Source organism: Ammodytes marinus, assembly GCF_949987685.1.
Source record: "Ammodytes marinus genome assembly, chromosome: 7".
NCBI classification, from domain to species: domain Eukaryota; kingdom Metazoa; phylum Chordata; class Actinopteri; order Uranoscopiformes; family Ammodytidae; genus Ammodytes; species Ammodytes marinus.
In genome coordinates this window covers 11,878,494-12,022,672 of record NC_137211.1, presented here as the reverse complement: position 1 = coordinate 12,022,672, position 144,179 = coordinate 11,878,494, and the positions used below count along the sequence as shown (strand labels likewise).

Below are 144,179 nucleotides of genomic sequence, written 5' to 3'. Positions count from 1 at the left end.
TTGTATCTGTGATCAGGTGCAAGTGTCCCACAAGTGGCCTGGTCTGATTCCCACTGTGACCATTATGCAAATACAGCAACTAGACGAGCCTGCAACATAAATTAGTCTAACGGATAATAACACTTCTCTAATCAAATCAGGTTGCAAAAGGGGTTTTCTTTTGTTTTGGTGCGAAAACAAAATATATTTCAATTTATAATTGTAAAAAATTATGTCTGCTTCACATGAGTTTTTTTAGTTTTTTAAGTAGACAATGTTTTTCATTTCTGTAGACAGGAATCAGGAATCATTTTGTCTTGAAGGTGAACTTCTACCAGCTGATATAATGCAGTCACAGGGTAACCCCTGCAGAACAGTTTTCCCTGAGTCTTCCAAATACTTTGTCACACCAGGAACCTTGCAGCCTGCTGAGCTGTTGCCCTGCCAGGGCTTTCCATCCAGTGAAAGAATAGCAGGGAATCCAGTTGCCACAAGTTTTATGGTCCCTTGTCAGAATGGTTTTGATGTCTGGGGCCTGGGTGGGGTCTGGATCTGGCAGTGGTGGGTTTAAAGCTCCACAGGACTAAAGAAGAAACTGCCTAATGATGGTGCCAGTCCTCCAGGGCATAGGGAACTGGAGCATCCTGGCCTGCATCTCCTCTACCTCCTGCAGTATGCCCATTGGCTAGGCGGCCTCTAAGCTCCCTTTCCATATCCTCATTGTTTAGTGGGCCCAGCACCGTCAATATTAAGCCTGGCTAATGTGATCTAGAGGCAGCTGGAGCAGCCCCGATTATTACCATGACACAGCCAACTGAGGGGTGTAATATCGTTAAAAATAAATCAGGTGGTTTGGAGATTTGCTGTAGCAGAGGGACTTTGAATGGCATTAGGTGGGAGAACTGCCATAATTTCATTAGTCAGTTGGGGCACCTCAGAGGATCTGTTGAAACATTTCCTTTAAGTTGGAGTAATTGAATTTGCTTTCACAACATGAAAGACAAAATGAAAGACGGGGAATGATTATGGAAATTCTTCCAATAATGTGTCTAATAATTTTTAAAATGAATTTCAGATATGTTAAGAACTATGCAGACACCTGAATATTATAATAGGGTAGGCCTAATATTTCAATTTCGTAACATGCATTGTAGGCAATCTGTTTAAAATCGGATGTATAGGATATCCCCTTTGTTGTTATTATTAGCCTCTCTTGGTGGATTATTGTTGCAAATAAAGAGGAAAACGTGAGGCACTGCTAATCTTCTTAAACTGCTTGACACTGAGCTGTCTGCTCGGCAGACCTGCCAGCAATCAGTTGGCAAGTGAATAGGCTGCAGGCTGAAAGAGTCTATTAACATTTTTAAAATTATATATACGTACGGTGTATATATTTTTTTAAATGGAAATATATGGCCTAATATTTTGATATTCTATCATATAATCGGGGTGAAGTCGGGATGGTTGGAGGTCCTCTTTTCTCATTTTGCATGTTCGATCCGTTATTAAAGCGTCAGGAGTGCCGTTGGTCTCGCAGCGAGGGTCTTCTGTTGCTATTGTTTTGACGCTCGAGCCGCATAAGCGGTGATTTCAAGGCCCATTGAGTGCGCGATGGATCGTACTCAAAGTCCGCTGACGAGTGGACAGCATCGATTATTGGAGGAGCGGATAGCGTGACGCCTTAAGTAGTAAATCTGTTTCGCACAGTGACGTTGAATTACAGTTTTTCTCAGTCGCTTTGGTGCTTTTCTCAGATCAGAATGAAAATTCTCATAACTATTAGTTCAACCTCCGCAACATTTAGTCATTTGAGCACATCATAGTAGCAATTTCTCCTTCCTCTGAACAAATTGCAAATGCTTTTGGACATGTATCAGTTGCTTTCATAAAATTATCTGCTGTTTTATAACATTGTCATTTGCTTATGTCATGTCAGTCAAAATGAACTATACTTATGGATGCTGAATTGTCGTTCCCAATAAAACTAATAGTCTTCATTGCATTGCTTGAGTCATTACATACAAAATTGTTGAACTAGTTATCAAATTCTGTCAAGCAAATTTTATACCTTTTCTTTATCATAGATACTTTCCTCGCTGCATTGCAAGGGATAATATCCGTTGTGATGTAGATGCAAATATGTGACCAGACAGACAGGAACGTCTGGATGTGCCAGAATGATTTACCTATATATGTTCAGTTACAATATGTCCTGTTATATTGTTCACATTTGTGCACAGCTCTACCAAAAGGGTGTTTTTTTATGTTTGTTCTAAATAAGTGACTGAAGTGTATTTTTCTTTTGCACAATGCTGTAGAATTGCAAAGAGCATATACAGTAAAAATGTGAAACATATGTATTCAGTGTCTTGTACTCACTTACTCCCCTAACTACAGCAATGTGTAACTTTACTGTAGTTTTCAAATGGCTGTACAAGTAGTGTATAGTGCTGTCTTGAGCATTTTCAGGTAGTGTCACCAAGTTCTGACCTTTTTTATGCATTGGAACACTGAGAGAATAAACTGTCATAATGAAAACATTACAAAGCCGTTTGACTATCTTGTTCAAAACGATGGTGTCAAGACTTCTCATTTTGATGACACTGGCAGTTTCATTGACATGAATACTTGCTTTTGAGGAATAGACTATCCATTTTGAGCAAGTGACATACTTTTGCAGGTTATCCACTAGGTTTTGCAGTTTGCACTAATTGTTTTGAGAAATGCACTAACTGCTGTGCAAATGTTAATAGTGATGTGAGAAAAGCACCAAAGCGACTGAGAAAAACTGTAAATAATTTAACAGCGAAAGAGTGTGTCATTCATAAAATAACAAATGTTTTGCTGAATAACCCTTATGGATGGATGGATGGATGGATGGATGGATGGATGGATGGATGGATGGATGGATGGATGGATGGATGGATGGATGGATGGATGGATGGATGGATGGATGGATGGATGGATGGATGGATGGATGGATGGATGGATAGATAGATAGATAGATAGATAGATAGATAGATAGATAGATAGATAGATAGATAGATAGATAGATAGATAGATAGATAGATAGATAGATAGATAGATAGATAGATAGATAGATAGATAGATAGATAGATAGATAGATAGATAGATAGATAGATAGATAGATAGATAGATAACTGACTGAGATTTACCCTATCTATGTATTTAAATTTTAATTTAAAGCAAGTGGAAGTCATTAACTTTATGGGTCGTATCTTCCTGCTATGTAATAGTGACATCTAGTGGAACTGTTTGGAATTGCTGTCTTTCTTTGGCTGTAATGTGGCTTCACCACATAACATACACGATGCATGATGTGTGTACTGCGGAGTAAAACTGGAAAGTAAAAAATAAAATACGGTTACAAAATGAATAAAATATGCCATTCAAAATGTCTTTAAAAGTATTGAAGAATGAATATCTAAATGTACCTAGAGTGAAGTATCCAAGGAAAATGTAGGCTACTCATCAGGCGACATAATGACCCCCGTCTGTGTTTTATTCAGTGGTGGAATGTAACTTTACTATCAACATCTGCTGTACTTTACGCAAGTACTGTATTTAAGTTAGAGGTACTCACTTAATTTTTATTTTTTTCATCATTGTAATGTAGTATATGGTTTGGATGCCTATTTATTTCATACAGTTTGACTTTAATCTATGGATCATAGTTTATAAGATGATATTCTATTTGAAATCTTTATCAGCAGAGCAGCCATACGAAAAGTATGAATTATAATTTATCCATGTGATCCATTGTTATGTTTTAGCACAAGCCAGATGGCAACCTTTTGCTTACTTAAACAAATAAAGGACAATTGTTTTAAAGTGGCAAAAATACAAATTGTGTTGCAATAACATCCATGTATGCACATTTAATATGACTGGCTACTTGAAGTTCCTTAACCTTCAGAAAAGGTTTCTGGGCATATTGCATCAGTGTCAGTAACTCTAGGGATTATGTGGAGCTGGGACATATTTATTCCAGAGCAAGCTTTTATTAGCTGCCAGATTGGTTATTAATGAGGGACTGGAACACCTTTTCACAAACATAAGATGATGTCAGTTAGGCTAAAATTTGGTTGAACCAAACAAAACTGTTCACATTGCTAATTCCCCCGACCACCCCTCCTCACACGCACACACACACACACACACACACACACACACACACACACACACATTTCTGACCCAACTGAAAGCATGTGCTGGAGTCATGGAGTATGGTGCTTTCTTTATCTATTTTTTATATCTCTATTCTACACTCAAGCTTTCATCATCTTCACTCATCCTACGCTTCCCAAATTCACACATGCTGCCTCTCAATCACCTGCCGGTCCCAGGAAACACACACACACACACACACACACTGACACACACATGATATGCACAGCTGACATACTTTACCTCATAGCTTGATATCACCTCTTAGCAGCCACAGCGGCAGCTTGTGCCGAGTTCTGACACTATACGCTTTGGCTGCTGAGGGCTTTGGTAATGGCTCCTAAAAGAGAACCCTTCATTAAGAAGTCTTCTTCACCAGTGACCCAACCCAGACTGGGTCCTCCTTACCCCTGCCTCTCAGCGTCACCTGCATCTCCAAAAATCAATCCAGAGCAGAAACCAAGAATGCTCCGTCCCTCGGATTCCCCATTTGACCCCAGTACTTTGGAGGTGAGTGGAATGATTTACACTGTAAATTTTACAGTGTGCTTTTATAACAAAACTAATGTGGGGCATTTCATAAATCAGGACTTTTTTTTACATATCTCATGTCATATTCATCTATTTTATTTATCGTATTGTTTTTAGGGATCTTAGCTACGATAGTTTTCCTCAGCTAAAGAAACTCAATAGCAGTTGCCAAATGTCACTTAGTTCTGTAAATAAAATAAAAATATAACATGCTGATTATTAACAAAGTAGCTGTTTAATGGTGGCATGAAGAAGCTCTCGGCGTGAATCTAAAAAAGGCTCAATCTAGGCTAAGCAAAGAAATGGGGCACTGAAAGTGAGGCCGTCAGTCAGTCAGCGGCCTCCTTAGGGGAAAAAGTGGCCATTTCCTGCCACCGTATGTGCAATTTAATCAATCAGGAAATGTAATTCTGACAAATTCTGACAAGCTACTTGTGACATACATACCTTGGATTACTAGGAACGCAACAAAACAACAGACACCCTTATTTACTACTGGTAGTGAGGAGATTGTTATTTATCGCTCTATTAAAAATGTAGAGGTTTTACTTGACCAATTTTTCAAAACTACAAACTGGCTGAGAATAGAATCTGTCTCTCTTGTGACTAAGATAAACGATTGTGATATAAGTCACAGAAAGAACCTGACCAAGCTGAGGCACATTGTTTATTGTTATCAGATATGTACAGTAGTCAGTATCTTAAGTGGCATACAGACAGGTCCATAAATATTTGGACATGGACACAATTTTCATAATTTTGGCTCTCTACACCACCACGATGTATTTGAAACATAACAATCATGAAAAGGAGACGACTTTCAGCTTTAATTTGAGGGTAAAACTATCTACATTAAAATTCCCCCCTTTTTAATGGACCAAAAGTAATTGGACAAATCAAAATAATTCTAAAACAAATTGTCAATTTTAATATTTAGTTGCAAATAATTTGCAGTCAATGAAAGCCTGTAGTCAGGAACCAACACTGGAACCCATAGATGCACCACCAAGCCCCTTTGGGCAATTCATTTCAGTAAGTGAAATTAATGCTCAATTGGATTCAGGACAGGTGGATCATGAGGTGGGTGTGTCTGTGTCAAAGTCAACCATCAAGAGGAGACTTCACCAGAGTAAATGTTCACCACAACATGTACAGGAAGACCAGATTGGAGTTGGCAAACATCCATTTCAAATCCAATATGGTGTTGTGAGCCAAAATTATGAAAATTGTGTCCAAGTCCAACTATGCATGGACCTGAGAGTATATTGGTTGCCGCCTACCTTATACGAAATACAATGTTTAAGGCAATAAGGCATTGAGGACATTACATTAGTCTATAAAGACCTTGTGTCATTATTTCACAGTTTGTCCAGTTGAAAGATCTATTCTCATCAACAATTTTTTGTTCAGAACTATACTTTCAGTAGTAAAATACCCTGCCTCCAGCACATGCCTTTTTCACAGCTCTTAAAAAATTCATTTTGAAGGATCCAAATAATAACAATAATGTATGTAAATTCTTATGGTCATATACAATTCCAAGACCCATTTCTGCAACCCATGGATGTTAATTTAAAAAATATAATTAAATATACAGTATGATTTTAGTAAACTACTGTTGGTAGCAATAAAAAAACATTTTTAAATTGTATAACTCCAAATCATCAGTGGTTTTAGGTAAAAGACAGGCATAGGTCAATCAGATGAAACATTACCATGAAGAAACTCAATATCTCTAAACACTATAGCGATCCCCACCCCACATTAGACTTTGTTCTAATCCGCTTAAGCTCAGTTGAAGCTTTTGCTTTGCAGCCACCCTCATGTGCTAAGTGTTACATTGTCTGCACTGCATGATGTTATCAAGTGAGACTGTCCCATTTAGCATGTTAGGTATGTGGGCCATGTTAAGACACTCACTTCTGCTTACAGGCACGAGAGGGGGGAAAGCTCCTGCTGGGAAAACACAGCGCTCTAGCTGGGCTGGCTAAGATGTACATCAGTCCCTGACCTCGCAGGCCTAATGTAATCCATCATTCCTGCACGACTAGACATTCACATCCGTAATGCAAAGCCTAGCAAAGTCCTTCACTGCAATCATGCATTAATTTACCGTTAAGCAGGCTAAAAAATATTACCAAAGTCAAACACACGTCCCAAGAAAAAACCTCTTTAAAAACATGTCAAATGCAACACACCTACCTTAACATTGACTGCTGATTACCTTGTAGCGTTTAGGGCAGCCTACAAGGAGTGTAACCTTTACGATAAAAAAAAAGTTTACCTTTGAAAGTTCTTAATTCAGAAAGCATCCATATGCACGCCTATTGAAATTTCAAAAGTGTAAATACTTGACACAGGATGTCTCACTCCACCCAATCAGTATCTAGTCCATGTGCATTGGCCTCAAATTTCCCATTCACACAAGTTGTGCTATCAGATTCCTGCATGTACTTGCAAATCTGAGCCCTACACTCAGATTTGAGGTGAGAACAAGAAGCAAGGAAGAGACGCTTTTGAGGTGTTGGGGCCTGCCCCTTATAACATAGCATAGCATAGCATAATAGGTGCTCTTTAATGAATTCATAAAGGTAAGGGACAGGCCAGTCAGAAAAGGTGAGCCTCTTGTTTTTGGTCTGTTAAAAATTAATTCCAGCCCTTGGGCCTACATTCAGATTTTACCCTAAAGTTGTTTATTCCATGTGCCTGTCATCTAAATCTTAAAATGCATAATTTAAGCCGCTTTAAGGCATATAATAAATGCACTGGTAATCACAAACCATACCTACACCTACATTGCTATATATGGAGTGTGGCTGTTCGGCCTAGCCTGCCCTGACTTCGTGACGTCATGACGCACGGCCGCTAGGGTTGTCTCACCCTGCCTTTCTCTGCGAGCCGTCACACATTCTTTGGTTTGCCGACGCCTCGGACACACCTCAGCCGACACAGCCATGGTGGGTTTTATTTCTTGTTCCTTCGACTTAACTAGCCTTACCACCGAAGTTGTGTGATTTGCCTGTTGCTTCAAGAAAATCGTTCAGCTTTGTGAAGACGTTAAGTTGAGTTTTGCATATCTGAATTAGCTCGCTGGACGCTAGCGGAAGTGGAACTTTTCAGACGCTAACAGTTAGCTTACACGGTAGTTAAAGTTAACGCTCATACTGTTCGCTAATTAATGTCACCAACTTACTTGCGAGTAAATCAATCACTGATGAATGTGCTTTTGCCAGAGGACATCTGGTTTGAGTGTATCTAACTAACTACAAAATATGTTCCAAAAGCCTTTGAAGTTGACCGAAGCTAGCTCTGCAGTGCGCTGCAAAGGAAACCATTTTCATGTAGCTTAATTTCTCTTTGAACAGTCTGACTTCAATGAAGATCAAATCCTTGGTGAGTTTTGATTTTGTGTTCATTCTCCACTTGTTCAAACTCGCTTGTTACGCATGCCTTCATTCTTGCTTGGTTCAGATGACACTGTGTCCCCTATCTCCTCTTTCGCCCAGCTCTATGCCCGCCTGTCACTGTATTTGTGGTTTTAGGCTAGGTTTTCCCTCTGTATTTCCGTACTGTTTCACCACTTTCCACTTGCAACTGCTTGTCCTTTCCAGATTGAATTTAACCTGGATCAGATTCATGGTAAGTCAGTGAGAGCGGCCCGCCTTAGCACCCAAAAACTGATGGCTATCTCGGAATGTTTAGGGTGTGATCTGCATGTTGGGTTTGGAAAAAAGTCTGTTTGAAATGTGAATGAGTCCCTTCGCACTGTTGTTTGGTTCATCAAGCTCAGTCACATTTGGCATATAACGTTTAATACTTGCCAGCTTTGTGTTGCCGTGTTTGTGTATGTGGTTATATCTTGCACTAGCAGTACGTATAAAGCCAAACATAGCCAGAGCTCATATCTGTTCTCCATAAGACTTGGTCTGTTATACTGTAGCCATTCCTGGTTGTGTCAGTTTGCCATAAACTTTGCCTGTTATCTTCCAAACGGCTCATCTCGACCAGTGCCCTTTTTTGGTGGTGTATACAGTATGGTGGATGGTTTTTGTCCCAGGGCTGCTTTGTTTAATCACCATTGACATAATAGGCTATAGCTACTCTCACTCTCCTCCTACTTTCCTCCACTCCTCTTAATACCAAATATGGTGTTGGGAAAAAGTGCTCACAAGCCAGAAGGGAAGAGGCACATTCCTCAGAACAGGAAAAACTCAACAACAACAGTGCCTGAGCTTTTTAGGGGAATAGCTTGTCCCAATTAGGAACAGACTGATGCACAGATATTGTGTCATTTAAAAAGCATGTCTCACTGATAGATAGATTGCTAGATTAATGCTAAGTGTTTGGTTTTGTTATTGAGCCCAACTAGAATGCCTTGCTGTTAGATCAAAGCTACATTAATCTCCCTCTTAATCAATGCCAAGATTGAATCATTGCTGACACAGTATACAGACTGTATTATCTGTGTAAATCCACTTACAACACGACAACAAATACTCACTCTGTGGTAATGTGGATGCTCTTAAAGGCACAGGAAGCTCACTGCACTATTGCATTTTCAAAAATACTGTGAATTGAAATATTGATGTATAACTGGAGTTGTCAAATAGTGGGGATGTCAGAAAAAAAACGCCTTTTTTTTAAAGTTTGTGAATGTGAATGCATGTTCCGAGTCACCTGCAAGACCATTCTGACAGGTAGACTTCTTCTGAATCTGGTAAAACTATTTACTCAAACTGTGTGAACTACTGATAAATTAATCTTTTCTTTGCAACCATAAGATAAATGTGTGGTTTTAGTTTTAGAGATGACACTGGATTGAAATTAATGAACATTAACTGAACAGTATAACCTTCACATTGTTTAATCACATTACTTTTGTGTGTTCGATCTTTATTTTTTTTACTGAATTTGTTTAATTATGTGTTGTCAAATATAATTTTTTCAAATCCGATTCAATCAATACCTTTTTATTTTTTTGTCCATTTGGTAATTCAAACTAAGCATTACGATCAAGGGCAACTTTAAGAGTGTCAAATATACACCCTTCAGTGTAACCCCTTAAGACATATTACATGTTAACGGTTAAAAAGAATGTATCTATCTACTCCACATTAAGGTCACTATGGTGAAGAAGTGCTGGGGACTATTTAAAGCTTTTATCCATTGCCATAACTCTGTAGGAAATGTGTCAACTTTTGTGTAGACTTCCATCAGTTTGAATGCTCAGGTCCTATTTTAACTTGCTAGTGCTTTGTTTAAGAGATGCTATACATATTTACAATGGCACATTTAAACACTTTCCTGTCATTTGGGCACATTTGCTATCTTTGGAAATGTTATCCAAAATTATTTGCATGTTCAAACTACAGCAGAGATGACAGAACATGTAGTCTTCTTGCATTATTGAAGTTATTTGAGGTGATGACTAACATAAATATGCAGCATTTGCTGAATTGAGGAAGTTGTTTTCAATGTTCACTAGCAGAATACAGAGATGTTATTTAGTGATTTCACCACACCCTGCCCTGCAAATGGCTGTAGTAATGCCATATTTAAATGAAAGGAGTTTGGGTTTTGTTATGCAAGTTGAGTGTTTGAGCAAAGCATGTCCGTACACACCGAGTATAGGGTTGCTTATAGAAGACAGTATTTGAAACCTATGCAGCGTATTCGATGTGGTGCTGTGTGGCCTTTCTGCTTACATTAAAAGTGTATAGAATTTATAGGCTTAACCACTTTTCATTATCTGGGCTTTCTCTCGTTTGTTTTCTTCACAATCTGTTTTCTGTCTCTGTTATCTATTCGCAGTTCACTTACTATCTACATATCCTTCCTTCAAAAATTGCTCATCTCTTTTGTTTCTACAATTATTAATTTCCTTATCCTAATTGTTCACCTGCCTGTGTATCCTGCAGAGTTTAAGGAAGCATTCCTGCTGTTTGACAAGACAGGAGATGGGAAGATCAGCTTCAGCCAGTGTGGGGACGTCATGCGGGCCCTGGGACAGAACCCCGTCAACGCTGAGGTGCTCAAGGTTCTGGGCAACCCCAAGGCCGAGGGTGAGGGTCAGCACTTTAACTTACTGGGACTTATGTCCTTTAATGTGTGTAGTAGATTATCACTGTGCTGAAAAATTCCAAAAACTATTTATATCACAGTTTCAATGTCTAACCCTTTTTGCAGCTGAAGGCCCAGAGAGTTGTTTTAATACATTTGTTTTTTCTTTTTACAGAGATGAACGCCAAGATGATGGACTTTGAGCAGTTCCTGCCCATGTTCCAGGCCATCGCTAAGAATAAAGACCAGGGCTCCATGGAGGATTTTGTGGAGGGACTGCGTGTCTTTGACAAGGAGGGCAACGGCACAGTAATGGGAGCAGAGCTTCGTCACGTCCTCACCACGTTAGGCAAGTTACATTTTTATCACCCAGGAATAGATATCTGGGTGGAATGTCTAGTTTGTTACATTGTTCCAAGTTTTCCAACCAAAAATACTGTAATCCCCACAATGGATAGATATAGTATCAATGCAAAATGTTATTTATTTTACTGAAAACATAATGCAAATGGCATGAAAAGTAAATGCCTTACATGTTTGTGAATTCATTTCATACCATCAGCCGTTCAAATGTATTTTGAGTTTTTAGAATTATATTTACAAATCTTTTATTTCCCTTATCACAAATGCTTCTGTATGTGTGCAATATGTTATCGCAACAACAAATACAAACATGAACATGTCACGATTGTAATATTAATGAATGTTTTATTTTCCATTTTCAGGAGAGAAAATGTCAGAGGAAGAAGTGGAGACGCTTTTGGCGGGACACGAAGATGCAAATGGCTGTATCAATTATGAAGGTGAGAGCAACAGACAAACAAGACCAAGATGAGATACTTGCTATAATTTGACTGTTGCTTTGTGACATTGCCATTGCCATTAACTTGCAAACTTTTCAATGTAACCATCACAGCCAGACATGAATCACATGGTGTGTGCATTGTGTTGACATGTGAAATAAAGTGTCATTGCCAAGATAATTAATTTGAGGAAAAATGTAGTTTGAAGTTTTGTAAATGTTAAAATTGTTCTAATTCCATCCCATTCTTATCACTGAAAGCACATGTTTTAACTACTAAGTGACTAGGGTCTCATAGAGGTTCTATTCATGTTACTTTCTTCTGTCTGACTTCTTCTTCTTGACACCTTTGGTTAATTGACTGCTTTTAGAGTCCATGTATGTCAATTGCTGACAGTGTGTTAACTGTTCTTCCTCCACAGCATTTGTCCGCCACATCATGTCAGGCTGAGGGCCTTCGGTACGGGCATTCGGTATACCATGAGATGGTACCGCCAAGCTTTCCTGCATTTTATTGCTTAAATAATTCACTCCCATGAAGCCAACCTAACACTTATCTGCCTTAGTTTCCGATTGGCAAACAGGAGCAATGCAATGGTGCAAAAAATAGATTTGACCTGTAGGTGTCCATGGGAAAGCCTGGTGGTCCCTCTCATCTTTAGTCCTGCGGTTTTGACCCCAAGTGTAGCCTCCTGCTGTTCTATCTCTCTCTTCTGCAGCCCTCTCTCTTTGCCCATGGCTGCAGCATGCTCCTCTGCATTTGTCTGAGACTCCCCTGGGGAGTCAAGGGGATGTGACGGAAACGCACGGAAGTGACTGGTCTCATTCAGGGGAAATCCCAGTGGCCATTGTTGAGTTATTTGAGACGATGGTTGTGGAGATTACAAGGCAGCTCTTCTAATCTCAGTTGCATGTCGTTGGTGCTATTTAAAATAGGCGTTTTTCTTCTGTTGGGGTTAGAGGTGCTGTTCTTTTCACAGTCTGATCAAATAGACAGTTCATTGCAAGAAGACACAATTTACATTTAAGTACAGCCACCAGTTTTGGAAGAGTGGACCAGTCTCTTTTCCTACTAACCAGATAATTTGCAATGAGTTGCTCCTGTGCTAACAGATTTCTCCTCTATACTGACGGTTGAATTTTTAGCTGGCCGCGCTGACTGGACTGTAGCTCCCATGATCTTTTCTCCCCTTTTCTCTGCTTCTCAACTAGAGGAAAGCAAACCACGAGGATGGCTTCTCTAACCAGCACTTCTTGGATCATAGACATGGCCAAATGCTTTGGCTGCCTAGGAGATAGAGATGATTAACTCAACTCTTTCTCTCAGTACCCTTCTTAATAAAAAATGTTTTTCCCCCTCTGGGCAAGCAGTATAAGGGGGATCCGTCTCCAAATGCAGCATCTCCCACCCAGGCTCACCAAAGCTGGATGGGGGGCCATGGGGCCACATGCTGTAGTTGGAGGGGGCCTCTGCCCAGATCTAGGCCATGAGTCTAACGTTTGTCTCTTTGTCATTTCTCCTTACAGAACTGGTCAGGATGGTGATGAACGGCTGAAGACAAAGAGCATCCCCTTTTTCTTTTCTTTTCTTTTCTTTTTTTTTACCCTTACACGTGTACCCTTTCTTTGCAGTTAGCTTATTTAGTCCCACCCCCTAGCCTTTTCCAGTGATTCCTTTACACATTTAATTTAAGAAGTGCCTTTACATTCCCCACAAAATGACCCTGGCATGTCGCTGCCAGGTCCATTCACACGTGACCAACTTGTATGCATTCAGGAGTCTTTGTGCTTGCATTGTTTGCAATAACTTTCCAAGATGCAGCACTTAAGGCGACATAAATTGACAATGATATACTGTAACTATTGATACTAGTTTGTCGATGTTTGATGGGACATTAATATATATATACACGTAATAACTGTCAGCAACCTACTGTATCATTGGCTCAGACTTGCTTTGGCTGAAGAACATGTACCTCAGATTCTGCAGTTTTCCGATATATTCAAAGCCATACTATCATGAGGTAGAAAGAGGCATTTCAATTTGGTTCCCATGTTTTTAATGCCCTCCTGCCCCCAATTTTGTTGCTACATCTTAATAAATGTTTTTTCCTGAAAACCCATCTTGGTGGTTGTGACTTTATTCAAAAAGGCGCAAGATTTGTAGTTACTTTTTCTTAAGTTTTTCAAAATGCATTGATGTATGTCCATGGACACAAGGGGGCAGTGTTGCTCCTGGAATCTGCTATGCCATGTTAAAGGGCCACTTAACTGTAACAATATACAGTGTGTAATACAAGAGGAATATCATGTTTTAATCTGTCCTTTTTATATATTTTTTATTATTCTTTTTTTAGCCTGAGAAGAATGTGAAGGCTTGGAACTAATGTAAATATAATCCATTATTGGCTCTCGGAGACAGTTTAGTCCCCCCCCCCCCCCCTATTGTTTGCAATGTTTAAGGACACTGATTACTGAAACTTAAGCCTAAAAATATTTTATACTTGAAGGCTGTTGGGAAGCTTTCTGACCTTTTCTTCGTCTTTCTTCACGGGCAGCCACAACTATTTCCCCTCATTAGGCACCAGAGCTAGTAGACTGTTGAGCTTATGTGTGTGGGGTAAGGTTCAGGAGGGTGTCATAGTCCACTGCTGAATAGGTTGTCTACTAATTACTCGGGGTGTGTGTGTATGTGTGGTCGATGGAAGTCAAGGCTATTGATTATTTTAATCCTCCTATTTGTGAGTCTGTGATCCTCGTGGCTCTGCATTCGACAGGGGAATCACTAATGGGCCTCAGCGCAGCCTGTCTCAGACCTCTCCTCGTCCAATTAACTTTCAACTGGAATCTGGCAGGAGAGAGAGCCGGGGGCTTGGCCCAAGCATGGCGCGGCTACATCCCTCTTACTCTGCTCAGGAGCAACAGATTCACCAAATCCTTTAAGTCTAGAAGGTCATCAGCTCTCTACTTTAATTAGACATGTTTTTTTTTTGACCAATAATCTTAAGATTCATTCTCTTTAACATGGAGATGATGTCTCTCTGCCTGCTTTAGGAACTTTAAAAGTGGTTATAATGAAAATAAAAAAAATAACTGGGCATATTCACTGTGTATAAAACCATACAAACTAGTACATACATACTGACTAGTTTTTATATCATGCGTATAGTTGTGTTTTTTTGCACAATCCATCAGATGAAAGACACCCACAGTATGTTACAAATCAGTCATTTCATGCCATATTTAATAAGGTACACACACTGTATAAGTAATTTATAAACCTAGAAAAGGGAATGGATCAGAAATACGCCAACTTAGATTATATTCTTTGTTTATTTGACTAAAACAAAATTGCTACATAGGGTTATAGGCCCTACTGTTAATCATCACATAGACAGACAGTAATACGTTAGGTTAACAGTGAATCAGTCGAAATAAATTTTCCAATTTTATTTAAGGAATATTTCTTCTTATTGGCTCATCGAAAAGGCTGAACCAATTTGGTTTGTTTGTAGGCTACAATTGATCACTATATTGTTACATTTAAAATGTATGCATCGTCTGGATTTTGTGGATCCTGGGTGTATTATAAGCAGAGATCAATATAGTCCTATTAATGTGTGTGTCTTGGACAGTGTCTTAAGACATATTGAAAATCCATGTTGCAGCAGGCAGTAGCTGTGGGCCGCCACTGTCGCTTCGATCTCAGCTGTTAAGTCTACGGAGCCGTGTCATACAATCCAATTCTCCGAGTCGCGTTCACTTGCAAATTAAAAATGAACAAGGGTCTGCGTGTGTTTATGACTGTATAACGTATACATATGCCATTTATCCGACCCTAAACTTCACCACGCCAAAACAACAGGCAAGAACACTGACATGGTAGGTATATATATTTTAATAGCAATTGTCTACTCACTCATCCTATTCGACAAACCGGACAGCCCAGCCCAGGATTACTGTGTTTATACATATGATGATGCTTTGACAGGGTCTCTCAAAAATGTGTTAATACAGCAACATTGCTGTAATGTATTGTACAACTTTGAATTTAAATAAAACACTGCAGCTGTTACTTTTCTCTGCCACATTATATTTTACAGTATGTATTTATCACTCATACACATTGACATAACGTCACACACACACACACATACAATATTGTCAATAATGCACTTTGCAATTAAGACTTCATCACACACAATAAACTGTGTTGCGACGTGTTGCCTTGTTACATCAATATGTTTTGTTTTATCTTAGTGTGTGACATCAGGTGTCATAATGGGAACAGGAAAGAAAGGTCAAACGTTTGAACTTATTCAGACGGCCTTATTTGAATCACTTCTGCCCCCCAATGCAGTGGTGAATGACAACAGGCTGTTTCATGTGGCTTAATTCACATTAGGAGGAAAATATTTCACAATGATGATTTTGCAAAATATAGGCAGGTTATTCGATCAGAGGTCACTGGTACGGAGAGCAGGAATGTAAAAGGTAAATACTGTGTAGGTCAAGACTGGAACACAGCGGGTGTGCATTTGCCTCAGCTGAAGTCATCTTTATTAATGGCGCCCTCACCACCATTATTGCATTAAAAAACAGGTAGACTGATGGTGTTTGTTATAGTCAAGTTCTCACAATGTAAGTTAATATGGAACACATAAAAGTATTTTAGAGCCACGACGTGTGATCGTTATGTGCACCTACTGTACACATTCCGAAATTCGTATTTGCATACAAAGGGCTTCAATAAATGCAACAGCTCATAATGATTGGCCTTTAAAATCACACTTCTCGTCCTAATTCCATTTATCTCCGACTACAGAACCACACTTCTGTAGTCTGTTGTAATCTTAGTGTGTGTGTGTGTGTGTGTGTGTGTGTGTGTGTGTGTGTGTGTGTGTGTGTGTGTGTGTGTGTGTGTGTGTGTGTGTGTGTGTGAGTGTCTGTAGGTGTGCATTCTCGTGTATAGGTGCCTTCATTTGCATACTTTTACGTCTGAATAAGTGTGAATATGTCTATGCGTATGTCGGTTGTCGGTTGTCCATTCTCCACTGTGCGAGGACACACCATATTCAGTCCGGGTAGATGAGGAAGCCAGAGAAGGTGCTGTACTTGTTTGTGTTCCCTCCGTGGACCTTGCCTCCGTCCAGCTGCACACACACCTCATCGCCCACGTCCAAATGCAGGATCACACTGTTGGAGGCGTAGTCGTAATTCTGATCAGCGTCCTGAGCGATGGCGCTGGCTCTGACCTGTCAGCCACAGAGGACACACACGCATTGACAATTAGAAACATGGACGAAACTGAACAAACACTTGCAAATGTCACCGCCACTTACTCAACAGCTCCAGGGAACTTTTGCAGCTCTTTAAAAAAAAACAAAGCCACCATCATGTCTCATTCTGTTCCTTTATCGCATTTTAAATTTTTGCTGGCTTGGTCACGATTAATTATTAACAGCCTTTAAATGAGACACTCTTAAGAGTGACATCACCTCCACATTCACACTGGATAAACAGATAGATGGGACTGTGACCTGTGACCCTCAGATGTGACCTCAGAACATGGCCTCTCTGCCTATTATTGATCAGCTGGGGCCGGGGCTCAAAATGAATGTATAAAAATGGACGGAGGATGGGTTGTGGAGATAAGCGGACTCACTGGGGACAACAGGTTGCCTTTGGGGAGAAAAGCTGAGCCGAGGAACAGCATCACTATCCACAGCAGCTATTGACCTGTTGCTTGTGATCCTGGGCCAGCTCAATATGCATGATATCGAGTGGCTATGCCGCAGCCAGACACTTTCACATTTGCATGCTGTGTGTGAGTTTGGTTTTATTGACCGGGCAGCAGTGGATCTTTACTTGTTTGTTAACACATTTAATTGGGTTTACTCATTGTAGACGTTTAAACACACATGGCTAGATTGAGTTACAGCTGAAGAGGACATAGAATCTTCCTATTTATTATTGTACTTTTAATCTCGCAAGCAAGATACCAATTATGTATTTATTATTTAATGTTTCATTTTCCAAAAGTGTTATCTAAAATAATACCTTTTTTGCAGAACAACCCTTATGGATGGATGGATGGATGGAAAAGTAGAGATAGATAGATAGATAGATAGATAGATAGATAGATAGATAGATAGATAGATAGATAGATAGATAGATAGATAGATAGATAGATAGATAGATAGATAGATAGATAGATAGATAGATAGATAGATAGATAGATAGATAGATAGATAGATAGATAGATAGATAGATAGATAGATAGATAGATAGATAGATAGATAGATAGATAGATAGATAGATAGATAGATAGATAGATAGATAGATAGATAGCTTTGCAGTGAGAAACATAGCCATAAAACACCCCATGTGGACTACACACTCTGAAATCTAATAAAACAAGACTGTTGCTGTAGTAGAGTATAGAGTATCTGTGGTCGGTTTAACTGTGTGGCTGTTGAGATGTGAAACCTCTGGAGATCTACTTCTCTGCTCCCTTAATCAATCGGGTTTAGAGTGGACAGGGACACACTTTTCACTGGTCACCACTATGCTGTATGTCGGATGCGGCATCCATGACCCGCATCTCATTTAAGGGCAACCTGCAGATTGTGTCTGGGAAATTGAACACAACTCCAGGGTTGATAGATAGAGAAACCAAGTGCTCAGACCAGGGCAAAATGGGTAGGTGCTGTGGGCATCTGTGTGTTTTTTTTGTAACAGTAATTCAGTCTATGTTGCTCAGTTATTGACTGTTTTTCAAATTGATGCATGCTCATTGGGGAGAAAGTGGCCCTGGTGATGGGAATGACATGATGGCAGTTGAGTTGCAGATCATATTCTGTAGCTGTCATGGGGATGTGCGTGGCTTGTCTGGCTGCTGACACAGATTGAGTGCTCCCACCGTGGATGGACAGTGAGCTAGACACTAGGCCACTGATAGCTGACATATGTCTGATGATTGGAGCGACTGTTATTGACACATCCTCCTTAGGAGAATTTTAGGAATGCAACCTATAGTGCGTTCACCCAAAATCTAAAATAATTAAGGACTACAATGGAAAATGGGTCAAATATAAAATAATTAAATAAATCAATTAGAGTGAATTGTTTATCTTTCATAATGTGGATATCTGGTTTATTTTTTGGATTATATAGGGCTTCAGCCTATTCCTTTTTCTGTCAATTATTGTGGGAATTTCAGAGCTATTTAGCTTTTCTCGTTGAAATAGCAGAAATACAACACATAAATCAAAAAATGCATCTCTCTTACAATAGCCTATAGGTAGCAGGCACTTAAATAGAATGTGGTTAGTTATCAATATGTAATAACATGTAGTACATACAAAATGTATACTAAGAATTAGAAAAAATAAGCATTAAATCTGTTTTATAATCAGACCCATACAAATTATTTTTGTTGTTGTTAAGTGTTGGCTTCCGTCGTGTAAACCAGGTTGCCCAATTAGTATAATTAGTAAACACTTAACATAATCTACCCTTTCGTAGGCCCTCGTAAGACCATCTCTCAAATAACGACACCAGTCCATTGTCATCCGTAAAGGTTATATTGTTGTTTTGCTTGACGTGTAGTGACAAGCCAATATTACATTTGCATCTTTGGCTACAGCTGACAGTGATGCTGTTGTTGTGACTTGCCATCGACACCAGGCATATGTCATGCTTCTCATAATTTTTTCCGCCAAACAGTGTAACAGAGGAAGATGTATAGGGAGACCCCGCCCCATCCCCCACCCCTAGGCCTGTTCAGATGCTCATGACTTAATGCATGGAAGAGTGGTGGAATTCTGCGGGAAAATAATATTCATCATCACTCGGCAGCACAGAAATAATTTTGCCAATATATGATAGATGAATTGGTACTTCAGCTGATGTTCTCGATGTGTGCGCTGGATAATGAAAGACATTTGTAAATGCAGATACCAAACAGAGAGGCTTTTGAGGAAGGAAGCCGCGACAGGATTAGACCTTGAAGCTAACAGAGGAGATGGTTACGGCCGGAGTACACACAGACTGATCCTTGTGAAGCAGGCTGCACACTGCGCTGATCCTGGAGCTGGGAAGGGCTTTTGAGCCGTGAGGCAGGGGGGGGGGGGCAGGGTTTGCCTTTGGCTGTCTCTGTCTCCACCTAGCCTTTTCATAATAGGGCCTCCAGCAAACACGGCAGGGAGCACAAGGGGCCACAGGCCAAGAGCAGGAGGGAATGGTGGTGTGGGGAGCAGCTGCAGTGTCATTTTATGCAGCACACATGGATAGACAAAAAGGAAAGGGGGGGGGACCAAACCAAGGGCCAGAGGGCTGAGGGAAATGGGGAGAGACGGGGGCCTGGAGTAACAGGCCGATCAAGCGAGGCTATTTTGTGGGGCCGGGGAGATGTGGGGTGTATATGAAGTCTTGTTTTTTATCTGTTGGGCTGTGCTCCACTGGTAATAAAAGTGACAGGATTCATTCACTGTGATATACTGACCTCTTAGAGCGGAGACAATAGAAAAGTAGCTGTTAAACTTACCTAAGGGACTCCTCCCGCACATGGCTCGGAGGCTGGTGGGAGGGTGTGGGGCGATGTTGTGGAAATAGAATATTTATTGAATAGGTTTTCCCTTCTCCTCTGGGAGCCAAGAGGATAACATGACAACAGGCGACTGTAGCATTGAGCCGTACCTTGGATTGCTATTACCTGCCATTGGGTATTACAGTCTGTTGCAGTTTAATGGTCAAACCTGTGCACGAAATGAAAAGAGATTGACTTACTTGGGGGAAAAAATTACTGTGTTTCATCACATGCACATTGTGATGTTTTATTTTAGAAATCTTATTGACCAAAGAGACACCATTTGGCTTGCCTTCATGGACACAGATGTTCCTATGTATCTGATTATTTCTTGCCATTCGTTCTCAGACTAATTAAAGTTAAGTCTCTGTGCTGGGGGAAGTTAATACAGGTAGCAGTCATTACAGGGAGCCATGACATTTGAACACTAGTGTGAAATGACTTGACCTTAAACTAATCTATTAAAAGAGTCCACAACAGAAGAAATGAGAGGGAGATAAAATGTTAGCTGAGCCGGCTTGTATCTATTTGTCTGCATTGCACGTTTTATTAAGAAGATTTAATATACATACAGTATACTGAATATAAATGTGGTGAAGGGTGAACGCCTCACATTTCAATTAATGAGGGGTAAGGGAGATGTTCTGTTGAGATTTTGCACACCATATATTACCCCCCTTTTAAAAGCGTAGAGCATGACAACAGACTGTCTTAATAACATCTGCTGCTAAACAGGAATATTGAGTAACATGCAACTCATGTGTCTTGGACAGTGATTTAGGAATAGAGTTTTTTTATATAAAGTTATTTACCAATGAAAAGAATACATTCATAACTAAGCATTATGAGCAACGATAGATATGAAAATTCAATAATTACGTCTTGTAAGGAGTTAATATGGATCCATCATCTTCCCAAACTAGTTTACCAAATTCGCAATGTGTGTGTCTTGTGTTTCTTAACCGTGCAAATAGCATAACTCATGGGTTGAGCGGCTGAACAACAATAGGGTGTAACCAGTGTTGAGCAAATACTCACATCCTACATCGCAATTGTGCCGTAAGTCGATGGCCGTCGCATTGCAAACACAGAAGCAACTGAAGACCCCCTTCAATCACAAATCCCTTGACTCTGAGGCCCTGTCATGCTGCAATGATTGGGGAGAGAGCAGGTAGGCCTTTACAGAGAGGGTATTTAGTGCAGGTAATAGGTATTGGATCTAAAGGAATCCTATGGAGGCCTTGTCGCTGTAAGCACATCCTCCTGACATTGCACTCCGTGTCACAAGTCACGGCGTTTTAGCCAATACAATGTGCATATTATAAGTTGACATAAAAGAATTGTGTATGAAAAAATGTCCAGAGAAAATCTTATTGGTATCCAGAAAATAATTAATATACTGCTCTCAAATCCGGTCTGTCAGCAATTTGGTGCATAACAATTTGTAATCCAGTTTAAGGCTCTCTCTCTCTCTCTCTGGCCGGCCTTGGTCACTTGTCAAGCCCAAGACGTTGTTGAGCGGGTGTCCATTGGTCATCGTGCATGATCTCGTCCTGGCCTTCACCACCAGCCTCCCTGATGCCTCGTATAGCAGCCCATTGTCTCCACACCTCCATTAAGTCATCTATCTTCCTCTGCTCCACCCCTGATCTTACCATCAACTCACTTGTCTTGTTTTTCTCCCCCTTTCACTGTCTCCAAGTGGACGTCTCGGCATGTCCCTGTCAAGTCCTGTCTCTTGTGTGTCAAAGTTACATCACAAACGAATACAAATGGAAATACAAATGGCAATGTTTTTCTCTTCTCTTTTTTGGGGGGGGGGGGTGAGGGGGGTTAAAAAAGCCCAGTCGGCAGACAACAGATCCAATAAAACCTCAGCAACTACGGCAATGGTAAAAACCGTCTGTTTGTTTCTACAGTCAGGGGGAATGCAAACTGTTAAGACATAGTGCCCATTTAGTAAACCCGCCTAGCCAGTGACTGACAGGCAAAGTATGCGCCTGCCTCGGGGCTTCAATAACTCCAAACATGATCAGGCATTCCGCAGCACTTCATTTGCACTCCACTTTCATCTAGCAGACGCTCTGTGTGGGTAGATCCCTGTTAGGTGAACTTTTTAAGGAGGCCACCTGACGGGCGCCACACGGACCTGGGTGAGGTTAAGTGATTGAGTTGAGTGAAAAGATAATTAATGGAGAATCAATGAACATGCTTGGGAGGGGTTAGGAGAGGAAAGTATAGCGGGTGTTCGGGGATCCAATCTAAGGTGTATCAATTATTTAGCAGGCTAAGATGACTTGAATGACAATATAGGACATTATTAAGCAGGCAGCCTTAAACACATATTCACCGTTGTGGTCTCAAGCACACACTTAATCAATGGCTAACGATGAAGGGTTTAAAATATTTCTTTTTTTACGTCTAACCAGTTCGAGTGTAATTGAGCCGTTCTAAATCAACCTTATGATCAACTGTGGTGCTAAATCATACAGTATGTATGAGTGTACATTTGGACATGTGCATGTCTCGACAGTCCTTGTTACACTACTTGCTTTAAAAGTGAGATCTGAGAGTATTTGCATTTAAAAGTCCTTGATGAATGACTGAATGAATGTAAAAAGCAACTTGAAGAATGTGTTCCTGTATTTTGCCGTCCTCTGATGAAATCCCTGTGATTTATCCCACTTCTCCTCTCCTCTTCCCCCCATCAGCCCCTCTGTCTTTAATTAGTGTCTGGGGAATGAGGGAGTGGATGAGTGGACTGTCAATTTTACGTTCATTATTTATTTAGCTGAAGTGTAAACTGCCTGGTCTCACGTTCTGACAGACGTTTCTCCTGTGCCCTTTTGCACTTTTGTTTAGGCGATAATCAAGCTCTATGTATGATATGTACTAATTAGACTGACTGTTGCCTTTGGTGGCGGCAGGCTGCATTCTGCCACTTGTCATTTAGATGCACGGTACATGTGGGAATGCATAATATCTGTGGCTGTGATTTTAGACTGTATAGCAGGAATTCCCCTTAATGAGGAGAACGGTTGCCATTTCATTCTTTGGCTGTCATGTTGCCACCTGCAAAGTGGAATGTGCTCTGAATGTGAAGAGCTCAATGTTATGGAGGTGAATGTGAGTCAATGGTAACACAAGACGGTCAACAATGAAAAGATTATGTTGCTTGGTCGTGTGTGTGCATACATCCAAAAGACACATCCATACAGACCCTTTAGGGTAAGCACACACATCCATACACGCACATACACACGCATTTACTAACCAGGCCGTTCTTCTTCAGGTCCGCCCACATGCTGGTCCCATCACCGCCTCTCATTAGAACATGGTAGGTGAAGAAGTAGATGCCAGGCAGAGGACATGTGAACTTCCCGGTGCTGGGCTCATAGTAATTACCCACATTCGTCACCACGTCATCAAATTTCAGTATCTCATTCCCCTCGTGCTGTTTGCGTAGCCCTGCGTAGAAGGCGATCTTAGGGGTGTAGAGTGAGGGAGAGTAGCCACCAGGACCTGGACCCGGGGGCCCCTGTGGCCCTGGTTTACCTGGCTCTCCAGGTGGCCCGCGTACTCCTGGAGAGCCAGGGACGCCCGGAGGCCCTCGGAAGCCATTCTTTATCTTCTTCCCAGAGTAATCCTGGGGGGGAGGGGACACTGCTGTGAGCTCCTGGCCCGGCTGAGACGTGGTGTAGGGATCACATACCATCCTGCAGCTCCCCAGCATCTCATAATGACTCCCTGTATTTCCGCTGTTCCTCCCTTTGGTTGTGTGGACCAGCAGAGGAATGGCCACCAATAGTATCAGAACCATGGCCACACCTACAGCAGCTCCTATCACACGTTTCCTGCGGCTGAGCCGCGAGGCGGCCAGCGTCAGGAAGTCCTCTTCCCCCTTGGCTGGAATAGTGCCGGCCACGATTAAGCCGCGCAGGGAACCGGTGCAATATGAAAAGCTGAACCAGGATGTGGGGAGTGGAGGGGAAACAGTGTATTACTGGGCTACCACAGAAAAACACAAAATGGCAGACAACTGGATGAGAGAATCATAGAAAAATGATAAAGGACCCAAGGGACCAGGGATCAGGAATTTAAATGTCTATAGTTCAAAAGACGAAAATCTTACACACCACAATGTTTAAGGACATAAACACAACAATCTGGATGTCTCAGATTTGTGGTGACACACTACGAAAAACATAATTTATCTGGTGATGTCTGGTTCACCTTTTTTGACTTCCCCTGTTGTCCTCCGGTTCAGTATAATTTTCCGCGTCAAACAGGAACCATGGCTGGCATGGAGACCGTTATCAGAGAGGCAGACCTTTTTAACAGACTGCTATGACGGCTGATACCAAATTCAGCTCATTGAGGAGGGAGTGGAGGTTTTGTTGATTTTCTTGGGTAAAGTAAGATTTGCAGTTTTTCAAAAAAAAAATCTTCCTTCAAACCCCACTACAAAGAATGGGATTTCACTTCATGTAGATTTTTCACTTCACTGTTGGTGATGAAAGTTCATCAGAGCTCTTTTCCTGTCGTCAATATTGTCTTGTGACTTCCACTTGTATCTTGTTTTCTCTGTTCCTCTAAAAAGATGGTATTTTCAGGAAACCCTGAAGACTTCAATCTGGGTGTGCTTCCTCCTCTGGCTATATCTTCTCCTGAAAAAAATAGCAAAGACTCTCAATGATTGATTTGTCCTCATACCACAATTATGAGTGCAGTTAAATAATTCAAGGACTGTTTAAAATGAAATGATAAAGATAAATATCAAAATAATAATGTTTTCTTAAAACGATAAAATAATTTCTTAAAATAATGATTGTATTTGTATAGGTGATACAAGTAAATTACATACAATGTGTCATTATCCACTAAGCCCCATGCAAGAACACGTTTCTGGTTGAATTTAAAACTGTTAAAACAAACGAAAAAAAGACGGAGTAAAACTCACCATCTGCTCTTTTTTAATCCAAAAATATTTTGTGGAGGACACAAATGTCTGTCCACCAGTTCAGTCCGCGTCCCACCAAAACGACTGAAGGACTTAAGAGTGCTGGAGTGTCTAATGAAGAGCCGGGGAGCCGGCGGGCGCGCAGGAGATGCCAGGAAAGTGATGAGAGTTTCTTAATCAGCGCCTTATCCCCTCGTTTCTTTCCAGGTAGGAAATTGAGTGTAATATCAGAGGAAACGAAGCCCAGAAAATACCTGCTTGAACACTTTTTGACGCAATTCCAAATGAAGGACGCGCGGCAATCTGACGCTCCTGTTGAGATTGGATGTCTACTGTATCGCTTATTGCAGTTGTTTGGTCCATGGGCAGTCCTATAGCCGACACCTGTTAGATCTCTCTCTCTCTCTCTCTCTCTCTCTCTCTCTCTCTCTCTCTCTCACTCTCTCTCTCGCGCGCTCTTTCCCTACACAACATGATACATGATTTTTAGTTCGCTCTTCTGTGTTTAATTTATAAATAATAATAGTCTACAGCCAAATGTATTTGTATGTAAATGTATTGGCAACCTATAAAGAAGGGTAACATGCACTCCATTAAATTTTTTCTATTATAATTATTAGCAATATCATTGCTATTTGAGACCAAATCAAATGGTAAATGTACCTTACTGCAAAATGTGGGCTATACTGCAGGGATGCCTCTCATCTGTGTCTTGTTAGCCTGACATTCACCTGTTGCTAGAGGCAAACTCCATACGGGTAAAATGTTTGATAAAAAATCTTGCCAAAACCTAGGCAAAGCGATGTTTTCATCTTCTGTATGCCGGGGAAGGGAGGACAGAGGAGGGTGACTAAGTAAAAGCTGCCTCAGCATGATGTGTGAGGAATGGAGAGGAGACACTAAATGTTCCCCTGACCATTGTCTGTGTGTGTGACTCGCATCCAGCAGCTATAAAGCCTCATTAGTGAGGCACCCTGCCCCACACATTGTGCTGCTCTTCTTCCTTTACCTTAAACATTGCACACAAACACATATGACGCCTGCACTCTGGTCCACACACATACACACACACACACCCACACAGACTAATGCAGGTGAACAGTACATGGAGTTTTTGCACCATTAGTATACTGGAAGGCAAAGATTTTTGGATCTTGTATCATCATTTTATCATTTTCTAACTTTTTGCAGTGACATTGGGGAAATAATAATGTAATTCCGTGTGGGCTCAAATATTCCTCTTACAATTTCAGTCACATGTACTGGTGATCACCTTCCAATTCAGAAACATCTTTAGCTCATATTATCTTTTCCTTGGAGTCTTGTGTCACCTGTCTGACAGCCGCGGATCTGCGTGTTTAAAGTTTAATGGCCGAAGCATTGGGGAGCAAGGGGAATAGGCCTAAATACAGTATTGATGATTCCCTTTTCATCAACCACCACCTCCTCGACCTCTCTCCCTTAGATATGTTGACCACTGCCTGGCAAAATAGGGATCATCCCCTGATCCATGCACCAGACACGGACAGGCCGATAATCACAGGGAGTTTTTAAGGTGGTTTTCCAAGGATGGGTAGGATTTTCGTGGGAAAATTGAGGTGGAGGGCGTGGTAGCTTGAAGGAGCAATGGCCTGTGATATTTCCATCGGGAAAATGTTGGTTAAGCTGAGCAGCGCAGGGACCAGTTAAAAGCTGTGTCAGTCCCAGTTTGCAGGTCAGTCAGTCTCAGTGCTCAGAGGTCCTAAGCAGCAAGGGGCAGATAATCATTGCCAACAGTCAGAGGCAATATGCTCAGGATTGGATTTTTTTAAAGCCTGTTAAAATATTACTGAGGTGATTAATATTGAAATATGCGAATGTCTTTCAGCTGTCTGTCTCCCTCTCTCCTCATTCTCCTCTCGATCTGTTCCCCTTAGTATTCACACTCAACTAAAATTTTCGACATTATGCATTATGTTGATGAAAACAGTGTGTGTGTGTGTGTGTGTGTGTGTGTGTGTGTGTGTGTGTGTGTGTGTGTGTGTGTGTGTGTGTGTGTGTGTGTGTGTGTGTGTGTGTGTGTGTGTGTGTCTTTTTTCTTTATTTCAACACTATTGCTTTATCATGTCACTTGCATTGACTCACAGTCTCCCCTGTCACCAATAGGATAAGCCTATAGTAGAATCAGTGCTGGGCTGTTTGAGTTATTAGTTTGTTTCATAATTAATTTCATACATTATGACACACCAAGAATAAATCTCTGTCTTTTGTGCACACGCATGCATAATTTGAGCTCAGGCTTTCTCTTTTTTTGTTGTGTGTAAACAAGTGAGAGAGGAGCAAGAACTTATTTATGGCTACATTACTCATGCTATATGTCTCTGCTGCTGTGGCTGGTTTGTTTGCATAGTTTCTTAAAGTACATACAGATACTTTCATTTTAACCTTTAAACACCTCTACATTTATACAAATAATTATATTCCTGAAATACACAAAACAAAACATATGTTTCTTGCAAGCAGAGGTTATGGTTAATATTATGTCACATATCACTTACAGGTATATGACATATTGTGTTTTGTTTTGAGATAGTGGCACCAGTACACAATCCTCAACAACACATACCGAGCATCAGCTCTGAGGGAGGATGACATATTGTCCCCAAGAGGCACGTAGCTGCCGGAGGGCCGTCACTCCCAAGGGACCACTGCTCACGTCTTCGACAGTTAACCCTGACAAGAATCATGCTATCAAGCTCCCATTCTTTGCTATGTAGATTACTCTGTTGTAAATCAATTTGGAGGTCATAAGGGATATAGAGGTGATTTTGGGGCAGGTCTTAAAACATGGAAATCGACAAGAGCAGTACAATTGTGGCAACAACAAAAAAGATGCTGGAGATAAACATCCATTCACAGTCATGTCAGTACATGAAAAGCATAGCATGTGAATTTAAAACACTGATAGCCTACATCCGATGCTTGTATTTCGCATGACCCTTGAAAATAAGACTGCTTAGGGACTTATTAGGGAAAAGAAACGGAGGTCTTGCATCACAGGAAATAGGTCCAATTTTGTTAGCAGGATAATTCAACTCTGACATGAAATACATTATTTTTCTCCATGACTTACCTGTGTGTGTTTTTACTGTACCGTAAGTGTAGATTTGTAAGCGGACGGAGTGCACGGCCTTGGTGGATGTGTCTACATCCTGGTGCTGTGCTGTTTCATTAGGCTCTGATTATGGGGCCTGATGCAGAGTGACAGTGTGCAGATTGAGTTGCACAGCCACTCTAATTCTCTCTATTAATAACAACCCTCCACACATGCTGCCCTGAAGCACATTTATTAATCACAATTTGTCATCTGTCCGATGCTCCGCCTCCTTCTTCTCCCTTTCTCACACACTCCCCCTCTTTAGCCGTGTTCTCCTCCTCCTCCCTCCCAGCAGGGCCCGTTATCCCCCCGTACCGCCCCACCTCATCCCAGCTCCACTCGCCTTCAGCTCAGAGACATGGTCCAGCATACAGAGAGAGGTTCACACTCTCCTCCCTCGCACACACTCTTTAACTGCACTCTTGAAGGAGTCTGAATAATCTAAAGCGCACCCAGCCTTAATCAGCCAAATAACCCTAAACAACTTGTGTTGTTTTAAGTATCAATCCATACTGAAGATTTAATACATTTAACAAATAAATCCAACCTCTATTTGTAATTACAGAATAGTTGGCACTGCCCGCTTGCCTTAAGCACACAACCTTAAACAGTGTATTGACAATGACTGAGATAGAATGTAGTGCCCTCTTCTTTTTTGCATTAATCACCGCCATCTGGAATTTCCATGAGCACAACATGCTGGCATTTAATCGATATGTGTGCCAGGATATCCGCACTGTATTGTCACATTATTGGTGAGAAAAAATTCCCATAACTAAAATCACATTTCTGCTCATGTCTCAGTCAAATGGCCCTTGACCCTACTCAGAAAGATGATTTATGAGTCTGCTAGTCCCCTAGGTCTTGCTCAGCCACTCCAATTTTCGGGCCCACGTTTATGCCTAATATATTGACACTTTTATGATATTCATTAACCCAGAGCCGCAGTTTCACCTCTTGGCAGAACTTTTCCCCTAGTTTGCTTCTCCAGGAGTTACAAACATGTTGAGAGAGCCTGCTTGTTAAATGCTCATCAGCAGAATATTTAAGCTAACCAACCCTCCCACAACCCACCACAACCCACACACCCCCTCCAACACAGAAACAGGGTCCCTCTGCTGTTCTTTTAGCCGAACGGGTGTTTAGGGGAAACAGAGGCGATTTTCATGTGCAAATGTCAGTCAGTCCGCTCACAGCAATCACAGGCCTGTCTCCTCCAGAGATTAGGGCTTGAGACACAGCCTGAATAATTTAGCAGCTCCGTGCCACCGTGCTTTGGGGTCGCAACCTTCTAAAGTGATGATAGGAAGACGTCGGCTGACTTCCCCTCCCATTCACTCCCATTACCACTTATTTACCATTCCTGATTCCAGGCAAACAAAGCACAAGGGCGCGCTGGGGGAAACAAAAAAAATCCTTGACGCTGTATAAACTGCGTCATAAAGCAGAGCGCAACCAAACAATGACATTTTCACAGCATCCCCAAGTCGGTGGCGATCCCACCCCCCTCCCTGTCCCATGCTGTGATACAAACACACACAGCACACATGCTCACCCAAGCCAGCAGTCACAGACAAAAGAAATGATCGACACACACACTGAGAAAAGGTCGAGAAGTGACACACAGCAGGGACAGATGTCAGAGTGAAAACCCTACAGATGTATGAAAGGTGTGGATTAAGATTCAGAGAGCCATGGTATAAAATAATAATAAAAAAAAACATCTAAATCTTGTATTTAAGAAGAGAAGAGGTTACAGTGATTCTCAAGGCGTGACAAGGGAAAGCAAGGAGACGTAGATGACAGAGTGAAAGAAAGAAATTGATCTGTCCTTGCGTACAGACACACTCTACGTTTCTATCATTCAGAGGGAGACAGACAGCGCTTGGTCTGACAAGGGTGGTCATCACTCGTCTGCAGCAGGGCTCTGACAGCAACGTGACGGGGATGAATGGACTGGCCAGCTATCCCAAACAAGACACGTGCTGTTGGAGCGACGATATACATTTATCTGCCCCATAACTCTTTCAGCCCTGATCAAGTCCTTTGGTACCTGCATTCAATTATCCTTCGGCTCCTTCACACATGTAAATAACGTTTCTTGGTAACACTTTACAATAAGGGGTACATTAGTTTACTGTTAGTTGACGCTTAATTGAGGCTTAATAAGCATTTACTAAGCATTACATAACTCTTAATAAATGCTTAATAAATAAAAATATGCTTATGCTTCATAAGCATTACTAACAAACCATTATTAGCATTAACTTAGCATTAACTAACAGTTAATTAATGTACCGTTATTGTAAAGTGTTACCCGTTTATTTCTAATGCTAATTTATCCCCATATACCTGTGTCACCGTTTTATCCTGAGGAAATCATTTCCACTGACAAAACTGGCATTGATCTTTAGTCATTTTTAAAAGAAGAAAAGTAGCACTGGCTGATAAGTGTGGCCGCAATATGGGAGGGTGTTAATGGAATGTAAGGAAACAGCAGGAAAATCTGTGTATGAGTGATGAGCAGTGGGACGTTCCCATGAAGATGTCAATTCTGATAGCCTATTAGTCCAGCCGGTGAGATGCAGGATCGCTAAGAAACACTGGGAGGAATGAACAACACGCAATGCTTTCTTCCTCTACTCCGTCCCCCACCTTGTTGTCATGCACTGCAGCAATACAGTCAGTTGAGTCAAAACCATGCTATGGTCAAACTGCATTTATGAAGAGTGTAAATGGGCATGCTGTTTGACCCTGTGTCATTAGAATGTGTTACAAGGGCAAGCAGAGGGGGAGGGAGGACACAAGAGATCCCTCTGAATTATTGAGAGTGATTATTTGTTGACTTATGGTTGTTGGCTGTCAGGTACGGCATGATAAATTGTGCCCAACAAGAATGACACTTTCTCATTCCTCGGCTGTCTATTTATCTGACTTTCTCTGCCTGACCACCATCCCTCCTCTACTGTGTACACTCATCCCTCTAACACCTCTGTCCTTGCACTAGTAAGTTCACAGACTTACTTTTTCGGGCAGCATGTCCTCAAAAAATACTGTAATGAAGCAGTATGTGTAATGACTGTAGAGTGTCACAGATATGGGGGTATGTTAGATTTTGTTACACTTTTTTAATTATTTCTTGGCAATGTCAATCAGTCAGTAATGGTCGTGAATGAAGTATCGAAATGAAGTATCGAAATGGGATAGATTGCATTCCGATTTTCTACTTGGATTGTCCCCAGAGGAAAATCCCAATGACCTGAGTGATCCATTGATTTCCTTATGCCAACCTATGTCTATTTCTGTTTCTTAAGTGAAAGGTGTTGAGGTGAGATGGATTGCTTGGCACAGATATACAGGGTTCCCAGAGTGTTAATCCTTAAGGTGTTGTTGATCCTCCACACCTCTAGTGCCACCTGCAGTTTTTTTTAATACTTATCCTGTGAAATAGTTTAACATCTACTGGATGGATTGGCACAAATTCTGGTCCAGACGTTCATGGTTTCCAGAGGATGCATAATACTGATCATAGTGATCCCTTGAAACATATCAATCAGATTCCATTAAAGAAACAAGTATTCCAGAAATAGATTGCCATGAAATTTGGTTCAGGCATTTATGTCCCAATCAGCACGAATTGTCACAGCTTTTTTATGATTGATGATGACCCTCAAGTACCACTATCCGGTCTAGATTTGAATTTTTCCAGTCCTTTGGTTAAAAATCCATTGATGACATTCCTATAATCCTTAGTTGCACTTTGTGTTAGTGCTAATAATAGTATGCATATCAATATGCCAAACTAAGATGGTTAAATTGTAGATATTAGACCTGCTTACAATCGACATTGTTGCATTGTCCTTGTCCAAGCTATAGCTTTAGCATAAGGCCAGAAGCCTTCAGCCTCACAGAGCCAGTAGCATGGAAGTATTCTTGTAGTTTAGTGTTGGTTTCAGCGGCGATACGGACATGCTTGAAAACAGGAGTTTTCAGTAACTGATGGAAGACAGGGGTGTGACTCTGCTTTTAAGGCCAGAAAGGCAAGGTCATTCCACCTACAAGGACCCAGTAGTACCAAGAGGAGTGCCCATGTGGAAACGTGACCAGGGAAAGGAGAGCTAAATATCGGGCAGTAACCAGTGTGTGTATGGCCTTGAGGTATGTGTGTGAGTGTGAGCTCTTAGATTGGCACCTAGTTTAACTACAAACATCTTGTGGCCGCCAGTGAAAGCACTACAGTGGAGAAGAGACATTGCTGATTAGTTAATGATGAAACTGAGGTGACGGCATTATTGCAAATGGGCAGGGGAGCTGGGAAGATGTGTTTTTGAGGGAGTAGTAGGGAGGAGGTTACAATGGTAATGATTAAAGCCTGGACATGTGGCTGGATTCATTGTAGGTGGAGTTCACTTTAGAGAACAGATAAACTGATTGATAGTGGACACATGCTGCAGTGACAATCTTGTCTTTGGTCGTGCCCCCGCTCAATGAATAAAAACCTAGCAGGACAATGAAGTTTGGGACACCTTATTGCATGTTTAATCTTCTTGTTTGCCTCTATGCACTTTGTTTTTCTTTTTATTGTGCACATACCAGGGGAGCCTTTTTTTTCTCTATGTCTAATTGACATTCCCTGTTGCATAATGTTTCTAACTGACTGATCAGGTATCAGAGATGGAGTTCTTTGTATAAATGCAGTCTGAATAATTCATACAAGGCTGTCAGAGAGAGAAGGGGCATTTTAGAAATCAGCTCGCTAGTCCCCTGACCATGAATTATTGATCTGTACTGATTAAAATTTGCCATGATTACCCCTCACCTCCCCCAATAGATAAACCCCTCACACCTGTGTTTGCTGTCTCTTTACTTATTCTCCCCATTCCCCTCTACCTCTCATTCAGTGTGTGAGAAATGTTAAGAGGCCGGGAGTTGAGAACGTTAGTCATTTCATTAGATTGAATTCCTAAATTACTCATTATAATGAAAACCCTACTGTTTAGGTGGGCACCAATCACCAACATTTAGAATAATGAAGCTATGTAAGCCGAATCTTAAATGTATACATTAGTCGCTTTAGTTTCTCGTAATTACAAAAACAATTATTTGTAAAATATGATGGTTTGTTTTTCATTTAAATTTTGAAAATGTTTTGATTTAAAAAACATATTCTGATATAATATTTCACAGAGTCTACCATGTTAAATGAAGTTACTGAATATTTCAGTGTCTATGGGTGGACTGCACCACCTTCCTTTACATGTTTGAATTGTTTTCTGTCTCATATACTGTAATAGGTTGGATTTTGAGCAGCAAGTTGAAATCGCTTTAATAAGGCTTTGTTTGTATTCAGAAACAGAACATTATTATGCTATGGTTTTCCATGTCCCTGATGAAAAACACAATTAATCTATTCTCTTGCTGCTTTTCCAACAATACGACTTTGATTAGCTTCTGTTGAGGTGCTGAAGAACAATTCCTCTCCTTCACCTATCACAGACAACATTGGACTCTGTCTCAATAAACAACACTGTCACACTGTCTGATACCTGGTACCACTTAAAGATAGAGCTACCTCAATCACCTCGTCTTTGCTAGCTGCATATTTGCACACCAGATACCACATGTGGATACATTCTGCATCGGGGCCGCTGCTCATTTTGTCTTCACCTTCAAAGTCCAACTAAGGACGACCCTCAGATCCATGTTCCAGAGCTGAAGAAAGAGAAGTGACAGGGAGCGACTTGAAGGTAGAGGAAGGCAGGGAGCAAGAGGAAGTGTGGGAGAGTGACAGCTAATGACAGTAACTACACGCTGTGACCTTTATAGTGATCACACAAGCATGACGGACCAGGCTCAAGGTGACAGAGAAGCGGGCTACTTTGGAAAAAGGATTTTGGGCACAACAAAGCTTTTTGTGTCTGTGGTTGAGCAGCCATGGCGCAGCAGTGGTAATGGAGATTAAAGGTACACGGGTGATCAATAACACAGTCATTTCTGGCAGAGAACGGTGGATTGAATGTGTAAATGCTTTGAAATTCTGTGCTTTTTAACTTTTTTATTCAGGTACGATCAAATTTGCACACATGCTTTGCTCATTATTACTGGTCATGCAGGCCACTATTTATACACACTCACATACACGCAAAAATGGTCTTTTTGCCACTGACTTGGGAATTGTGTGCCTTGACGGTGACTTGACAATACATGTACTCTATGTACAAAATGTCATGGCAATCCATCTAATAGTTGTTGAGACATTTTAAAGTGGCGGATCAACTGGAGGGCTGTGGCTAAAAAGTTAGAAACTGAACCCAGCATTCTGCATCAGCTCAAGAGTCTTCAGAGAATTGTTGGGACACAGAGATTTCAAGAAAATGCAATAATCCAGCCTGGAGGTAACAAATGCACGGACTACTTTTTCTGCAAGAGTCATGTCAGATTTTTGCAGTGTCAAGTCAATGGAAAAAGGCAGTCAGTGAAACATGTTTTTACAAGGGATTTAAAGGACAGATCCTGATCAAAGATAACTCCCAGATGTATTGCGGTGTTGCCAGAGGCCATATGGATAATGCCATTCAGAGTAGTTATATCATAAGAAAATTAGTTTTGAAGGTGTTTACTTCATGACCAGCCCTAGAGCCATGCCGCTAGCAATGCTAAGAAAATCACATCAAAATATGTTACTTGTGAATTGGGGGACCAAACTTTTGGTCTAGGACACTACCAATTGACCATGACTGTTTGCCACTTATTTCCCTTCCTGAATTAGATATTTCAAGAGTGTGTGCAAGCAAAGCTATCGAAATCTGGTCCAGAATGTGAGGATTCTTTGAGAATGCAAAGTTCTCTTTTTAAAGTGAATACACATATTTCTCTCTAATACTATGTCATTGTAAATACTCTATTTAGATTCTTTAAGATGCCTTTACTCATATTGTCTAGGTGTTATGTTAATTCTATGTTTACGGTCTGAACCAGGGCCGACGGACTGGGGGGAAAAGTGATACAGTCGTGTGGGGGCCCAAGGCAGAGGGGGGCCCATCATTTTTTTTTTTTTTTTTTTTTTTTTTAACAAGCTAAATGTGGGGCCCCTACCTTCGAAGGCCCTGAACAATGCCATTCCAAAAAAAGAAATGATTGACTGGCTTGTGATAGGCCCCTGACCCTTGCAAGGAGATCAGGGGCCTGCGCATGACTAAGGCATGTGTGCGGGAGAGTAAGCAGGAGCAAGCCAACATTGAATTGAACTGGTGGCGAAAATAAACGCAGCAATGTTTCTATGGGGATATTTAGCTGTACAGAAATAAGTGCTGGCAAAGCTAGGACAGTTTAAGACTCCACATCACTGTGGCAACACAACCTATCTATCATTTCAGACAGCGCAAAGAAAAGTCTGATGAACACATGAGAGTGATGGCCCCTGCAAGTTTCAGTAAGTTTAAAGAAGTGCCACACTGTTAGTGTCTTTGAAATGCATTTAGACATTTTAAGGGGAAAACACATTGTATTTATTATTTCAACTATTGAGTTATTTGTAGAACAGCATGCTAGTGTAGGCCAACAAGATTTATTTTCTGAATTTTCAATGCTGCTTTATTTTTATGTTTTAAATTGGGAAAGACATGTTCCAAAACGACCTGTATTTAAAAAGAAATCAAGCAAGTAGGCTAATAATAACCATTAATGAATTATAGGCTATCGCATCATAGTGGGCCTATTGTCCACAATAATCACAGCCCCCCATCCATAAAGGAACTTTAAAAAGTTGAATTTGCACTTGATGTGCCAACACAAGTGTATGGTCTATTATTTGTATTTAGTGTGTCTGCATAGTATTGCACCAAAACAGTAGAAGTTTTTTTTAATTGTGTTTTGTACTGTCTGTAAAATTATACCTGCACATAGCAAACAAAATTGCACAACTGTATTCAAATAAACAATTGTTTATTTCTATAGTGCGCATTGGCATCTTTGAGCAAAATACCCCCAAAGTTTTTGCCGCGCCTCCTGTAACCCTGGCCAGTGACCACCTTGGCTAAAACATATTATGGGGGAAACACCGGTAAAAGTAATGATTTGGTCATTCATCAGATGAAATATTGTGGAGTTGTCTGACTCAGAGAGCCATGTGTATTGTAAGACCGCTTTTTATGGGGCCCATCAGGACTTTTTGTATAGGGGCCCAGAATTTGGTGCTACGCCCCTGGTCTGAACCACAGCAAATTCCTAAAATCAGGTAATAAAACCAATTCTGATTCTGACTGATTTTTCACACTGTACTAAAGTGAAGGTACAGTATTAATTTTGAAATGTATGATGGTTTGATGTAAACTATATGCATTATAACAAATAATTAATGTCAGTCCCTTTCAAGAATACATCTTAAATGCACTGGTTGTTCCGTCTGTAAAGAGATGGTTGACACAGTAGACCCACTGCATCTACAGGTTTTACAAAAAAAAGACAGAAAGAGGGTAAATAGGAAGAGGAGGTCTGCAGGGAGTATGTGTCCGGTTCAGGTCCCTGGCTGAGGATTTCAAGTGGCTGGGCGCTGTGCCTGTCCTGTCAGCCCTGAGCAAACACACCATCCTAAAAAGGAAGAATGCAAAAAAACCTCCAGCTAGCATCACACACGGCTGGCCAGGGCCTCAGTAGAAGTCCACTTGTCTGCTCTCCCCTCCGTAGAGCCTTCACTAGAGATTGGGAGGAATACTAAGAGAGGAGGCATAGATTTTCTGCTGGGGGTTGGAGGAAAAGAGGGAAGGCTGTTGGAGGGTGGTGGGGTTGACTGCCCACATCAAACTCCCCTCCTTTTTCTCTCACCCCTCTCCCTTTCTCCTCCTCTCCTTCTCATCTGCCCAGCTCTGGAGGGACCCTCTGTTTGTCAGCTAGGCAGTGGAGCGTCTCTCTCTCTAACCCTACCTCCTCCTGGTTCCCTGTATTTCTTTCTTGGTCTCTAAATATATATATATATATATATATATATATATATATATATATATATATATATATATATATATATATATACCCTATAAATCTCCACGTCTTCTCTCTCTCTCTCTATATATATATATATATATATATATATATATATATATATACCCTATAAATCTCCACGTCTCTCTTATCTTTTCACGATCCCTGTTTCTTGCTTTCCTCAGGTCTGTTAAACGGCCTCTTAACTCCTCCTTCAAGGGAGAACCTATTGATGAATAGAGAGTCTAGGTGTGCAGCAACTCAAACCAAATTTGAAAAGTTGCTTCTCTATAATAGTAAATGCTAGTTGCAATAGTATGCACTGCACGCTATGCATGAACTCTCAATTCAATGGAGAATTGTAACGATGTTACACATGTTGACACGAAATGTGAGCAAGTCTTCCAGGGTACTGCCATATATGTATAAAAAAGAAATCTAATTATACTTTTCATTTAGATTTAGAACTACGGAAATACTGGTGATGTACGTTGTTTGTTGTGTGAAGGTTAATTATTTTTACCTTCAATGGTCCTCATACACCTTTATAGAAGGGAGAGGTAGGTAGGAATTGGTTCTTTTTTTTTGCGTTTTCTAAAATGTTCTAAATTACAATGTTGAAATTGACAAGTATAATTTGACTTATTTTTTACAACTGAGACTAATGTCAGAGAGACTAATGTATTGGAAAAGGGTACCTTTGGGTACCAGTTCGGGTATTGTTTCAAATGTGAACAGTTCCTATCCTTACTACATAACACACAAGGAAGAAGAATATGTGGAATATAAAGCTGATATCTATGGTTCTGCTGCATTCAATAATTTATGAGTGCAATGTTTATTCCGTGGAGTATTCTGTTTAACAGGTCAGATGAACTATATTTAATTATATAGGGGAATCTTGCCATGTGTGTTTTTAGTTAATTTGCCCAGGTTTTGAAATATCTGTCTTTGAGATGTATGCTGCTTCAATGAAGGTGAAGACAATGAAGGTGAATGGATTTTTTTTGTTGGACTTACAGCATTAGAAATAATAAATGATCTGTTCCCAGAAACAGTGTCCCTATTACTCTTGACTATACTCTATATAAAGAAGTCAGTTGAACAAGAGTAATGGAAATACTTTTTTTGTTTTTGATGGATCCCATATTCTTGACAAAAAGAGGGGACGTGAGAAAATTTGGGGGTTTTCTTGTGTAGGATTTGGGTTAAAACAACCCCTTAACTTTAGAATCTCTTCCTCTCTGCCTTCCTCCTTCACTACTTGTTCTGCTTCCCTGCCTCCTTTTCAGGTCCAGTTAGCCCAAGCTCACTCAGCAAAGGTGCCAATATTATAGGGAGAATGTTGGGCACTATTGATTTCAGTAGCTGCGAGACGACAAGTTTGTTCTTAGATCCCCCTGTTTACATCCGATTCACTGCAAGCCGCTTGTTGTTCCGAGAAAAGGAGATAACAGAGAACAAGACAGAAAAGGTATCCTGTTGTTCAGTCAAGCAGCATGCAGAGGCATTTATACTCTATTTCATCGGTTTCTGAAGTATACGATTATTTAGAAAGTACCAGGGGTAAGTCATTGTGGCACACCACTGAGCTGCCAGGTCAGATTTGAGTAAACAGTAAACAGAGGATGGTGAGTCACAGTGGCATTTGGAGGAAGACGCCCCTGCAGATATATTACATCATGCCTACAGATGTGCACAAATTGCCACAAAAAGTGAATAGTTGGAGATTAAGGGAACGCCCCTTTTGGACAAGCCCCTGGCTTTGGACCACTTATCTTGTTTCACCTTTATTCTTTGAGGAAGCCAACACAGAAAGACGTGTTACATACAGAACATTAGGACTGGTTAGGACATCTACATGGGCGTATTTTGGTGACGCACAGTGGCAAATATGAATCGGTTTTGTTTGGCTCACTGTTTTACAGCCAAGTGTGTAGAATTGCTCTATTGTTAAGCATTGTATGCATCACTGGATGTATAAATCAGTCTTACACTGGGTGCTGGTGTCACTGAAATGTGGACGTTAATGGCTGACAGTCTATTGACTGGCCTGCCAAGCCTTGTTACACCAAGTGTCAGCTTTTCCAAGACCAAAGCCTCCGCTTATACCAACACTAAGCCTCTTTCCTCCCCCTGCAGCTATTTATCTACCTTTCAATCCATGTCACCTTTCATTTCTCACTATTGTTTTCTGTTGTCTTCCTGCCTGACCCCCCGTCTCTCTTTGAAAGATGCATGTGGATTTCTGGCAGCTTGCTGGGTTTTGTTTTTGTTACATTTTTCCCCAATCAACATGATAATATTCACCAATTGGCTTTTGAAGGTTTCTTCGAAGCTTCCCTGCATCTCTCTAAACATCTCAGGCAACATCAAAGACCAAACATTACAGGGGGCTAGAGTTCACCATGGGAGCCACTGCGATCCCACCATCATTCCCTTTTCCCCTTTTCTTCAGGGGTCTTATTTCTGCTCAGGAGGATAGGGAACAGGAGGGAAGAAAGGGAGGAAGAGGAGATGGAGGAGGAGGAGGCAGCTTCTCTACCTGCGTTTGTGTCCATCATGTGTCATGGCCGCTCTTGGCTTTCATGTTCTGTCTGGCTGAGTCTCCTGCTCCAGCGGTCTCTGTTTCCTCTGTGAGAATGGGTGTCCCTCAGAGGCAGTAGACGCCCTCTCTCTTCTGCATCCATTTCAGCTCGTCTCAGCGTAGCCCGGTTCTGCTTTCACCTTGCTGACACCAGCTCCTCGGCAGACACCTCTTCCGTGCATGGGCTCAGCTGGCTGACAGGCAGCTGTCCGTTTGGATAAAGTAGTGGAGGACACACACTGTAGTAGGCAGTCACCATCACTGCCTACTTTTCAAACACCTTTTCCATTGCTAGCTCTGTGATTGATAAACATCTCCTGCAAGCACGATATATGCTAATACCCCCCCCCCCCAAAAAAAATGAAAATAAACTTCACCTAAAGTGACATCAAGTTTATGCATTATACACTTACATTCTTGTGGTGTGTTTTTTTTGTTATTTTCTTTTTTTACTTTGGCACTTCATTATGTTCAAAGTGAACCCTGCTTTACCCTTTCATGTTGCTGCTTTTTTTGTTGTTGCTAACGTAGAATAATTATGTTTAGGCCTACAACATCTCAAGTGTGGCTAATTGTCTAGCCTAATATAGCCAACTTTGACTCAAACACTGGAGAAGTAGTCCGTGTTTGATTACGGCGGGAAGGAAAATTCAGTCGCAGGGGCCCAAAACAAGCCAGTGGCTGATGAAGACAAATGTGCAAACACATGTTGGCAGAATTGCTTTTTGGTTGAGCGTGATCGGCTACGCTCAAGAGGGCAGAACCAGGAGTTGTGATTTATAGTTTTGTGTTGTCCCTGGACCACCACTGTCTGCTGCCTCCCACTACTGTAATCACCATGTGTGTCTATTAGAATAGTCTTGCTGCCCACAATGCATCACCTCAGCCAGAGAGGAGAGGACAGCAGAGTTAACACTTATCACAGATAGTCTTGTTATTCAAACAATCTTGTTCTCCAGGAAAGCATGAAACACCAGAAGAACGAAGTGTGAAAAATACAGCGCAGATGATGTGATAAAGGTCAGAAAGAACTATGGTGAAAGGTTGAGGGGTGTATTGAGAGTGGGAGCGTAAGGATAGATACAGGCATTTCTCCTCAGTAGGAAATGTGTGGCTTTATGTGGATACTAAAAACCACATAACATTTTAGAAGCAGTACATATCCACTATCATTTACCATCAAAACGCTGCTCAGCTGTTCTGTATTCTGTACCAGCGCTAAAGACATGCCACTAATGTAATTTGGCTAGTAATATAAACAGCATGAAGGTTACTTTAATTTGCTTTTTATGGAGCTTCACATGTGGATTCCACAATAAATTCAATTTTGTTTTATATTACATGTCCTACTGCGTCGGATCAACATCCTAAAGTCTGCTGGTCTGGATTCAGTTTGCTTTTGCCTTGGGCCTTACAGCATCTCCTAGTGGGCAAACTGACTGCTGTTTTTTTTAGTAACATGAAAATGAATGTTTTGAATAATGTGATTCAGTCAATACCTTCAGGTACCTTGACAAATAAGAGGAGTGGAGATCTTGAGCTGGTTTTTCTCTGCAGTGTTTCCATTATGCATCATTTTCCGTTTGCTGTTTTATAGTCGGAGTGTGTGCGCAGTCCGCTTCCCACACACTTTGTCAAAACAATTGTATCCGTCCACATCAATTACAGTTTTGTTTGGAGCCAATACGTCATTTTAAATAAGGCAACAAGATTTATATTCTTTCTCAAATTCCTTTTTTTTTTATCACATCTGCCAAAAAAAAGAATCACCTTTTTCTACCTTATGAGAGCTCTGAAGTGATAATGAGACCTGGCACTGAGCTCTGGTCAGTGTCGTTTATGCTGTAATTGGCCTGAGGGTGTAAAGGGCAGCCATGCATCAGAGAAGTCAGAGAACTAAGTGGCTTACAGTGACAGGATAGAAAGAATGAAATACAAGAAGTGGGCTTGCAAAAAGTCCCAGAGGGTTCTGGCCACACAAAAAAGTATGGTGATTTTTACTCAGATTAATAAATGCATGCATGATTAAATAAATACATGTTCTAATTACATTTTTTTTTTATGTCATAGCATTAAGGTGTTAATTCACAAGGAACACACCAACGCTAATGTTTTAGTGTCTTACACACAGCACAGCCTATCCGGTTCAAACATCACACAAACTGATGTAACAACCACAAAAAAAACATAATCTTGATATTTAGTTTGAATGAGTAGCTTCTTACAAAGTCTCTCATGCTATAAATACAGTGTATTTGTGTTGCCGGCCTTGCAGTTGTTTTTAATGGTTGACTCAAGGGTCACATGAATGATTGAGGTTACACAGAGGATGGGGTTTTGGTGTTCACACTGATATCATAGCTCATTAGAGAAATAACCACGGTTTCAATTGATATTTGTGACCACAAGCTCAAGTGGTCGGGGCTAAATTTGTGGGCCATTGATTTCTGTGGCTTATTAAAGATATGAGTATCTTACAATACAGACAGATGTGAAAACAGGATTACCAGGAAATAGAGGTATTGATTGGGTCAAGAAGGATGGGCTTACATTTCAAATTCCACTAGGGAGAAAGGATTTGACATGAAAACAGTGCTGACTGAAAGATATTGGAACATGTGTTTAGAAAACGCAGAAATATCAAAGTAATGTTGTCATAAGTTTGACAGATAATTATTCTAAACATTAAACAGGTAAACACTGTTCTAAATAGACACATAGAAAAACAGACAGGCTGACTGACAGACAGATGGATAGACAGATTATGCCGTTGGCATAAGGCAAATGAGCAATGTCATCTTGTTCTGCCGTCTACAATCAAAGTATTTCTGCAGTGAAATGGTGTTTTATTTGTGCATAGGCCTATATCAATGGACAAAGTAAAACTGAAAACACTGGGTGATTACTTGCTATCACTCTCAAACTAATTGACCAGTTTATATAAAGGAAAGGAGTAAAATAAATAAATAACTCAGTTCATTTATTGAACATTTCTAATGTTTGTGTTTCAAGTTTATTTGCATCAGAAGTGTTTGTAATGTTACACAAACTGATCAAGATGGTTGAGATGCTCCAATATTGTTTGGAAACAAGAAATGGTCTATCAAACTTTGTATTTTGTCCAGTAGGACTAGTTTACTTATAGCCTAATGCTAATCATGGAATAATTTGGAAATTGCAAATATGCCTAAAAACAAACTTTTAATTCTGGGGTACAATTACAGGCACTATTCCCCTCCCTCCTGTAGCCTATATAAGAATGCATGATATTGTATTTCATTTGAAATTCTAGTCTGCAGAGTAGGCTAAATACCTAACTTGAAACCATGGCTGTGGAAAAAATAGGCTAACTAATATTCCTTCTAATTCTGAAACGTAGGAGGAGTAGCCTTGAACATAACTTAAAATGCAGGGCTTCGAGTACACGGAGGCTACCTGAGTGAATGCTCAGAGTTACATACCACCACTGTTTTTTAAATTCAAGTTTATCAAACTTCAAAATCTTGAGCTTTATTTTTGGACAGTAGGTGGCGGTGTTACTGCATGTGTCATCTCCCCTCGTTTGTGACGACAACCCGGAATACGGAAGCCCCAAAAGATAGCTAGCGAGTAGGTTATGTAGCTGCTACATCCTGGATGCGTAGCAAAAACAAAAATACTCGAGACACTTTTACAACGTAAGTTAGACGTATTGCTAAATGTATTTTGTGTTACCCCGTTGTTTTAAGAATTTTTTTTGCCGCAGTGAAAACCTGTTGTTAACCGCTGTGTCTGTTGTGTTTTGACAGCGCGTTGCAGGTGTTTCTGCATCCGTCGTGCACATCTTGTTCCCTGTGGAAAAATGTCGCCGTGCGGGGCAGGATCCTGGAGCTTTGTTGCAGCTGCAGTGTTGACACTATTTCTCTCGGATGCAGTCGGTTTTGCGAAGGCAAAGGTAAAATTTGCAGCCTGATGGTGACCAAAATGTTCCCCATTTCCTCTGTTAGTTAAGATAATCTTAATGTTAAAATAATGTTCAGTTGCCTTACTTTACCTGGATATTTTTTCCTTTTTTTAAATGTGTTTTTAGCCTATATGTACAGTATAAATTTGCATTCTAAGTACAGTGGAAAAAAATTGTCATCAACTGTATCGTATCCGTTGTTATTTGTGTAAAGAGGGTTAATATAAGTAGCGCACTGCAGGTGTTTATGAATATTACATTTGGTCAACAATATGAATTAGGTCAAACTGAGAAACTGAATTCCTAATGAATCTAAATAATACAGTTTGTATTGTAAAGCAAACTGATATAATCAATATGATGAACAATACATTGTGACATTTTCACAACAGTAACAGTTTTGTGTGCAGGTTAGACTGAAACAAGTTCCTTCTTAAAAGTACAGTTTCAGTCTTTCTTTAAATGTCCTCCCTCTTTTTCTCTTTCTTTCTCTCTCACTATATATGTATGTATATATATATATATATATATATATATATATATATATATATATATATATATATATACCTGTGGTACATACATATACACCTGTGATCAAAGCGTCTTTGAGTGCCTAGGCAATAAAGCGCTATATAAAACCTATCAATTATTATTATTATTTTCTCTATTTCACTCTGTTTGAATTTTCAAGTTAATGTAATAGTTTGACATTTTCTGGACATTTACAGAACTTTGAGGATGTTCGCTGCAAGTGCATCTGTCCACCATACAGAAACATCACAGGCCACATATATAACAGGAATGTCTCCCAGAAGGATTGGTAAGAGAACCCCTTTTTATTGACACTTTTTTGCCATAACCAGGTGGGTTCCCACAATTCCTTGAAATCATTGGAACAGGCCAACTCCACACAGAAATGTCTAACACAAGTACACTTTGATGTGTTTTTACAGTAACTGCCTCCATGTAGTGGAGCCCATGCCAGTGCCTGGCCATGATGTGGAAGCTTACTGTCTGTTGTGTGAGTGCAAGTACGAGGAACGAAGCAGCAACACCATCAAGGTACCGCTAGCTCTGTTTGGATGTTTTACTTTTGGCAACATAACATAACTCACTCTTTAATCTTGAACCTAACCAAGATGAACTGTTCAAGTTAAAGTTCAAGTTTGTTTATTCATCACATGTGCAACAAATGCAGCGGCAGTCATAAGCAATGAAATTCTTCAATCTCCAGCTCCCACCAACAATGCAACATACAAAAAATGTGTTAGGAATAACACATTAGAGAATCCTAGACATAAATGATACAAATAGTACAAACAGATTTAAATGTAGGTATGAAGTTTAATGTACAAGCTAGAATAAAATACTGTACAGTAGATAATAGTACTGTAATGTCAGAAGGTGTGTGTATATATATACTAGTGGTGGGCCGATAACGGCGTTAACGTGCTGCGTTAACGCCAGACTCTTATCGGCGATAAAAAAAATATCGCCGTTAATCTCTTGTTCCTCTTATTTTAGCGCGGATGTATACCTGGCCGAATTGCACTGTAGTGCACGAGTCAGAACGAGTCCGACTTCGCACCTGTGTAGCCTAAAAAAATGTATTTTTAAGAAGCTTCCCAATGGAAACCTCGACAAGACCAAGGTTGTTTGCACATTGTGCAATGCGGAATTGGTTTACTGTAGGAGTTCTAACAGTCTGTGCTCTCGGAAGCGGCCGGGGCATGCGTGTTTGCAATGGGAGAGCTTTGTGTGGAGAGAAAAAAAAGAGGCAAGGGAAATCGCCAAAGCCAATGCATAGCCTCGACTCATTAAAGGTTGAAAATCACTGAATTACACAACATGTAGGCTAGCCTATGGCTTAAGGCTATGGAAATCATTATGGAAACAATATTTATTTTTTATCAGTGATAGCTCAGCTGATCTCGTTGCTATAGAGACCACGTCCGTCCGCTTTGTTTGACAACTGACAGAGCTGCCAAGTCTCACCCTTTTGGCCGTGAGACACACTCATATCAACCAGCTCACACTCTCACACGCTAGCCTACAACTCAAATTTCTCACGCGGAGAAGTTAATCCCCAAAATAACGATTGTTTTGCGGGACTTTTATTTTGACAGTCTTATATTGAAAAGCTAACGGACATGAGTTCCGTGACATCCTCTTTCTGCACGCAAGTTAACTTGATGCATTAGGTGTGCACCTGCACAGGAGATGAGCCCCTGGTCTGATGCGCCACCTGGCTTGAGAAACACGTTCTCAAAGACTTACTTTGAGTCATTATTTAGGGAGCACACACATATTATGATTGAATTCAAATGAGCCATTTTAATCTAGATTAATCTAGATTAATTCCAAAATTAATCTAGATTAATCTAGATTAAAAAAAATAATCTATGCCCACCTCTAATATATACACACGTGTATATATATATGAACAGATGTAACTATAGAAGATATAAACATAATGGTATAAAAGGGTAGTATAAATATAGATGTCTATTGGTGTGATTGTATGAGTCCTTTTAAAACAATGAAGTCTCCTTTGGGTTGTCTGTGTAATCAAAACTAAAATGAATTGTGAGGGTACAGTGCAATAGTGTCAGTATTCACACAGAGCTGACTGAAGATGTGCTTCTTCTGGCATGCATCTTTTATTAAGAAAAAATAAAAATTCCACTTCATCCTGAAATAGTTTTACCCCCAACATTGTAAGTATTTCTAAATGTTTTGTTGTCATTCTGTCTGTCCCAGGTAACCATCATCATTTACCTGTCTGTCGTGGGTGCTCTGCTGCTCTACATGCTGTTCCTGCTGCTGGTCGATCCTCTTATTCGCAAACATGATCCCTACACCCAGCCACTGCACAATGAAGAGGACTCTGAGGTAACCATTCAAAAGCATACAATACATGCATTTATTTCATTACAGTTGAATGTGAAGTCCGTGATTTCATTTCCTCTTGGTTTTGCGTTGTGTGTTTGTGTGTGTGTTCAGGAGATGCGTCCGCAGGTGGACCCCGCCCTGGCCAGAGGGAATACAGTGCTGGAGCGGGTTGAGGGAGCACAACAGCGCTGGAAAAAGCAGGTCCAGGAACAGCGCAAGACCGTCTTTGACCGCCACAAGCTGCTTAGTTAAAAACCTACAGCTGACCTCAAACCAGAGGCCTGTAATACGAAGCCAGATTTGAATTTAGCAAGGTAACTTCAGGATTAACTCCTGGTTTTAAATATCAGGACGTTGGTTCCCTTTCTTGAGCCGTATTTTGCCAGTGTCCCAGCTTTGCGCTTACAATCGCACAGGCTATATGCATCAGCTCCAATCAAATTGGCTTCAATATTGTTTAACAATCCTGGGGCTGCAGCTGAAAGAATAATGTTCTCACACCATAAGAATACATCTATGTAGCCTATTATTTAATCGTACACAATTGTAATTATAGTCCGATCGACCCGTGCTTTAATGAATAGGCAGTGATATGTCAAGTTAGCACTGTCTCCTGTGTTTAAATGTGTTTAAATTCTTCATATTTGTTCAATATAACCGTTTGCTTATCCCGTGAGAAAAATGCGGCTTTGGTTGTTCTGTCCATGTTTGCGATTGGTCGTCTTGTATGAATACGGCCCCATTGACGTGAAGTTACTCAGAGCTAGATCGACCAAACCTGGTTCGACTTAACGAGTTGGTAACCAGTGTCATGATACCGCTCAGCCTGATAACAGTTGTTAGGTTAAGTGACGCTATGTAACGAGAAAGAGATCCCTGAGTATGTTGAACTTGCTTCGTAGTACAGGCCTCCAGTTTTTCCAGCTGCACTATAGCGAACCTTTTTGCCATTGCTCGGCACTGCACCCTCTAAATAAGTATTTCCTCACTCTGAGAAATGTTCAAACAAACTGATCTAACAAGCAGATGTATTATTATTTATTATACATGTGACACTTTTAGCTAAGGTACAGTTGTGAAAGAAAACTGCATGTTTTTTTTTAAACTCCTAACAGCTAAATATCATCTCAATCATTTCAGCAATTTATAATGCAACAGATGTTGAATATCTTCAATGAAGTAAGAACCTTTTTTGTCTATTTAGTCAAACTGTGAATAGCTTCAAAGCTTCCTCCTCATTTTCTTCCCATCATTTTTCTTGTTAGCTACTTGCTAAATTGGAATAATAAGCTGTTTTTCTTGTAGCGTAATTTATGGAGTTACCTCAGAACAGGGTTGATTTATGTCTGTGAATCTTTCATTTAGCTATTGGTTAGAAAGAGTACGCTGCCTGTGCACATTTCCATAGTTTAGCACTGATAATTTATTAGTAATCATTATTAATCTATCTTTTTACCCCTTTACTGTACATAGTAACCTGGAGACATGCAGTATAATATTAAAATGATAGAGTCAGTCAATGAAATTAATTTTCTGGCTTTGTAATTTTAAGGCTTTTTTTTTTACTTTGCTCCTTTTTCAGATAGGTCCAATATGTGCCTTTTTCTGTTCCTCTCCTTGTGTGGGCGATTGTCTTACTGCAAACTCCAATAATGGTAGACTTGGCTCTTTGATGTAGGCTATTGATTCACAGCTTGTAAAATGTAACGGGTTATACGTTTTACAAACTGTATTTTGCAGTTCAAAGGAACATGCTTTCCCCAATCAAAGAGAGAGAAATGGAGAATGGTCATTATGTGTCAGTGAATTCCCCTTTCTCGCATCCTACTGAAGGTCTCTGTTTGGGAATTTTAAATTTGACAAAGTCAGGCACACTGACCCACATTACTTCACACACAATGTGAACTACTGAAGTTATTTTCTGCTGTTTGTTTTATCATTGAAATGTTTTTGACTGATTGATTTGAAGTATAATTTCATATCACGTGTGTTTTGTATTTATATTTATCTCCAGCCTAATTAGAATCTCGCACTGCTCATGTCTTTACATTTGGCTTGATGTGAAATAAAAAAAAAGAAATGCTCCAGTTGAGTGCAAGATTTTTCTCTCAGTCCTCTGGATGTGTGCAAATATTACTTTGGTTGCTGAAATTGTTTATTGGCACTTGGGGGCGCCATTGGACACAACTTGTGGTCTCAGCTCACGCTCTATTTTTGTTCTGTACAGAAACAATTCTTTAATATCAAATTAATCCTCACTTAGGATATGGTTTTCAGCTTTTGGGAACACTTTCAACAGTTTGAAATGTGTTGTTTCCTACAGACTAGTATAATTTAAATTGAATATCAAATTTAGCACTATCCAGATAATTATACTTATATTATTATTTATGAATTTAATTTAAATTGTGCCGTGCCCGACGTGATATGAGCGTATTTTGATATTGTTCTGCAGTGGTATGGAATGATTATCAGCCTATATTTATTATACAGTAGTACAATCACATGAGTTGTTGAAGTTCTTGATTTAGGTCTATGATGACTTTTTGTTTTCTAAGATAATGAGTGACAGTGCATTAGAAAATGTAATTTCATCACATATCAATTTGATGAGTGTTATTTCTGCTTGCCTTTCCTATAATATGAAACACTTAACACTTCTATCTAACTTTGCATACACATTTAATACATGTTTATAACACACTATAGTTGTTCCCTGACATAAGGACATTTGTAAGTGCTTTTTGATATATAGTATTTGTAAGAAAGTATAACTTTTTTTACTCAATTGTTCAGATTATTAGTTGGTTACACACTGGGTTCCTCATTAGGATTTATAGTGTTTGACAAATACATTAATGAACACTCTGCATACACCTACTTTAAAGTGTCTCATAGATCATTTATGAAGTCTTAATAAACTAAACTGCTTCTAAAAGCTTAATTGGGAGGGTTAAAGTAAAGTGTAATTTACCACTTCACCCAAACCTATATTCCTTGCACCAAAGATTCACATCGAGAAAGCCCCACATGTTAACATACTGTGAAAGTTTGGGATTCCATCTCAAGTGGTCTCTCAATTATTTCTTGCTCCGGGAAAAAAAATATTTCCAATACCACAATGTCTCACCAGCGGCAGAAACATCCATGTGTCTTTACCCTTTTCTGGCCACTTTTACAGTTTAGGGTTCAATGCCAGTGTCCACCAGCAGAGCAGCCCAGTCTGTTTTTGTTCATGGGGCAAGTGGTGATATCCCGCTCAACCTGCACGACCCCTCTAACTGTATGTCAGCCAACTGCTGCCCTGTCCTGCCCCCCTTCCCCTCCTTTGATCGAATCATCTCCCATCTTTCACCTTCTAACCCCCCTCCCTACCCTCTATATACCATCCCCAAGCATGGCCTGTCAGTGCTTCACCGTCTAATTTTAAACCAAAGCAGGGCCAACTGCTCCTCCAGCCACTCTGGGCTCCTGACAGCTTTTTTTCCCCTGGTGTAGGGGCTTTTACAGTAAGAGGCCCTCAGCCTGGAGGACAGGCCTGTGGCTCTTGCTTGGAGGGGTTGACTGAGTCAGAGGGAGAGGAGAAGAGTAGAGAGAGGGTGGCGGAGGAGCCCACACAGGATCAGCAGGTCTGGAACCCAGGTGGCCTTTTTTTTTGTTTTTGCAACAGGGAATTATACTGCGCCTACGTTTGGGATTTTACTGTGAGAGGACACATTTCTAGAGGAAGCTTGTTTCAGGTGGAGTTGTCAAGATGGCGGCCAACGGAGAGGCGGCCAAGCCGGTCATCATGAATGAAGAGGAGCTGAAGAGGAAGCAGAGGGAGAAGCTGAAGAAGCTGCAGGCCACCGGGGGCAACCCTCGACCTGCCAGATCACTTTTCTTCCTCACCCTCAAAAATCCCTTCCGCAAGGCCTGCATCAACATTGTGGAGTGGAAGTATCCTTTATATCTTAAGCCCACACACACCTACCTACACTTTACACAGCTCACAGCCTTTTATGTGTGAAATAATAAGTAGCTATTGGCATGAAAAGGTGCCCTATGAACCGAGGTATTTTATTCACTTTACTATATACATTATGTAAGCTACTGGATGTATTGTACAGTTATTACAGCAAGTAGGGTTCTGCTTAAGAATGCTGACAGTAAAATACTCTACAGAAAGTAGGTGTCTGGAGGCCAGTGAATTATCGGCCATGTATGAGCCCAAGCCTCTTTCAAATCTGTGTTAAGTTGGTCCCTGAAGTGATAAGACTTTTGTTATGCATCTGGTAGCCCTGGGTCAAGTATCATTGCATCCTTCGTATTTTCACCTGGAGAACTTCTTACTCTGATCTATTTACGTCTGGCAAACAGGATTAACTAATGAAGCTTCCTCTTAGCGTCCCGATAGCTGACATTTTACTTCTAATGTGGAAATAGCCGCTCTGACATGCTGGCACTCTGTGAAGTTCGGAGCATGAACACAAGGCAGGCTGCTGAGTGATGTTATGGCCCCTACAGGGGGTTTCCTGCTTGTTTTTAGTCTGATCTTCATTCCTAAGCTAATATGTAACATCCAAAATAGAATGGACTAATCATATCCATCCAACCGACAAAAGCCTTATCTTTATGAAAGGGTTTACAAATGGAATTTTACAATTAATGTTAATTAAATAATAACATTATTAAATATCATCATGGCGAAAATCAATTTAATCCTCATTTGTTTCACTGAGCTAGTTTTAATAATTTTTCTCTCCATTTGCTGAGGCAGGTTATCGTTCTTTCACTACAGCTTAATTACATTGGGATATGATTCTGTAACAAGGGTCATCAAATCCTTTTTAATGTAATTTCAAACATGCTATCACTGCTCACAGATTTAAGAATAAATCCATATCTTATAAAGAAACCAAACAGCCTTTTTTTCCCGTCCTAATGATTAGTATGTCTGTTGAAAAGGGGTTTGGTCATATTCTTGGGCTGTGCAGCTGTCCTACTGCATCACAGGGAGGGACATGAGACATGATGCTGACCTGGCAGGGGAATTCTCACAGAGAGAGAGCCCCCTATGGATGAGAATGAAGCAGCACAGCAGACAGGATTACATTTGCTGTGAACGCTTTGCTGGCTACCACATGGGTTGTTATAGGGGGATGGTGTTTCAGGCTGCATTTAGGGGCACTGATCCATGTGAGCAAAGTTGTGGAGCTGATTTATTTGATCCGTTGGTAACACTTTACAATAAGGGTACATTCATTTACTGTCAGTTAATACTTAGCATTAACTAGCCATTAATAACTGCTTAGTGTATGCTTTATTAGACTGAACTAAACATTAACTAACCTTTATGCTTAGTTAATGCTTAACTAAGCATTAACTATGCATTAACTAAGCATTAACAGCCTCATATTATATCAAGTAAGCATTAACTATAAGTTAATAATGTACCCTTATTGTAAAGTGTGACCGATCCGTTTCGTTATATGACATCAACTGAAATACAGAACAACTCACACAGATAAAAGCAGATTAATACATTTATTCATTTATTCATCTTTGTTCTCCCTTTCATGATTGGTACTTACTGGGCATGTACACGATTCACTGAAATATCACCAACATGAATTTTTCCAGGTGAATTGTATGCCTTCATAACTTGATTGTGACAAGTGCTCTTCAGTTATTATCGTCCTAAGTTTCCCCATCCAGAACCTTTGAGATCATCATCCTATTGACCATCTTTGCAAACTGTATCGCTTTGGCCGTGTTCACGCCCATGCCTGAAGAAGACAGTAATAACACCAACACAAGCTTGGTGAGTTTGAGCATGAACACAAACCCTTTCTCTGATTATGTTTTTTTCAACATAATATTCTCGATATGGAAAAGAAACTTGTTCCATTATTTAAGCGTAACCAGTAGATGACTTTGCAACTGAGTTTTATCAAATTAATATGATTTATTTGATCAAAGTTAGACAATACATAGGGATTTCAGCTGGTCACCGGTTTGAGTGCCAAGCCCCATTTAAATGCTTTCCAGGCACAGCTCAGTTCTTTATTTGGAGTCCCATCTGTGTCTGAAGATGACTGTGCCTTTAAAAAAAACTGGGCTTTGAGTTTATCCTCCAGCTGCGATTCCTTCTCTGATGAGAAACTGGCTATTTAAGAATACAATTGTACAAAAACATGAGAATGAATGGGTGGAATTTTCACTTATAGGGATACAGTTACACAATATATTAAGTGCCAAAGACCGATGATGTTAACAATCTTTCAAAACTGAGATTCTTTCATACAGTATGTGTGGCAAGGCAAGGCAAGTTTATTTTATAGCACAATTCAGACACAAGGCCATTCAAAGTGCTTTACAGGGGCAATATGAAAATACACAATACACATTAGAAAAGCAAATGAATAAAACATTTAAAATAGAATTAATAGAAATAGAACATTTATATAAAATAAAGAATACAGGTTAAAATGGAAACAGAAAAGTCTTCAGACTTGATTTAAAAGAGCTGAGAGTTGCAGCAGACCTCAAGTTCTCTGGGAGTTTGTTCCAGAGATTTGGTGCATAAAAACTAAAAGCTGCTTCTCCTTGTTTACTCCTAACTCTGGAGACTAAGTAGACCTGTCCCAGACGACCTAAGGGCTCTGGACGGTTCATAACGTATCAGCAGATCAGTAATGTATTTTGGCCCTAGACCATTTAGGGCTTTATAAACCAAAATCAATATTTTGAAATAAATTCTTTGAATGACAGGAAGCCAGTGTAAAGACCTCAGACTTACAGCTGAGTGGAGGATCTTTTGGATTTTTTTTAAGGCAATTAGTATGTAACCATTTGCTTAAAAAGGAAGAAGCCTAAGGATTTCATTACCTCCCTCAATTTAGATGTCTGGTGATTCATGTTATGATATGATGCCGATATGTTTGCAGGCGTTATTATGGTTCAACCTCATAGCTGTGTGTTTACATTGCTGTGAGGATGTGGATAGTGTATTGTAGGTGGCTGGTTGAATCATACAACCCAGAGATGATCAAAGTGTATATGTGTGGTGTTGTGAGCAAAACATATATATGTTTGTTCTTGCCCAGTGTACACATCTTGCCAGTGACATGATATTTGAGGTTGTATTGACACTGTTGTTATGGAATTGAGGAGGCTTGACCTGTGGATCGTTGTATCTGAGAGGCCAGCTCAAATGTCAATATATACTGTACCACCCACAGCCAGCCATCACCCGCTTTCCACTGTGCGGTCAATAAACTCCTCACATTCCTGGGTTTAAGCTATCAATCTTCTTGGTACCGAAATGATTGACCTGCACCCATGAGAATTGAATCAGGTCATGAAACTAACCCATTTCTTTATTATCTTTGCTTTGGCCAACTTGCCAGCCTTCTCCCAAATCCTTCTTACTTCTTACTGTGCCATTCCTCAGAGGTGAGCAATGTAAGTAGAGCTGGTCAACCCCACCCCCTGCTGCTGTTAGCTAGGTTGGCTCACACAGCGTCATCCTGCTGACGCAGGTGCATACAGGAGAGACCACGTACATTGCCACTTGTAACCACATTCATATTCAAATTACTCATAACATATAATGGTTTGTAACAATGATACACCTCAACATATAAGCTTTACTTGTTGCCCCACTTTGTCTCATTTGAATACCATTTATTTGTCTATATTATTAATCATGTATGCAATGTTGGTCTCTAAGGTTTCTTATTGATCTGAGGGTTGGGGACTGCTGTTGGATGGTTCAGCCAAACATTATTGACCTAATTCCTTTAAAAGGATCAAATGGACATGAACAGCATATCATATATTCTTTATAGGCTGCTGAGCCTCAAATGAACTCTTCAAATATTTAGTTGGGGCTGGATTCCCTGGGAGTTGTATCATGCTGTTCATATTACAGCTTCTTCTTCTGCAACATTTGTATTATCGTCAGTAGAAAGAAGTAGTCAGACTGTAGACATGTTCAGGCTCCTTTTGCAGAAATGATGGTCTCATTCCCTCCGCGCATTGTCCTCACTACTGAGGAAGACCATACTCAAGCTGCTGTGTGTCTGCCCTCCTTGAAAAATAGCAATGCTGGTGCTCATATTGTGGTATTAACACTAGTTCCCATATCCGAATAAACAGAGATAGGCCCCATTTTTTCAAACAAAGGATTTTACTTAACCACCCTGAGGTTTATCTGTGAACCACCTCCGAACTAAGCATTTAAATGTTCTGTAAACAGTTTGCTGCGTGTTGGACTGTCTGACAAAGGTCTTACTTGTTAATTAGTGGCTCAATTTGTTTTATTAATCACAATGTGACTCACGAGCCACCCCTCTGTTTAAACCGTCTGGGGTTGTGTGCAATCTGCATCAAAATGAACACAGAAGCTATCAAAGCTATCATCTAATACATGCACCATTAAATGCTATTCCCTTTAGCAGATGCCTAAATGCCAGAGTTGCCATTATGTCATTTACTGGATAATTGACCTTTGAGGGTAATAGGCCTCATGGAAATGTAACTGGGTTGTGTTTGTCTCTCTGCAGGAGAGTTTGGAGTATATCTTCCTGGTCATATTCACGTTAGAGTGCTTTCTGAAGATAGTGGCGTATGGGTTCGTGTTCCATGAAGGAGCCTATTTACGGAACTGTTGGAACATATTGGACTTTGTCATCGTCTTCATGGGGTAAGATGAGCTCTGAGCAGCAGAAAAGGACACAGCTTCCTTTTGGCCACCACACAAGACACTGCCATTGACACTTCAAATTTTAAAGTTGAAAAATCAATATTCTGTTGTAATATCAAAACTCTAATCATGTTGTTCGTTTTGAATTGTTTTGTAGGAGCAAGCACTCATGGTTGTATAATATTTTTACAGGCTCTTCACCTTTGCTTTGGACACCATCAATAAGATAGCAGGTGTGCCAATGGAGAAAGGTGGGGGATTTGACATGAAGGCACTGAGAGCCTTCAGAGTGCTGCGACCCTTACGTCTCGTCTCTGGAGTCCCCAGTAAGAGCCTCTTCTGTAATCCATAATTACTGCAAACATTTTGAAAAAAAAACTGTGTCTTGGAGATACTGCATATTATGTGAAGAAACGCTTTCTGGAGACACTGCTGGGAGATTGTGTTGATGTTGTAATGTGTTGGTCTCTCTGTTCCCATTCAGGCCTGCAGGTGGTCATGAACTCCATCCTCAAAGCCATGCTGCCTCTGCTGCACATCGCCCTGCTGGTTTTTCTACTGGTCACAATCTATGCCATCATGGGACTGGAGCTCTTCAAGTGCAAAATGCATAAGACCTGCTATTACACTGGCACAAGTATACAAAAATGGCTAAATCAGTTTCACCTGGGTTTTTTATATATACTGTATGTTGTCATTTTTAGTAATACCTGATAAACCATCTCTTCTCTTTGGACCACAGACATCTACGCAACAGCAGAAGCTGAGCTGCCTGCACCATGTGCTCAGGCTGGCAATGGACGTCGCTGCTTATACAACGGCTCTGAGTGTCGGCCAGGATGGGAAGGTCCCAACAATGGCATCACCCACTTTGACAACATTGGCTTTGCCATGCTTACTGTCTTTCAGTGTATCACCATGGAGGGATGGACCAAAGTGCTATACTGGGTCAGCGACTGTTTGTCATGTGACTGTGTTTTACATGTGTCTACATTTGAGATATTTATTGTATTAGATATACCGTAAACATAACAGAAAACATTGTTTGTGGCTGATCCAGAGTTTTCTTTCAGCTCAATGATGCCATAGGAAATGAATGGCCCTGGCTCTACTTTGTTCCCTTGATTTTGCTGGGCTCCTTCTTTGTGCTTAATCTGGTTCTCGGTGTGCTAAGTGGGTAAGACAACTTTTTTAAATGTTCTTACTGTCTGCACTTTGACTCTTCACACGAACACGATATAAAATCATAACTCATGCTGTTTTCAATCAACCAATCAATCAATCTATCAGTCAATAACCTTTGTTTAACAAGGTAAAAAACTAATTGAGATTAAAATCTATTTTCCAAGAGTGACCTGGCCAAGAATATATATTAAATACGCACAACCAACACATAAAAGTCTTGTACACCACATTCAGCAATCATTTACAACACAATGCAAGATGAAGGACAAGAATACTATAGTTGAAAATTAGTACCTACAGTTAGAATTAAAAAGAAAATCTCTTTGTCTTTCACTCAGAGAGTTTACCAAAGAGCGAGAGAAGGCCAGGTCACGTGGAGAGTTCCAGAAGTTGCGAGAGCGTCAGCAGCTGGATGAAGACCTGCACGGCTACATGGAGTGGATCACTTACGCTGAAGTCCTGGATGCTGACCGAGAGGGCAAAGGTCAGCTAAATAAACCACCTCAGCATTTAATCCCATGTATCGATATTGTAAAAAATATATATATATAAATAATAATAATAATAATAATAATAATAATAATAATAATAATAATAATAATAATAATAATAATAATAATAATAATAATAATAATAATAATAATAATAATAATAATAATAATAATAATAATAAATAAATTAAAACTGCTATTCCCTCATCAGGACTCCTGCCTTTAACCAGTGGAGATTCTGACACAGACAGCCTGTATGAAATGGAAGGCAAGAGTCGAATCGTCTACTACTAGTGAGTCTGCAACTTTGTAACGTGTTATATGTTTGCTTTCAATGTCCCTGGCCACTTGGCACAGTAAACCAGGGTTATTTTTGTGTTTAGCCGCCTGGCCCGTCGCTGGAACCGTTTCTTCAGGATGAAATGCCTTGTGTATGTGAAAACCAAGAGTTTTTACTGGCTAGTGATGTTCCTTGTCCTCCTCAACACCCTGACCATAGCAACAGAGTACCACCACCAGCCTCAATGGCTTACTTCCCTACAAGGTTGGTGATTCATATATTGATATAAATTATTGTGATTTTCGTTTTTATTTTATTTTTTACATTACAAAATGTATCGCTCCCAGCTTCATTCGTACCTGTGTCTCCTCTCTTCTCCCAACAGATGTGGCCAGTCGCGTACTGCTGGTGCTGTTTGTCATGGAGATGTTTGTGAAGATGTATGCTCTGGGCCCAAGAGCATATTTCATGTCACTTTTTAACCGATTTGACTTCTTCGTGGTGATAAGCGGTATCCTAGAGATGATCATGTTTTCCGCAGGGGCCGTGACTCCCCTGGGTTTCTCCGTACTCAGGTGTATCAGACTGCTGAGGATCTTCAAAGTCACAAAGTGAGTCACGTCTCCTCAAAGGTTCCTGTTTGCATTGAATGAGTTGCATTTGGATCTGGGATTTTCAACTTGTTTTCTCAGGTACTGGACCTCTTTGAGTAATCTGGTGGCCTCCCTCCTGAACTCTGTGCGCTCAATCGCCTCCCTGCTGCTTCTTCTTTTCCTCTTCATCGTCATCTTCTCACTCCTGGGCATGCAGGTGTTTGGGGGCAAATTCAACTTTGCCGACCACAGACCCCATCGCAGTAACTTTGACAACTTCCCCCAGGCCCTCATCTGTGTGTTTCAGGTGAGACTAGACTCTGAATAATAGGCGATCTGCTTTGATTTTCTCTAATCTTTCTTTTGATAAGATTTGATGCTAAGGTACATTTACAGTAGCAGCATCTACCACATTATGTCCCTCCTGACATTAAAGGTGCTCCGAGGAACTTTCAGTTTGTGTTAATTCTTGCAGCCCCATGGGAAAAAAGCGACAGTGTTTTTACTACGCCAGCTGTTGTTCCTGGGTGTGCGTACCCATGACAAAGGCATTAAGAAAAACTATATAAAAATAGCATTCTTTGCACTGATGTTCTTGTTTGCTGTTGTAGGTGATTTATGACTCTCAGAGGAAGAATGAGACTGTTTCAGAAATATTTAAAGGTTCCTCGTAGGACCTTTATTGGATCATTTTCTGCCTTTTAACACTTCTCAACCATCTCTCAGATCCTAACAGGAGAGGAGTGGACCGCGATTATGTACAATGGCATTATGGCCTATGGAGGACCTGTCATTCCCGGCATCCTGGTTGCCATCTACTTCGTCATCCTCTTTGTCTGTGGAAACTGTATCCTTCACATAAACTCACAGCGTCAACTAGGATTTAGCAAGGCTAAGGGACTACAGCCATGCTAGCGGCTGTGTGAAGCTTTTTTTAGACACAGCTATGTTTTCAGCTATATGCTAAGGTCCAAACTAACTTATTGGACATAAAAGTATGAACCAAATGGCATGGCAACCCATTCAGTAGTTAGTTAGATTTTATTTGACATGGACATCACAATAACATTGGATAAACCAGATGCAAGTGTTTGAGCAATGGTCAACATTCTAGTTCTCAAAACCTGTCCACAGGAAGCTTTTAAAAGAAAATAATTAAAGATATGAAGAAAAATAATTCAAAAAATGAAACATTTCCATCCATATAACCATGTTGCATGGATACAAATTGCATGTGTAGCAGCAATACAATTGTTTTTTTTTGTTTTCCTGAGCTCCACCATTTAGATATCCTCCTCAATGTCTTCTTGGCCATCGCTGTCGACAACCTGGCAGAGGCCGAGAGTCTGACTTCAGCTCAGAAAGACAAGGCGGAGGAGAAGTTGAGGAGAAAGCTAATGCGGTAAATGAAGTAATGTTAAGCGTAAATGGGATGATCTGTTCTGTCTACTCATAGCTAAATTCCCTTTTCTCTCTTACCCTGCAGGTCCAAAATGCCAGACAAGACTGATGAGGAGAGGGAGAGGCTAGCAAAGAAACTGGCAGAGCAGAGAGCCAAGATCGAGAACATGCCCACCACAGCCAAGGTTAGTATTGTTTCTGCTATCATATCACGCATTTGGCAATGCTATATATGTCTCTCGAGGATAAATAAAAGTTAAATGAAAAATGAAATGAAATATTATTCAGGAGCATAGGCAGCTATGATACATACTGTACATATTGGGATTGTTTTTTTTTTCAGCTCAAAGTTGACGAGTTTGAGTCCAATGTCAATGAAGTGAAAGATCCATTCCCACCTGACGACTTTCCAGGTAACACAAACAATCAAAACTCTTAACTTTTTCTTGCATCTCTGACTCTAGACCTAGCTCGTTTTCCTCAGCTATGCCAAAGGAGGTTACTGATTGCAGGAATCGATATTCATTACACTGGCTGTTTACCAGGGCTGCCATCTCTCTCTCTCTCTCTCTCTCTCTCTCTCTCTCTCTCTCTCTCTCTCTCTCTCTCTCTCTCTCTCTCTCTCTCTCTCTCTCTCTCTCTCTCTCTCTGGCTATGTTACAGTACAAGTATAGAAACCCCTCATTATTATTAGACACCGGACGATTCCCTGAGCCCTGAGTTTTATAGCAGAGTCTAAAGTTAGGCTATTTTCACACCACTCTGGTGACTACCATATAAAGTCTACAACATGATTCAATATTAGAGAGATTGAGCCTTCTTTATTTAACTTACTGGATTTATATATTGTTTTTCTAAATCGAAGATCTGTCATTGCAGTAAGAACTTTGAGTCTTACTTTCTTCTTTCCGTGGCAGGTGATGACGAGGAGGTAGAGCCTGAAATTCCCAGCAGTGATCGGCCCCGACCAATGGCTGACCTGGCACTGAAGGAGGAAGCTGTTCCATTGCCTGAAGCCAGCTCCTTTTTCATTTTTGGCCCTCAGAACAAGTAGGGGAACCACACAAACCCAACCTGAGAATATTAGATCTCAGGGTGGTTATATTCATATTTTCATTTCATTTAACCTTTATTTATACTCAAGAGATCAATTGAGCCTAATTTGCAATGATGTCGAGTCAAACAAATGTAAAGCAAAAACCACAATACACACACAATATACAATGCAATTACATCAGATACAAGCTGATAAAGAGACAAAAACAATTTAAACATTTAGACAGCGTTGCAGAATGGCAGCAATTAAAATGAAATGGAAGAAAGTACAATATAGCCTAATTAAAAACAGTTACAGGTAGAGTTCGGCAGATTTAAGAATATGTCTACATTTGTTAAAGGATATGAAGGTATTTATTTTGATTTGTTGCTGTAAGTTGTTCCAGGAGGCAGGGGCACTGAAGCTAAAAGCTGTCTTTCCAAGCTCAGATCGGGCGTGTGGAACATATAACATGAGCATGTCAGTGGGTCTGATAAAGCCCAGTGAAGTTAATGAACACACTGATGACTAATATCTCCTTTGCATATTCGCTGGTGTCCAGGTTCCGTAAACTGTGCTACAAGATTATCAACGCCTCCTCCTTCACCAACTTGATCCTTCTGTTCATCCTGCTCTCCTCCATCTCTCTGGCAGCTGAGGATCCCATCGACCCCAAGTCCTACAGAAACAAGGTGACACTAGAAATACAGCAATCGGCACACACCACACACTGGACATTAACTGTTGAAATAAATTTGATAACAACCCCTTTGTACTTTTTCCTCCAGATCTTGGCCTATGCTGATATCGTCTTCACAACTGTGTTCACCATTGAGATTGTGCTGAAGGTAATGTTCAGTATATTCCTTATTTGGGTTTAATTGATTGATGTTGATCTTTGAAGTCATGATACCAAATAACAGATATTGATATTTAGCCTGAATCAGTGCTTTCTTTTGTTGCATTTTTGCTTGCCGGTTAAATATTTTGTTGAAAAACTACACATTTTTGAATTGACTAACCTTTGTCAATTGTATTTGATATTCAATATTACACGTGTGTTCCTCTCATTTAAAAAAAAAACTTAAATACAAATCTGTGCAGTATTCTGTGTATAACATGGGTGTGATGTATCAACTGACAGATGACAGTATATGGAGCATTCATGCACGAAGGCTCATTCTGCCGTAACTCCTTCAACATCCTGGATCTGATTGTGGTTGGAGTCTCGCTGCTTTCTATGGGAATGGAGTGAGTTAACGTTTTGAGATGGCCGTATACGATGTAGAACTGTCACTTCTATTTGGTTATTTTTTCCTGAATCACTCATTTTAGTGTATCCGGATGAATATTTCTCAAGGCTTTTTGTCATGTGTTGTATCCAGATCCAGTGCTATCTCTGTGGTGAAGATTCTCAGGGTGCTGAGGGTGCTGAGGCCTCTCAGAGCCATCAATAGAGCCAAGGGGTTAAAGGTATACAGCACATACATAAATGTACAGTCATTCCCCCTACAATAAGTCATCTATCCCACTGAAGTAAATCTATCAATGCAATGTTGTAAAAATACTCCAGGTGCAAAAGTATTATTAGCAAAACTACATATCAAATATATATTAGTATGTGACATTATTAGAGTGATAATACTCATGCATTGAGGTAGGCTAATTAAGGTTTTACTGATTTAGCATGTCATGTCGCAAATTTACCTACAACTACTTTAGACCAGTCTTTCCCAACTCAGGGGTCTGACCTCTCCTTAAAGAAATAAGATACATCTGTGGGATTGTGGGATAATGAAAAAACTTTTGTGACATGTTTGACACCTCTTTTAGTCTGGAACAGATCTTTGAATCACAATGCTGGCTGGTCCACTGGTATCTTTAGGAATACAGTGTTTTTATAAGCTCATCAAATGTTTTTTTTAATGTAAAAACAAATGTAGAAGTATAAAGTAGCATACAATGTAAATACTCAAGTGTCACACACTCAATCAATTTTACTTTTGTAACCAGCATGCCATGGAATACCCCTTTATATCTAATAATTCATTCACATGGGACGGCAATAGTACCCAATTGTAAAATTAGCATGTGTCATAACACTAACTTATGAGTTAGAGACATATGACTCTGACAGGGGTGCATAGAGGCCGGAAATAGGAGAGAAACAATGTGTAAGCAAAATTAGACGGGTACTACACAAGTAAAGTAAAGGTGCCTAAAAACCTGTATTTATACAGTACTAACAGTATTAAATGCTCATTGTTTGTCTTTTATGACAGCATGTGGTCCAATGTGTGTTTGTGGCCATCAAAACCATTGGCAACATCGTCCTGGTCACCATGCTGCTGAATTTCATGTTTGCCTGTATAGGAGTGCAACTCTTCAAGGTATGTTTTAAAAAGATTATCTTGACACTAAATGTGGTATAAAACTGTAATGTAGCCTTCCTGCTTGTATATTAAATGTGTCACTCATCCTCTCTCGCGTAGGGTAAATTCTACAGCTGCACAGACCCGGACGAAATGACCGCAGAGACATGCCAGTAAGTCAAACATATTTCATAGATCAAAGATTGCATCCATTCAAAACTGTAACCCTATTATGGAATGACCCTCCTCTGTTTCTACTCTCAGGGGAATCTTCGTAAAGCACATTGAGAATTCCCTGCAAGACACAGTGCTGGCTAAGAGAGAATGGCTCAACAGTGACTTCAACTTTGACAATGTGCTAAATGGCATGCTGGCTCTCTTCACTGTTTCCACATTTGAGGGCTGGCCAAAGTAAGCAGAGAGCATCAATTTTGATTTGATAAATTGTATTTTTTTCTTAATCATTATTATTGAATTAGAAAAACTGAACATCTTATTACGTGGATATTGAGTTGGGGGTAATTCCATTACCCGGAGGCAGAGATGGTAACAGAGGCAATATATCTTTCTCAATCCCCTGAATTAAACATTGCATCCATACAAATTAACCTTATTGTATCTCTGATATTTGATCTTTGTCCTGACAATTTCCCCTCCTCTCTCAACATCACTCTATTTGTCCCCCAGACTGTTGTACAGAGCCATCGATTCAGACAAAGAAGACATGGGTCCTGTCTTCAACAACCGTGTGGATGTGTCTATCTTCTTTATCATCTACATCATCCTCATCGCTTTCTTCATGATGAACATCTTTGTGGGCTTCGTCATTGTCACTTTCCAGGAGCAGGGCGAGCAGGAGTATAAGGACTGTGAGCTGGACAAGAACCAGGTACGCTCAGAGACGTGAGCTTAGGACAGTGAGAGTCTAGTCATTCCCCATTTAAAAAAAAAATACAACATGTCCACTTAAATGTAGAATGACTCGTTAATATTCCCCTTAACCCCACCTTTTGCCTCCCCTTCAGCGTCAGTGTGTGCAATACGCCCTGAAGGCTCGTCCCCTGAGGTGCTACATCCCAAAGAACCCATACCAGTACAGAGTCTGGTACATTGTCACCTCCTGCTACTTTGAGTACCTCATGTTCTTCCTCATTATGCTCAACACCTTGTGTCTGGGGATGCAGGTATGTAAATAAAGTTCATGTTGAAACCTAAGAACATTAAGAGTGTGTTAAGGTTACCAACCAATAATTTTTAGAGCCAGTGTTCAGTTAGTGTATTTACACTGCAATGTTTGTTATAGTATTTAATATATGAGGGTGTGGAATCTTTGTAACTTAGAAAATGGGACATTACGCATGATTTGCGCATTTATGTAGAGTGCCCGATGTCTATGTCAATACATTTACAAAAATAAAATGTTATAGAGGACTGGACAATACACTAAGCGGATAAGATCCCCATTGTTTATGATGACATGGTGCTCACCAAAAATAGGAAAATCGTTGTGAACAGCATGTACTTTAGGAATGGAGGTATTGGTAAGAAGATCAACACATAATTTTAAAAAAACGCACCTGCAAAACTATAATCAAGGATCTTTTTTTATCAGATCTAACCAGACAGCATACTGTGACCATTTCCAAAAAAAAAGTCTCATTCTTCTCAAAAGAGCTTAACAGATATTTTTTTTATATTATTTCTCAATGTAAATTTCTACTTACAATCGTTTGACTTTTATTCACATATCTTCTCTATGTTACATTACATGCAAATCTTATCAAACCACACCCACACAGTCCTCATGAAGCAGATTAAGTCATTTTTTTCCGTATTCTAATGAACTCTAAATAAACAGTAGTTATATGTGCAATTTTTTATTTTCATGAACTCTTGTGTCATGAATATTAAATGTTATAGAGATCCAGTATATTGCTCTAATGTTAGTATTTTCTATATGTCATTATCCCATTGTAACAATACTTCACATTAATAGTACATCAACATTTTGGGATTAACATTTGCGTTCCGCTCCGTACAGCACTGCAACCAGTCCGACCATGTGACCAAGCTGTCAGACATTCTGAACTTGATCTTCACCGTGCTCTTCACCGTGGAGATGATTCTAAAGCTAATGGCCTTCAAAGCCAGGGTAAAGGCTCCAATGATTGTTGTTCAAATGTTAATCCAACCAATTTAATGTCCTACCGTCTCAGCAGTGTTTGACCTCTCTGTGTGCAGGGCTACTTTGGAGACCCCTGGAACGTCTTTGACTTCATTATTGTCATAGGTAGTGTCGTTGATGTCATCCTGAGTGAAGTGGATGTGAGTACATTGGATAAAACTTTCGATCTCCTTTTTTTTTATCCTAATGAATTCCACATAAATCACGTAATCATTGTAGGTGCTGTATATGAGGAAAGTCCTATGTGTTGTCAAACCCAGTCAATAGTGTGATTTGAATTCAATCGACTGAATGTATTTATTCAATGCTCTGACCCAGTAGCATATAATCGTTGCCCAACAGCTTATTGGTGCCAGCAGAACTAGCTCTCGGGACCTGGTCAGTACCGTTGGTTGCCATATCCAAGCTCAACTCTCTTGCTCCTATAACAACCATGTCCTCTTTGTGAAACATCAAAAGCCACCAGTTTTTCCATTATTCCCACAATTATCAGTACCAAAATGTCAGTCATGTTGTATGTTTTATGTGTGTTGATCAATTCAAATCAATTAAGGACTTGTTTGTTATATTATGTGGTAATGCTATACAAACTCAATGTTTTCTGGCCAGTCACACATTTTCTGCACTGCATTGTTGTCACCTTTTTCATCCACACACATGAGCTTGTAAGAGTCATACATTTCTCCTTCCAAAAGCCCCACTTCACTATCACTTGCTCTCTCCGACTGTTGTCCTTCTTTTACTTCCCCATTTTTCTCTTAATCTCTCAATCCCTCGCTGTCTTCCGCGCCACCTCACTCCTCATATTGTCTATCCTCCACAGACTGCCCTGGCCTCCAGTGGAGGACTGTACTGTCTCCATGGCTGTGCTGTAAATATCTGATCCACACTGCACTGCACTGCACTGCACTGCTGCATGAGAGCTTTGCTGTGTGGGAACTCCACTCTCTTTTTCACTAAACTGTAGCACTACTTTACTGAACCGTGTGTGTGTGTGTGTGTGTGTGACTCAAACTGCTGCGGAAAAAAGATACCTGTTTCCAGCATCTGTCTGATCTTACAGAGCAAGTGTAAGATGAAACCTGGAGATGTTTGCTATGTTTTGTTCCAGTATGGCTCAAATAGTTTACACACACACACACACACACATACACACACACACACACACACACACACACACACACACACACACACACACACACACACACACACACACACACACACAGGGCTACAACTCAACATGGAATATGTCAACAAGTATCATTTGTGGCTGGATTGGCTGTACACTGTTAATTATTTGACAGTAAAGTGTGTTCATGTTCTTTATTTTGCATGAGGTACAAATTAACAGTTGTTCTTCTGAGACCTATAGGCTTTGTAACTCATCTCAGGTGGAAGGATTGTCTCTAATATTAACCCTATATTCTGATTGTAAATCATACGTAATAATGTTTTAACGGTTGATCAATTCTTAGTCCGCAATGTGCCTCCTATTAATGATAAAATAACCTCTATCAAATGTAATTCATGTAACTACAGTCTGTCATCTCTCCATCTACTTTGTGCAGGAGACAAATCCTATGCAAGCGATTGCGGTAAGCCCAAACATTCCCAGTATTAAACCCAGAAATGTTTTTCTATGTGTGTGTGTGTGTGTGTGTGTATGCCTGCCTGCCATTCCTCACGTCATCTTGTTCTATTTGTTTGCAGGCGTCTGAAAATGCGTCAGTCTCCATCACGTTCTTCCGACTCTTCCGTGTCATGCGTCTGGTGAAGCTGCTGAACCGATCGGAGGGAATCCGAAACCTGCTGTGGACCTTCATCAAGTCCTTCCAGGTCTGTCACACAATTTATACAGCTCTTTTTCGAAGGTCACTCAAAAACACATTACATCATACATAGCCTATAGAAAATCATACATATAGAAAAATTAAACAAAATACAGAAAAATTCAAAATAAATAAGGTTTGGGATAGTCAGGTGTGGTATGGGTGGGGTCAGGTGTCATATGCTTTCTTGAAGAGGTGAGTTTTAACACCCTTTTAATGAGCTGGCTTTTTTTGGTTTGTGTCTACAGGCGCTGCCTCACGTAGCTTTGCTCATTGTGATGCTCTTCTTCATCTACGCTGTCATCGGGATGCAGGTAAAAAGTATTTTCAATTTATTTTCTGTATGAAAGCACTGTAAAAAAATTGTAATACATTTTCTGACTGAATACTACTAAGACACGTTTTTAGTAATCATCATGGATTTACCTAATTTTGACTTTTTCTAACAACACTTCAGATCTTTGGAAAGGTAGCCTTAGTGGACGGAACCCAAATCAACCGCAACAATAACTTCCAGGCATTCCCTCAGGCTGTTCTGATGTTATTCCGGTGAGTCTGTCTGCTCAGCCAGGACCAGTGGTTAAAAGTTCCAAAGTTTGAGCCAATATCTCACTGTGGGTTTGTGTGTCCAGATGTGCAACAGGAGAGGCTTGGCAGGAGGTCATGATGGCTTCAATGTACGGGAAGAAATGCGACCCCAAGTCTGACTTTCTTCCAGGAGAGGAGTACACCTGCGGCTCAAACTTCGCTGTCTTCTACTTCCTTAGCTTCTACTGTCTCTGCGCCTTCCTGGTGAGCAGCAGTAGAAAGTCACTATTCATATTTTAGTATTTGTTCTCCATGTTATAACAATCACCATATGATGGGGGTGAATTTTATTTAAATTAAATGTATGAATACGTTTTATACTTTCTATCTACTTCAGATCCTCAACCTGTTTGTTGCTGTCATCATGGACAACTTTGACTACTTGACCCGTGATTGGTCTCTTCTTGGCCCTCACCATCTGGATGAGTTTAAGAAGATCTGGGCGGAATATGACCCCGAAGCCACGTACGTCCTCATGAAACGTTATCTTTAATTTATTTATTAATAATAAAAAAAATCATTAATAAAATAATAATAATAATTACAGTCAACGCAGCTAACAGGTCAGATTTGAGTGATTATATAAGTATATGAGTACACAGTAAGATATTTCTCTGATCAAACAGGGGGCGAATTAAACATCTTGATGTGGTGACGCTGCTGCGAAGCATCCAGCCTCCACTTGGCTTTGGCAAGTTCTGTCCTCATCGTGCTGCGTGCAAGGTACATGAATGAAGCTCAAAGACCATGTTGTAGCATGCATACACTATATTTAACACCTTGAATATCGCAATGGAACAGGATTGTGTGAGCCCTTAGCTGCCACATGAAATGATAATAACAAAAGTAATGATGATGATGATGATGATGATGAAATAAATTACCTTAAAAAATATATTGCATTCAACTTCTCTTCTCTCTCACAGCGCTTGGTTGGCATGAACATGCCGCTCAACAGTGATGGCACCGTTACCTTTAATGCCACGTTGTTTGCTCTGGTCAGGACTGCACTCAAGATCAAAACAGAAGGTAGAGAGCATAGCATTCTTTTACTCATTGGTCTCATACCGTTACTCATGCATTACAGTTCACACATTTTTTTTTACGGATTGCTCTGAACAGGCGACTTTGAGCAGGCTAACGAGGAGCTGAGAGCAATCATAAAGCAAATCTGGAAGCGCACTAGTATGAAACTGTTGGACCAGGTCATCCCCCCTATTGGAGGTGAGTCTACCAACATACAATTATTTGAATGTTAACAAAATAACCCAGTGTTCCTCTCAACGACATCACTGTGACTTCTCTGCTTGTAGATGACGAGGTGACTGTGGGGAAATTCTACTCCACCTTCTTGCTCCAGGACCATTTCCGTAAGTTCCTGAAGCGTCAGGAGGAGTACTATGGTTACCGGCCCACTAAGAAGAACGCCTCAGGCCCAGAGATTCAGGTATGTCAGTCAATATGGGGTCCAAATCACATCATTATGTAGACAGGAGACCTCAAAGCTCTTTCAAAACAACTTACAATGCCAAAATTCTCATTGTTAAAGCCCTTATGAGCACGTTTTTTTGTTATTCCTCTACATTGTTATGAATGCTCTCTTCTTGTTTTCTTTTACCAGTACACAGCTTTATCTTTCCTCTTTTTCCTCTCTTTATGAACTTGCTGCTATGAGCCTTTGCTCTAACACTATTTTCTCCATGTTTTTCCCCAGGCGGGCCTGAGGAGTATAGATGAAGAGGTGGCTCCTGAGATGCACAGGGCCATTTCAGGAGACCTGCAGCGCGAGGAAGAGATGGACAACGCTATGGAGGAGTCTAGAGAAGAAGGAATTTACCAAGTGAGAGACTCAGAACAAATATATAGAGAATAGAGACAATACAGTGTTTTCTTGCCAAGATTCAGCATTATCATTATAATATTGTCAGGAGGAAATCTTGTTCTTGTTCTACTTTAAGTGAAAGGCGACTTTGATTATTTTTTTTACTGGGAAGATTACAGAGTTTCTGTGTCGAATGGATTAACCGTATGCAATAATATGGGATTCCACCGTGCGTGTGTGTGTGTGTGTGTGTGTGTGTGTGTGTGTGTGTGTGTGTGTGTGTGTAATGTTCCAGCGTACACATGGTCTGTTTGGAAACCGGGTGGACTCATTCTCCAGTGAGCCGACCAGCGCTCAGTTCCAACAGATGACCAACCAGCGGCCCCTCATGTTCTCAGAGAGCCAGCCTGAGTCTCCACCAAACTCCTCTGCCTTGGAGCCCACCACCGAATTTTTCCCCACAACCGCACCGAAAAACAACACCAACAACAATGCCTTCGCAGAGTGAGTAGTAACAAAAACACTCCTCCTAGGCAAACAAACGCTCACGGTGAACATGTCCGATGGTTGACACCTCCTCTCGACTTTCAGATTGTCATTCGAGAGAGAAGGCACTCCCGAAGAGTTTTACAATCAAAGCGAGGATGCCGATCCAGGTATGTCAATCGATCGATCAAACTCGTCGTAGAAGCGGACGCATTTGGATTTGATTTCAGATCAGTGAATAAGTATTGAATAAAATCTTGTTTTTCTTTAGACAACCTGCGCTCCTGGAACTTCACAGTGAGAACAGACAAAACGCAGGTAGTGTTTTATTGCAGGGCGACTCATCCTGCGCAAATGACGATAAACAGCTTATAACATGAGCAGCGTATGGATTCATACCTTTTCTTTGCAGTTCCCTTATGACCCTGACTACGGTGACAGTCATAGTCTGAGCAGTGCAGCCGACCAGCTCGTTCATGAGGTAAGACAGATAGGATCTCTGGCTGTCCACCTCTGTTATCTCACACTGATTAATAACCACCTGTATCAGGCAGGAGGCATCCTGATCCACTGTTAGATCTGATAACAAACACCACTCCTTTGTCAGCTCCACTCATTTCCTGGACACAAATTAAGCTGAATCATGGATTTAACCACATTAATGTGCCCTTAAAGGTAAACTCAGTTAAATGTGCAGTCAGTGATACTGGAGACTGCTTTTTGTCAAAATCACTTTTTGTCAAAAGAAGTGAACATGTCCACACGATCATCTACCTGTCTGTACTGTGTGTTAATACATAGCCTAGGCTCTGTAAACTGGTGTGTAAACAAAAGGGGCCAACCGTAGCTAGCGACATGCCCGTTTACAGAGCCTAGGCTGTGTATTAACACACAGTACGGACAGGTAGATGAGCGTGAGGAGATATTCTCTTTTTTCGACAAAAAGTAATTTTGACAACAAGCATGCTCCAGAATTGCTGACTCCACCAATCAAGGTTTACTTTTATGTTGTTTGGGAACTCAGCGCACTTAGTTCAAGGGTGACATCTTCATACTTACAGCTGTAAATCCGAGCAGATGGACACTGATTTTGCTTTGGATATTGCACCCAAGTGAGTTTTGTATGGATGTAGAGGGCCGAGTAAGAAACACTCAATGAATCACAGTAATTAATGTCCTTTACAAACCAAATACATTTAAATTGCCTTTATCTGCCGGGTCAATAAGATATTAAACTATCATTAACATTATTCAAAATGACAGGCGTGACATTTCTGCATATTAGCAGTATCATTTTAAACAACGGTACCTGTGCGTTTAATGTTGGTGCATTAGCTGTAATTATGAAAATTGATACCTGTACAGTATCTAACCAAATGTGCTGCATGCTGTCTTCTCTTCCAGGCTCTAGTACAGGGCGGTCTGGGGTCCCTGGCCAAAGACCCCAACTTTGTCTCTGTGACTAAGAAGGAGATGGCTGATTCCATGCACACTTCTCTAGATGACATGGAGAGTGTGGCTAAGGCCATCCTCAGCCAACGCTCAGCCATCAAAAAGAGACGTCCCATACCTGTGCCTCCTCCCGCCTCTGCTGCGCCAGCACGGGAAACAAGCCAGCCAGATCCGGCCGTGAGGAGAAAGAGGCGTCCAATCCCCAAGCCACCCTCTGTACAGGAGCCAGCTGAGGCTAACACTGACGTTTAGAGGCTGTCCATTGAGTTTATGTGGTTATCTTGGGATTTTTGACACTTGCAGGTGGCTCCACCTCCCCTCACTTTACTAAGTGTGTTGCCCCTGTAACAATCTGTTTCTTCTAGCCTTAGCTCAAGGCCTGAAGACGGATATGCTCAGGTTGGATATATTGTCTAACAAGGGTTGAAACTTAACCAAGGAGAAACAATATGTCTGATGACAAATCATCTTCTTAATCTTCAGATGTATTGAAACTAATAAAAACACTAACGTATCTCAGACGCAATTCTTTCTTTGTAGCGTTTGTGGAGGTTTTCCATTCCATATTGACCTATGGGACAACCATGTGAGTGAGCAGAGTGTCTTACTGAAGCCTCACTGAGGGAGGTAGTACAGTGGCAGGTGACCTGGATGTCTCACTGAATACTTGACAGGCGGGGGTCTTACTTTGTGCCGCAGTTCAGTGAGGACATTGGAGAAGGAGTTTGAGTGCAACCAGAACCAGAAAATTTCAGCTGAGTATTCAGTTCAAACCCTTAAAATGGCTCTGGTATGACTATGAAAGTTTTTGGCATATTTTTTTAAGTTGGTGAAGTTGTAAGTGTCCTCCGATCAGTTAAAGAAAGCTTTTGTTTTTTATTACCGAAGTTTAGGGAATTCACTCCTGCACACCACTGCTGTTGTGAAGTTGGTAGCAGGAGATTTTAAAGATGGAAACATAGTGTTTTTTATTATTATTTTGGACATGGAGGATCTAAGGCTTTAGTTCTAACTATTTGTTCATTTTAAAGCCAAACTGTAGTCAAGCTATGCAAGTGATCTTTTGTCAAGTAACTGTAAGTCACTCTAAAGCTACAAGGTGTTGGTGTTTTTATTTCAATAAAAGGCAAACGAGTAACAGACACTTATTTAAAACCGTGCAGATAATGGATCTTCAGCCTACCTGGAGTATGGTGATTTTACCTCTATAGCTCCCCTGGGCTTGGAACACATTTTATACATTATTGCATGGGCATAATTTATTGCACCTTGTTTCATGGTTTGTGCCTGACTGCTGACACTGACAAGCCTTCCAGAGGACTTTTTATTTTTTTCCTTTTTTACATTGTCCACGGATCAGCCTGTTTTACTAATCATACATTTATAATGTTGCAAGGTTTTGGAGATAGTTTGAGTTAACTTTTATAACTCAACGTCTGACCTTGAGTCTCTTTCACTTCTGGATCTGTGCCATTATGGCAGATGTTACATTGGTGTTTTCACCATGGCAAATAAAGAAATCATCCAAACATTCGTTTCTGTGTTAGTTTTCTTTCTGCAAACTAACCAAAGATGGACATTTGACAACACGGACTATGTTTTGGAGAAGGAAAAGCCCTTAAAACAGGTGAGTTTAGGCCAAATAATAATCTGTACTAATGATGCCTTGAAATGAGACAGTTAGTGCAGATGGAGCCATGATGAAGGGGTAAGGACAGAAGTGTGAAAACTGAGAGCTTCTAAAAATACATTTTGCCTAGTGAAGCTCCCCCTTATGGAATGGAAACTAAAGCAGCAACATGCATAATGTGTTGTAGGTTCAAATTAAGGTGGGGAAAAACTCCTTAAAATTAATTAGTTAATGCACAAATCAGTTAAAATCAAAATAAGTAAAGTCTGAGTTGCATGCTTGCTCTAACAAAGAAAAAGTATTCAAAGTAAAATATTTCAAAATTTTATTTATTGAAGCAAAGCAACCAATAAAACAGACCTGACAGAATATAGCCTAGATTATTTTTCAGTCATCAGAAGCCGATTGAGAATATCTCTCAGGAATAAGAGACTGTCATTCATACAGCCGTATAACCTCAGCACATTTCCTTTGAAATCTTTTCCCGATGACAGTTATGACAAAGCTCCATGATCTCATTATAGCACCGCCAGTTGAAGGGTTTTATTTAGCTATCACACACATGGGAATGTATCCACCATTCTGTAACAACGGCTTCCTGATTAAGCTTTTTCTTAGGAAAAACAGAGTAGCACATGAAAATGAAAATACATATTTTAGTACACACAACAGACGACAGGCAGAGGCTTTAAAGAGCATGGTTGAAAAGAGAGCCATAAACAGTATATAAAAGTTCTGACGACAAAAACTTGTCTCAGATAAATTCGACACATTTTACCGCATGATACAAATTCTACAGTCTGTTAAAAAGGTTGGAATCCCACTCAATTTCACTTGTTTCATTATTACATTTTAATTGATTATTATAATCATCCTTGTGATGCCGAATTGAGAATGGGTTGGTTGGTTATAAATGTACATACATCACGGTTGTCACCGTCTATAAAGAAAAACGCCTCCCACAAATGAAAAAAAACCTAATTCACTACTCTAGCATATCTAAAATAAAATACATGAACATAAAAAAAAAACATAGGAAATAACATGTGGTGCCTAATGGATACATGATCTGTGACTACAGAATATGTTGACAAGCCAGAGAGTCAACAAATCAACATCCGACTTGCCAAAACGCCAGTGTTGTTGATGTGCCGTCCTATTCATTTGGATTTGGGTTGGCGTCAGGATACTGAGAGAGGTCAAAAGTAAGCACTTTGCTGATGACACAATCTCCTTGCTGTGAGAGGAGAAGGAAAATCAGTTACTACAATCATATATCGTGCAGAGCTTTTATGCATTTATTTAACAGCTCAAGAAGCTTTGTTATTATTTGCAGGTTTTTGCTGGATTCTGACAGAATCAGGCAAACAGTTTAAAGATACAATGATGACCAGTTCCAAATTTATAATACAAGTTTTTTGCAGTACATCAAGTTATATTTAAAAAAACTTTTTACAGCAAATAGAAAGTAATTAAATACTTGTTTCCTAGTCATACTGGTAAAAGAATGTTGGAAAAAAACATAGCTTCATGGCTGTATTTTATTTGGTACTTTGACTAGTAATTTGGAGAGATAAGATTGAGAAACACACCTCTGGATAAACACCAATGAGTGAGTCTGCTTTGGTGTAGAATTCCTCTTTCAGAGAAATGACAATGGCCTGGAAGTTAATCGCTGACTGGTCTTTGATGTAATTGGCCACCTTCAAAGGACAGAGAGGAAATTAGGAGTTGTAGTAAAAAATAAATAAAAAAAAACAGCATTTACATCACAAGAAGAATTGATACAAAGCTCAAACATTGAATATCGTTTTTTGGACAAACCTTGCCAATGTTAGTGTTGTCCAGAGCTGCGTCAATCTCATCCAGAACAAAGAAGGGAGCGGGTTTGTAGCTAGAGGCAAGAAGGAGAGATGTTGCTAACAATATTCCAAAGATGGAGGCATCGTCATGAGTTTTCAGGCGATGCAAATAAATACTTTTGACTCTTTTTTTTTCCTTTAATCAAAAACAAAAGTATTAAGACTGTTGTTTCACCTGTGAATGGCAAAGAGCAGAGCCAGAGCAGCAACAGTCTTCTCTCCTCCGGACAGGTTGTCCATTGGTCTGAACCTCTTCCCTGGAGCCACACAGTTATAGTTGATGCCATCCAGATAAGGCTCCTCTGGGTTTTCTGGGCCTAGGAAAGCCTACAGAAGAGAGTTGTGCTTTTCATTAACGTACCAAAGTACTAAATTGAATGTTAAAAGTAACATGATGTGTGACTTGATGCATTGGCCAACATTTGAACTGTGGCATTACATTTATGGTAGGTCATTTTAAAAACCAATGAGGCGTACCTGGGCACTGCTGTTGCGTGAGAGCGCCTTGTAGATCTCATCGATGTTGGTGGCCACAGACTCAAAGCACTGGTTGAAACGATCAAACCTTTCCTTCTTGATCTGCTCAAAGGCTTGCTTGGCCTTCTTGGCTCTCTTACGAGCAGCCTCAAACTCTGATGAAAAAAAACATGGCATGACACAATATTAAGAGATCTAGAAAACACACTGTAACCCTGCATCACTTTCTCTCATTTAATCTAGGACTCCATCATTATCCTGCCAGCTCACCGTCACTGGTCTCTTGGAACTTGTCCCTGACGCTCTCAAGCTTCTCCATAGCCTTCATGTTGGGTGCGCTGATCCTCTGGAGGATACTCTGCTGCTCATTCAGACGCTGCTGCAGTGTGTTCGACTCCCCCTTAAACTCTTCCTCTGACAGGGCATCCTGTAGGAAATTGAAATTTGAGTGTACTTCAGTGTAGCTATATTGAAAATGGATTTGTCCTCTTTTATATATTGTCAGGCACTTAAAATGAAGGGAGGATGTGAGGTTAAGACTATTAAAACGTAAGGCATTGGTGTCGTGTGGACTAGCTACCTTAAGGTCTTCAGTCAGGATACTGTAGTCGATCTCTATAAGAGCCTCTTTGGCGAGGACAGTGCTGGACGTTGTCCTCTGGCTGCTGCTGGACTCTTCATTCTGGGAGTTTCCCTGGAATAACAAAAAAAAGACAGATGTGCTTTACTCTTTTAATCCTGATAGTATAGAAGTTACAGCCTGTATGACTGTGTTTGTGTGTACCTCTCCCTGGCTGATATCGTCCATCGTTCCAGAACGAAGAGGCAAGCGGATATCCTGCATTTTGCAGGCTTGCAGCAAGTTGTGACGGTCGCTGCGCTTTTGCTCCAGTTTGGTCTCAATGGCCGTCACCTCCTTCTGGAGATGAGTCAACTCCCTAGAAGATACAACAATGGACAGTTGTAGCACAAACCAACAGGTTTAGGACAAAAGAAACATATTAATTTGTTTTTTGCAGCCACTGACTTATTGGCGCCACCCAGTTTTTTGCGGATCTCCTCCATCTCATGGTTCTTATCATTGACTTCAGATTTCTTGGTGAGGTGCTGGTTCTTCAGGTCTTGCAGTTGGGCCATGGTCTCGTCAATGATCTTCATGTGTCTGTGCTCCTCCTACAGGAAGATTAGAAAAGCGAAATTGAGAACCACAAGGAATAATTGACTTGACGCTAAAATTCATAACAAAATAGATGAAAACTTAAGTTCTCTGCATTCACTGTTTGTTCGCACCTTCTTAAGTCGCTCTATTTCAGCATCGTCCTTCTTGACCGTCTGCTCCCACATCATGACCTTCTCCTGGTCCTCCTTTAGCTGATTCTTCTCATAGTCTACCTGGATACCCAGGCGGGTCTTCTGAGTTTCAAACTCCAGACTGAAGCAAAATGAGGCAATTTAGGTTAGACAACATAGAAAGCATGCCTAAGGTTATCTAACAGAACTGACTTAATACTCAGCTTACCGCTTCTTTGCAATCTCATTCTGCCTCTTCACCTTCTCCTCCTCAAACTCTCTGATGTTTCGAACCCCAATTTCTTTACAGAATTCAATAAACACCTCATCTTCCACCTGAAAAACAAAAGCATTTATAGTGACGTTACTGCAATGCCACATATTCATATTGTCTTCTAAATGGAGCTCACTGTGTGTTAAGTCTCACCAGGTTCATGCGGTCTCGCAGGTCAGTGATCTCTCTCTCCCGGGACGTGATGATCCTCTTGATGTCGTTGATGCGAGGGCCAAAGTTTGCCAGTTCACTCTCTAGCTTAGACTTCTCCTACATGACACAAACAAAACCAGTGTTAACCAGCAGCCGCTATAGAATTAACCCATAGAAAGAGGAAAACACCAAGCTGTAACCTGACTGTACCTGCATGTTGAGGGAGAGGTGGCGCGTTTTGGTCTGTTCCAGATCGCTTTGGGAATACTTGAGTCTCATCTGCAGACCGTGGGCCTGCGACTGCACCTGACGCAGCTCGGCCTCCTTCCTCTTGGCCTTCATTTGCTCCTACAAAAAGAAGGATATTTAGTGGATGTTGTTGTGAATTGAATTCAAGTGACAGTCCATCAAACAGCAGGACCACTACCCTCCGTCACAGTTAAAGTAACCTTGAGCTCTTCAGTGAGTTTTTCTTTCTTCTCTTTGAGCTTGTCCACTGCCTTCTCATCCCAGCGCCTGGCCTTAGCCTTCAGGTCACTGGCTCCTCCAGAGATGACACCAGACTTCTGGAACAGAGTGCCGTCCAAGGCTACCGTCTGGACACAGGGACACGAGAGGGAGGTTAAGAAGGAAGAAAAGACCAAATTCCCATCACCAAATAATCAGGTGGACATGCAAACTGTCCAATCCTTCTTTCATCATGTAACGCAAATGTTGACAAGGCGCACCTTGTGTCTGTACGGTCCTCCAAAAGCGATCCTTCGTGCTTCGTCTACGCTGTCACAGACCAGGGCGTTGCCACATGCGTACTGGAGGGCTTTCTTGATGTGGGGTGGCTCATAGCGAATCACGTCAATCACAAGTTTGGCTCCTCGCAGCTCTCTCAGTTTCTCATCTGTTGGTTTCACCTTTGATAAGATAAGAGAAAAGCATACAGTAGTGATTTATTTATTTTTAAATATAGGTATTTCAGTTGAGCGTTAGGTTTTTTTTTGTGAGTGTAGTGTGTATAATACAAATTAGTTGTATGTTCATCACCACTGTCAGACTAATAAAAGATGCTTTTAGACTTATTACATTTAACAAGTGTAGTTCCTTGTTGATAAATACTTCTGAAGTTTGTTAAAATTCAAGGTTTTCACCTAAGATTGATACTTGGATTATGTACGTTCTAAATTCTATCAGAAGTAAGATCATGATTGTCAGAAGCAGAGGAGACAGACAGTTAACCTTCCCTGACTTCTATCTGTCTGGCACTGCACTCAGTGTGTGCAGTGAAATTACATACTTGGGCCATATTATGTCAAATGATATCTATAGGCAGCGTCGGAAGCTGTATGCACAAGCGAACATGCTCTGCCGTAAGTTTAGTATGTGCTCTGTACCTCAAAAACCTGTCAATATCTCACTCTTTTGAGCGTATTGTACGCCGCTGTATACTGCCCACCTGTGGTGTCGTTATAAACAAGGCAGCATTAGAAAGCTTACAGTTGCCTATAATGATAGCATGAGGCTACTGCTGAGAGTTCCAAGAAGCTCCAGCGCAAGCCAAATGTTTGTAAGTGTTGGGGTCCCTACCTACTCTGCTGTGTTGCGTGGCCTGATGTATGGATTTATGTGTAGGGCATCTGAGTCCGAAAATAACTTAATTGCAGTTTTGGCCAACCCTCTATGCAGTTCGGTCAGATTTTCTTCCACACTGTGGAACCATTGGCGATCATGTCTGTATGCTTGGCACTGAATATTCTGGAAGGCTGTGTATTTTTTACTCTGTGTTCGTCTATTTGTTTATGTTGTTTGTGTTGATATGGATCCCCCTGGGTCTGAAATAAAGAATCATATATATCAGCTCTTTCCAATAGTCACCTCAAGGTAGTCGAGAGGAAGGAAGGTCTCAGGCTCTCCTCTCTGCTCCTTAATGTATTGAATACAATCTCTGCCAGTCTTCTCTGAGTCCACAATGATGGCATCCATGTTCTTGCCCAACACTTTGGTCACAGCAATCTGATACTTCTTCTGAGTGGGCTGGCACAGATCGATGAGACGACCATACTGAAGAGAGAGTGAGCAACATGTTATTTACTAATCTGACTTCATGAAAGGATTATTACAAATGTTTCGATAATAGCCTTACAGGAGTAAGAAAATGCCATAATATTGTTCTGAATACAGAAAGAGTTGCCTTACCACAGAGCCAGGGTAGAGTCTTTTGATACTCTCCATGATCTCCGCTTTGCGCTGCTGGCGACTGTTCTCCTGCCTGTCAATTCTGGCGTCTCCCAGTTGCTCCATCACCTACAGCAAAAACCAAAAATAATAGGATTTATGTTAAAGACTTTTTCATAGCTGATATTTTCACTTGTTAAACACGGGTTTAATTAGTAACATTAAAAAAATAGACCAAAGTGCTGGTATTGTGCATGCTGGCACACTGGCATGGATTACTGGAACACTTAGCCATCCTTTATTTCATTGGTTCGCACTTGTACTTTTTCCCTGATATGTGAAAATGTAGTAAGCTAAAATGACACGATAGGAACTCATTCGCGTTTCTTTGCCCCTGTTTATTGAGCACCTGGTTAAGCTCTGTGTTGATCTCATCGATTCTCCTCTTGGCACCCTCCACCTCCTCGGTCAGCTCCTCCTCCATGCGCTTCTGCTCATCCAAAGACTGCCTGAGGGTTGACAGGGTAAAAAGAGTGTGAATGAAGGGGAGTGATGGAGATCCCAATACAAATCAATACATTGAACATAGCACTGTTCAAAAGAGAGCAGCAGACCTGCTTGTGGTTATGTAATCCTCCAGTTTCTCAATACGTTTCTGGTTTTCCTCAATTTCACGGATCTTCTGTTTGATTTTAGCCTGGAGAGAAACATGAGTTTATATTGATGGAATATCAGCGGAAATTAATTCATGGTGACAAAAGAAAAAGCTGGCATTATTGTGGTCTTTACCTCCGTCTCCACTTTCTTCCGCTCCTCCAAGTCAAGGCGATCCTGGTCAGCCTTCTGGTCACGGTTGAACTTCTCCAGCTCTTGTGCCAGGGTGGCAGCACGTTTGCTGGCCTCTTCCTTCAGACGATGGTACTGCTTCACCTGGGGGGGGGGGGGAGAGAAACAGTAGGTCATGTCAAGTAAAATCATTTATATTTCAAGATCAATCTAATCTATTATAACAAAAATGTTGATATGCAATTAACACACACAAACCAAAACCTGGGATTTGCATGTTCCAGCTTCACAATTACATTGTCTAATCAAACCAAACTAATCAATTTATTTTATTTTAAATCAATCACTACACAATTAGTTAGGACATAAAATGACTCCCTGAAGAATTAGAAGAATATACTCAAGTAGGTTTGAAGGTACATTTATTCATCGCTGCATTTTTTGGGGTTTATGAGAAAATGCGAGTGCCAGTATTTCAGTATTACCAACAAAATAAAATCCTGTATAATAAATAATTAATTCATTAATTAATTAATTATAATAAATGACCCAAGGGGAACCCTTAAATGTGTATAACATATCAGACCTGGTTTTCCTCCAGGGTGAGGTCCTGGCCCTGGCTCTGTGCCTCCTCCTCCATGCGCTCCTCAAACTCTTGCTTGGTCAGCTCCACGGCCTTCATCTCTTTGTCCAGCTCATCCATGTCCCCCTTGCGTTTTTTGTACATCTTCTGGGCATTTTGCAATGATTTCCGCGCCGCCTCCAGCTTCTTGATCTTGTGCGAGGTGTTTTCTTTGGCCTTGATGTACTGCGGCCTCTTTTGGTTCAACTCGGAGTCTTTCTCTCTGTGGGGCGGAGTCAAGTGATTAACCAATACAGTTGACAAAACCTCAAAAACTTCCAGGTGAGCTGAGAGAGAGTTGTATCATGTCAAAGTCACTTACTTGATTTCTTTCTCAATGGTCTGCTGCTCCCTCATGATCCTGCCCAGCTCCTTCTTCTTGTCCTTCAGCTCTTCCTCCACATGGTCCATCTTTTTACGATCCTTGTCGATCTCCTTGTTCCTTTGGCCCAGCTCTTTGTTAAGCTTCTCGATCTCAGTGTCGTTGTGGTAAAGCTTAAAGAGCTGCAGCTGAACACTAGCCCTGGCCACCTCGTCCTTGAGACGCTGGTAACGCTCGGCCTGGTGAGATTAGGAGAGGGGAAGAGAGACGGATATTGTGATGGAAGTCAATTCTATGTTGCTGTATAATGATGGTCGTTATTTAACCAGGAGAATGTCACTGAGATTAAAAAAAAATCTATTGGTCATGCTGAATATAGGCAGAAGAAGCAATTACAGATTGGAATACAGACAAATAAAGATAGACAGATACAAATCTAAATATTCAGCTAATGAACACAATACAAAAAATTAAAAAAAACAGGAGTACATCTTAACAAATAACCCTTGGAGAATATCAGATTCCTCTTTCATGACAATACAGTATATACAGTAGCATGTGTTATTACAAAGACGCTGAATTAAGACTGAACACAAAGTACATACCTCCTCTTTCTCTTGCTTGGCTTCTTTTCGTTCAGCAGCAATGTTTTTCTTACGATGGTAATTGAACTGAGTGTCCTCCTCTGCTTTCACCATCTCCTTCTTCCGGCGATCGTACTCCTGGGCCAGATCTCCAGAACGTGAGATTTCTTCAAACAGAGCTGTACGCTCTTTGGGGTTCTTCATGGCAATAGACTCCACAGCTCCCTGGAGGGAGAATAAGCAGCAGGGAATAAAACTTGGGATTAACAAGATTACCTGCCAAGACCACGGACTAGATATCAACTCAGCATTAGAAAAATGTTGGGCATCTACAATATCAGGCACATTCAAAGCTGTGATACCTAGTGTAGGCACTAGCATAGATACAACCAAAACAACTAACATTCAAGTAAACAGCATTTCTTAATAAAGTTAAATCACTATAAAGAACACTTGTCTTTTCGGTTCAACCAGTGGCTTAATACAAAAGCATTAAAAAATGGCCAATAAATACATTTCTCTTAGAAAAAGTTAAAAAAGGTTTAATATGATTTTCATCTCACCTGGAAGACCAGGAAGTTCCTAGCCTTGATTAGAATACCCAGTTTTTCCAGCTCCTCGCTGTATTCAGGCAGGCTCACCACCTTGCTGTTGATGCGGTATTCAGAGGAGGAACCTGATGCACAGGTCACATGCAGAGTTTTTAAGGTTTCATTGTCATTCTATAACACATGATTGCACATTGAAATACAGTTGGACAAAAAAGGAATTAACACATCGGAGACTTTATCTGCATTTATGTTTCGGCAAGACCACTGTCTTCTAATACTACACCACTATTGGCATAATTGTTGCTGGACTTCTTTTGATAAGGCAATGACCAAACTGTAAGTCCTCTACAGCAGTTAATTCTTCAACATGACAATAACAGTTCATACCTATAATGACCCTGGTGAAGTTGCGCTCCTCTCCGCTGTCCTCCTGGTAGACCATACTGACAAAGGCTCTGTTGGCAGCTGGCTTCCCTACGGGTGCTCCATGGATTAAATCTTTCAGGGTCTTCACACGAAGGTTACTGGTCTTCTCTGCCAACACGAAGCTGATGGCATCCATAAGGTTGGACTTTCCTATGATGAACAATGGTATTAAGACTTGTTAGCAAAACAAAACAAAACAGATTTAAAATTGAAGCACCACATGCTAATATGAGTTACCAGTATATTACCCTGGGTTATTTAAGTTCATCTTCGTGACCTTTATATAGTGCAGATTTCTATTCGAATATGTTTTTGCTCAGTTTGATCAGTGTTTATCCAGATCGAATTATTTTTAAAGGTTGGAGTAAGATGTGACTTTGTGGATGATAAACTATTACCTAAATTACAGTTGCTACAAACATGTACACAATTGATATGCATTGCACACGTACAACTATCACTGGCTTATAGCCACAAATGACACAACACATAGGCAAACAACAGAGTATTGAAATAGTAAGTAAGGTGACACAAATGACAGTGGTCCAGCATATCAGACGCAACACAGAAAAACATTTCTATAAATGATATTCAAGTTTTGACATCTAAAGACCACGGGGCATCACTGTACGGTGTTTACCCTTAGCCAATGTTAGCAAGCATTTTGCATTAGCCGCGAGCTAATATTGTCAATCATAACATACCTGATCCATTGGGTCCGATGATTGCAGTAAACTTGTGAAAAGGTCCAATGATCTGTCTTCCTTTATATGACTTGAAGTTTTCGATCTCTATCAGTTTAAGGTAACCCATCTTCGTGATATTTGTGCCGCTGTTCTGTGAAAAAGCTGCAGTGAATTTTAGCTCGTAAAATGCTAGTTAGCAAATGCTAACAACCGATGTTTACCGAACAGGTTGCCTCAAAGACGAAGCATGCACGCAAATGAATGAACCTCTCTGTTCAATATGTTGCTGGCCTATGCGCAACTCACATTATGAAGTCACATTAAGTTTAATAATCAAAACAGCTCCATAATGTTAATCAGACAGACGCGGTGCAGATGTGACAACAATGCGCCATTTTACAATCCAACAGGAAGACCGTCGAGCGCGCGACACACGAAACCTCACAGTTTATCGCGAGAGCAAATGAAGTTGCGCTGATGAACACTGTGGCTTGTGCAGCTAGTTTCACCACTAATGTTAGTAAAGTTACAGTTAATTTAGGAACGCCTTAATGTTTTAATTTATTATTAACCGATGTGCCACTCCCTGTGGTGATTTCTGTCAAACAAGCACAATGCGTGCAGCAGCTAAATGAGATGTTGCCATGGTTACTAAGGCATCAAAACACATCAGGTTTCGAGCTGCGAAACAGCTTCATTCGGTGGGCTGCTACATGGGTGTAAAGTCCCCAAACTAATGCTTTGGCCACATCTGTCACATCAGAGGTAAGGGCTGCTTTATATCTATGCTCACTGGAATGTTATTATCATCCATTATCATCAGTTCTGTAATAGCCTACTGTGTCTCCTTCCCCCAGGCTCATTGGAAACTGAGAAAATGTACAAAGTGGACGTGCCTGTAGACCCGGCCATAGAAAAGGGTCTGGTGAGGCGAAGGTCTGCAGAGACCGCACGCAAGGCCAGAATCTTCGACACGCGGCAACGTGTGATGGGCATCGACCTTGATGCTCTCAACCAACAGGTCAAAGAGAAAAAACATCAGCAAAGCATGGAGCTGCAACGGGACAAAGCTTTTGGTAAAATACTGGCATGATGAGAGTCAGAAAATAAACCAGTTGAATCACAACTATTGTTCCCCCAGGACCATATTACTAAGTCACCTGTTCCTACTTTCTTAGACCATCTTTGTTTGTGAGATGACCTTTAACCACTAAGCATTGATCACAGGTTTGTTTATTTATTTATTTACCCTTATTTATTTATTTTCATTACATTGCAGATAAGCTGAGAATGTATCACGACGAAGCACTGCTGCAGCAAGACATTGATGAGAGAGAGAAGCGAGCAGTTTTGCACAACGACCTGACCCAGCACTGGGCCACTCGTCAGCGAGTAGAGGACTCCCGCGATGCTGATCTCAAGTGTGACCTGAAGGGGGCATACCACATCCCCATTCCAGCGGAGGAGCTGGGGCCTGCCAGTATGCACATCTTTCAGGTAGGCTCTTTGTGACAGGCAGATGCTAAATAAATAATCACAGTCATTAACCCTCCCCCCTTTAAAACCTTGTGCTTGTTTCGCGCATAGGAAGAGAACATCAGGGTGGAGGAAAGGAGGAGAGAACAAATGAAGAAGACGGAAAGAGATCTACGCACACAGAAGGAAGACAATGAGAGAAGGCACATGAGAGACAAGCACATAGGTGAAAAGAGACCACACAAGCATACACACATACACACACACACACACTGTAATCACTGATGAGCCAACATGCTGCACTCCATAGACTCCGTAAATCACACGCATGGTTCATGCTTTCCTGCACAAACAATCACACACGCCTACGCACAGCCCTTGATGCCAGGTGGTATTGACGGATGCTCATCCCAGAGAGCCGTTATGCATGTGGGAGTGTGTTGTTGAAGTGCTTTGTACAATGGGTAATGGATGATGCAGGCGTGAAAAACACACAGTAGGTGATTTTCCAACCCGTTTGTGTCACAGAGACTGTCATGTGCAAAGAGCTGGAGCATCAGGACTTTAGGGGGGTTCAGCTCCATGCACTAGAAGAGGAGTTCAAGAAAGCCTCCCGCATCGCACTCGACAACTACAATGAAGCTCTGGTACAGTACATGCATGCACAAACATAGATAGACACACACACACACACACACACACACACACACACACACACACCACGCCCGTTGATGTGGATGCTCAAAACAAAATGCAGTGGGGTTTTGAGACTTGACATGGTGTCCTCAGGTGGGATTTTGAAATTAAAATTGCTAATTGGAAATGTTAAGTGATGCGCACGCACACTTGCTGCAGGGAGGAGGCCATCATTCTAGTAGGTACCAAGCAACATGGATGAATAAACTGCTTTGATGTTTGCGTGGGCCCTGTCTGTTATTAAAAGCCCCCCATTTAGCTCTCCCTTCATTTGCCTGAATGCACTCAGCTGAATCTTCCATTGGGAGGCATCATTATAAATCCTTCGGGTCATGCTATTTTTTCATGACAATCATGTGGTTTCTCTTAATAACCACTCACATGCACTATGCACAAGCATGTCAAACTGACTGATTGGATCTCTCAGGAGGACATTCACCACATGGTAGACTCTTGGCTCAATGCTAGAAGTAACCACATATTACAGGTTGGGTTTTGTAAAACTCTGGATATTTTAATCATCAAGGGAATGATCAATCAGCTGGTTCAGTGGTAAAGGCCTTACTACTGTACGTCCTGTTCTCCACACAGGCTGTGGAACGGACGGAGAAACTGAATGAGCAGCGCAGGAGAGAGGATAGGGAGAATTTTGAGGAGAAGCGGCACACTCTGACGTGCGACATGATGACTGAGCGTGCAGAGGCAGCAGAGCTAAACGTGGGAGGAGGGAGGCCCCCCCGGGTGCTGGTAGACAAGTGGAAGGGGATGAACCCTGAGCAGATCAACACCATCCACAAGGAGAGAGAAGAGCAGCGCCTTCAAAGACAGGTACCGGACAAACTCGAAAACACAGTGCAACTTATATTCACACAGGCCGGCATCATGAGTAATTCATAGTTTTTTCTGCCTCTGTTCAAAACGTTCTACCTGTTTGCAAGAAATGATCCAAAACTGCTGTTCCCAAGCGTTTGACTCGCGACCCCTGAATACACTCCACTGAAGGGATGGAAAAAGCTCTGTGTTTAACATGCTGGTCTGAAATGTCCAAAAAGCCTCAAACTGTGTAGTGTTCCTTTATTCCTTTTGAGATTATTTGTTAAAAAAAAAGTCCCGCAGTAAAATTATCCAGTGCTTCCAAAAAAAAATAAAAAATGTGTGAAGCACATATATGTCTTTCTTTGCTTCCACATTTATAAGCCTCAGATTAATCTTTAGAAATATTTTTTGTCTCTGGTCCTTAACACCAGGTTGGGAAACAATCTTTCTATCCCAAATACATCATTTCCGATCAGGTTTTTGGATCTAGATGGTTTATGTCTTTATGCCATCTTTAGAGACAACGTGATGCTGACAAGGTGCAGGATGCCGCTTGGGATCTCCATCAGCTGAAGCTGTCGAGACAAGCAGAGGAGCAGGAGAGGAGAGAGGCAGAGCTGAGGAGGGAGAAGAAGATTCAGACCGACCGTTACAACATGCACCTGGCCAGAGAGCAGCAGGCATAGTGAGCACTGAACACACACACACACACACACACACACACACACACACACACACACACACACACACACACACACACACACACACACACACACACACATTTCCAGGTGGTAGTCAGCAAATGTATTTTGGGCTCAGATAATGAACTACTCTAATGTATATTTCAGAGTAAAAAAATTGTTCAGAAACAATTTCTCACTGTGTGTTTATTTGTGTCTCTGTCTGCCCCAGTCGAGAGTACCTGAACAAGAAGGTGTACACCAACAAACCCACCAAGGACTACTTCTATCAATTCAACACTAGCTCCCGCTGATCACCACCAGCCTTACACTGGCTCTTGTCACATTATATGAATAAAATCATTTGCCTGTTATGCTCACATGAAAGTGTGTATTTAATCCTACTGTACCTATATGCACTGATTCTATTGGCTGTGTGTTGATGAGAAAGAAAGGGAGCCTGTTTTTGATACAGCTTGTTCCACATACTTTATTTTTCAGTCATATCAGTTACAGTGGTAGATTCATAATGCAGTTACAGTTATATTGGCCCCATATGTAGTACAAGTCCACCAACTCCTGTTTTTCACTCATGATACATCTAGATACCATCAGTCCCATTGTGCTAATTGTACACCGCATACACCAAAAAGAGGCGCATATACAGCCCGGCAGTGACACACACTCCATTCCCCTCCTACCTCCCCTATCTTTTTTCTCTCTCCCCTCCCTACCCTAACAGCCATTGTCCTGTCTGCTTTTCTGAGTTCTGAAGAAGCTTCTTGAAACAAACCAATTCGCTTTTTTAAGAGGTTTTTATCTTTTATCTTTAACTATAAAAAACGGGGGGAAAACAACAGTGGAAAAGCAAAGGGCAGTGTTCCCGGCTTTCCCCTCGACACATGAAAAGCAAAGAGTGAGTGGCAGTCGAGTGAGTATCTGTGTGTGTACACTCATTCCTCATTCAAAGCTAACATTTGTCCCCAACACTGACAAACACAGATGTTTAGCAGCAGATAGTCAAGTTAGAATATTGGCATATTTTGTGTCATTCACGGCTCCTGTATGAAAATAGACTTTTTTTTTTTTAAAAGCTTTATTCGTCCTGAGTGTGTCTGAATAACCAACAACAGGGAGCTTACACACACCACCTTGAGTGCCAATATCCTCTGTTAGACATCCCATACACTTTACCTACAGGGACTGTCAGCTGATGTTTGGCAAGTGTCAAGCTTTTATTTGAACAGGGAGAACTGAGGCACCGATGTTGCATATAGATACTCCCTGTGGTATGCACAAAATGGCAACGCTGCATCCCTGCCTCTGAAAACTGCATCAGACAAAAACTCCACAGATATTCACTGCGCTGCAACGCATTGCTGGATGGTTACGGACATGAACGCAATCTTAGCTTTCAATGTAATGCAACTACTGCTATCACTAAATGACAATTAATGTACAATTATTTTTTCAAATTTTTAAATGTTTGCAAACATCTACAGAACAATGGCAAAATGTTCCCCTTTTTTTATTCATTTTTTTCTCAACTATGAAGTATTTCTGCTAGAACAGCCAAATTTCACTGCAATCATTAGTCAAAAACAGAACGGTTGAATTCATAGCAATAGTACAAAGAAGAAAAAGAACAACTTGCAACATCTTTAAAGTTTAGTCAAGTGGTTTCAAACCTGCACATTTTTTTTGACATTTTTATATCAAACATGGTTGGGTTCATCAAAACAATCTTTACGGGTTATATTTACATTCTGTGGGGGAGAACTGTACTTACAGGTCTTCTCGTAACCACTTATCTCTCCAATACCTTGTAGCTCAGATTTATTTTTTTCTTAATCGGTAGCATGTAAATATAATGTCTGCCCAGCTCTTAATGTAATACATTCTCTGTGTTTGATGTAAATACCAACTGCTTGCCTTTATTATACATCAACTGGCAATCAATGTTCCTGTCTGCAATATCAACTTGCATTGGTGAGGGTCTGAAAAATAAAACTTGAGAGCGTTTGTCCACAAGACTTTGCTCTCTGATCTGTAAATATACATAAATACTGCTCCTCAAACAGTTTGTGTATTATGGGATGGACAGGTATGAAAAGATTGTTAGTTAGAGACAACAATGTTTTTTAATACAGTGTAGAAAGAGACAAAGACAGATACAGAAAGCTACACATAGGTCTCGACACACAAAAATTACAATATCATATCCGATAATGACATTACACTTCTGGTGGGAAGGCGAGAGAGTAATGACATCAATCTGGTGCTCTATGCAGACCCAGCAGGCACAGGAACTTATAAGGAGCATGTACATATCTATAATACTGTATTATGGCTAAATAGATAGATGTAGATGCAGCTATATACACCAGATGCTACTCAGCATATTCAAAGCAAGTTCCCCTTATGCATCCAATGTTTTTACGTTAAGAGACTTGGCATCACTCAGGTTCAATTAAAACAGCTTGAACTTTGAAGATCATGTCAATAAAGTTGTGAGTTTTAAACAAATACAGTGAAAAAACAATATAAAAAAGGATGATATAAATAACAGATAACAAAAGGATGTCTTGTATTCATTTATATTTTTTACAAACACATTTGTAAAAAAATTAAATTAAAAGTTTAAAAAAAAGGTCACTGGGAATCTAAAATATGAGAAATTAAATGGCGTTAAATGTACAAAATCGTGCAAAATAAAATAAGGCATGAGAAATATCTATCGAAGATTGAAGACGTCTTACCCCGCCCGCGCAAGGCTGTACCATCACCCTGCTCTTTCGACGCACTACTCTGCATCTCTTTAGGAATCACTAGAATCCCTTTTATCTTTCTACCTGTATAACATTCTGTCTTTATCTTCCTAAGGAGTTTTCTGCAATGAGAAACGAAAGACAAGAAAGGGAAAGAAATGAATGTTAGTCATTAAGATATGTTGTAAACTACACAGAGCAAGAAGGGGAAAGGGGGGTCAAAAAGGACATATTCAGGCCAGGGTCAGTCAGACTTTTTGTATCACATTGTCCACTACTTTGGACACTCCTTTGGTCAAAATAGTCCAGTCGATCAGATGACTGACAGGCGCATCTGAAGAGTCAACATATTGATTTTTGTTATTAGTCGTTAAACTGCAGATTGGCGGGTCAGTAAGGGAACAGGAGCGTATGTATGGGCACGTATGCATTGTTGACATGTTTTGGTCCGGGCGGCCCCCAGTTGGATGTGTGTGTGTGTGTAGGGGGGGGGGGGTTTAATCGAGGATGGTGACTGAGTTGTTGGGCATGCCGTTGGTTGCAGGGGAGACAGTGGTGGTGGTATCGGTGGGGTTGAGCGGGGAGTTGTCTGGCAGGCTGTGGAGTGCATCAGGCCCCTCGCTGGGCCGACTGAACTGGCTGGCCAGAGACTCGTCCATGTTCAGCTCCATGGTGACGGCGCTGCTGCCGTTCATGAAGTCTAGGTTGTCCTCGCTGCACAGCTTGCTCTCCTCGCCCAGGGACGGCTGGCTGGCAGTGCGCTTCTCCTCCAGATCACTACACAGTATGTGTGATAGGGACAGAAGAGGTCAACAAGCAACAAGTGTAATCGTGATGCAGGCAAACAAAATACAGCAATACAGCTGTCTTTGATAGAAACAGTTATACAATGTCAAATTGTGCTTATTTTCTTGGTCTTACAGCATAGAACACTTGATTATTATTGGCTTTTGGACTGTTGGTTGGATAACACAAGACTTCTGATGAAGTCATCTTTGGCTCTAGTAAATTGTGAAGGGCATTTTTCACTGTTTTCCAATGTTGTGTAGACCAAATATTGATAGAGACATAGTCAGAAGATGAATTGACACTGGAAATAATAGCAGTTGCAGCCCTACACAGAACATGACACTATGAATAAATCAAAGGTTACAGGGAAGTCAATAGGTTAGTAAGGCTTTTGGCATGGGATAATAAATAAGTGGGTCTGTAATAGCAAGTCACATTGCAGCATACCTTTCTAGAGATCTGCAAAGTGGCGGCAAGCATTAGGGAAAGGAGGGACAATGAAAGGAACACAAAGGGTTAGGAAAGCCAAACAGTACTGTAGCAATCGGGGCTGTGGTAGGAATTACAATTGAAATGATCTGTAGAAAACATAATGAAACATTCAAGGGGATGTGCATTCAGATGACAAACCTGTACTCTCCAAAAGTCTCATCCTTCATTGGCCGTGCTTCCGAGTCCATCGGCCCCTCCTCTTTATCTTTCACTGAGAAGGAGATTATTGGATTTCATTATCAGTGAGATCTCAACCATGTTTCCCTCTAAGCCACTGTCTCAGACATCAATAATGACATTTTGTCACACAGCAAGATAACACCAGGTACGTAATTGACTCTGAAAATATATATTGATGCTCTTTTATCACTCTAGTATTGCATTTTTAATTATTTTAGTTATTTCCTCTCGTTTAATTGTTTTTCTTTCTATCGTTGATTGTTTAATTTTAAAGCTTCCTGTGGACAGGTGTTGAGAACTAACATGTATGGCAAAACACTAAAACAATGCATCTGGTCCGTCCAATGTAAGTGTGATGTCACATAAAAAAAGGAGCTTGGGCAAAAAGACTTGGACTATCCATAGACAGAATATGTTCATTTATGTGGTTTGTAGTTTTGTGTTTGACATGTGTCTCATTTGACTTTCTGTGTAGTAATTACGACTGACTGTTAAAATTCAAAACAATATAAATAATTTAATGTTCAAAATGGTTTAATTAATTATTCAATTAGTTCTCGCTCGAAGCACAGACAATTAAACCTACTATGAAAGGAGCCAGCCACTTGCCTCTCCCTTGTGTTCAAATCAAATGAAAGGCTGGTGCTTTTCTCTGACCAGTCAGGCCGTGGCCTGCAGGTTGCAGTTACTCTTGTGGTTTGTGATTATTATTTCCCAGAAGCTTTCAGGGCAGAGCCTCTTCTTTACTATCACAGAGAGGAATTGCAATGCTTAGAGGTCTGTTTCTCAATGTGTTTGATGTGAAGGCTGCAAGGGAAAAAGGGTTGGCCAAGGGAAAACTTGCCAATTATTTTAGAGTCGGAGCAACTTTAACGATCACACAGGGTTGCTGTTTGGGGATCATTTTAATCATGGTGCAATCTTATTTTATTCCTTTCCGGTAAGGATAATCTTGTTCACTCTGGGCCGTCCCTTTTAACTGATTGGCTTCTATTTTTATACTGCATTGTCATTGTCATTAACAAGCTGTTTTATGGCTGCAGACTTTCCAGTGCTACCCACAAAGCTTGAGTAGCGTGACACAGCAGTAACTTGTCCAACGTTCTTACACACAGGCTAGGAAGGAGTGAGAAATAGTCTTCTAAAAAAATATATGCAACTAATTTGCATTCATCAACACTAAACATATTCTTTCTAACTGTTGGACATCTCTATTGATAAATTTCTGAAAGTCATTGTGGCGGGCGGCACTTACCTGAATACTTCCCCCCTTTACTCCTCTTGATGAAGCAGAGGATGAGCAGTATCAGCAGCAGCAGACTGACGGCGGTCACAACACCGATGAACCAGCCCTGTGTTGCAAAGCTTGCCTGCACCTCTGTGAGTTCTTTGCAATGCGGGGAAAAAAAGGACGAAGGTATAAGAGGGATGGAAATGGTGCAAAAGGAAGCAGAAACTAGATAAAAGAGGGAGCAGAATTTAGAGCAAAAGAGACAGAGCATTATGGATTCTGACAGGGGGTTCGGCATTTCACTTGGGAACCAAAGAAGGCAGCACATTGTAGTCAAACAAACAAAAGTAATAGATCTTTTCATGTGGCTAAACAAGCTCATCTTTGAAAGCACTTCACAGGCAGCAGAGAGAAGACACCGCAAGACACTCTCAGTAGGAATCGGGGCTTTATATTTAGACGTGGGAAGCCCAGAGGAGAGAGGGGAAGAATGAAAGAAGATGAAAGGAAAGCGGATGATGAATGAAAGGCAGAGAATGCTCATAGTACCGGTTCCCTCTGTCTGGATGTCGGTCTCCCAGAAGGTGGTGTTGCTGTCGGTGAAGCGGAGACGGTAATGAGAGCCAGGAGTGAGGCCCTGGAGCTGGTAGAACGACTGAGTGGAGTTCAACTTCTCTGTCTTCTTCCATTTACTGCCATCTGCGGAGACATAACACAGACTTGATTTTCCCTATTCATCGCTTAGAATTGTGTAACTATGATAATTCCCGTGATGAACTAATCGTTTTAAAAGGTTGGATGCAACAGGGTTTACGTTATGCACTATTATAAAAAGTGTCCATTCCAATATTCATATATATGTGTCCATATACATTTAATATTATACCATTTTTGTTGAGGTAGTGGATCTGAAAGCTGACATTCCTGTGTCTCCTCTTTGCCACCCAGCTCAGGTTGACTGAGTTCTCCCCCACGGACAGGCTGATGTTGGTGGGCGGCGCTGCAAGACATTCAATATGGAATCAAAAAATCTTGTTCTAGCACACAACAGCGCTTAATTTGTGATTGTGAATAACGCTGTAAAGAAAATGGTCTTTTTCTTACCACCCTCCAGTGTGGTGTCCCCCTCCCTCATGATGGGCTCCCCGTCCCCTGCGGCAGTGCGCCCCCTCAGGTAGAAGCGGTAGCTGCTGTGACGGTCCAGGCCCTGCAGGGTGAGGTGGGTGACTGTGGCATCATCTATTGTCTCCACCTGCATGGGGCTGTCATCACTCTCCACAACTGACCACAGAGCAGCGGGAGGAACAAAAAAACACAAATATTCAATCACTACTTGATCTTCAACACGTCGTTATGGGTGACATGTGACTTGACTGATGAGCATCATGGCGACACCACTTTTGACATCTATCTAGTGTTATTGATTCAGCGGTATATATGTGTTGCACTGCTGATGTATTTTATTGTCTTTGATGCAGCATAGAAGCGCGTATTAAACTAAAGATACTGTATGTGTCTACTGTTGGTTATTTTGTGTGATGAGAGAGTAAACGATGCTGACTTCGTTGGTACTGCAGCAGGTATCCGATGAGGATTCCGTTGGGCTGGCCGGGTGACGTCCAGTGGAGGGTCATTTCCGTCTCCGATGGGCTGTCCAGAATCAGGGATATGGGAGGACCAGGAACTAACAGCAACACAAACAGGCCCGATTAAAACGCACCCGGCTTTAAAAAAGGTATTATTATGCTTTTTTTTTTTTAAATCTATTGTCTAATTTCACTCTTTTTCTTCAGTTCCCTCCACCCTCAGTGGCATTTCCTCCATTGTTACCCCACTATCCATCCCTCCCTGCCTCCCATCTCTCTCAATAATTGTCACAGTCCCTGTCTGATATTAAATACTCTACACTCACTTCATCCATCCCCTCCCTCCATTTTACTCGTCTCCCTTCCCCTCCCCTCCCCTCTCTTTCTCATTCTCACCTCCCTCGTGCGTCTTGAAGGACAGCGTCTCAGAGGGGGGTCCCTCGCCCTTGCTGTTGAATACAGTGACGGTCAGGTCATAGTGGGAGTATGGTCTGAGATCATTGATCACTCTCTTCTCCTCGCTGGCCCCTGTCTCCACCACCACAGTGCTCTCTGGATCCCTGGCCCTCCGGCCTCGGTGGTGGCCCCTGGAGCCAATTCTGGTCAAATAGATCTGAAACCAGAAAATAGGGTCGGTGCGGTGAAAATCATGGGTTGGTTTCATTTGACATTTTTGAACATTTCATACACTTCTTGTGCTGAGTTTATCTGTGTTGAATGGAGCGTTCACAAAAGACACCAAAGAGAAAAAGAGAAGTAGTGCAGCTAGAGTGTGATACATTTTGAAGATCAAGTAAATTAAAAATAAAAAGGATCTGTTCTTCACAACCTTGAACCTTAATCAAACTCTGAAGCCCTTGCCAAGTGAAGATGGGGCTGCCTCCAATGTAAACCCAATGTATGTATTATTCATGAATATGTCCGGCCAAACAGCGGAGGAAATACTGGATCGTTACCTTGTATCCCAGCAAGTGTCCTCTGACCGACGTTTTGTCTACTGCTGCCCAGACCACTCTGATGGTAGTGCTGTTCATCAGTACAACACCCACATCTAATGGAGCCTCCAGTGGAACTGAGAGACGATGACAGACAGGAGGGTGACAAGAGAAAAGGAATACAACGCACAATTAATCCAAAAACTCTGTATAGCTATAAACATTATTTGCAACTGTTTAGAAAAAAGAAAAAAATATATATTTCTTTACCATCCTCTCCTGAGTAGCCGATGATGGGGTCTGGTTCAGGTCCATCCCCTTTCTCATTGACAGCCTGCACTTTGATCTCAAAGGCAGAAAAGTTACCAATGTCAGTGACAGTGAGTGGTGATGCGGTTGTGTAGTTGGTATGCCAATTGGGCCCACTGCCCAACACTCGCCTCCATAGCACCCGGTACTTGAATTCGGGTCCGTTGAAGTTACGTTGGTCCATATCCTGCAGTGTTGGGAAGAGCAAACAATGAGGAACAAAACCTTTTTAAATATTTGATGTTTGATACCTCATCCAGGTAAGAGATATACCTCCCAGTCGATGACCAGAGTGTCTGGGTCTATGGAATCACTCCTAACATCTTTGGGGTTATTGTCTGGAACTGCGATTGGAAGAAGTTCAAATGAGTGTCATTATGGGTTCACTTTAAATAAATAAAAAACGTTTGGTTACAAAACACACACGCTAACCTTCAGCAGGTGTATTGTGGATTTCAGTTGGCTTGCTAGGGTCGCTCTTGCCCACATCGTTGATGGCAATGACCCGGAAACGGTAGGACATGTAGGGCCACAGAGAGAGGCTAGCAGTCTCTGTGTTTGCCCCCACTCTCTTCAGCTCTTCCCATCCCTTCTCCTTCATACCTTGGTCCTCAAATTCCACCACATACTCTGCAAGTGTCAAGGAGGGATAGAAGAAGACAGGATGCAAACAATGAGGAGGCAATAGAAAACATAAATATACATTCAGTGGCGATAAAGTCAAACTGAGACACTTTGAGCATTACACGAGTGTGATGCTGCAGATCAAATAATAATCCTGTCCAAGTAATGAAAACAGAGTAGCCTTTCATTTTGCCAGTGGGAGACAAATGATATGGGTTTGTTGCTCTGAGTATTGGAGTCGGACAAGATTAGAAGAAGTGTGTGTGTGTGTGTGTGTGTGTGTGTGTGTGTGTGTGTGTGTGTGTGTGTGTGTGTGTGTGTGTGTGTGTGTGTGTGTGTGTGTGTGTGTGTGTGTGTGTGTGTGTACACAAACCTAGCACAGGGCTGTTGTGTTCGTCTCCAGGAGTCCAGCTGAGGTTAACCTCACGACGCTTAGGGTTAGTGATCTGCAGTTGGACAGGAGGGTCTGGGCGATCTGAGAGGGACCAACATAATGTCATTACCACAACCACATGCACGTCTGCACATTCCAGGTTTAAACAAATAGAGAATTAATTCTGAGGAAAATATTTAAAAATCTACTGAATAATTCTGAATACATTTTCTACGGCCTGTGTACTAGGTGTTTTTTTAATAATGCTGTATGATTAGTTATCTTACCACATATAGTGAGAGTGTTGCTGGCTTCAGCCGAGTCCAGATTAGTGATGACCTCACAGGTGTACAGGCCCTCGTCGTCTGGTTCCACATTGACTATTATCAGGTCTGGTCCTTCGAATGTGTACCTGAGGAAATACGGTCATCATTGTCATCATCATCATTTAATCTTCCTCCCTATTTGAATTATGATCACCTCCCTCTTCATTCATAATCATGTGACTGATGCTATGTGACACATGCAATGTATAAAAGGTGTCTCTCTGAAGCTAATTTGCATACTGTTTCTGATAAGGCTTTGACATTCAGGGTAAAATAACAATAAAAAAACAAATGGATGTCAGTAACTTCTCACATATATTCATATTGTTATATCAGTTCTGTAATGTTCAGAATTCAATCTTACTTTCCATCACTGTGGGACTCAAAGAGTTTGCGACTGTTCTTTCGCCACTGAATGAGTGGAGAGCTGAATCTGGGATCGACAAGGGCCAGACAAGTGAAGATGGCTGTGTTTCCAGGCTGCACCTTCAGGGCCTGAGGAGGGGACACGATCACTGTCCTGTCTGGAGGAGAAAGCAAGGACACGTGCAATGTTGAGACAAGATGCATGAGGTGCAAATCTTCTGCATCATTAGTTGTTAACGGACACAGTATTGTGTGTGTGTGTGTGTGTGTGCGTGTGTGTGTGTGTGTGTGCGTGTGCGTGTGCGTGTGCGTGTGCGTGTGCGTGTGCGTGTGCGTGTGCGTGTGCGTGTGTGTGTGTATGTCACTCACTGAGCACTTCCAGCTCGGCACTGACAGATATGTTGCTGTTCTGTACAGAGCAGGTGTAGATGCCTTTGTCATCTTGGGTGACGTTAAAGATCTCAAGCCCCCCATTGGTGAGCAGGTTAACTCTGGGATCCGCCAGAATGGAGGTTGTGCCGCTGCTTTCCCTGTAAAAGACACACAGACAAAAACACTTTAGAAACTTAGCAAACAAGAGTAAGACATTTTTACTGATTAATTCACCAGTACAATAGCTGTTTTGCATATTAGACTAAGAAGAATAAAGCCTGTATGGATATCTGCCACACAAACACAAATCAGTCACAGCCCAGATGTAAGAACAATTAATTGGCTGTTAATTAATGCTTTAGAGCTTACGATCGTATCACCTCTGTGACATTTGTTAATGAGATAATCTGTTTTACGAGACGACTCCCTAACACACACAATTCAGTGCAATGCAATGCAACGCAATTGAACACAGTGGCATACAGTTTGACGGGTATGTGCCTCACCATATGACTTTAGGTTTAGGAGAGCCAAAAGTCTCACAGTCCAGTGTAGCATTCTTGCCCTCTACAAACGTGTACGTATTCCCGTCCTCTGTAAGGATCTGGGGAGGAAGCTCTGAAACAAGAAGTGAGAGAAGTGAGACATGCACACTCACCATATACACACAAACCAAACAGAATATATACAAAATGGACACTCACCGATGACATAGACATTGGTGTTGGTGATAATGGTTCCGTGCTTGTTGGAGGCCCGGCACTGGTAGATGGCAGTGTCTCCAAAGTTGACATCCTTTAGGATTAGAGATCCGCTCGCTGTCACACTACGTCTGGGGTCCTTATCTGTATCTGTTGAAAAATTTTAAAAAAAACACACACACACAAACAGTGAGCACATGCACAGTGTTGGGGGTTGTGTTGGGATGTGTGTATTTGCATGTGGGTCTATGGATTGACCTGATAGGGGAATGCCGTTAATGGTCCAGCTGATGATAGGAGCAGGGATGCCGTCCGCCTGGCAGTCTAGTTTGACAGTCTCACCAGGGGCATATAACTGACTGACTTGCTCATTGGTCCAGTAGGGAGCCGCTACAAGGGGCAGAATACATCATTTGCATACAGTATAAACATTACACCATGAAGATAAACAGCACCAAAACCTTCACACACAAGACATAGCCCTTTCGAGTGATGCACTTGCAGTATTGCATATTGCATATAATGTAAACGTATGTGTGTGTGTGTGTGTGTGTGTGTGTGTGTGTGTGTGTGTGTGTGTGTGTGTGTGTGTGTGTGTGTGTGTGTGTGTGTGTGTGTGTGTGTGTGTGTGTATGTGTGTGTGTGTGTGTGACTTACCCTCCACAGTGACAGTGTAACTGTGTGTGACCTTCCCTTGGGGGTTCTCAGCTATACACTGGTACTCGCCCCCATCGCTCTCTGAGATGTTGCTGAATCGCAGGCGGCGGTCGAACATATCTTTGACGGTGCGAGACTCGGACATCTCGCCGTCCGACTTCAACCACGACACTTTGGGAGTTGGACTGAGAAAGCAGGAGAGAGGGGAGAGGCAGAGCGGGAATGTGAAGGGATGGGGATGGAGTGATGCAAGAGGAGAAGAAATACAAGTGAAGGATGTTGTTTGAGAGAGCGATGGAATGGATTTATAATGAAGGAGGCAGGCGGAGGGAGAGAGAGACAGACGTGGAGGGTGAAAAATAGAAGAAACATATACAAGTGAGAAAGAGTGGAGAAGCACAGTTGTCGGGAGACAGCGTAAGGATAGATGGTGGGATGAATAGTGTAAGAAGGGAGGAGGGAGAGACAAGAGACCGATGAGAGGCAGGTTAGGTTGAAAAAAATTTAGTGGCTCAGGTTTTTTAATTGCTTTGGGAAGAAACATATATATATTCACGAACACAGACACTCACAGGCCTTGGACGATGCACTCAAGCTCCAATGTCTGGCCCTTTAGAGCATGGTAAGTGCTGCGGCTTCCAGTCGGTCTCATCATGTGGGGCCTCCTGTTCCGCACAACGGAGTTGGCTGGAGAAAAGAGAGGTTGAAAGACAAAGAGTCATAAATATGTAACAGCCATTTCTTTTAAATTGCCGCGCTGCTGACACAGCCCACGCTTTAGAGACTCCGACACACACATGCACACACACACACACACACACACACACACACACACACACACACACACACACACACACACAGAAGGGTAGGGAATCGTGTGGAGGGGACTTCACCTTTCTAACAACACATCATCATAAGGATTACCTACACACACACACATACACACTCACACACAATGAGGTCTCATGTTAACATGTGCTAGTATTTCTGACCTCTAATCGGGCCACAGATGCTGGCAGCCACATCTCAGTGTGAGCTGCATCTCATTACCACTGGGCTGAGGAGGTGATGGGCCCCCTGCCGTCTCTGGGACCGTCTGCCGGATACGTTACTGCTTTGGTCAGCAACATGCCACCACATGGGGGGTGTTGCCTTTGGTTGAACTATATGGTGCCTCGCGGTTCTCAACAAACTGTCAAGCTGACTATTTATCATACTGCATGTGCCAATTTGATATACAGGCCTATCCAGTTTACTGTAACCGTTTTCTCTAACATAAAGACAGCAGGTAAGAATGATTTTGAAGGGATGTTACTGTCCATCCATACAGGTCAATGGAAAACGGGCACAGGAAAATACATGTTTCAAGCAGAGTGTAGACTTTTTAAAAAGTTTAGTTTCAACCAGTTTACAAAAATCCTACCATTGGTATATCACCACTGTCTGTAAGTTCAGTCTCAAAGAGCACCACTATTTAATGGAATCTGGTTTACAAAAAGGAAGTTGTCCCTTTAAGAACTCTTTAGGTTGGGCATAAATCTCAAGAGGGCAGATGTTGTTTGTTTTCTTCATCATATGACACTACTATTATTGATGAAAGTCACTAAACTCAAGATACACATATTTTCTAATAATAATATGTCTACTTTTTTAAGTTTAACCCAGAGCAAAACTCACAGGGGTTGACAGAAAGAGTGATGGGTTCCTTTGCCAGAATGGTGCGCGTTGCCAGGTACTGCACATTGCAGGTGAGGTCGTCCCTGCTGTCCTCAGTTGTCAAGTGGGCAAAGTATAGGTTGCCATCCTTCCCCACCACCACCCGCTCACTTAGAAGGATATGGTGTAGCCCTATATATGTATATGTATATATATATATATATAAATATATATATATATATATATAGAGAGAGAGAGAGAGAGAGAGAGAGAGAGAGAGAGAGAGAGAGAGAGGGGGGGGGAAATGACAAAGAGAACAAAAGGGAAATTTGTGACAAATAGAGTCAGCGGAAAAATTTAAAACAAGGAGAGGGAGAGCTTAACAGCAGAAAACAACAGTGAGAGGAAACAGAGAAGGCAGGCAAAGAGATAAAGTAGGATTAGAGAGATAAAAAAGTGTTGATAACGAGACGTCTAAGAATAGGGGTAGAATAGGCTCTGCTGAGCCTAAAAAAAGATACTGAAGACGTTTAACAAAAAATCCAGGGATAGATAAATGCACAAAAGGATATACTGAGAAAGAAAAGAGCTAATATTCCTTTAGAAATAAACAAGTATCTACTTCTTTATGATGTGGTAAAAATGGACAACAATAGGATGGCTAGTCTAAGTGGCAAATGTATTGAGGAGACAGGAAGGATGTAATGGAGGAAGAGATTGGAAAGGTAATGTACTCACTCCAGTCCATCCAGTGAATGATAGGCTCCATAGAGCTCTGAGGGGGGTTGCACTTCAGGACAATACTGTGTCCTTCTTCAGCTTTCACATGAACCTTTTTTTCTTTCTGCTGGGATGGGGGAGCTAGAGCGGGGAGGGGGGGCAAGGGAGGGAAAACACACACCTGTAAGTGCGTACAGAAACATGTGCAGAACCACCTGTACGCTGTGGATAAACAGCATTATTTATAAATCCCCATTTAAGGATCCTCTATTGGATATGAGGAGAAGCATGTTTAAAGAAGGCACCGGCCTATCTTTTCTGTTGTAGAAATAAAATTACGTTTGTGTGAGTCATATGTGTCATATGTCATATACCCCCCCCCCCCCCCACAGGAGCTACTCAAGAGAGCTTCACATGACATCAACTCAAGAGCGTTTCTGGGGAAACCGTTGTCAGGGAAACTGTGAAGGAAGGAGGTCGCCCAGGAGAGAGCCAGACACACAGGTGCATAAATACACAGTGGTGCTCTTTACTTTTGCCCAGGGGCCCGTGTGTGTGTGTGTGTGTGTGTTTGTGTGTGTGTGTGCGTGCGTGCGTGCGTGCATGCGTGCATGTGTGTGCGTGTGTATGTGAGTGTATGCTGATGAACATGTTATTGCATGTAATTATGTTCTAGGTAGCGGTACAGGAAGCTCCATCTGCTGACAAATGAGCCCCCTATAAAGCAAGGCAAGGAAAAGTGTATACGCTGGCTCCACTCACAGCTTTGTAAATCGCTCTTTTATTGCTGATAAAAACCAACAACAGCACAGCTCGCTTCTGATCTGGACCTTGAAGGCATTTACAGGAGCTCTAGCACTGATACCGACATCTATAAAACACATGTAGCTCTTATAATGTGATGCAGTTGGTTTGAAAACACATCAGACGACGTTTGATTAGTTTGATGCCATGTCATATGGTGCGATTCACAAAAGCCAAACGATTACAAAGGGGCAAATGCTCTAAACGTGACAGAAAATGTAATATTTAAATGATCAACTGTCTCAGTAGCTGGTCAGTGGTTACTTCACAACATCCATCAGCGTGACCTCACCATCAGTGTTGAGTATGGCCTCGTTAGAGACGGCTGTCCCCAGCTCGTTGGATGCGTAGCAGACGTATTTGCCTTGGTACTGCTTCATGGTTTCCATGGTATTACTGAGTGTGTAGAAAGCGGATGTGCCCTTGCGCTCAGAAACTTTCAGCTCTGGGTCACTGCTTGGGTCAAATTCCTCTCCATCCTTCGTCCAACGGAAACTTGAGCAGAAAAAAAGAAAAGAAAATCAGCACCACTGATTGCAGCATGTTCACTCTAATATCAAAGTCAAACACACACACAAGATGTCCTTACATGTCATGGAATACGAGGATTAATTAATGCAAAATGTACATGCCATGCCCCGGTGGGACTCATAAGCTTGTGCTGTGTAAGTGCGATATTCATCTTTTCCTCGGTTATAAGCGCTGTTTTCCACTTCAGAGCAGCTAAGGCACTCTGAATAGGCTGCTGGAGGGCTTAATGACATTTATCCCTTGTTGAAATGAGACAACTCTGACGAATCAGTGCTCTCGTGTAATACTAATATGTAGTTGTCAGCTGAACAAGGAGAGGGAAGGTCACTGTTCTTGGTCTAGACTCTTCCATGACTAATAATAAAGCATCTTTTTGGCTTCATGCCTTCATGTGTATGTGTGCGTGTACGTGCGTGAGTGAGTGTGTGCATGTGTGAGTGTGTGCATGTGTGCGTGTGTGTGTGTGTGTGTGTGTGTGTGTGTGTGTGTGTGTGTGTGTGTGTGCGTGTGCGTGTGCTTGCTGACTAACATAGGTGAAGGGTTGCCGACGGCTTCGCAGCTCATGACGAGGTCTTCCACACTAAAGACGGTGACGGACTCGGGCTGGGTGGTGATCACTGGAGGCCTCTTTACTGCAGGGACCAAAAACAGGGTTACTGCTTTCACACTACCTTGTATACAGAAGGTGTGCATGCGCTATTTACACACCTGTGTGGTTTAAATATAAAGAGACACATGCGCAGAACAGTGCTGTGGTCTTCACACATGACCTGCTTCTTTCATTGCTGCATGCTGCTGTGATTACTCCAGCTCTGACGTACACAAGTAACCTATTGTAACACACACACACATACTCTACTGCTGCAGTAGTAATGGCTTGGCATACTTACTGCACAGAATAACCAAAGATATCGGCCATTTTCATATTTTAACAGCTGAAGATATTCAGTTTAATATCACTTAAAAAGGCTCCCCAGAGAAAGAGATGGAAATGTAGGCCGAGGAAAAGAGTGAGAGTATGAGAGCAGGCAGAGAAAATGAGTTGAGATGAGAGGAAATTGATATAGCATAATGTAAGAGGAAGAGTTCATGTAAAAGAGATGCGCGCCATAGTGTGTGAGAGACGGGTAGAGGGAGGGGAAGAGTCTGTGGGGAAATGAAGCCGATATATCCAAGGAAAAAAAGCAATGACCGGCAGAAGAGGTTTCTCTTCCTCTGTCACCGCTGTCCATAACGGCCATAAAGCAACGCCTTGATAACAGACTCATAAAAAGACAGCACGCTGGGATTTGGTGCCACTACTGTATTGAAGCAGCATGTGTGAGTGCTCCACATGCTTTATGGCCCATGTCGTATTTTTATGTTCTGCTTTCCAGTACTCACAGACAGATATTTTAAATCTTTTTCACGACATAGCTTCAGTTACTACACACACATAGGCTGTATGCCTGTAGTGGAATAGAGGTCACAGCGTTCTTCCTGTTGATAGAATCTTTAATTTGACTTAGAGGGAAGGAGACAAGCCCGAGTCTAAGTCTGAGATGAATTAACATTATGTAGGTAAATGGGTAAAGGAGGATGGAGGGAGTGTGTGTGGGGGGGGGGGGGGCGGTGGAGAGAGAGAGAGCCGAACAGACAGGCCAGATGGATTTAGGTGCAGAGAAGAGAAAGAGAACAGGCAGAGCGACAGAGAAACAGAGCAAAGGGAATCAGGGATAGGGGGGGAAACAAACAAGGGGCAGATTCACAGAGATTCAGAGAGAGACGGATAGGGAGAGTGAGGGAATTTAATGAAAGAATTCCCACTGATAGGGGAAACGAGCCCATTTCCTCAGCTGATCAAATTCACGTTGGGGCTGCGGGCGCTGCTCCATTATTGGCAGAGGAGGAGGAGAGGAGCCTGTGCTTAGTGCTCTAACTCCTCTTTATTTCCCCTGTCTTTGATCTGACAGCCCCTTACAGACAGACAGCAGCTCCTCACACTTCCTCCTCCCTGCCCCTACAGGGATCTCACCTAATGGGAGCCATGGAGGCTAAACACACACCCACATACAAACAAAAAAAAACAAGGCAAATAGGAATAGGCCCATGTTAACAATACAACACACACATCCTCACACATAAAAACACACATGCATATGCATAACACTGCGTATGCACACTCATTAAAGAGCAGCACAGTGCCCTAGGAGTTTTTGTGTGCGCTGGATGGAAATAACCTCTCTGGCATAATGAAAGTATTTACAACAAGCTTTGCCAGAACCTGCATTAAGACAGACAGACAGACACCAATAAAGTTAAAAGCACTTACGATCACTTATGTGGTCTGTTAGTCCACAGTGGTGGCCAGAGAAAAGGCAGTGAGGGAAAATATATATTAGTTACAGTAAACAACAGGGAGAAAGAGATTACATTACAGTAAAAGAAAGGCAGACAGACAGACAGACAGACAGACAGATAGACAGATAGACAGATAGACAGATAGACAGATAGACAGATAGACAGATAGACAGATAGATAGATAGATAGATAGATAGATAGATAGATAGATAGATAGATAGATAGATAGATAGATAGATAGATAGATAGATAGATAGATAGATAGATAGATAGATAGATAGATAGATAGATAGATAGATAGATAGATAGATAGATAGATAGATAGATAGATAGATAGATAGATAGATAGATAGATAGATAGATAGACAGATAGACAGATAGACAGATAGACAGATAGACAGATAGACAGATAGACAGATAGATAGATAGACAGATAGATAGATAGATAGATAGATAGATAGATAGATAGATAGATAGATAGATAGATAGATAGATAGATAGATAGATAGATAGATAGATAGATAGATAGATAGATAGATAGATAGATAGATAGATAGATAGATAGATAGATAGATAGATAGATAGATAGATAGATAGATAGATAGATAGATAGATAGATAGATAGATAGATAGATAGATAGATTACACAGGTAATTGAACAACAATTATGATACATGGACGATAATATATCCTGTAATGGAGCATGGCTTTTTAACCCCGGCACTCCTTGACACAGATTCTAAGGCATCTCCTGTATTGATCTCGATCCCTGCCTCGGTGACTCTCATTGACATGGCCGAGGCTCTCTAATTGAAAGGCAGGGGACACCTTGACCTTTTACATCTTTGACCTGCCCCTCCCTTCTCCTCCTCATCATCATGCTTCTTTCATCCTCCTCACCTAGCTCCTCTCCAGGGGGAAGATTGGGAGATATACTGCATCTCATAAACATTTACAGGGTTCGCGTGTGTGAGTGCAGTGCATGTGTGTCCACGCCTGTGTGCGTCGATTGCTTGTTTGTACGTACACACACTTTTGCAATCTGTGTGGGTGGTGAAGGACTGTGTGACTCATTGCAAGTGGTCTATAAGATAAAGAGAGGACAACAAAAGGAGCAGTGGAAACAATCATCTCTCTTGCTCTCTCTCTCTCCGTTGGAGCTCAGTGGGCAGGCCGGCAGCAGCAAAGGAGATGAAGATCAATTTCCCTGCAGGGCCACAAGCTATGCCGTATTGCTAATACCCACATATTGAGAGCAAGTGAGAATAAAAACCCTCTGGATTTTGGTTGTTTAACTCAATTGTTGATTAAATTACTCCCAAATAAGATTCTGGTTTGCACCAAGGAAACCCGATCAATAGTGGGACTAATCAATGCAGTATGAGAGGATCAATTACAAAGTAATTAGACACACCACATGGCACAGATGAGCGCTCACCACAGAAACCTCAGACAGTGTATTATTTTCTAGCAGAATTATAACACAAACCAACCCGAACACTAACTGAGGCTAGTGAAAGAGAAACACATGTTCACTCTGCTCATTTGCGCTAATTAATCAGGATGAAAGGTCATTATTAGCGTGCTTTGATGAATCAACAATGTAATTAACACAACAAATAGATCCTTTCAACCTCACGGACTGCATCCATCTTCCATTGTTATGAATGGTACAATATGAATCTGTACTCACAGTTGGAGGGTATGTGTATGGCTGCATGGCTGGGCTGGGCAGCAAGGGAGAGGAGGAGGAGGAGGAGGAGGTGGGGGAGGAAGAGGCGTGAGGAGCGCTGCCCCCTACTGCCAACCGGCTGTTGCTGCGTGTGAGGCATTGCTCACTGTCCCATCAAAGTCCCACCTGCTCTCACACAACTACAGTAAAATGCGCACAGAGGGCAACCTTACACGCACACACGCATACAAACACACACACTTGTGCAGAGTGCAAGTGCGAGGCTAGGTTTATTTTTTACAGGAGGCCTTGGCTTTGCCTTCTGTACGTCTTTGGTCCCTCTTGTTTTTCTCTCAGTTTTTTTCCCCCTCTGTTTTTTTTCCGCTCTGTTCTTTAAGTCAGGTCCACGCCCTCCTGCTGGTCTCTTCTCTGAAAGATAAAAGAAAGGGGGTGCGGGGAGGGGAGGACAAGAGGACAAGTGAGAGGGAGGGAGGGGCAGAGAGAGAGGCCATGTGTCAGAATGGGAGAAAAATTGCCCTGCACCATGTGGTCAGATCCATACACAGGCTGAGACATGGAGTTAAAGCACCAATCATGAGTCAACAACACGTATACCCCCCTCAAAAAGAAAAAAAAAGGAAAAAACACCAACATTGCCTATTACCAAACCTGCTATCGCAACAAACAAAAAAATCTCCATTTGGTTAATTACATGACCAGTGGCCCATATGGAGGGTCGAGTCAGCAGGACAGATGGAGAGAATACCACAACAAGAAGCTGAACAGAGCCTCGCAGATGGGCTGTGGTGGACAGACAAATGAAGATGGATGAAGTGTCAAATCAGATAATACGCAAGACAGACATATAGAACATATAGTGGATAATCGGGTTGACTGGTTGAGGGCTGTGCTGCCCCCGAACTGAACAAGTTTGCGCTGTACTTGGGCGTTGGTGCAGTGATAAGTGTGCGCTAAAGATGAAGATCAATCTCGGTGAGTGAGGCAAGCCACCCCTGCTAGGAGTCTATCCGTTCTCCATCTGTACCCTTGGATCAGGTCCTGGCCACAACCCACAGGCTGTCCTTCCCCCCACGGCACCACATGGCGATGCCCGCTGCCTGTTTACACTACTCAGTATCACACACAAAGAGCTGTTATAGCACACCACAATTAAGACATGCATGTGGGACACAATAAAATGGCGATAATAGAGAGAGGTTCCCTATCTGGCAGCTCTGCAGTGATGGCAGCCCAGTGATTGAAAGAGTTTTGGCTCGGCACACACACATGCTGTCTGTTGGCAGCGGTGCCACTGAGGGACGGGTGACCTTGGAGAGTGTGGGGGGGAAGGTCAGAGAGGAGAAGAGATGAAGATGATGAAGGAGAGTGGAGGGCCAGAATATAGGATAGAGAGTCACTCAGAGAAAAAAAATGTCTTGAAGAAAAAAGAAGAACGGTATTATGGGGGATTATTCTATATCTACAGAGTCAAATGAGTTTAAATTAAAGACCAAACAAGAGCACTTCATAAAACAGTGTAAACCAACAGCTTTAAAATGAAATGAGCCATTAGCTCACCCTTCTTTCAGAAGACCGGCACAACAAGCACATGGAGAGGCGAGAGAAGGAGCAGTGCAGTGGGCGGAGGACTTTAAGGGAGGATAACGAGGAAGAGTGGATTGGAGGACGAGAGGCAGAGGTGAGGGAGGAGAGGGGCAGAGTGAAGGAGGGTGGGGGGGGGGGTGATAGGTGATGGGAGGAGTGGAGGGATTTTGACAGAGGGGAGGAGGAGGGATGACAAAGGGTGACAGCTGTGACGCTAATCCCAACCATCCACTTCCACACACACACACACATACACACACACACACACACACACACACACACACACACACACACACACACACACACACACACACACACACACACACATGTGCAAGCTCTTCCAATCAGTGTGCATCATTTGTTCACTTCTTCTTTCTTTTCTTCTGCTTTTTTCTTTTTATCATCCTTCTATCGGCATCTTCAGTGGTTGTTGTTCTCTGGGGACACAGGGGGGCCAATTACAGTGATCCGGTCTTAAACTAGCATCTCCAAAATGCCATTAGAGGCAGATGAATGAAGCGGGGCTAGTGAGGGTATTAGCACTGGTGTTAACGTGATCTGAGGTGGGAGCTTACCTAGCAGTGCCCCCTTCCAAAGAAACTTGAGGGAGAGCCAATCGGAGCAAAGCAGGATTCTGGTTAACGAGGTGGCACGCCGTATAGCCACACATGCACTCACTCAGAGACAAACTCTTGGGGAGGAACAGACATACAAATAAGCTTATGATGCATGGATAGAGCAGCAGAAAGGAAGGCAGACAGACATACACAGACCTTGACTGGTCTGACGGAAGAAATCAGATAGATAAAAGGGCATGGTCTAGTGGACTCCAGTCAGGAGGCAGACCTTGCTGAAGAATATTCCAGTCATGTTAAGTGGGAGCAGTAAAGGGGAACACTATAATGGGTTGGGAGGGGTGTGTTAAGAAGGGACAGTGAGTATGAAAGAGAGTGTAGATGGACAGAAAGAGAGAAGAAGAGAGAGAGAAGAGTGGCATGGAAGGATGCCATGTAATGAGGCTAACCGAGCCACCCAAACATGCTGATGGCAAAGACTGATGCGGTCCTACACACACGCACACACACGCACACACATGAACACACCAAGCTGTGTGCACATCACTGAGGCTTGTGGCGCTCCATTATCACAGGGGTGAGAGACACTGACATCCAAGCAGATGCCTGATTTCACTTCTTCAGGATGTCCGCTGTGCAGCTGTCAGCGATCCAATCCCAGCCCAGTTACCTGCTTCATTGGACAGGGTTAAAGGTCACACAGGGATGGCTGCTTGCAGCTGGGCTAAGACGACCGTTAGAGTGTTTCGGAGTGCTTTTAAAAACTATTATCACCGCTGGGATGTCACCAGGCGTCATCAGAAGACGCTCAATCACTGAGAGATTGTAGGGAGCAGCTCTGTGTTTAGATTTGAGGGTGGGGTCGTTTCTTTTTACAGAAGATTTGCCGCTCACAGGCTGTGTATACCAAACGAGACAAATAAAAGAAAAATCTATTTCGCAACGCCTTCAATTATTCAAGAGTTAGGTCTTTGAGGCGTTTTGCTTACAAAAACATAAATAACCCAAACATTTTGTTTGAGGCTGTTAGTGTTGCTATCATTAGTACAATGTAATTGCTGCACACCATTGGTGTGTGCAGCCTCCTTGTCAACCATTAGATCGAAAATTGCACCCTTCCGTCCTCTGCAAAATGTAGTAATTAGGAGACGTGTTGGGCGTTGCCAAGGACTTTCCAGTGCTGAATAGGCTGTCTTATATGTGCTGTAGGGAGGAGGTAGTGGGGGAGAACCACAAACAACATCAAATCTCAAGAGTTGAATCATATTCTGAGTTTCACACATACTCTGATCCCCGTCTTTCTAACCACACATCTACATGAGAGACTTTTACTGTTTGCTTTACATCCTCACGTATCCATGCGAGGAGCTGCGCCGTTGATGGATGTAGCGTGGTACATTTTCCCTCAACACAGTGAGTCGTCAGGCAAATATCAATACTGAAAGCTTCTCTGTTCTTTGATCGGGTGTTCTGCCCTACTAGAGTGTGTGTGTGTGTGTGTGTGTGTGTGTGTGTGTGTGTGTGTGTGTGTGTGTGTGTGTGTGTGTGTGTGTGTGTGTGTGTGTGTGTGTGTGTGTGTGTGTGTGTGTGTGTGTGTGTGTGTGTGTGTGTGTGTGTGTGTGTGTGTGTGTGTGTGTGTGTGTGTGTGTGTGTGTGTGTGTGTGTGTGTGTGTGTGTGAGTGTGCCTGTGCTTGTGTGCATGCGTGTTCAAACATGTATTCAGGTCCTGTGTCTTGTCATGCCTTGTTTTTAAATATTAACAACCTCCAACTGTGAAGATGTGTAAGGGGGGAGAGGATGCGGGACGGAAGGAGGGGGCGAGAAAAATAAATTAATACATGCCCCCCTTTACCCCCTACTCTCCCCCCAGGGTCTGTCTGTCTGCTGGAACATAGGGCTGGAGAGAGACGGACAGAGGAACCAGCGAAGTTTCAGACATGAACAAAGAGAGTGCTCGCTAAGACAAATGGACTGGTAGGCATTACGAGAGAAAATAACTGTGAGAGATTATGAGGGTCAATGGGTAGTAGAAGTGTGTGGAGGGGGGGGGGGGTCTGAGAAACAAGGTAAGAATGGTAGGGGGTAGATTATCAGGTCCCCTGCAGAGTTATGAATTATTCATAGAAATCCCTTTCCTGTCGGCACAATTTGCCCTAAATTCACCCAAATTCATAATTCATTGGCACCCCTGCCATACATTCGCCATGGTCCCAGGCTGATGCTGTCCATCTCTATACCTGCCGTGTTTGGTGTGGCTGTCTGATTCTCTCCTCCTCTCCCGCCCCGCTTCCTCTCCCTGGCAGGGTCATACTTAATGCATGAGCCTGTTGCAGTGAGACAAGTCTCCGGTCCCTTTTGTCGCTACGGCAGAAAAATACCACAAATCATGTGCAATAATACTGGCTACCTGTTTCTGCTCTGCTCCACAATTCCCTTTATGACATAGACATGTCTTTCATCATTCACCGCAGTGAAGATTGCAATCCTTACCAGGCTCCCTCGCATCTTCCCAAAGTGTGTCTACATCGGAGCCATGCTTTGTAATAACAACTATCCAAGAGTGATGGGTGCCCATTTTCCTGTCACCTTTATATCAGACTTATCCCTCTTTCTCTCTTTCAGCCCCCTTGGTAGCTGACACTAAAAGCTTCCTTCAATTCTCTCCTGATCAAAGTACATTTCCTGGTCCCTCCTCCACTCCTCTCCTTCTCTTCTTTCTATACTCAACACATTTTCTCTCCATCAATTTAATAAGCTGCTGAGCCAGCAGTATGGCCCGGACAATGGGCAACATGGCTGATTAATTCAACATTTGCAACTTGAATGGAAAAGGGACTTTACAGCACAGTGGGACACCAATATCCCCCTTATGCCAGTACCCTTTGCTTAAAAGGCAAATGTAACATGTGTTCCAAGATCGATGATCCATGGTAAACTCCAAATGGAAATTTACCAGCGGGAAAAAAAGCTGCAGAGCTCCAGCTTATCTGGAATCAGGGAACACAGACAACACATTCATCAATACCACTATTAGCATACGCTTGGCCGTTAGATCATTTGCTTCTCCCACAGTTTCAGACACGGTGGTAGAATGCAAGCAATATTTTCCAAATGTCCACACCTTGTTTCGAGACCCCACCTCACTTCACCCACCCCCCATCGTCCTGTCAAGGGTTAGGGGTTAATACTCGAGTGACACAAAGCTGGAGAAAATAAAGGTTGTCCAAAGAGCCGTAAGGGCAACCGCCCACTCTCTCTCTCTCTCTCTCTCTCTCTCTCTGTCCTGGTTGCCATGACAACACAGTCTCCACACAGCATCCCCCCTTGTACATACAAATTCAGTTATTCACACGCATCGACACTAACGGGTTTGCGGTATCACTTACGTATGCGCTTGCACGTACCCATTTTCTGTTGCACACTGACAGGCCATCAAACACACACACACACAGAGAGATTCATGTTTAAGTACAGATACGGGATGTCTTCACATCTATGCTACTATGTTCACATTCCTTAATAAAATACGTGAAAACACCCAGACTTGGCTTGAAGTGTTTAAGTTACTAAAAGATTAATGAGGTAAAATTATTTACAGACTTCAAAATATAAAAACACTAAACACAAAATTCCCAGCCCTCTACAAATTTCTACTCTGCTGCTCTCTCTCACTCTCCTTTGTACACCAATAAACACACGCAGAGACTGCAAAAGGAGCTACCTCTGGTGTGATTTATTTATTGATGTTTTTACCCTTAAGACACAATGGGAATGCTGGAATAAAAGAAGTGGTGAATAATTCAAGGTGGGAGTGGACTCATTAAGACATCCGTGAGGGCTGGAGAGAAAGAGGAGAGGTGGATGGAGGGACGAAGGAAGGAAAACTGACAGAGAAAGAAGGGCAACACCGGCGGGAGATCATAGGGGGGGGGGGTTGACAACAAAGTCGACAACATAAAGTCTGAAAAATTAATAGAAAGTGAAAACAAAGAGAGAAAGAAATGGGATGGGCAGAACAAAGGCAAAAAAGCTGGGTGAAAAAACAAGTGTAAGTTTTGATTGATTGATTTATATTTATTTCGTCCATGGATGTCTTCCAACAAAACTCATTTCAACATTCTCACATGTACAATCCATGAAACCATGACGAAAAGGAGGCAGGGTGAAGAATATCTTATGATGTGAAAAGAGAGGTAGCCTATCTGGTTGTGAGATCACTGGCCAGTAAAAGCTCTGTAACGATCAAAAAGAGGGGTGTTACCCTAATGTAATAGTGTATCAGATTCCCTATTTGTGTGTGTGTGTGTGTGTGTGTGTGTGTGTGTGTGTGTGTGTGTGTGTGTGTGTGTGTGTGTGTGTGTGTGTGTGTGTGTGTGTGTGTGTGTGTGTGTGTGTGTGTGTGTGTGTGTGTGTGTGTGTGTGTGTGTGTGTGTGTGTGTGTGTGTGTTTGTGCGTGCATGAGACCATGTGTGTTGCCGCTGCGTGTATCAGGAAAGATTGGCCTGTGTGTCAGCAGGTCAGCTAATCTCTCTTGTTGGCTAATGGAGCCAGCCTTGCAGATGGAGTGCTGCCTCTAGCATGTTGGCCGCTGCTCACTTAAGTCTACAACTGATAAGGTAATTTGCTTATGGCTTGCCTGTCAGTCAGTTGGCCACTGGAAATGGACATGTGTGGCATCAAGGAACGAGAAAGAAAAATAAACAGAATGGAACAGAATGTTAGCTCTGTGTGTCTGGGTTGATAACATCATGAATTTGACTTCGGTTTTGGGAAGGTTAAATGGAACTTTGCAATATTTAATCTCTTTTCCCATTTCCTGTAAATTCACCTTTAATGTGTATGTAATGCAAATGTAGAGGAAACAGACTGTTTTCAGACACAGACAAAAAGGAAACAAATAAAATCCGTCACAAAACGAGAAACATATTTATTCTGTACATACACATGCATAGATTTGCAAACTGTATGCACACACACACACAAGCATAAACTGTTCTCACACTGCCGCACTCTTGCCTGTGGGTGTCATTGGCTTCATTAGCAGCAGCATCATTCAGACATTGTGCCTGCAGCACAAAGCGTGATAATTATGGACACACCCTCCGTGTCATGCAGAAGATATAGGATGCGATGCATCCAAACCCCACCGCGCACACTACGCATCCTCATAGGCACATTGTTATGCACTCCATGTGCAGTCGGAACATGCACTGATGAACGCATAGAGCTCGTAAGATATTATTACTTCTTTGTGGCAGTATATGGTTTAGTGTACACATATGGTAGCTGGTTAATGGTGTTAGCTTGAGTAAATAGGAGCAATCATGACATTGTGAAATTACGTATAGGAGCTATTAGGCGTGACCTTCTCTTTCCCCCTCTCTGTTTCCTTTTATGTCTCCGGCTCTGTCCTATAGTCTCAGCTTTCTCTTTCTCTCTCTCTCTCTCTCTCTCTCTCTCACTGTCAGCCTCTCCCCTTTTCTACTGTTCCTCTAGAGCTGACAGCCTTGCTTGGGTTTTTTTTCTGATTCTGACGTGCATTTTGACCTTCACTGCCACTTTTCTTTTCTTTACTTTCTCCACCTTTGTGACAATATGTGCTGTTTGGAAGGTGAGGCTTAGTAGAGATTTTTCAGTTAACATGTTTGTTTGCAGCAAATCATCCCACAGAGAATTATTAGCGGGAGATCAGACGGAGGGCAGAGGATATTTTATGTGTGAGTGTGCTGGTAATGCCTGTGGGGGATCAAACTGGAGGCAGGCCGGCCAGTATAAAAAGAAGCTGACATCAGCATAGTATCCGTCAGTGGTAGTAGCTCTGGAAGCAGAGGCAGCAGCTTAACACTGTTGGAGATGACAAACCAGCTGTAGCAACACAAACAATATGCAAGGACACCAGAGGGAAATCAGCCAGTGAACTGTATGCTTGAAAAACCATACCATGGCATCTATGTAAGGGCACAAAACATAATTATGTTGACGACTTCATGGTGATTTCTCCATACAGGTCACATTGTTATTCAAGTCAGTCATGCATGAATGACCGTGTGAAGCAGTGAAAGAGAAAAGCTGTATGAGCCTCAAAGTGAAAGGTAATGTGATGTACATCTGGTGTGAATGGTAGCATACTGTATGTGTGCATTTGTATTTGTGCACCAAGTAAAGTGTGGTCAGTCATGGGCAGGTTGAGTTGGTGGATACAGGTATAGAGATGTCTGAAGAGGGGCTGGACAGTCAGTCATACAGAGTGGAGGAGGAGGGAGTGGTCCCTGGGGTCAGGTGATAAGTGGCCCACATAGCGCTGGCTGGAGGACACAGCTGCCAGCGGCTAGTGTGACACGCAAGGACACGTGGCCGCCTCCGCAGGGAGAATGGGCACGCCACACCCCGAGGAGAGGGGCGGAGTGTGTATATGTGACCTACGACATCCGTCACAACAGGTTGGACATTTGAGGTATTTACTGTCTTTGAGAAATAAAAAGCAATCTTATTGATGACATTTTACAAAACTATCAATTGTGTCTTAGGTACAGTTGTCTTTGTTTGGGAGAGAAATCGGTCTCCTCCAGTTTCCCAGGTTCTGAACCACAAGCAGGCTGTAATTCTGATATTTGGAAAGTGTAAGTTTGGGCCATAAACTTCCCTGTAGACATCTTATTGCCAAGATATAGACTTTGCCGGAAACATTTGTCAAGGTCTCCTTAGGTTGAATTTAATCCAGTCTTTTCCACCACTTCAGGGAAATGAGCGGCTGGCAGGGCAAGGTCATGCATAGCGCTTTGCATATGGCTCCTGTGGCTCAACGGCAGTGGGAAAGTAGCCGAGGCTTCTATCCTGATACTGGGCTTGCAGAGACACGAAGGAGTCATACATCAGACATACTTCCACACATGCACAGACAAATATACACCGAATTCCAAATTTGTTTAATTAGTCAACTATTATGAAAAAAAACGTTTTCATGTTTTTTTCAACATTATTATGGGTCCGAAGTGTAACTAGAGACTCCCCAAGTATGAAAAAAAAAACCCTCTCTCTTTTTCTCAACCTCTACCTTTCAGAAAACCCCAGTCAGATTTTGCTCCCCTAATACCATCTTAAATGGAGAAGGCACGCGCCCCCATTACCAACCTAACTAAGCACTACCTTCTCTTGTGATGAGGACAACCCCAGATACCCATTAATCTAACTTGCAGTTAGATTCTTAACTGCAGTTAGATTCAGGGCCAATCAGAGCAGACTTAAAGAGACTAAAGCTCAGTGTTTCTGACAGAGGCAGAAAAGAGAAGATTTAGTAATGGTACTGGTATAAATATAAAGGGCATTATATGTGACCTTTAAAGTAATTCAAAAGACATAAATTTAAACAATTGCACATTTTTAGCTGACCAAAACAGCCCTTGAATCAACACAAGAATGAAGTATATGTCAGAATGTAACTGACAAGAGTAGACCTGGAGGAGATGCAGTTTTAGACAACGCATCTTCCAAATGATTAACCAGGTCAGACAACGACTTCTTGGCAATCCCATTAACTTTGTTAGAAGTTGCAATAGCAGCACTTCCCCTTAAGTGCACCTCGTCTAATCAAATACAAGGTCTACTGGGGATGAGGAAGGAAGTGTAATGCCCCTAAACAGCTAGCAAATGTCTATGGAGTGGAAGCAGAGTGGAAAGGGAAAGAAGGTGATGGTGTACTGTATGTAAACGTGAGAAAGAAAGAGAGAAGGAATGAATGATAACTGATGTGACTCTCTTCAAACAGCCCAGTCTCAGAAGCCTAGATTACATTTTTTTTAAATGGTCACAGTCCCATAAACGTTGGGACAAGTTATTCCAACCAAACTCCACCTGTAAGCACTCCTTCCCACTCCCTCCCACAGCTACAACCACATTGTGCTCAATTGCTTACAGTCTGAATTAGCTATTTAGTTGCTTTGTGTGTAGTCCATTATGGAAATCAAGTAAATCTTTGAGATTCATCCGTTTGAATTTCAGATATATTTTTAGACAAACTTGCAGAACTTCTACCGCGAGTAATGTTCACATGATTTAAGTCAAGGTTTCATTTTCATCTTAGTGAATCTGATATTCTCTTCATCACTCGCTTGTTCACAGAAATAAACCTATGATCAGTTCATAAAAACTTCTGCTGCTGCAAACACACACTAGAAACCCTCAGGATTTTTAGTTCTAATTTTAATGATGAATATACCCCCCTCATTAATTTGTATTTAACCATTGTGTAATCATTTAAACAATTTATATATTCTACACATTTGACTTTAATAAATGTTCTCACTCAACATTTCTCTGTGCTGTGGAAACAAAGAGGTGAAACAGCTATAAAACCTAACTTGATTCTCCCATTGATAAGCAACATTCCTGAGGCCTGCTAAGACCAAGGCCTTGCTGCTCAAACAAATTGTAAACACTCTATCAGGCTGGGAAGCTTAAGCCAGTCAGTAAAATTCAGCAGAGGACGTCCGGAGATGTGCAAGAAGATGACCCCCCGAAACCAGACGACAGCAATAAAAAACAATCATTGTCTTTTGTTTAGGGATGTTAAAAAGCCTTGCTGTAGAGAAGAGACTTCACTTTTTTGACTTTTCCTGTCCAGAGAGGCTGCATTACCCTGTCCTGTGATATCGGTTCATTAAACCTCCTCTGATAACTTGGAAACTTTTCTCCATTTCATTCTTTATTTTTGCCTTCCATATTTCCATTAAACGAACGCGTATTTTAACATTCCTGTTACACATCAGCAGTAGACTGAGGGGTTGGTTTATGTAATTGCCTGCATGGCAAGACAAGTCAGTTTAAGGGGATTTGCCTGTCATTCAAATTGGGCTGAGTGAAGATAAAAGACAGCGTGGAGACATAGGAAACATATTTTGCATGCCGATATGGCTACTGAGCTTCATACACGGCCTCAGCTTAATGCTACGGACCACCTGTGTGAGCGTTTGTGTTTGTGTGAGAAAGTGTGATTGTGTGTTTACTTAGAATGTGACAGGTCAGTATTGTTATGCATGACTCATTTTGTTTGTTGTAGCATGTGTCCGTTTGTGTGTGTGTGTGTGTGTGTGTGTGTGTGTGTGTGTGTGTGTGTGTGTGTGTGTGTGTGTGTGTGTGTGTGTGTGTGTGTGTGTGCGCGTGTGTGTCGAGGGACAGGTGTCAATACCCTTGCCTCCCTTTCCCTTTCTCACACCCGCTATCACCATGACAACCTCCTGACTCCAGCTCAGCCGCACATAGCAAATATGTCTCTCCCTTCCCCCTCCTCCGTGTTCATCCTACTAGCCCCTTCCCCCTCACCCCCTCCCTCTCTCTCTCTCTCTCTCGCTCTCTCTCTCTCTCTCTCATCTATCTGCACTTTACACTCTCTACCTTCATCTTGTGTCTCCTGTGTCTCCATTTCTTGCTCTTTCCCTATCTCCGGCTTCCTCCAGTTTCCCTGTCATGTCTACATGCTCCCCGTACTTGAAAGTATTCCTGCTTCCTGACTGTAGTATAGCAGAAAGTATATCTTTTATTTTCCCCTCCTCTATCTCTCTCACTTGTCTTTTCCCTGCTGACTACCTCTCACTCCTTATGACAGTGTGAAACTTCCCTTTTTTCTCTCTCCCTGAACTCCCTCAACCCCCCCCCCCCCAGTCTTCTTCTCCTTCCCAATAGAAAAGAATAAGCATTAACAAACAGTGTCTTCCATCTGTCTTGCACTACTACTTCATTATACTACCACCCAGCCAAGATCATAGGAAATGAATTACAGGTAGCATTCTGTCAACCTCTACCATCAACTTTTATCAAGCCAGAGAGAGACCATGCCAGTCCGAGGGGAAATTTGCAGCCTGGCACAGCATCGATACAATCCCTCAGCCCCTAAGTGGCTGACTAACTCCCATCGCATCTGTCGTCATTATGATCAGCAAAGCATTTCTGCTCTGTAACCAAATCCAATCATTACCAATGGAGTCCACGGCGGAGATCTGTTTGAGGGCGGAGCGGCTTGTGCTCTCCGACAGAGGACGGCCGGGCTCCATCAAAGGCTGCAGTGTTATCTGAGGCGCGCAGCCCCTGTCTCATGCTGCAGACCACCCGTCCCTGCAAATCCCCCTCCCCACGTGACGTCTCTGTGCCGCTCCAGCCCCTCCGCGCGCCAGTGTGTTAGTGTTGCAAAACTGATCAAGGACGTGACATTTTACCAAACACGCAGCAATTTCCGGCAAGGGGCAACATGAAAGAGAATAAACAGACAACCTGTTCCGTCCTTGCGGCTTGTGTGTGTGTGTGTGTGTGTGTGTGTGTGTGTGTGTGTGTGTGTGTGTGTGTGTGTGTGTGTGTGTGTGTGTGTGTGTGTGCGCGTGTGTGTGTGTGCGCGTGTGTGTGTGTGTGTGTGTGTGTGTGCGTGTGTGTCATCTCCCGTCAGACAGGTAAAGGGAGTGACAAGCATATCTGTGTTTTATTTAATCTATTTCAGGAGGCAGGCAAGGATGAATAAGCAAGAAAAAGTGAGGATGCTGCTTCATCTTTCCTCAATTGATATTGTTTTTCAGAGCTTCATGCTCCTCTCCTTCCCTAGTAGCCTCCACTTCCTCGGTATTGCCCCGCACACTGAAGCCCCAGCTGTGGCCACAACTCCACCGCACTTCCTCACATCTCTGTTTCCCTCATGTTTTTATTCAGTTATGAGACATGACAGAAAGGGTTTGGCCCCAATTCTAGCAAAAGAGAGAGAGAGAGACGGAGAGATAGAAACACATAGGAGCAGAAAGAGAGGGCCACAGGGACGCAGAAGAAGCTGGGCTGACCTTTCCCTGCGGCTAAACAACCAGTTGATGAGCTTTTCATAGAGAGTTAGGTCAACCAGGCCTGACAAGTCCAAACCTTTACTGTAGACACACACACACACACACACACACACACACACACACACAAAAAAAACAAGATGCTCCAAGCCGGCTGTTGATACTCTTGTGTCTAGTTCCGGAAACAGATACCAGCAACATAATATATACAGATATACTCACTTTCAAGGTGAAAATATACCCCTGGCAGAATTCTAGTGGACTTATTCCCTTGCTATGGTGGCAGATATCTAAATCATCTCCATCCCATGATAGCCATGGCCTAAAACCTGCTGACGGTGCCTGGTTCCTATATAGGACACCCACACAGCAGCTCCTGCCAGCCAGCATTGGCCAAACACACACACACCTTCACACCTTTTTGCACGACAATATTTCTTGAACACCTCAGACACTTTTTCCCTTTATTCAAAGTGAAAGAAGAAACAAGCTTTTCTGACACTTGTGGAGGCGGACGGGGCCTCGAAGGTGAGCTGAGAGGCCAAAAAATAAAAAATAAAATGTATGACAGCCGTGCAGCCTGTCACTAACATTTATTTGTTGGATTATCGTCCCTGTCTGAAATACAGCCTGGTCAAAAGGGTTTACTACACAGTCATAAATAAAACACGGACTGTCTGGACGGCTGGATGGAGGAGAGACGTAAGAAGAAAGGAAAAAGAAAGAAGGAAAGGGGTGGGGGGGGGGTTAAGGAGAGAGAAAAAAAGGAACGTTATGAGGACGGATAAATATGGATGATATATGGTGCCCATTGAAAAGTAAGTCATCACAGCTGATTTTATCCTGTCAGTTAAGTCTTTGGGCAGCTCCTTCTATTTGTGTTTACGGTTGTGTTCCTTCCTTTTATTTAATTAGTGTCACTCTTTACACAGCCTGAGATGATGCAGACGCCGTGCATGCATGTGTGTGTGTGTGTGTGTGTGTGTGTGTGTGTGTGTGTGTGTGTGTGTGTGTGTGCCTGTGCATCTGCCTCTGCACACACTGACATTTTAATCGCTACAGGATCTCTGTCCTTTACCCTCCCATCTCTCTCTCTCTGCACCCCGTATCTTTCGCCCTTTATCTTCCCACATTGTCCAACAATCTTAACATCCACACTCTCACACTCTCACACTCCTCGCCCAGGGCAGGATCACACTTTAATGTTGCGATCAACATTATGAATCAACATTAACATGCATCCTTTCTTTCTCTCGGAGCATTCCTTTTTCACTCTGGCTCGCCCCCCCATGCCCCGCCCAAACGGTGTCAGGCCTGGAGGATGAAGTCTTTGCTTGTGTGTATAATTACCTCGTTAAACTTGTTAACAATGTCCAGGCCCTCTGTCTATTCTATCCGCGTTCCCTCTTTATCTTTCATGTGGTTAGTTTCCAGCTCTTCGTCTCTCTCTCTCTCTCTCTCTCTCTCTCTCTCTCTCCCATCATCCTTTCCTCCCGATGTGACATCTGCACCCCTGAATAAATCTATTTTTCCTTCTTGTTGCTCCTGTGTCTTCCCTAGGGGATTACGTCTTTTTATCTTTCCCTCGCATTAACAAGAAGCCTCCCCCGTGTCTCCTTATCGCCTCCCGCTACATCATTCAAGCCTCTCGTCAGCGCAGACTTCAACAGATGATTTACAAAAATATTGCTTCACGACACAAGTTTGGCCACACCAAAAAAAAAAGCCCAAAACACAATCGCTCAATTCTTCCTGCTGTGTAACTGAGCATGATGGCTGATGTGAACAGACAGGCTTTATCTAAATATAGAGTCTCGTATTGCATCTCAGGCACTGTGCGAGGCTCTCTGTAGCACCATGGCCAATTACCCCTGATCAATTCAGGGGGAGCAAACTCAAACACCAACCTGATTTAAAAACACAAAGTCTGCAGTTAGAGGAAGATAACAAGAAGTGATTCATAGACTCTTTAGGTAGAAAGTGTGTAGCAGTCTGGCATGGCCTACTTTCATCTGGCTATATGAGCAGATAAGGATGGAGGATGAGGGGGGGATGTAGGTCACAAATGGTAAAGAAAAACTGTAGAAAAAGTTACAGAAACACTTGACTGTGTAAAGTCTCGGTGATAGGCCAATTGTAAATCGTAATACACAAGGGCAGAAGACACACTCACCTCAAATGTTTAGTTTTTTTGTGACAGAGGAAAAATAACTAGTGAATTAACACACCCTACATGCAATGCCAACAATTAAGATTATGGTGGTGTAGATGACAAAAACTAGAGTAATATATTATCATAAGTCATTACTGTTGGAAGAAATCTGCCCAAAATTCTTTGGCTGCTTTAAGGTTTTATCATCAGTGGAGGCCTTTTTGCACTGTTGCGTGGGTTGAGAAAATGTAGTGATATTTGGGTTCATGAAGACTCATTAAAGTGTATCGAATTCTACTTAAAATGCACATTTCAAGTGGGTCAAAGCAGGGATGAAAATGATTTGAATTCATCATGTTCATCAAACATCACTCTAGCAACAATGCCAGAGGAAAAAACCCTGTATTCCTCCATTTATATTTTTTAGCCGATATGTATAAAAATCCATGAGATACATGAAAACAGTGTCCTTGTGCATTCTAGAAAATGAGGCTGCCCACTCAAACGAACACGACTGTTTTTACTCCCAAAAACGAACTTACACAGCTTCTCAAAATGCAGTATGTCTCTGCTAACATCTCCTTGACATTTCCCGTTCCTTTTTCTCTGTACTTGAATCTATCCCCCGCTGCTCATAATCAATCCCCCCTCTCAGTAGGTCTTTTCTTACAATCCTCCCTCTTTGTATCCATGCCTCTTGTCTGACATTACCCTGTTTTAACCTTGTGTGGCCCTCATCTGCTCTCCTCCAGCGCCTGCCTGCCTGCCTGCCTGCCTGCCTGCCTGCCTGCCTGCCTGCCTGCCTGCCTGCCTGCCTGCCTGCCTGCCTGCCTGCCTGCCAGTCTGCCTGCCTGCCAGTCTGCCTGCGCGTGGTGGGTGTGTAGTGTGTAATGGGATGGCACAGTAGGTGAGATTAAATTAGGCCAGTGTATGGAGATTACATCCCACTCCAAACCTGATCCCCTCCCACTCTCTGTAATCCAACCCTAATGAATGTATCATGGCTGAGACAGCAGATGAAGGAGCCCGCGAGAAACTACCGTCACAACATCACAGAGAGATGCATGCAGCGGAGAGACAAATACAGACTGTTTACTAGCGTCGCCTGCAGTACTCGAGGAAGCTGCGCCTGTTCAAATGTCTGCGCTCGTGTCTAATGCCCAATCTATTTTGGTTATGGTTAATCCAAATGAAGTGTGGGTATAGCGAGTGGAAAAGAGCCATGCAAAACAAAATCAGTGCACATCAATGTAACATACAGCCTTAAGATGGATTCAGAAAAAAATGATAAATGCACTCAGTCACGCACTTACACTTATGCCTCAAAATACAGTTTGTTTTCCTGACCACACATATCATTGCTGCAACATACCCAATACGCCGCAGAGCGTTTTTAAACACTGAATTAATCTACAACTAAAGCAAAATGTTCCCAGACTGAATTTTCAGAGTTCCAGGGAACTTGATCTTGATCAAAAACTCTTGGATGAGCTTGTGATGTTTCCATCCACTGCATACACTCTGAAAAAGATTCAATGTTGCAGCCCTAGCAGGCTTTCAGGGACCAAATAGAAACATGTCAACTTTTACATTGTATCAGAAGTCTTTCAGGACAACTTCCTCAACTTTGGGGAAACCGTGACCTACAGCCTCAATGAAAGCCGAGTGTGACGTAACTTAAAGCAAAGCAGCAGTGCTGAAGCAGTCCTGAGCAGCACTGTGATACATGGTGCCCCCAGGTTTCATTAAAAATTCAGTTGGCCTCTCGGCATCAAATCAATAAATTAGTAAACCAATGCTGTCATGTCTCCTTAATAAACAGCCTGTGCAATGTAATCAAAGCCAGCACAGTACAATGACCCATTAATCCCCAAAGCATCGCAATATGGCCACATTTGTCTGGGATGTTGACCTCAACAAATAACCTATCAACGTATAGGCTATAACAAATAAAAAAAGATTAGCTTTAACGTTGTATGCGCACAATTTGCTATATTGGAATTTCCCGAACCAAGGCAGCATAAAGGATGTTAGATGGCTCTGTTAACTGTTAACTTAACATAGCCTACTACACCTGTATTCACCATCTTGTTTTTCCAAAAGAAAACAGATGCTCAATATATTGATTCTGAGGCTATGCTTCACTACATGAATACCTGTATAAAAGAACCCAGAGAACTGGTAATATCATCAAAGTACGCTATGTGTACAAAGTGTTAAAGTATAGCAGCTCATTTGGTTCATAGCTAGCTGCCCAGCTGGTTCACATAATCTCCTTGTAACATTAATCGAATAATAGACCTTTACAGTTAGCTTTATATAATAAAATATAATTACGTGAATACGTCACTATATATTATCTGCATTATGTAAGGCTAAGCTTAACTTTTAGACATTTGGATTAAGACTAGCTCTTGTAGGCTAACCACCAAGTGTTAAACAAGCTAACCATAAAAGCTACCAATTACATTTGGGGGCCTTTTGTAAAACTAATATCACTAATAAAATTGAAATCTGTAGGGACTCCAAAAGCAGTTGTAAATCATGACAAGATTTTTAGAAATTTAAAAAAAATATATCAGCATTAACTCAAAGTTTCTGTAGGTTAATTGGTGAAAAGAATGAGAGGCTGAAAAAAAGCATAGGCAAACTTTCTAAGATGCCGAAGAGGATTTTTTAGATGTTTAACCTAAACTGACTTACTGAATCTCAGCGTTGTCCATCAGACACTTGGCATTATCTTACAGAGGAAAGGCAATATCCAAACATTGGTATTTTTGATGTATTTGATTCTTTCATTAGAGCATCTCACAATGGCCATTGTTCTTTAGGAGTCTTGCACGAACACACATGCACTAAACATCCTTGACAATCAACAGAACACTTCATAGATGCAATTGGGAAACACGCCGGACAGAGGGTCAATTTAGTCCAATTATAGCCACTAATGTGAACAATGAAGCCTCTTTGATAGAGCTGACTGCGGGTCCAGATGGAGTGACACTAAGGGGAATTCTCTGGTTTGCTGAGACAAAGACATAATTTTTCAGACAGGCAAAAAAGATGGGGGATAGCATCAAAGAGGCATAGAGAAGGTCAAACATGGAGTTTTGGATCTCCCCTCATTCATATTTACAGTGTGTGTGTGTGTGTGTGTGTGTGTGTGTGTGTGTGTGTGTGTGTGTGTGTGTGTGTGTGTGTGTGTGTGTGTGTGTGTGTGTGTGTGTGTGTGTGTGTGTGTGTGTGTGTGTGTGTGTGTGTGTGTGTGTGTAACTTTATTGCTTCGCTGCTCCAGTCTTACTCGTTATTTTAAACATTGTGAATTGAAGAAATTTACAACACACATTAGGATTTTGGTTAATACTGTATATCAAGAGATAAATAATTAGTTTTTGCATTCACTCATTAGCAGATAGTTTTCTACAATATCAAAAGGGCTTCCAATTTCTTTATTGGTGTGGCAGTCACTTATGTCTCTCCTGGCCTCAAGTATTATTCACTGTAGGGTTCCAGTTTTTGCAATTTTAACTGCCAATATCACATTTATTACCCAGGGGGATTCTACAATTTCCTCCCTCTTATACCATCACTTCTGAAAGCTGTAATAAGGTAATTCACTCTGCTAAATGAATTTAATTTCCATACATGACGCCTCTATTTGTGCCCTAGTCCCAGTCGCAGGTTACATTTTATAATAGGTTTGGATTTATGAGTCTTTGTCTGAGAGCCTCTTTTCTGGGAAGGCTAGATGGAGCCACAGTCATTATTTTGATTAAGACCCAGATGTGGTCCGCTCTGCTCCACCACTGTATGAATGCTGACAAGTGAGACCAAATAACCGCATGGCAGGGAAGAGTGGGGACAGAATGGAGATGCAGAGGCAGTCAAAGGAAAGAAATTGATTCACTAGGGTGAAACATTTACTCTAGCTATGTAAGAAAGAACAGGAATCTAAAGTGATGACCGGAGGAATGTGGTTTTGGAGAAATTGCCATAACAATCCTTTTTACCACATTGTTTCATAACTGTGTTTATCTACCGTGCCTACCTTCTGCCATTTCAAAGTCGATACTTGCCATCTTTAGGTTTTTTCCTCCTTGCCCATACCTCATTTCACCAATGAGGTATGGGCAAATATCATTCTCCCCTTTCGCCGGTCTCCTTTGCCTCCTCCTCAATTGTCTATAATCATTTACCCGTGGCTGGTCTGTCAATCCATCTGACCCTTAGCTCCCTAAATCACCTCAATGTATTCTGCACCAAACCCTGACAGCATGTCTACACAATCCCCCCCTCTTGACACCCAGTGGGCTGACTCCCATCTGCACAGTCTAAATCAAACAGCCCCCAAGCTGCAAGTGGGAAGGGTGGGGCCGGGGGGACTGACTCTCCCTCCTGACAGCAACCTGACGGTGCCCATGCAACTGCAAACACACACACACACACACACACACACACACACACACACACACACACACACACAGGGCTTTGAAAAACACAAAAACACTGGAAAATGACTCCAGGGAATTCACTCACAAGCCTTTGAATCTGCATGGTGAGTTTGTACAGTTACAGCATGTTATTCTCAAAGGAGGATAAAAAGGAAACCAGAGATGAAACATGTAGTGTTGACACTTCAGTCTAAGAAAATAGTTCTCTCTCTTAACCCTTCTTATACCTCGATGCTGTTAATAATGGCTGAATCCCCCGGAATGTGGCACTGTGGTCTTTGATCAGTAGCAGACGCTTAAGTAATCAGGCCAGGGAGGCAACATTAGAGAAACACTTTGGCACACTGCAACAGGATCTCTGCAGTGATTATTCCAGAACAATTTGTTTGTGTGTGTTGGGTAAGTACAGATGCCAGTACAGATGCGTTTATGTGTTGATATATTCGGATTTGGTGAGCATGACAACTGGTGATGGTGCCCTGAGGCTGTAACAGGTTGCTTATAGCGAAAGGCCAGTGCAGCAGCACTGCTCTTCTCTGGAGTTGCTCCTAACTGGCAGATTGAGAGCAGATCACTCCTCTCCTCCTACACAACACCAGCTCTCCTATTCAATTGCAGGACTGAAGGCATTTGGCAATAGGCCAGTATCTGACATTATCACACCATTAAAATGAATAGAAGCACAAATATGTCTGAGAATAAATAGATAAATAGCAGAGCATTTCTCTGACAATCTTTGTGAGTAATTATCTGTCAATAGTATGCTTAGAAAACCTCCTTTTAATCATTCCGCCTTTCAATTCCACTGTTCTTTCTTTTGCCCATCCTCCCCTTGTGACCTTGCCCTTTCCTATATCCTACTTGATCCTTCCTTCTGTTTGCTCTGCTCTCTTTAATACCTATGGTAACGAACATGCGATGGAGGATGCAAAGCCCTTTGCTTTTCAAAAGGAAGTCCATGGTTCTTCTCTTTTATCTTTTTTTCACCATCCTCCCCCAGCACTGCCCTTTCTCACTCCTTTTATTGCACATCCATGTCTCCCTGTCCCCCTCCCCTGACATAAATCCCCGTTTCCATCCATCTCTGTGATGGAACAGCTCAATTAACCGGTCCGTGTCAGAGGGGGAGATTACATTCTGCACCATACTGTAGCAAGGGTACACTCCGAGTCTAGGCAGCTACTCCCGACAACAACCAGCAGAAATCTGCCAGCCACCAGCCATACAAAACCCCACTGCATTAAATAGTATGATAATGTGACCAGCAGTGGGTCTCTGGAGCATTGCTGCCACAGAGAGGATGCACATGCAAACACTCAAACACACACACACATACTCATTCACACCAGCACGCCCTCTTCCGCAGAGGCTGTATCTTGATATATTGTATAAATGTGTGCAGTGCAGTATGTATGTGTATGTAGTACAGATGGTAACAAGTCATTGTCAGGCGCGTGCCACCCCTCCTTTCTCCAACAGTCCCTTGACTGGGTTCATCTGGGACAAGCTGCAGGCTATTGAGGCATGGAGGGAGGGAGGGAGGGAGGGAGAGAGAGAGCAGGTTCACTCCACCACAAGCAGAAGCACAAAGATATGAACGAGCGCACACATACATTCTTCGTGCATATGGTCAGGTTTTTTGTGAATTTGGCCGTATCTGTAGGATAAGGTACCTTTGCCCACACCACCAGACCTGTGCAAACACACAGACCACACAAAGCACACAGCCGCCTTTAGCAGCTGCTTCTGACAATACAGTTTTCTGCATCATTAACACAACCAGTGGAACATTGTCTATTTCCTGCCATCGGGTAAAACAGATGTGTAACAGGCCTTGTGCGGGCGACAGCAGGCAGCTGTATGGCATAGAGCCAGGTGAGTGACTCCTTTTCAAAGGCACACCTCCACAGTTTCCTCCAAGCGCTGCCCCACCCTTATTTTTTCACTTCCGCTGATATCTCCTTCCGTATAAATATCTCTCTCACTCTCCGTCTCCTGTTGATACCTTAATCCTTCATTCTTTTTTTACCCCTCTTCCGAGTATTTTTAGATTTCTTTCTTCCCTCCAAGGTCTGTAGTTTCAGCTTAGCCAGCTATGTCATTGCTCTGGCAACACGGAGCTGCTGCAGCTGCAGGACATACGACTACTAGACTTGAAAATTGTTGTAGTCTGCTCCACTGTGCTGTTCACCGTACAGCTTGAGTTTCATCCTCCAGTCGTGGCAGCACATTGCAATCATGGGCAGTACTTAACATTTAACTACTTGGCTATAAGCTGGGGGAGGGGAAGGTGGAAAACAAATATTAATTTTCATATGGCACGGCAAAGAAGGATAGGCAAGGTATAGGATTTGCCTGAGAAATTACTTTCCGTTGGCAGTAAAAAAAAAAAATGCATGATGCAATATGAATTGCAAAAGAAAATATTTAATGTTGTTTTGCTTTATAGATTTTCTTTTTAAATTTGGTATGAAAATTGTAAAGAAGTCTGCCTTTGCATTATTGCTAAAATGATATGGAAATGCAACAGATGATTTAAAGTGCAGTTCAATACACTTTGCACTTATCCTAAAGATAAACGTGATTCTATCTTTAGACAAGTCATTAAATTACATATAGTTTTCTCTAAAGACAAAAAATCCCAACTGGCTTATCGGAGAACCTCGTAAATCTCAGAAAGCAAATCTTGTAATGAAACCAATAAAGTGTGCGGTGAGGCGGTGTAATGGCACACAGCACTGCTGTATATTTAATATTAATGTCAGAGGACACCCTGTTGCATGCAAGTCACTACATGTTCAATCGGCAAGAGAATACATACACAAAAAAATTGCTTTATTACTCCAAATTTCTTTGAACAGTTCAAAGTAATGTAGTGGAGCATAATTACCCACAAGCCCGACTGCCAGTGAAATAAAGTGTTCTGACGATTTTCTGATAATCTGATAATTTCTGATAATTAGTCTGTTTTTTTTTTGTTTTTTTTAAAAAGATCATCACACCTGATGTGAAAGGGACAAATTGCCAAAGAGGAGCCATTTAAAAGAGGAGCTTTTAAAGTGCTTAACATGGACCATGTTGTCATCTCTGCCAGTGGAAGACGAGGCAAAGGTGTGATTCCACGACAAGCCGCCTCCACCTCACGGCTTAATTAATCATCTCACCATGCAGCCTCTCCACCAGCTCTCTCTCTGTTTAATGACAAACTGTCTGTGCCATCACACACACACAAAAAAAGAAAAATATCCTATTACCTTCACAGAGATGTCTCCTTTGCTCCGGCAACTCCTTGTGTCTTTTTCCCTCCCTCTCTTCCTTATCTACTTGTGCCTTTTTTCTTCTTGCTCTTCTCTGTGAAATTGATTGTGCCCCTCTCCTCTCTGCTGATGCTGCAGTGATAGAAAAACACACCCTCCTCCGGCCGCGCTCTCTCTCTCTGCCTCCATGACTCTCATTGGCTGCCTGTTAGAGGTGACATCACCCTTCTTCTTTGCCTGCCTCCCTCCCTGTTTGTCTGTTCCCTCCCTCCCTCCCTCCCTCCCTCCCTGTCCTCACCTCTCTCTCTCTCTCTCTCTCTTTCTCTCTCTGTGGATTCTTCTGACCATTCCTTTATCCTTTTCCTCCATCTATCCCTCTGTCCTCTCCTTATTCTGTTTACAGTGTGGATTACTAGGTCCGGCTGAAGCAAGCAATAACATAGGCTATGGCCTTCTGCACTGTCCTCTTCCCTTCCCTTCTCTCCCTGCAAAAACACAAGAGCTTATAGACTACAAAGGTGGAATAATGACCGTTATGAGGGTTTTGTGTTGGTAATATTCTCTACGATCCGCTGGGCTCAACTTTCATGAGCTCTTTTAATTCATTTCGCCACTAACGCGTCAGTTCATTAGAGCACAATCAAAGGCATGACTGGGATGAGTGTGACGCAACACTGGTGAATAAAAAATGTGTCAGGAATTTACTGCTGTCTTTTATCTGAGTCTAGGGGGGGAGGCGGGGTCGAGGAGATGCAGAGATGCGTTGATTTCAGGGTAATAAAGGACTGGGTAATCCAGGGGTTGTATGGCTGCGTTTGCTGTCGTTATTGTTGTTGTAAAGATAAATGTCATGGGACGATTGTGATCCAGCACACGTGACGATAAGGGATCTAGAGATGTTTTATTTGAAAATGTGGTTATCTCGCTGCGTCTTGATTACTGTGGATGTTCTGTGTCAATCTGTCGGCATTATTTCCCCTCCAGCTCATCCAAATTCAGCATGACAAGACTGTCTGCTTTACAATCTTTTTACAGCACTGGCAAACCACTACCCTGGCTGTCTGGAATGCAATGTTAGCCTGTTGATTGGACCTCCACTTTGTTCCAGACTGAACTGATATCTCCCCCTTAGGATGATTTAACTTTGGTGATGAATCCTGTGACCCTCTGACTTCTCCTCTTGCGCCACCACGAGATTCATTTTTGTGGTTTTGAATTAAGTGTCTCAATAACTACTAAAGGGATTGCCATCAAACATGGTAAAGACATTCCCATTCCCCTAAGGATGAATTTAATAATTCTGTGCCATAATTAGATCATTATTTCACTCTAATACTTTGGCTTTTAACCAAATAATGAAACTCCCATCCAACTCAACTGCATTTTGTGCCTAGTGCTTATGAGCATATGTTGTTAAAAAAGTTAAACTAAATGGTTAACATTGTGAACATTATACCCTTTGCAGTGTGCTTGAGATTGTCGTGGCATGGGAAATACCAGTTTGTCTAGTTAGAATGAGAGTTGGCAATGAAATACCTGTTGACACAATATTCAAGTACAGTTAATAAGTAATAAATAAGTAAATAAAGAGCTTTTATTGCTTGCAAGCAAGAGTCATGGAACTACAATCAACAATGGGAATATAGTCATGACTGAAGAAATGCAGTCTCTCTTCAGTATATAGTATTAATACACAAATATTTGCATATGTCACAAGGTCCGTCACAAGGTCTATCAGGATTAACAAGGTAAGTCATAACATACATTATACTTTGACGCAATCTTAGTCTCCAGTCCCTTCTATCTCAGTCACAACAATCTTACTTTATCTTAAACAAACTAAGGTCAGAACTTCTTGACGATAAGAATATATATATACAGTATACATACACGCAACAATAATTTCCATCACAAGAGATCAAAAATACTAGAGTTAAATGACATGGTACTCACTCTGTTGTAGATAGGGCAGCGTTAACCTCCAAAGAATGCACTGAAATTCAGATGAATTTTTAATCTGTTCCTGAAAAAAGATAAGTGGAAAAAAAGGTTGTGGTAAGAAACACACAGACGTCAGGAGACATATGCACGCATTTCATACTTGTTTCTAAAAATAAAGAACACGGTACATAACAATTCAGGTAATCAGGTTATTGGGCCAGCACCGTGGCCAGGCAGAAAAAAACCCCATTCCCACTGAGCTGCTGGGTTTTTTTTTTCTTTGTGCCTCTCCAACCTGAGGCTGCCGGTGTGCCCATCTGCCATTGGTGGCAGAGGATATATGCCAGGCATGCAGACAAAAGCTGCTGCTACAGGAGCAGAGAGCATGAGAATAATGATTGATGACACCAGTTCAGACAGGCGAGAACCTGTTCTGCCAATATCCCCGGAGAGGCTGGGTGGCTGAAGAAAAGGCTGAGAGTTCAGGGTCAACACTGGCTGCATGAAAAAAAAAACTCAGAGGGAGAAAAATACATGAAAATGTTAAATTAATCTGGAATCACATGCATTTGTTTTTCTTAGAAAAGAGCATTTCAGATAAAGCCTTGTCTGATTTACGGGAGATTAAAGATGAAGTCCACTTCCAGCTTCATTATAGGCCTACATAAAATGATGATTTAAGGACTCCAGTTTTTAGTAAAATGTCCTTAATATTCTGCCCTCAATGTGTGTTTCTGTACACAGATTGACGGATAGCTGATAACAATATCCCTCAAAGAAGAACATGGCTGGAATAAAGTTAAATGGACCTCATTATATATTATATAGCCTACTTTGTAAAAACTGAAACAAAGATATGGCGACAGTAAAATTAATGCTATTAAGATTGCATCACACGTCAAGACAAAAAAAGATGTAATACTAGACTATAATTAATAAAAAATAAATAGGCCTACCATAATAATAAACATTAAAATGAAATAGCCTAGCTATAAATAATGTGTTTATCTTTTAAATAATATAAAAATACCTATTTGATTAATGATATGTTGCCTATAATGTAGGCCTATACGTGAACTTGCCGATTCACCATAATTAACAGGGTAGGGGAGAACGGGGTAATCTGAGCCACTTTTTACATTTGCTCCCCTCTAAGGGAGCTAAAATGATTTATCAGTCAAATTTACACATTTCCCATTAATTCAGGATGTTTCCTACAAATGGGCATTGGCAGAATTTTTTCAAGACAAAGGGCAGTGAAAATATGATTGTTTAAAAAAAAGTTGTCATGTGGCTCACTTTACCCCAGCTGTGGGGTAAACTGAGACAGACCAGAAAAATCAAGGGGGTAAACTGATCCACTTACTTTTTCCACTCTGAAACTACCATAACAACACATATTGTAAAAGTTAGAATCCTGAAAGCTAGCCACACATTCCAGAACTAATGTCGGACTAGTAAAAGAATGATGGGGTTTGGTCAATTAAGCAAAGCAAATTTTCTAAACATTTGAAAGTAACTCTGAACAAAATCAAATACAACATATTATATTTCAAAAGGTTTTAATAAGATTCAAATGAAAGATAGAACCAGTTAGGTTAGAACACAGTCTGGGGGTCAGAACACAGGACCCTTAGAGCCAGCTTGTGTCTGGGGGTCAAAGCATAGGAAAATCAGAACCAGCGAGAACAGCCTGGGACTCAGAACACAGGAGAAGACCCAACTGGATTATAACATCAGCCTGTCATACTCTACAACTAGGCCTACTCTACATTCCAGCCCTAAAGGTTACAGGGAAAGATGAGAAGGTGCTCTTTCCGTGTGGTTGCCCCAGGTCGTCTTCCTGGTGTATTTCCTTGGCATGATGGCTTTTCTACTATGTGTATGACATTAAAATAAAACATATGTTATGTAATATTCCATTAAAATATGTTTGAGACTAAACTTAACTTGTGCCTCATGGTGGGGGAAAGTGAGACAGTGTCTCACTTTCCCCCTTGATTGGCCAGACAACTCTCCTGACCTGAAACCCATAGATAATCTATGGAGTACTGTCAAGTGGCAGATGATACACACCAGACCCAACAATACAGACGAGCTGAAGGCCAAAAGCAACCTGGGCTTCCATAACACCTCAGCAGTGCCACAGACTGATAGCATCCATGCGACGCCGCATTGAGGCAGGAATTCATGCAAAAGGGGCCCAAACCTAGTACTGAGTACATAATGCATGATTATACTTTCTAGAGGGCCGACATTTCTGTATTGAAAATCTAATATTATTCATATTCTAATTTTATGAGATTTTGAATTTGGGGTTTTCATAAGCTGTAAACCACAATATATAATACATTAGTTTCACCTTTTAAGTTGAATTACTGAAATAAATTAACTTTTACTACAGTTGTGGTCACTTCCTTATTGGAAGCTGGTAAAAATCGCTGAGGTTGGGGCTTGGTGGAGACACCAGAGTGATCAGCCGTTGGATCTCCGCACGGGGCAGCCGGTACTTTGCCTGGACGGCCCGGTCTGATAGCACGTCCAGTGGGGAGAAGTGCCGACGCATTTATGTAAACCGTCTGGCTTTGCGCACGGCGAGGCTGTTGGTTCGCAGCGAGAATGTGTTGTATTGCAGCCATGGTTTATCACACGCGCGGACTTTGGCAACGCCTTTATAGCAGGTGGAGCCGCTCTGGATGAGGTTCAGCTGAGAGTGAAAAGTGGAGGAAATACATTTCCCTGACGATTTGGTCGCTAAGAAGGCTGAGTGGTTTCAGCTCCATCTTACACTTCCGTCTTAGTGAAAGAGCTTCTTTCGCTAAGAACGACTCTGGGAAACGCATTCTTCTTTCACAGCATTCTTTGAGCGCTCCAAAGAGGCACTTAGCTCCAAAGAGCCTCTTAACGAATCTGGGAAACGCGGCCAATGCATTTTTGTTCTTCTTTAAATGACCATTAGAAGGGAGAAAATAAGGTAAATTAATTTTTGATTAATTCCTCCTCATTGATGATTATAAGGAACTTGAGCTTTTTTATTAAGGCCTACTTGAGTGTCTTGTTTGCAATGTTATGTAAGAAGTTCTGTTTATGTCTGACAAATGTTTCACTAATGCAACAGTATCTTTTTTATAGTGTCTTTAAGTCCATGCGGACTGTGCACTCGAATGACACATTAAGTAACATAATTATCACAACATTTTGGATTTGACTTCATCTTTACAGGGAGCTGCAGTATTAGGATTTCAAATTCAATGTGATTCTTAATCGGGAATCACTGTCAAGTCCTTCTATCTCCACAGCCTCTGGTCAGATCAAGCTATCTAACCAAAAAATAAGGCAGTTGAAAGTGGAGGATGGAAGAAAAAATTAGGAAGTCCCACTCAGGCCGATCGATAGGGTATCTCCTGTTAGATTGTTTCACCTCCTCATAGCCAAAGGACGTGACATCCCAACATGGGATGTCACATCCACCTCCCTGACCTCTGTAGTATATTAAAGTTATCTGCGAGGAGACATTGACCTCCGCTGTCACTCCCTCATATAGTGTACAGCCACCGGCCTGGGCCTTCACTCAAAACCATTCATCTGTGAGAGACTTCTTACTTGCCCTTGCAAACGTTCCCTTGCTGTTTTTCCTTCCTGCCCCGACTGTAAGTGAGTCAGCTGGTAGACTGGCGGGAGAGATGGAATGATAGATGAGGAGAGTGCAGGAAGAGAGAGAGAGGAGAGGGGGGGAGAAGGGGAGAAGGGAAGGCTATGAATGAACAACTTAAAGGCTGGAGTTGCAGGAAAAACAGATGCAGTCAGCAAAAGACAGGGAAAGAGAAAGGGAGAGAGAGAGAGAGAGACAATTCCATCAGCTTAAAAAGGAAGGGGACGGAGGCAATCTAGTAAATGGCTGCAGTATGGGTGTGGTGGAGGCTCAGAGACAGACAGGGGGGAGAGAGGATTGAGATGGAGAGAACGAACATTGAGTCAAGGATGCTGTGTCATAGGGGGAGGTGCAGTTTGATAGATAATTTCAACGGACAGGTGTTTTAACAAAAAATAAATAAAGCTATAAAAAGGGACATTGTTGTCATATCTTCAAAGGCCAGTTGGATCGATAGAGAAACTCACTGAGCTAAAAGCCTTCAAGTCCTGTTAAATAAAGCTGTATGATTAAAGGGGGGTAAGGTTAAGAAGTAGGAAAGAGAGGAATAACAAATGGCAGCAATAGCGTCCTTGCCGGTAAACTGATAGAATGTTACGCCTTAAGAAATGTGCATAATGATGAATAGATGTAGCTTTCATTGTAATTGTGAAAGAGATAAAGACGGACTTTGAGCAGTTGGGAATCATAAGGAAGCTGATAGAATACAGATGGCCGAAGAGTTACGAGAAATCAATGATGAGCATTAAAGTCTTGGCCAATCATGAAAGAGTTCATGGCAATTCTAGTGAAAAGGGGGAAATTTAAAGGAAATTAGGTCAACTCAATTCACATCGCATCATAGCCTTACTATACTTGTTGCTCCACTCGACAAGCTGTGTTATTGTCGTGGATTTAACATTTCTCCCCCCTTTGACCTGATGATCTTTGCATCAGAACAAGTCTGTTGTTCCACAGTAGGCGAGATTTAGGACATCCCTTCCCAGACAGATGTATGTGCCAAAGAGCATTAGGTCCACCAAAGGTTTCGGAATCTCTCCCTTTTGGCAATCAATGGTTCACAACAGGACATGTACTTTTTTGCATGAATATGGAATTCAAGTTTATATAATGGGAAGTCAGTTCCAAAGATGTATCAATATGATTTGTTGGGGTCAGTTGACTCAAGGAGAAGTGTTGGTTGTGTGCTCTGCTTATAAAGAGAATCTCATAAAATAGACAGTAATGTTTCCATCAACAAAATGACTTTCCTTCCCAACACATGCACAAAGAGGAAGAAGATTCTCTGTTTGACTTGCTGGCAAAAGTGAAGGACAGATATACAGTACATCCTAACAAACAAAATATACAAAGCACAAAAAAGCACAACACAGCCAGTAGAACAGATGCATATGGTCTGTTTGAAATATTCTTATATTGTCTTTAACGGATCAACAAAGCTAACCTATCGTCCATCATATATCAAAAAGTCTTTTTTTAAGATTGAATCTTCATACAAGTAAAATAATAATCCACTTCAGAAGATGATTTTCAACCATATATGTATTTATACCTTTACCTGCTTCAAGTCAAACTTAATGTTTAACTTCAGAGCTTCGGTGGTCCAACACCAGCGTTATTTTTTTCTGCTGTTCAGAGGTTCTAGGTCCAACAACTTTAGGGAAAGGGACATATCTTTATCAGATTTATTAGCTGCTCTTCTGTTGTGTGACTTTTCTTTATAACGTTAAGTCAGTTTTCATTGTTTGTTCAAGTCTGTTCCAGCTTTATTAAGTGCTATATTCTGTTACATTAGTATTATAACAGAGTAAAGGATACTAATATCCTCTTCTCAGTGGTGTAAAAAATAAAGTGATAGATAAAGCCTGTTGTTTGTTGGCAACAAAAGTATATTTTCACCTAAAAAAATTCTCGAGCACACACCAACTGTTTCACGTAGGAGGATACTGGTCTAAGATCAGTGAGTGTGATGATGTGGCTAGGGCAGTCCTGCCCTTAAGAGGAAAGCAGTTAAAAGCTGAAAATATGTCTCGTCTCACTCAGATTAGCCACAACCACTGGAATGTGAGGGCTGGTCTGGAATCTGTCAAATAATTGATTATTTGATCAACAGAATCCTAACCATGTGTCATTTATTAAGAGAAAACATTTGCTGCCTCCCAAATGTGAAGATTTCCAAATATGGACTCCTGCACTTTAGGGGTTAAAAAGAAAGTATAGGAGAAGTGAGAACGTGTTGAGAGTGTTGAGGAGGCGCTTGGAGACACAGAGTGACAGGGAAGGATAAAAAGATAGCAGTGAGCCAACAGTACGGGGAAGGGGAAAAAAGAGAGGCAAAAAAATTGATGTGGTGATGTGACAATTTCACAGAGAGAAAGAGAGAGGTGGCAGACAAGACAGCTAGAGATAGAGCAAGAGTGAGAAGTGGGCAGTCAGAGGTGGATTCAACAGCTCAGTGCTGCTGCAGGGGTCTGTCCAGTGTCCTCCAGAGTGCACGTTCCCTGTGTCTGGCCCTCTGTGCCAGGCGTTTGGAGAATCCATTGATCCGGATAAAGTCATTAAGTGGCTCAAAAGGTCAGCCAGCCGTCACTGACCTGGCGTTAATCACTCGCTAATTGAAGGGAAATGGCTCTGATTTAGTTTGCTGTCATGCTTAGAGCTGCCCGGCTGCCAGATATGACCGGCACTTCCCTCACCAGAACACATCTCATTAAGCATGTTAACTGCATGTAAATAGCTATGAGTCAGCCTCAGACAAATGGGGCCTCGGTTAGAAGGTTAGACACCATTTCGGAGACAAGCTGTTGTTGCTGTTAGCTGGGGAATCAAAATGAGGGCAGTCGGAGGGGGAAATGGCGATTTCCAGCTTGTGTAGGCTATACTCAAATGGTTCATCATTGATATTCAAATCAAGGTTTTGCATAGAATGTGTCACCAGGCAGACATTTTGTCATAATGTAAAAGCAAAGGAAGTGCTGTGGCATTTGATAGTTAGTTTACTGCCTGTCACTTCCTAACCTTTTTCCCTGACCAAAACTTTATCTTATATTAAAATGCACCAATAGGAATTTTATCATCCAAAACCTTGCCTTTCAGTGTAATGAGGTTGCCATGAACATGTCACCAAGATGAGATAATGATTGTCTTTGTTTTTGCTCTGTGCTTCTTCTGCAGATACATTAGCTGTGTGTATCAAATGGTGCCATCAAATCCCACTGCAGTTATTGCCTCCCGCTATATTACATCTCTCTCAGTGGATCGACAATATTACTTCTCCAAATGATAACCCTCAGTAGTTGACCGCATGACATGATCTGTAATATGACAGGGCGGAATTTCATGCAGTGGCTTGTCTCCTCGAAAATGCAAAAACGGAGTGCAAATGCAATGAGGTAAATAGATAGATAGCAGCGACCAACCAACCACAGGTACTTTGAAGCTCACGGTTAATAAACACTATGACCTTTACAGTGGACAGACTGTCACTCCTGGTTTGGGTCTGGAATCTGCAGTCTCATTGCATGTGACTGTCTGTGACCAAAAGGCCACCGTTTTCTTAGCAGTAGAATCAACAACTCAAACATTTCTTTGACACTTTTTAGGATTTTTCTGAGCTCCTGTGCCAGTTTCAGGGGGTGACAGCAGTTTGCCAACACTGCCATACTGAGAAATAAAGAGCCAGTTTTGTGGAGCTGATAGGCTTAATCAACTTTGTGTCATCTTGTTTGGTGATGGCTTGAATGTAATGACATTCATTCATATGCAAAGGTAAGGCACTATAGCTTTAATGTTTGTCCCTGTGATGTGGTTCACCTCCTCTGTTGAGTATAATAAACAGACACAGTCATAATGTGTACTGCTCTCCGCCTGGGTCCTCGCCCTTTTAAGCAGAGCAGAGATAGCAGATTAATCAGGAGGTGAAGACAAACCAGACAGATTCACAACAGCAATGTGGCACCCTCCCCAAGCCATCATGCTGCTGTCAGAACTGAGCACTGCTCCTGTGTCCAATTTGACATGTCAAGCCTCTCCTTCGTGTAGGCCTACACATGAGGAAAATGGTTCACAACATTTGCTGCACAGACGTTCTGAGAATGAGAAAGTCTTAATTAGCAAGTTTCCACTGGGATACTATACATTGGATCATTTATCATGGATAACTCAATTAAAGGAGAAAGGCAATGTCAACCTGTCTGCGAGGCGTTCACACTACTGCTTACTGTTCCCTATACTGCAAATAAAGACAGCGTTAACCGTTTACAAAGGCTCAAAGACTCACCTTTTCCCCTTCTAGTGCATTTGGAGTATCAAGAAACTGTGAAGGTGGTAGAAGTGAATGATGAAAAAAGAGAGGGTTAGGTACCATCATCAATTTTCATCTCCACAAACATCTCTCTGGCTAATTAGAAACGTTAAAGCAATTACTCTAATGAACTGATTCTGTCCTTGCCTGTTTTGGGCTCTGCACCATAGTGGAGCCCTTTTATAATTTTGCTCTGCGAGCGCCGTAATATTGTGATTTATTCCAGAGACACTGAAGACAGCGGCGGTAAAATATATTAGGCTGAGAGCTTCCTGGCTCATACACCAAGTAGTCATTATTAATGAACTCCACCGGCTTCCATTTCCCCCTTAGCTCCACTATTGCTGATGAGAAGAGATCACTATAGTAGCCTATCGGTAGCACTTTGCTTTCCACCAACAAGTTTTGATTTTCAATGTATTTGCCACGTGCTCTAAAACTGATTTCTCCTGCCTTTTAGCCATTTATGTATAATGTCTCATATTGTAAAATAAGGCTTAAGAGGGATAGACCAATTCTGAATTTGTCATATAGGCCTACTTACTTACTGTAGGCTTCTTCCTCACATGAAGACGAAAGGGATGATTGACCCTGAACACACAAATTATTTCAATTCTTGCAACAGGCGCCTCAAATTTGGTCCCAGAGCATGAAATGGAATCACCGAGTGACTTTGCTGAAAGCCAAAATGCACCGACATTGAGAACACGTGGGAACCCGGTTCACACTGTGTAGTCCCCACCCAGTAGATGCATTGCAAAGGTTTATTTGGCACCACTGACAGTTAGGCTAAGGGAAAGATATTCAGTCAAAGGTGTTAGATATCTTCTTCAACAGGGAATCTAAAATGACCCGTGTAGCAGAAAAGTTAACCCATTGTGAGTAAATGTATCATGGCATCTTTCTCCAGGCCTATTCTCTGCATGAATTAATTATTTGTCTTTTTTAATTGCAACACCCCCCAAACACAGCAACAGATGCTTATATAATGTAGCCTAAATCCAGCGTGGCCAATACATAATTGCATCTGTGCTTCTATATGGAGGGAGGAAGAGTTGGAGAAAAGCACCTGGCTATAGCCAATGTGCTGTAAAACCAGGGGCTTACTGTGGGGTCTAAAATCCCTGCATGACAGCACAGTAATTTCATTTATCATGCCTCAGCACACACCAAATCAGACATGAACGCTCCCCCAATTGTGCAACCAGTGTAGGTGTTTTTTCTTCTTCTGTGGGGGTGGGGGAGGGTCAAAGGAGCGGCAAAGGAACACTGGAGGCAGTGGTGATGGGGATTCGATTTCCACTGTTGTAGTGGCTCCTGGAGTGGAAGAAATTCAGCACGCAAGAGCAGGTAAAAGTAGACGGAAACACAAGGGAGGATTGAGGGGGAAAACCGGGAATTAAACCGATGACAGTCATGGCATCAAAGTAAACTATGGATTCACATCCATTTCCAAGAAGTACAAGAATATTCACGTCAATTGCAGGTGATGTTTTTATATTATCTTAAGGAAAAATAATCCTGCTTGTTCTTTCCTAATTGTAGGCTACTTATTATATCTCAACTACAGAACGTATTCTTCAAGGACCATCTGCAGTGGAAAAATATTCCGTTTTGGGAGCTTTTGAGCCAAATCCAAAGTTCAGTCTTAGCAGTGGTGTATAAAGCAAGTGTTTAAGAACTGGAGATTTAAGTATTACTCGATTAGATATTTGCACTCAATAACGGCCAGTAAAAACTAAGCAATGTAACTAATCTATGCCTCATTTAGAGTACAGAACAAAATAGGGGAAATGAAAAGTCTGTTGTAGTTTCCTGACATTTATTTTTAAAATGTAAACTTGGAAGATTTTTAATATTTTACAAAAAAACACTTGCCTCAACTAGCAAATATCAGGCTAGCTAACCAAGCTAACATTAGTTAATAGTTTCGCATAATCTTATATGTTGCCGTCATTCTACACTGTAGCCTATAAATGCCACAAACTGACACATGTATGCATTTATAAATAAAGTAAATCATATCTGAATTTATAAATAAAAACTTATTTGCATTAATTTTTTGTCAGTCATTGATTCGTTTTGTTGTGACAGCACTCCAGAATTCATTGTTACATTTTCTATGTATGACCATGACCAAGATCTTCACTATAGTCAAGTATTTTCATAAGTGTTCAATGTGCAACTTCAGTAACTCACTAGTTTGAAACTTCCTAGGACTTTATTTAGGAAGTACTTTAAACACAAACGTGATGTTTTTACTTTGACTTCGAATCTTGATAGAGGCAAATAACAGGGAAAATGGTTGAGGATGGCTCAGTTTCATCAATTGTCCCAGTAAACCATGCCAGTGAGACAAGAGGCCCTATTCAAAGAAGTTAATTGAATCCCACTTTTCATTTTTAAAATCATTCCGCATCTGCTTTTCATCTGCTATAAACTGCTGTGAAAAAAGGCATATTCCCATCCATTATGTGTTCACAAACATGATGATGATGCCGATGAACCCCTCAAAAAAGCTCTTTGAGGACTGTACCAAAGCTAAAAAATGTAAGTCTGTTCTCTCGTCGGCTTCAGTTGGCCAGTGATGTAAGCCAAACTAATTCAGTTTAAGCAGGTGAAGTGACAACACAGCCGCAATGAGCTCCTGTTATACTCCTAACCGATTGCATTAACCTAAAGGCTGTGGACAGGGCATAAGAAATGTGCTCCAGGTTGGTATGAGTCATTGCTGGGATCAATTTGAGTCTTAACTATGGGATCGATTTCACTCGTCACAGAATCATTGTGGGATCTTTAAAACTGACAATCAGAATAAATTCTACTAAATTTGAATTAATTAACTTGGTTTTAGTTGAAATGACATACATCATTGATATTATTTTGATGAGATGGCAAGTAATGGTTAAAACACTGTTAAAAGAGACAATGGAAGCAATTTTATGCATTTATTCATGTAGTTATTCCACTCTGATTCAAAGGCTCGAGGCTGGGTCAGCGATTTAATAGCCAAAAATACTCTAGAACTTATAGTTAATGTTTTTTTTCATCTCCTTCACTTTTTCCTCTTCATTTTTGTACCATCCTTCCTTAAAAATGCCACAAAACTTTGAAAAGTGCATTTTTGTGAATATCTCCAAGACTTCGTAAGTTGTTCATATACCCCCAATAAAAATGTTCCCTATCGTCAAGGCTTGAGGTCACAAATTTGCAACAAGAAACCACATTTTTTCCCCAAAGGTTTTATAACCATCCTGTTCAAACAACATTCTCTTTTTTCTTTTTACACAGCCAGAGAACAAAAAAGATTAAACATAATAAACTCCCAAACCTTTTGTACAGAGAAATCAAACTAAATGAAGAAAACGTCTCTTATATTAGTCCATGTTTTATCCTCAGAATCCACTCTTGCATTTGCCATTTAATTGGGAGGGGGAGACACAATTGTGTCAACATGAGGCTCTCTGTGTTGTACGCAATGTCAATCAGCCCGTTTTACTTGCTGGTTTTATCTGTTTTATATGGAATAGAAACCAGTAAGTCTAGGCCATTCAACAAGTAATCCAGTAATGTCTATGATAGTGTGTGCGTGCGTTCAAAGGTTATCAGTGTGAGTGTGTCAGGAGTAGGCAAATCTAAATCAAGTGTTTGTATGCATGTCTGTGTGTTCGGAGTCTCATAGTTTAAGCCAGTCCGAATCCCTCTGAGCATTCCTGAATGGCCAACAGCAGCATATGTCTCAGCTTCTCATAGCTCTCATAAGCTGGAAGATCCAGCTGGTTAAAGCTGGGGGGAGGAAAATGAAAAAATACACAAATAAATGTAAGTACAACTTTCACAATTGTGTCCATTAATTGATAGCTGTAATTAGGTATGCCTTGTGAACTGCATTTACCAGGTATGAGCAGATGGCAGGCGGTCAGTGGAGCGATCATCGCGGTGGATCTGGAACTTCTGGATACCGTTCATGCCCTCAAGAGCAGCAAAACCCTGGAGGGGAACCTTGGACGTGCCGGTTACAAACTGAAGGAACTTAGCCCGGTCTGCCTGGTCAAATGACCGCAAGGCCCTCCAGAACCACTGGATCTGAATTGTGTGTGTGTGTGTGTGTGGGGGGGGGGGGGGGGGGGGGGGGGAGGATGAAATAAACGCACCACAACAGCAGTTTAGTTATGTGTTCCAATCACTATGCTTTACTTCCATGGCATTTCACCTGATTTGGGTTTGGTGTTACATATGCATCTGACAAACATGTGGATGTGTGTAGACATTTCAATAGTAATGTTGTTTACTCATCAGTACCTGGATGGAGCTGGACTGGTATTTGTGATATTCAGTGTTGGCCTTTAGGTCATCAATGTCGATAGTGGGCAGGCCAGAGATGAGCAGCTCCAGCTCCTGCTCTGTGAAGATGGAGATCAGCCTCTTGGGGATGATCTCGTAGAATCCCTCAAGGAAGGCCGCCAGCTGTTTGCGGATCGCACCTAGAAAACAAGTCAAAGCAGTCACTAATGGATCTGCCTGTAGTAGTGAGAGCAGTATTCATTTGGCATGCAACTGACGTCATTCTGTCAATTAAGCAGGTGAAAATTCAAAGCTTTACTGAATAATGTATTTGAGCAGCAGCTGGAGGGTGCTGCTTATGATAATTTAGCCATCTTTCAGAGGGAAACACCTTTAGCTCTCCGCTGCATATTGATCAGCTCAAAATCTAGTGAGAGCCCTGCCACCTAGTGCTTTCTTTTAACATCAAAGAATAATATTTATACATAGTCTGAACTTGTTAATACGTCTGTTGATTAAATGACATACTCTAAACCATTTGCATTGACCATTTGTTTTCGTGAGCAATACTGAATAATAAAAACAGGCCTACTGCCATGGAAATTGGAATAATAGAAATTGAAATACGAACAATTACCTGTCATCTTCATCTGGCATACCAGGTGCACATATTCTTTTTTGTTTTCCTCTGTGACCAGGATATTGGCTCCGTTTGGCTTGAGGTCTCTCACTTCACACACACCAAACTCCTGGACCTACGCAGGCAGAGCACATGAACAAGTTGATGTTACTCATCTTCAGCTTAACATTTTATTGCTTGTGATAGGTGGTATCCATTAACAGCATTTATAAAAAGGCCATCAGATTCCAAATTGCACTTTTGCAGCACTTATTATTTGAGGACATAAAGCATCTGGGATTTGAACCCTTTGGGCCTAATCCCAATTTCAACAGTTAAAAAAAAAAAGAGTAGAACATGAGAATGCATTTTCCACTTGAAGCTAATTAAAAAATTTAGAGAACAGAAACAAACCTCCGTGCTGAATGTCAGCTCATAACCCAGTGTGGACACATCATTCTCCAACAAGTACACCAAGCCTTGGAAGAATGGGTAGTCTTCGCTCTCCATGTCTGTGTACCTGGTAATACCACAATACATCTATATG

At 41.6% G+C, this 144,179-nt stretch overlaps 8 protein-coding genes across 10 annotated transcripts in view; 4 read left to right on the top strand and 4 right to left on the bottom strand.

Annotated features, from left to right (window-relative positions):
- Positions 1-4,500: 4,500 nt before the first annotated feature.
- LOC307253374 (myosin light polypeptide 6) lies at positions 4,501-13,683 on the top strand (the record flags this gene model as incomplete). 3 transcript variants are annotated; one of them, XM_080031391.1, is made up of 6 exons in its annotated part: positions 4,501-4,677; positions 8,310-8,337; positions 10,617-10,760; positions 10,934-11,107; positions 11,484-11,561; positions 13,088-13,683. In XM_080031391.1, the coding sequence occupies 6 exons, from the start codon at positions 4,501-4,503 to the stop codon at positions 13,114-13,116; spliced, it is 630 nt and encodes a 209-aa protein (XP_079887517.1). In that variant the 3' UTR covers positions 13,117-13,683. The 3 variants fall into 3 exon arrangements, with proteins under 3 accessions (XP_079887517.1, XP_079887516.1, XP_079887518.1); XM_080031390.1 differs by lacking the exon at positions 8,310-8,337 and adding an exon at positions 8,064-8,091; XM_080031392.1 differs by lacking the exons at positions 4,501-4,677; positions 8,310-8,337 and adding exons at positions 7,560-7,655; positions 8,064-8,091 and having other exon boundaries at positions 10,617-10,766.
- A 2,952-nt stretch (positions 13,684-16,635) lies between these two features.
- c1ql4a (complement component 1, q subcomponent-like 4) lies at positions 16,636-23,970 on the bottom strand (the record flags this gene model as incomplete). Its single annotated transcript, XM_080030979.1, has 2 exons — positions 16,636-16,815; positions 23,425-23,970. 2 exons carry the CDS (start codon positions 23,968-23,970, stop codon positions 16,636-16,638), a joined length of 726 nt encoding a protein of 241 aa, XP_079887105.1.
- A 19,425-nt stretch (positions 23,971-43,395) lies between these two features.
- tmem9 (transmembrane protein 9) lies at positions 43,396-48,709 on the top strand. The gene is made up of 6 exons (XM_080030503.1): positions 43,396-43,486; positions 43,598-43,743; positions 44,481-44,572; positions 44,706-44,814; positions 46,513-46,644; positions 46,756-48,709. The coding sequence occupies exons 2-6, from the start codon at positions 43,651-43,653 to the stop codon at positions 46,894-46,896; spliced, it is 567 nt and encodes a 188-aa protein (XP_079886629.1). The 5' UTR covers positions 43,396-43,486; positions 43,598-43,650; the 3' UTR covers positions 46,897-48,709.
- A 1,689-nt stretch (positions 48,710-50,398) lies between these two features.
- LOC307253619 (dihydropyridine-sensitive L-type skeletal muscle calcium channel subunit alpha-1-like) lies at positions 50,399-71,305 on the top strand (the record flags this gene model as incomplete). The annotated part of the gene is made up of 45 exons (XM_080031732.1): positions 50,399-50,583; positions 52,342-52,447; positions 55,194-55,333; positions 55,526-55,659; positions 55,818-55,970; positions 56,076-56,281; positions 56,407-56,510; positions 56,857-57,002; positions 57,221-57,302; positions 57,393-57,553; positions 57,675-57,900; positions 57,982-58,189; positions 58,609-58,729; positions 59,170-59,284; positions 59,369-59,468; positions 59,627-59,696; positions 60,201-60,333; positions 60,882-61,011; positions 61,108-61,167; positions 61,464-61,570; positions 61,705-61,792; positions 62,602-62,709; positions 62,812-62,864; positions 62,956-63,102; positions 63,379-63,580; positions 63,717-63,875; positions 64,733-64,843; positions 64,933-65,016; positions 65,700-65,747; positions 66,445-66,471; positions 66,587-66,712; positions 66,954-67,019; positions 67,163-67,254; positions 67,338-67,497; positions 67,631-67,758; positions 67,920-68,016; positions 68,220-68,322; positions 68,416-68,517; positions 68,607-68,740; positions 69,008-69,133; positions 69,411-69,619; positions 69,707-69,771; positions 69,873-69,919; positions 70,014-70,082; positions 71,006-71,305. 45 exons carry the CDS (start codon positions 50,399-50,401, stop codon positions 71,303-71,305), a joined length of 5,538 nt encoding a protein of 1,845 aa, XP_079887858.1.
- A 2,273-nt stretch (positions 71,306-73,578) lies between these two features.
- On the bottom strand, positions 73,579-83,281 carry smc1a (structural maintenance of chromosomes 1A). The gene is made up of 26 exons (XM_080030399.1): positions 82,901-83,281; positions 82,158-82,346; positions 81,783-81,895; positions 81,241-81,444; positions 80,636-80,874; positions 80,278-80,536; positions 79,695-79,835; positions 79,520-79,602; positions 79,315-79,414; positions 78,927-79,034; positions 78,606-78,791; positions 77,468-77,647; positions 77,189-77,335; positions 76,950-77,087; positions 76,740-76,856; positions 76,542-76,648; positions 76,313-76,454; positions 76,050-76,195; positions 75,807-75,960; positions 75,603-75,716; positions 75,293-75,449; positions 75,023-75,177; positions 74,721-74,872; positions 74,508-74,577; positions 74,276-74,386; positions 73,579-73,920 (listed from the first exon to the last, which is right to left on the bottom strand). Exons 1-26 carry the CDS (start codon positions 83,007-83,009, stop codon positions 73,840-73,842), a joined length of 3,702 nt encoding a protein of 1,233 aa, XP_079886525.1. The 5' UTR covers positions 83,010-83,281; the 3' UTR covers positions 73,579-73,839.
- Positions 83,282-83,523: 242 nt separating this feature from the next.
- Positions 83,524-86,864, top strand: ribc1 (RIB43A domain with coiled-coils 1; the record flags this gene model as incomplete). The annotated part of the gene is made up of 8 exons (XM_080031455.1): positions 83,524-83,647; positions 83,740-83,958; positions 84,162-84,379; positions 84,470-84,584; positions 84,887-85,005; positions 85,646-85,882; positions 86,389-86,555; positions 86,783-86,864. Exons 2-8 carry the CDS (start codon positions 83,760-83,762, stop codon positions 86,862-86,864), a joined length of 1,137 nt encoding a protein of 378 aa, XP_079887581.1. The 5' UTR covers positions 83,524-83,647; positions 83,740-83,759.
- A 1,785-nt stretch (positions 86,865-88,649) lies between these two features.
- Positions 88,650-106,316, bottom strand: l1cama (L1 cell adhesion molecule, paralog a). The gene is made up of 27 exons (XM_080031826.1): positions 106,004-106,316; positions 104,282-104,296; positions 102,500-102,602; positions 101,732-101,934; positions 100,654-100,776; positions 99,937-100,107; positions 98,832-98,946; positions 98,260-98,444; positions 97,861-97,992; positions 97,606-97,752; positions 97,408-97,519; positions 96,899-97,059; positions 96,528-96,687; positions 96,125-96,249; positions 95,838-95,939; positions 95,273-95,470; positions 95,114-95,184; positions 94,802-95,027; positions 94,553-94,668; positions 93,993-94,209; positions 93,572-93,694; positions 93,115-93,291; positions 92,897-93,010; positions 92,560-92,709; positions 92,035-92,166; positions 90,738-90,810; positions 88,650-90,095 (listed from the first exon to the last, which is right to left on the bottom strand). The coding sequence occupies exons 1-27, from the start codon at positions 106,140-106,142 to the stop codon at positions 89,816-89,818; spliced, it is 3,870 nt and encodes a 1,289-aa protein (XP_079887952.1). The 5' UTR covers positions 106,143-106,316; the 3' UTR covers positions 88,650-89,815.
- Positions 106,317-141,662: 35,346 nt separating this feature from the next.
- The window catches only part of huwe1 (HECT, UBA and WWE domain containing E3 ubiquitin protein ligase 1), a 47,163-nt gene continuing 44,646 nt past the window's right edge, over positions 141,663-144,179 (bottom strand). The window contains exons 76-80 of the mRNA XM_080031731.1: positions 144,047-144,152; positions 143,651-143,768; positions 143,032-143,213; positions 142,625-142,815; positions 141,663-142,515 (exon numbers count right to left, since the gene is read on the bottom strand). Of these exons, the coding sequence (XP_079887857.1) occupies positions 142,413-142,515; positions 142,625-142,815; positions 143,032-143,213; positions 143,651-143,768; positions 144,047-144,152 (700 nt within the window). The 3' untranslated portion in view covers positions 141,663-142,412. The remainder of the gene's footprint in view (positions 142,516-142,624; positions 142,816-143,031; positions 143,214-143,650; positions 143,769-144,046; positions 144,153-144,179) is intronic.

Excerpts from the sequence above, each read along its gene's own strand:
- tmem9 (XM_080030503.1), top strand. The coding sequence starts at position 43,651 with ATGTCGCCGTGCGGGGCAGGATCCTGGAGCTTTGTTGCAGCTGCAGTG. Across the intron at positions 44,573-44,705 it reads AATGTCTCCCAGAAGGATTG|TAACTGCCTCCATGTAGTGG; the intron begins GTAAGAGAACCC and ends GTGTTTTTACAG. Across the intron at positions 46,645-46,755 it reads ACAATGAAGAGGACTCTGAG|GAGATGCGTCCGCAGGTGGA; the intron begins GTAACCATTCAA and ends GTGTGTGTTCAG.
- smc1a (XM_080030399.1), bottom strand. The coding sequence starts at position 83,009 with ATGGGTTACCTTAAACTGATAGAGATCGAAAACTTCAAGTCATATAAA. Across the intron at positions 78,792-78,926 it reads GACTCTACCCTGGCTCTGTG|TATGGTCGTCTCATCGATCT; the intron begins GTAAGGCAACTC and ends CTCTCTCTTCAG. Across the intron at positions 75,178-75,292 it reads GTTCCAAGAGACCAGTGACG|AGTTTGAGGCTGCTCGTAAG; the intron begins GTGAGCTGGCAG and ends TTTTTTCATCAG.
- l1cama (XM_080031826.1), bottom strand. The coding sequence starts at position 106,142 with ATGCCTCACACGCAGCAACAGCCGGTTGGCAGTAGGGGGCAGCGCTCC. Across the intron at positions 98,947-99,936 it reads CACTCTTTCTGTCAACCCCT|CCAACTCCGTTGTGCGGAAC; the intron begins GTGAGTTTTGCT and ends TCTTTTCTCCAG. Across the intron at positions 93,695-93,992 it reads CTTCAAGACGCACGAGGGAG|TTCCTGGTCCTCCCATATCC; the intron begins GTGAGAATGAGA and ends TGTTGCTGTTAG.